The sequence below is a fragment of the Durio zibethinus genome, chromosome 23 (assembly GCF_047325235.1).
Source record: "Durio zibethinus cultivar Kanyao isolate XHJ-2024 chromosome 23, ASM4732523v1, whole genome shotgun sequence".
Classification (NCBI taxonomy): Eukaryota; Viridiplantae; Streptophyta; class Magnoliopsida; order Malvales; family Malvaceae; genus Durio; species Durio zibethinus.
Window position 1 is genome coordinate 9,183,970 of NC_143184.1, and position 144,179 is coordinate 9,328,148.

Consider the following 144,179-nt stretch of genomic DNA (forward strand, 5'->3'; position numbering starts at 1 on the left):
AAAATCATATTGACCCAATTCTTATATTTTACTCAGATTTATACCCACTACTCTAAGAGAACTTTCTCATTGCCCTTATCACTATTGAACATCGTAAATCACTTTTTTCTAAATAGTATGACCCTAATGCCCGATATGAATACTATTTTGGCATCGTGGGCTATTCTCTAAAAGATTGCATGACTTTGAAACATAGGATACAAAATTTGATGAAGGTCGGATATTTGAGTTTTAATGTCGAAATGAAGCCAGTTATTTACAGGAATCCTTCACTAATCCATGTTGAGACAGTAAGTAATGCTGTAGATGATAGTCAAACTGGCCAATATAAGAATGAAAAGAATAAACCTTAAGGCAAAGGGTTATCTTTACCAACAATTATAGTCCACTTCTTTTAGATTTTTTAGGCGAGGCAATAGGGAGTAAGAGCTAGTTTAGTACTTTTTGGCCCTTGTCTTAGGATTGTCCTAGGATTGTTCTTGATGTATAAACTTGAAACTTTTGAGAATGAAAAAAACTTTTGAATTTTCTATGAATAGACATCTTTGTTTATGTTTCATTTTTAATGGCGTGCCTAAAAAGGCCCGTGAAAAAGAGTGATGGTCATAAATATGTTTTCACCAAATTTTTGAGGTCAAAAAAATCTCTACATGAGGGAATTTGAGCTTATTCTTAATAATAATAAAATTTAACTTGCACATCATGCATCATTTGTTTGGATTCATTATTTTTCATGCTAGCTAAAGATAAAGAATGATGATTACGAATATGCTTTTGTTAAACCTTCAAAGCCAAAAGATTTTTTTTAATAATAAAATTCATGTCATACAATTTTAACTTTTATTAATTAATAAAAGGTTTAAGGATAATGCATCATAGAAAATAAGATTAGTTAAGTTTGTGTATTTACAACATTCAAGTGGTACCAGAATCATGAAAAATAAAAATACAAGTTAGATGGATAGAGTGGAAAAAGCCCAATGAGAGATCAAGAAAACAATCACAAGAATACAACAGAACATGGATAGACATTTGGCAGAATTAAAATAGATGTTAGCAAAGTTGACAAAAGGAAAAAGAATTATTGAAACATATAGGGCAATGGAGGAAACAGATGGTGAAACACCATTGTATCCATCTAGGTTTACATATGTTCAAGACTCTCATATGCCGCAAGTATCTCCAGCAACTCATTAACCTTATACTGACACTTTTACAAGTTGCCCTTAGTTCAGACAAATATCAATCTCAAGCCTACTATTTACGACTCCACTGCTGTGCCTAATGTAGAAAATCTTAAAAAATCAAAGAAATTAAAAAGGGTGTCAGATTTATTAAGAGATATAATGATGAAAGATAAGTATGACTTGTCGGAAGAAAGATTGAAAGTAATTGAAGACCATGATATATATAAGAGTGTTGATGCCAACAAGCTTAGTGTAGTGCCTGATCTTGTTATTCCATCAAAATTTAAAATCTCAAATTTCGATAAGTATGATGAAACAAAATTCCTTTTAACACATATCATCATGAACTGTCAAAAGATGATGACCTATACCCATGATGATAAGTTATTGATCCATTACTTTTAAGATAGTCTCACTAGGTCTACAGCAAGATGGTATGGTTAGCTGGATCGAAATAAGATTTACTTTTGGAATGATTTGGCTAAGGCCTTCCTAGCATAATACAAACATGTTGAAAATATGATGTCAAATGGGTTGTCCTTACAAAACATGAAGAAAAAGTCAACTAAAACTTTCAAAGAATATTCACATAGATAGAGAGAGATATAGCAACCCAAGTACAACCATCCTTGTCAGAGAAAGAAATCGTTGTTCTATTTTTTAATTTCTTGAACAGTCTCTATTACGAAAGAATGATCGAAAATATCTCTTAAAATTTTTTTGACATGGTGATTTCTTGTGAGATTATAGAAAATGTAATTAAAAATGGTAGGATTAAATTAAAAGATATGATGAAAGTTGAAGAGAGAAGTACATCAAAAAAGAATGAAAAAAAAGTGCAAGCAATCACAATGGATGGATATCTACCTAAAAGCTTTATCCTGTACAATCCTTATCCTGTTCATCAACTTTATTATCTTGTCATAGGTAATATCTTTCAAAACCCATATCTTTGTCAACCAAGCCAACATTTGGGCTTTCCAGCAAATTCTTTTCTTTGAGTAACCATTCATAATTTTATCCCTACACTTGAACCTATCACTCTACCAACAAAGAACCAAAAAAAACCAAGAAATGATTGAGAGAAACTGCCAATACCTAATTTTCATCTTTTCCCTTTACTAATAGAAAGTCGACATCTCACTCTTGTGCCTCTAAAAACAACACCAAATTCATCAATAAAGAGTTATGATCCCAATGACAAATATGATTATCATATGGAGACAATTAGCCACTCAATTGAAAAATATAGGCAGTAAAAAAAAAAGGTTGAAGATCTTATCAATAATGATATTCTGACTTCAATAGTGATAGAACAATGAAAGTTGACTCCATCCAATTGCCAAACATGAAGAGTTGAGATGAAGAAAGAGGTCTTGAGTTCTAAAAAATCAAGATAGAATAATTTTTTTTAAATCTTTTCACTATTTATATATGATAGTATCCCTAGGAGTTAGCTAATTTATTTTAGAAAATTTGAATACTTTAGATCTTTTTTTATAAAATTTTCTCTTTATGCATTTGTTTAAATAAAAAGTCCCACATAAGTAACTTTCAAGATAAAAAAATAATAAAACCAAAAAAAAAAAAAGAAAAAAGAGGACAAAAGGTTTTCTTCTATAAAAAAAAAGGAAGGATTCTTGAAAGAAATGGCAATTACTATTAGAAAAAAGTTCTTCAAATACCTTCACCCCTTTTTGAATACTTTCATGTTCTTAGTCACTCAAATGATTTGACTCATCAACCATAACCCCTCAAGGAATGTGAGTTTGAATTCATACTTTAAAAGGGTGATAATTTTTCCTTGAGCAATGAGCAAAAAAGGTCAATTTTGAAAATTTATTTTGAAATTAAAAAAAAAATCAAGTAAGATGCTCTTTCAAATTTTCAATTGGAAATTCAATGTGTGTTAAAATTTTACTATGACCATAAACATAAAAATGCCTGAACTTTTTCTCTTAGGTAAGCCTTGTTTTATGTCTTAAGGCATATTGATTAAAAAAAAGTAGAATTCCTTTTTGCCTAAGACAATTTGTTTTATAACTGTATGCCTTTTTTCTTCCTTTCACCAAGAAAATGCCAAAAACTTTAAAGCCCAAAGAGCCTTTTTGAATTATGCAATCAATCCCATACAACTTGCTTGTCATGAGAACCTTGAGTAGAAAAAAGATGGGACATCACAAAAAAAAAAGAGAAAAAACCAAAAAAAAAAAAATAAACGATGCCTTCAATAATTTGCTCTTCTAACCAACTGATTATGTTTGAAATAATCAATGGCCATCCTTCTCTGTCCTTCTCGTACATAAAAATTATCCACTTGCTACCCATTTGAGCCTATTAAATTTTTGTTCCAAAATAAACCTTGGTCAAGGACCATTTTTTATATTATAAGGCAAAATAAAGATATCTTTAAAAGATTAACTTCAAAGAAAGTGTTTAATATCGAAAACATCTAACATGCACCTTGGAGATAAAAGCCTAAGGTAAAAAATGAATGAGGTTTCAGTTAGGATCTTAAGAATTCAAAAAAAAAAAATGATAAAGTTGAAGTTAGATGTTTCTAGAAAACAAAAAAAAATAAAACAAAAAAAAACGAAAAAAGAAAGACATGTTCCTCAAATATTAAAAAAAAAAAAACAAATGAAGTAATAGTTAGAATTCCAAAGAAAAAAGGGATAAAATTCAAGAAAGGATATTGCTAAAATTGAAATAAAATGTTTTTTAAAAAAAGAAGAAGAATGAGTAAAGAAAGAAAGACACTTGGCTTTTCATTCAAAGAATGCTTTGTAAGATCCTTAGCCTAATTATCCTAAATAATATATATTTTTGAGCCTATTTATCCATTCTTTTAGAACCTCAAACTTTGGCCTACATTACACATCCTAAAAAGTCTATTTTGATAAAATATAGATACTTAAGTTGAAAAGCTATGTCTTTAAAATTTGTATATACCTATTATTTTGGCAAGATTTTACCAAGTTCTTTATTGTTAGAAAATATAGCTCTAAGGTGAAAACCTTAAAAGGGTAGTTTAGAGCTAAATCATTTTTAAAACCCAAAAAAATTTAGAGTTTCAAGGTTCTATCTAGAATAAGAAACCTCAATGCAGAACTTTTTGAAAGGTCAATACCCATTAAAGACTTTACATTTTCATTAAAAAAAAAAGCCTTTTCTTTTTCCCAAATCTTGTTCGAAAAGTAATGGCTAGTTTTGACACACATTAAAGTATCACATTTTAAAAAAAGTATTTTAAAAAGTTATCTCTTTCATGAGCCCAAGATAAATCCTTATAACCCTCATCGAGCTTTCATGAGAAATACCCATCAGTGAAAAAAATTGAATGATCAATTACCCCATACATAGGCTTTTCAAATGGTAATCATCAATTTTCAAGTGATTTGAAAGTCTTAAGTTTTAAAATTTCTTATTAATTGCAAAGATCTGTTATGTGAGGTAATTTTGTGATCACTTTTGAAAAATTTAAAGATTATTTGAGTATTTTATACATAATATTGAGATCATTTTTTATGAAAATTAAACATTGAAAATTTAAACAGATATCTTAAAAAAAAAAAAACTAAAAAGAGCTTTTGTATTTGTATCACTTGCATTATAAAAAAGATATTTGACCTACAAATGAAAAAATAAAAAAATACATTTATAGTTGCATCACTTGCCCGTGCATCATGAAAGGGACATTTACATATACATCACTTGCACGCATCACAAAAAAGACATTCGCATTTACATCACTTGCATTTACACTTGTTTAAGACATTTGCATTGCACCATAAGAAAAATTTACATTTACATCATGGCATCTGCATCCTAAGAAAAGGTATTTGTAGAGGCATTTACATGAAAAAAACATTGTCATTTGCATTTTTACATTTGCATTGATATTTGCATTCACATCGATATTTCCATTAGCATCATTTGATGAGAATAGACATTTGTATCATGATTACATTTATCAACTTTGTAAATATTAAAAATATATATAAAAAGAGAGAAAAAAATAAAATTTTAAAGTTTTAAAACCTCTATTTAAAGAAAACCATTTTCAAATAAGATTTTAAAGCCTCTATTTAGATAGAGCTTTTTTCAAACAAGACCTTTAGAGTTTCAAAAATCTCTTATTAAAGAGAAGCCGTTTTCAAAAAGTTCTAAATTTTCAAAGTTTTAAGGCCTCAAATGTATGAAAAACATTTGAAGATATTGAGATTTATAAGACCTCTGAGCATAATCTCTAAAGACCTTTAAGCAAAACATTTTAAAGTTTCATTGCCTCTAATTGGGAAGAGCATTCAAAGATTTTAAAATTTATAAAACCTCCGAGTGTAATTTTCAAGACCTCCGAGCAAAAAATTTTTACATTTTGAAGTTTCATTACCTCTGATTAAGAAAAACAATCAAAGATTTTGAAATTTCTAAGACCTTTAGACAAAATATTTTAAAGTTTCATTGCCTCTAATTAGGATGAGCATTCAAAGATTTTGAAATTTTTAAGACCTATGGGCAAAATATTTTCAAGTTTTATTGCCTATTTTCAAGTTTTATTGCCTTTGATCAAGAGGAGCATTCAAAGACTTTAAAATTTCTAAAACCTCTGGGCACAATTTTCAATACCTCTAGGCAAAACATTTTAAAGTTTCATTGCCTCTTATTGGGAGGAGCATTCAAAGATTTTACAATTACCAAGACCTTTAAGCAAAAGATTTTAAAGTTTCATTTGCCTCTGATTGAGAGGAGCATTCAAAGATTTTGGAATTTCTCAGACCTCCAAGCATAATCTTTAAAGACCTTTGGATACAATTTTCAAGACCTCTAAGTAAAACATTTTAAAGTTTCATTACCTCTGATTAAGAAAAGCATTCAAAGATTTTATAATTTCCAAGACCTTCAGGTATAATCTCTAAGACTTTTAGTAATTTTTAAGATCTTTGGGTAAAATATTTTAAAATTTCATTGCCTCTGATTGGGAGGAGCATTTAAAAATTTTGTAATTTTCAAGACCTTCGAGCATAATCTCTAAAATCTCCGGGCATAATTTTCAAGACCTTCAGGCAAAACATTTTAAAGTTTCATTATCTCTGATCGGGATGAGCATTCAAAGATTTTGCAATTTCTAAGATCTCCGAGCATAATTTTCAAAACCTCCGGGCACAATCTTTAATACCTTTGGACACAATTTTCTAATACATTTGGGCATAATTTTTAAGACCTTCAGCATAATTTTGACTTGTGATGTTGTCTCAGTATATTCTTTATCTTTTAATTTGTGATGTTTTACCAGTCAATTCTTTATTTCTCGATTTATAGTGTTGTCCTAGTCATTCTTTACTTTTTAATTCACAACGTTGTCCTAGTGGATTCTTTACTTTTCAACTTGTGGTGTTGTCTCGATCGATTTATTTATTTTTCGACTCACAGTGTTGTCTTGGTCATTTTCTTTCTCACTTGACTTATGATTCAATCCAAAAAAAATAACAAAATAAAAACCAATTAAAAAAATCCTTGACTTGCTTTCGGACAAAATTGTTGTATTCGTCTTTGTTTTATTCCTAATTCTCATAAATATACAAAGAAGGGCAATTGTAGATGTCAAATTTTATCCGAGTCTATTGAATAAAATTTCATTTTTAGTTTTTGTTTATTGATATTAAAATTATTAATAATTATAATAGTAAATAATAATAATAATAATAATATTGGTTTAATTAAAATTTAAAAAAAAAAGTTAAAAAGAAAAGGTTAAAAAAAAAAGGTTGGGACAGGGACAGGCATGGTGCATGGACGGCATCAGCCTATTCATTTGCACTCGCCACCACCATTCCCAACCCCATCAAAGCTCTGCACCTCATCTGCCCCAACTACCCAGAACCACCAACCTTAACTTACAAATTCTTATACTGAGCCAGGCACCTGCTTCTCCCACTATCCCAAGTGCCTAACCCTATAAAGCACCCAACTTCTTCCCTTTTGAAGCTTTCAGATGCATAGACACATAAACCCTAGCGTTCTCACACCTAAAAAACCTTAACTCCTATACTTAGAAACGCCAGCTCTCCCATACTTAGAAACTCAAGCTCTTCAATGCCCCCAACTAAACTCTCCACCTACCAAAAAAAAAAAAAAAAACCCAAACAAAAAACAACACAATCTTTCCCATAAGGAAGAACCATCAGCACCAAAGAGCTAACTACAAAAAAAAAAAAAAAAAAGTCATCAGTTTTGGTTAAAATCAAAAAAGAAAAAAAAGAGACAAAAAACTTCAAATCCCAATCTACACTGATTAGACTGTTTCCAATTAAAAGGAGATCAGATCTAGAAAGATCACATTGAAGAGAGCTTTTGAAAGTTTTTTTTTTTCGATTACTGATGACTTCAGACGACGACCGGTGCGACGGTATGGCACTAGATTCTAATTAGGCCAGAAAGTTTTTTTGAAGCTAAGCATTTTTTTCTGAGAAAGGATGAAATGAGCTAAAAAAAAAAACTTGGCTTTTATATAGAAGACTTTGACCAAAACGATGTCATTTTGGATAAATAGAGGATTTACGTGTGCCCGTAACTCGACTCGAGATCTGCACAACTTGACCCATCAACTCATTTCAACCAACCTTTGGGTGATCTATATGAACCATTAAGGAACTTATTTGAACCAATCTAAACCACCAAATCGTCGAGCAACCAGATCGGCTTGTTGATCAGACTATTGATCGATCCAGTTCAGGTTTATTTTTTATTTTTTTATTATTTTTATTATTTTGAGTTTTATTTTTAATATTTATGCACGATAAAATTTTTAATTTGTTAGAATAAATATTTGATTGCTTTTAATAATAATAAAAATTATAAAAATAATAATAAAAATAAGTAATGAAATATATTGTTAATTTTTTTAAAAAAATAAACTTTACAGAATAAAAATAAAAACAATAATAATAATAATAATAATAATAATAATAATAATAATAATAATAATATATAAAATGCTTATAAAATAGAGAATAAAAAAATTTTTCCTACCTCGATGTTGGAAGGAATATAATTATGTTTCAAATAATAATAATTCCGCCTATATGTTAAAAAATTATTATAAAAAAATCAATAAATAAATTAACAATAATAATAAATAAATTTTCATAAAAAAAAGAAAATACATAAAAAAATTAATTTAAAAAAATTATAAAAATCAAGCTTGCTTAAAAAATTCACCTATATCTTCGAAATTTTTTAAAAAGTTTGTGTTTTCTTTAAACCCTAAAATCTAAACCCTAAACCCTAAATCCTAAAATCAAAATCTTAAACCTTCAAACCTTAAAACTAAAACCCTAAACCCTTTAAATTCTAAAATCAAAACCCTAATCTCTTAAACCTTAAAACTAAAATCCTAAACTCTTTAAACCTCAAAACTAAAACTCTAAACCCCAAACCATAAAATTGAAACCTTAAACCATATAAACCCTAAAACCAAACCTTTAAACCCTTAAAACCCAAATCAAAACCCTAAAATCCAAAACCTAAAACCCTAAATTTAAAAATTCAAAACCTTAAACCCCAAATTTGGTACATAATTTTGAATCATCACTAAAAAATTTAAAACTTTTAAACCCCTAAATCCCAAACCAATACTCAAAACCATTCTGAAACTTTAAGGATATGTATGAAAATTTCAGGTGGAGTAATTTGTTCCCGAGTATCGCTTAAACGATTGGGTATTTAGAAAACTTTATTCCATTAAGTTTTTCATGTAGGTCTTTAATTTACTTTAACAATTGGATTAATAATTGACAAGCTTTAATAAAAAAAATATAATAATAATAAAATGGGATCTTAAATATGAATAGTCACACTTAAACTCCACCTAAATGTTAAGGAGTCAAAAAAGTCTCATTATATTTAAGAATATAATTTCAAATTTGCATTTCATTATCATACATAGTACCTATTGGCTTACATGCTTCTATTTGTTATTGTTTGCACTCGTTTTACATTTCTCTATTTTTAATTTTTATTTGCTACCTGATAATATCATTATTTACTTTCTTATATAAAATATATTTTTTTTGCAAAAAAAATACATATTTTAAAATTGTTATAAAATAAAATAAAAATAACATTTTGAAAGAAATAATTCTTGATATTATACCTAGATGTTAGAGAGTCACCGATAATTATATTCTATAAAGAGTATATTTTTCATTTTAAGAAATATCGTATTAAATTTCAAGTGACAAGAGTTACTTTAAATTTTGTCTAGATGTTAGAGAATTTTAAAATAATTTTTTAACTTAAAGATTTTTTCGTTATTCTTAAATAAAGAGCTTTAGCAAAATTTTGTTTTTATTAAAATGAAGGAAATTAGTATTAAATGTCAAATCAAAACCATTTCATCCAATACCAAAAACAGTGCATGATTTAAATAGTACCAATTTATGTGTATTATGAGGGTGTTAATCTTTTCTCATATATAATTGACTCCTGAGCCTAACCTGATTATTTGTATATCGAAATTTATTTTTTTCATAAATTGTAAACCCGTTTTTGTAATTCTATTAAAAAAATAATTTTTTTAGTAATCAATCACACAACAAAAAAGATTAGTGACAATTCTCTCATTTTTTTCTTAATTTTAAAATTTTTTATGTCTAGCAGTTCTAAAACCATTACTGCATATAAATATTACACATACACATATATCTTTTTTTTGAGTATTTTGGTGGCCTAAAAGATTTTTGGCTTTATGGGTAAATGAGCTTTTGGTTGTTTTATAATTGTCTTTTTATCTTCATCTATGTTTTTTGTATTTTTTATTTAAATTTTTTTAAGAAATGATTATTATAATTAAGGATAGTTTGAGAAAATATTACAAAATCTATTTATAACTCAATATGTATTTGAGCAATTTAGTAAAGATGGTCGACAGAGACATAAAGGAAATATTTTTTTATTATTTTTAAATATTTTTTTTCTTATTTTAGATTTTCCCTTCTTTAATTCATTATTTTTCTACTATTTTTTTAATTTGATATTTTGAAATATAATTTAAATGTTCAAGAAATATAATAATTATACCAAATAATTTATTCTTTAACATTAAAAAATAAATTATACCTTCCACAATCAAACAAAGCAATGAACATATAGTAAAAATTAAAAACTGTACATGTCTTTTTTTTTTTTTTATGAAAAACTATTTTTATAAAATGAAAATATGAAAAAAATTTTATACTATGTATTGTGTTTAGAAAATAGAAAATGAATTAATGTATTTTTCCTTGGACCATACAACAGAAGGTCCACTATTACGGTCATAAAAATGTTTTGTCCATTTCTGTTAGGGAACATAGGCATATAGAAGAACGAAATCGTGTTTTTTTAAAGGGTTGGAAATGAATTGGATGGGTAAATATATATTTATGATTTATTCCTTTAATTTTTATGTGTTTGGGTTTAGTTTGTATTTAATAAAAGAACTATTTTATTTATTTGAGCTTAATTTATTTAAATAATTAAATATTTAATTTAATTTAATTTAATAAATTTATTCATGAATATTAAACGAGTATATTTATGAATAATAAAAAAATTATAACCAAATAAATTTAAACAAATTTTAAACGAACTCAAAAGAATATAAATAAATATTAAAATATAATTAAGATAAAACTAAAAATATAATTTTATTAGTATTATTACAAATGAATAGTAATCGAATAATAAACAAATAAATTTTAATTAAATTTTAAATAAATTTGTGCACAAATATAAATGAATCAAAAAAATTTTTATTCATGTTTGATTTGTTTAATAAAAAAATATAAAAATATTATTTAAAATCATTATTAAATTTAATAAATAAATATAAACGAATGAAAATTAAACATATTTACAAATAATTCGTAAAAAACTTTGGTTATTTACATCTCTAACTACTAGAGGGAAAAGCTTTCTACGTTTGTTTTTGGTTAGTCTCGAACTCGGGATGTAGAATAGATTAATTAGTAGAATTTACCAAAGCCGTGTTTTAATTTTTTTCTGTCGTTTTTGCTATGTTTGCTGGAAAACATTGAAAAAACTCTTTTTTATTCTTAAAATTAAATGTATTTTCATCTCATTTTCTAAAAAGAAAAAAAATTTATCAAAAATTTATTAAATATGTTTTTACTTCTGTTTCCTATTTTTCATGAAAATAAAAACAAAATGAAAAATAGAAATCAGAAAAAAATTATGTTTTTTTTAAACCAAACACACCCTAAGAGAAAACAATAAAAAGATCTCAATCAAAAACAAGCCACCAAAGAACATTATCAAGAAATCTTGGATTTAGCCAAACCATCCGCAATAGAGTTTGTTTCTCGAAAAATATTTTGAATGAAATACCGTTGAAGTTGCATTTGAGACGTTCAATATTGATTTGAGATGTGTTTTTTCCTTCACCAGATAAAAGAATAATTATTGGCTCAGAGAACAGCCTTACTTGAAAACAAGCCCAAGAAGAGGAAAGGAATAATATCACTGACACTCCGAGAAAATCACACCGGCAAGCGGCAATCCGACGCTGAAATCAGGGGTTAGGAGACGGTAAATAGAAAATATTGAGCAATACAAAGAAATTGATAAAAATATTATTGGCGACACTATAAATTTCTCGACGAATGCCATAATATATATAATTATTTCCATTGATCTACTTCAACGAATTACACAATTTAATTTACCCCAATACAAACAAGCCATCTCAAGTAGCAAAGGAAAACATAGAAAATAGCAACCCCTGACCATAAAACGAATGCAAGATTCTCCAATCGATTCACCTAATAGAAGCAATCATGCACGTACTACATCTATTCACATTATCCCACCACCAAGGTGAAACATTTCAGTGCAGTGGACATCTTTTACTTGACACCAAAACTCTGGGGGCTTGGAAGAGACCCTTGGAGAAAAACTGTTATTAGTTTTTTTTTTTAATAAAAGAAGGCTGTAGTTTAGATAAGAAAAGGAATTGCATGAACTGAGATTTGACTATCATGCCACTTTTTAAGTATGATCTACAGAAATTAATTAAGTTGAACTGGATAAATATTATTAGTTAAAATAACGTACACTCAAGGCTTGTTGGCGTTACCCATCAAAAACAAGTCAATTAAGCGCGCAAACGAAGTGAACGAAGACCCATTGCTATTCTTCACAGCTTTCCGGCTCATTTCACTCATCTTTTTCACCCTCTTCCGCACCTCGCTGTCCCCATCCATCAAGCAATTTAGAGCTTTGCCAATTTCATCTGCCATCACCGCATCACTGTCGCCCAGCTTATAGTCTAATCTCATCTCCACTGCTAACCCCAAATCTTTCACCATCTGAAATGCATTCATTTGTTGCTCTCCGTGCATTGGCCATGTCAAAATGGGCACCCCATACCATAAGCTCTCAAGAATCGAGTTCCATCCGCAGTGTGATAAAAAGCCTCCGATGGATTTGTGGGCAAGGACTTCAACTTGCGGAGCCCAACCACATACCATTCCTCTTCCTTCTGTACGCTGCAAGAACCCTTCAGGCAAAATCTCCTTCAGATTGGGGCAATTACTAGGCCTAATTCCCAACCCCTGGTTCCTTGGACTTCGTATCGGTAGTGACCACAAGAATCTATGCCCGCATTGCTCGAGCCCCCGTGCAATCTCCATGGCTTGTGGTTCCACCACGCAATACAAGCTTCCAAAACAGATGAAAACCACCGTTGATGGGGGTTGATTGTCAAGCCACTTCATGATCTCGTCATTTTGGACCTCATCACACATCGAACTACTATGACCTCGAAGCTCAAGTACGGGCCCTACCAAGTAAAAGGGTGGTATGTCATACTCTACCAGAGACTTAACCGCTTGAGGTTCTAACTCTTCGAACGAGTTAACAATTATGCCCTTGGTTTCTTTCAATCTTCTCATGGAATTTTTGGTGTAAATGTACCCACCATTCTCGTCAAAAAAAAGCGAGGGTATAACTTTACAAGGAACCGGGTTTGTAAAGCTTGGGATAACTAACTCTCCATCGGAAGCTTGAAACACCCTGCCAACTTGATCATGTCGAGTAACTGCGTGTAACATAAATCCAAGAGTGGCTGCACCAGAAGTGTAGAAAAGATAAGAAGGGAGGCTAAGTTCATTGGCCACATCAATCATAGGAGCGGCAAATGCATCAACAACAAACAAGGCAGCAGAGACAGCATAATTTGGTAAAACGTGATTAATGATATACTCTTTGATGTTCGACTTGTGACTCTCCAAAAATTCAAATCCAACTATATATGGGCTTTTGGTATTGCTTAATGGATCAGTTTCCATTTTTGGAAAATTGATAAATCGTATTCGAGCATCAGAGGCCGCAAGTAATCGGACGTATGTTTGGACCTTCGGTTCCAGCAATGGGTCTATAATTAGGACTGTGACTGAGAAACGATCATCTTGATCACGCAATCGCTTTGCAAACTCAACATTCGAGACGAGGTGGCCGATGGCTGGTGCAGGGATGAAAACTACCTCCATTTTTTCCATTGATTTTTGTCGGTGATCTCTGGTGGGTCGTATTATAGAGCGGCAACTTTTTGTCTGAGATTTTTTTTTTCTTGTAGAAAATGTTGTCTACAATAGCCCCATTAATGGTGATCACCTGGTCCACCTGTGGTGTCAACCACCTCTATTATTGAAACGAAAGGTAAAAATATAAATGCTGACACTGACCCCAATGTTCAGTTGGATATTTTTTGGGGTACTGAAAATACATAATTTATACGCTGATAATACTAAATATAAAATTTTAAAATTTTATCCACACCTTATATGCTTGGAAAGTATGTGACTCATCTACCATTAATTTTTAGTTTTATATATCTTTTGTTCGGTTAGAAAAATTAATTATAATACTTTATTGCTTTTACTATTTTCTTCTTTAGTTTAGAAAATTAATCAGACATGACATCTATTGGAGGAGAAAATTTGTATTCAGTTACAAAAATATCACATGTTTTTCCAAATTTTTCTTTAAATTTTCTCTAGTGCCAAGTAAAATTTATAAAATAAATTACTTGAAGATTTTCAAGTGATAAATCATATATTGTCTTGTGATATTGATGACGTTATTAAACAAATTACCAAATTTCTCATGTTATTAAATAAATTGTGAAATACAAAATGTATCATTTGATAGTTCAAGATACAAACACGTGATTTCACCCATCAAATCTCAAAAAATCATAAATATCCTCTTTCCAATCAAATTTCATTATCAAAATGCTTAAATTCTTATAGAACTTTCTATTCATTGCATTATCAATACAATGCTCCTCAAAATCTTCCATAAAATAATAGATGAATCAGTTTATTTTAAGGTAAAATATGTAATTGGTCACTTAATTATGATAATATTTATAAAATAATTATTAAACTTTTAAAATTTTAATTTAATCATTAAAGTTTGAGTAAAATTTTTTTTCTCATCCAATAATTAATTTTTAAAAAACTTCATTTTTCTTCTACATGATAAGAGTCAACTTAAGATCTCTAAAATTAAAATATTAAATTTTAACTACTAGAGTATTTTCTAAAGGACAATTTGATCGTTTGTAGTGATGAAAAGATAATTAAGTGATGAAAATATAATTAACATCTTAATTTACAAGGAAATTTAATCTACGCACCAAAAAGGAAAAGTAGTCCCTAACTTATTGACTAGTAGTTAAGGAGCTCATAAGAGGACACAAAGATCTTTAGATCTCTTTCCTCTTTTTTCATGTTCTATGCCCATTCTATATAAAAAAGTACAAAATCCAAGTCTCAACCCCAAGAAGTTCTACACCAATAAACAAAAACTAATGCCAACGAAGTAGACTTGAATATGGTGGAAGAAGGAATCCCATATTTTCCTCTTTTAAACAACCCTTTCAGAAATGGCAAGAAGCATAGCACCACCCATAGGCTGCACAAGATCTCACCTAGCCCTACTCCCTGCCCAACATCATCAACTAATGGTCGCAACCCTAAGGAAAAGGCGAGCAGTGCTGTCAGGTGCACCAGCAAAATGGTCGTGCCCGGCACAAAAATTGGTGACTCATCGAAAGTAAATATTGTGTTACCGTTAGTTTCGTCACCATCGGAATTAGATTGTTCTTTTTTTGTAACTTCAAAAACTGCATCAGAGAGCCCTAGCAGTTTGAGGACGGCGCTTAAAAATCCAAATAAATACGCTGAGGTTGCTGTTATTCTTCCCATTTTCATGTTATTCCACCATGCTCGGATGGACATGCCGGTTTTCAAGTATTCCCTGAGAGTGACCAGGTTGTAAATCATAAAGTCACAACCGGAATAAATATAGCCGGCTCCTGGACCTGTAGACATATTCATTGTTAAACTTGTTAGCTATTAGAAACACATAAAGGTCACTCTTTTTTAAAAAAAAAAAAAAAAAAAATCATTTTTACTTTCCCTTAATACTTTTTTTGTTTCAAATCAGAAGTAATTTCTTAAAGAAAATTTACAATCAATAAAAGTTAAATCTTGATTTTATAATTTCTTGAATTTTAAACAAGATTAAAATCAGACATTGCATATGAGACGGAAGGAGTAGTTTATATAACTCATACAATTACATTATACTAATTTGTTTCAAAGATAAAGTAATGATATTTAATCAGGAAAATATTCCTTTGAACTTCATCAACAAAAAATTCTGTCTAAATTTTGCTTACTAATTTTTACAAAGCTTCTTTTGTTTTCTTATTGCATGTACTTGTTTTTCAGAAAGTTGTATATGGAACTTCAACTATATGTGGCCATGATTTGATGTCGAGACAGTAAAACATGCCACCGACGTGAGAGACAAAGACGTAACACATAACATGACCTCCAATACTTCATTCTACCTCTTTCATTTTTTTGGTATCTATCTATATAAAATTTGAAATTTAATTCAAGTGATTAATGTAGTTATTTTTAGAATGTGACAATTAACAAGTTTGAATTCAAATTGTAACCTATTCTTTTATCTTTAAACTACAACATGCTATGCATTAAAATAAAAAATAAAAAAAAAAAGAAAAAAAAGAGAGCATATAGGAGGACCGACCTACTGTCAATTCTATACTACTGTTATACTACATGTAGATACAAGATTGTCCTCACCTTGGGCAAAAAATGGGAGTTGGCGATGATGCAATATGCAGGCACAGCAGCATAACATAGCTCAGGAATTGAGGAGACGCCCCATAAAAACAACCAGATGTAGAATAACAACATCCTGAATTGGAGCTTCCCATTCAGGGTGGCAAATATAGGGCTGTTTTTGCTGACGAGGATTTCAAACAGGCCTATCGCCCACCTTTTCTGTTGAGTCATTACTGCCGGACCCGCAGACGGCGAACATCCTAGAAAGGCCGGTGGGCCGGGGGTGAGATAGGTGGATTTCCACCCTTTCTTGTGAATCTCCAACCCCGTATGGGCATCTTCAGCCATGGATCCATATATCCATCCAACCTGAAGTGAATGTAATCAATTATACTCTAAATTCAAGTTTTACACTTTACAATCAAATCGATATATACTCTGTTACTAATATTTTAGTAGGTTTATTCTACTAACTTTTGTCCCCCAGCTTGTACCAAACTCATAGTCACAACCTGCAACCTGGAATGCTGCCTCAAGAGAATTTGAATGGTTGTTTGGAAAATCCTTCTTCCCTTTCATTGCATAAATTGCTGATTCTGAAAACTCCTTTGATTTCCCAAACACTTTTAACTGTTCACAATCATCTAATTTTCCTACATATAAGAAAGTATAAACCATCATGGTCCTATTATTTAATAACCATTGGAATATAGTTAGAGTTATAAGACGAAAAGAAATTATTACTTCAGATCAAATTTGCCAATTGAATTTTGCTCATATGATTCAATTTCTTTGAATTTTGTTATTTTACTTTAAAATTGAAATAAAATTTTCACTGGCAATAATGAAATATTCCATTAAATATTTTAATTCTATTACTTTTTATCCAAAAATTAACGAAATTAAAAATATTAAATCATAGTATAACAACAGTTGCATCTTACTTCCTTAATTTATGGTTAGAATGTTCAAGTATATACCTTCAATTGATGTATGATTTCTTCCCTGATTTTCTGCGTTATCAGGCCATAGACCGTGGATAACTTTTCGCCTGTGAAAACATCCCGTTCCGACATAGAATGGTCCTTGGATTCCCGCTGTTCCAGGGACCACATACTAACACATCGACATGTAAATTCTCTTAATGAATGCAGCAATTCCAAAAACGAAAGAAGAAAACGGAGAAGTAGAAACTTCATCGAGGTTCATAGGAATTTTATGTGGCTCACTTCAAAAAAAACCTCAAATTGGTTTCCGTAAGGATCATCCTTCGGTCCATCATAAAAGCGTTGAGGATACTGAACAAATGCGATTTCACTTTCACTTTGGAACCGAGAAGATGACACATTGCTTGACGAACAACTTGTGGATTGCTCACAAACACATCGCAGTCTAAGTTCAGCATGAAGGGCGCATTCGTCATCAACCCTGACACTCTACTCTGTTTTTCAAACAAAAACCCAAAGCTCTTTTATTATACATCACAAATTATTCGGCCTGAAGGGGAATTGATTTTTAGTTAATTACCAGAACGTTCATGGCACCGGCTTTGAAATGACGTGGCTGTTTTGGCCGTTTCTCTCTGGAAATGTAAACCAAATGTGGCACATCATCATCCCGAGGGCTTTGTTTGTTCTCTCCTATGATCTACAAGAAAACAATTCAAATGATTCCAAATTTAATAACCAAATATATATAATTTTGTTTCGATTAATTAGAACATTGGAGAACATTTCAAACTTAAGGCTGTCTTTTTCTACAATGAGTTACCTTGATGATCGTTGGATGGTTGCCGCGTTCAACCTTGGAGAAAACAGCAAACTCACCACTTAGATCACATGGAGTTGATTTTTGTCCTGCTTCCTCTATTTTTAGGCTAAGGTGCTCGTACTTAGCCTACATAGATTAGGATATTACACTCAGACAAACTTTTTAATTTATTATTAACAATGTTAATTTTGATCTCCTAACTTTGGTATTGGGTACCTTCATCTTTTTCCAATCTTGTTTGAACTCAGAATTTGCAGAGGATGATGTAGGAAGGTCGAAGAAGTATCTAAAGGGAGCCCTGAGTTGAATTTTGTATTTCTTACAAAATGGGACCCAAAGCTTTGCAAATTTCGATGCTTTCACCAGAGAGTAAAAGGTGAGAGGGGAGCAGCCGTCGTCGGATACATAGCAAGCAAGTTTATGAGCTGGATAATCAACAGCCAACAAAGAGAGAACGCTGTTTACAGTTATAATCGGCAGCTCTAGCACGGGGTCTGCTGTCGTGACAAACATGTCCATAGGGGGAAGATATGGAAACCTGACAACAAAATATATGAACAAATTATTTATAATAAACAGTAACAGAAAGATGATGGTGATCGTACCTCTGTTCAAGGTTTTCTGGATACGTTTTGAATTCCACAGGATTCCATTTGGAGCTGAGATTGAGAAACCAGTTGAAAGTGAACCATGACTCGTATAAGAAAGCAAGGAGCCAGACAAATCCGTGGTTCTTTAGAGAAAGGAGTCGATAAAACAGGAGGGAAGCGAGAAGGAACAATAGAGTGATATCCAATGCTCTGTGGATAGTGTTTTTACGAGCAATTTTTTTATACAAGGGGAGACATAATTCCTTGGGCGCCATAGAATAGTGCTTAGAGTGCTGCTATAGTATGTGTTGTGTGTTCATAAAAGATTTTGAGGCCTCCTTTCTAACTTTATAATGGTTATATTTACAAGAGATTTATGTTTTAATAAAATTGCATTATTTTTCAATTAATATTCATGAAAGAGTTTCATTTTCTTTGTCAATTTTCATTTTTGGTACCAAGCAATTTCTATAATTATAAGTAGATATATGTAATTAATTCAAGCGTTTTCAACTTGTTTCACCTATAGAGTAAGATACTATATTTGTTGTTTCACAATTCACATGAAGTATGGATGGATATCTTAGGTTGTCATAACATATGCTTTCTCTTGTGTAGAAAAAGATCAAATTCAATTACAACAAATTTTGAATCAATAATTATATCTATATGAAATAATTTTTTAAAAAATTATTTCATTGCTGTAAGTGAAATGTTTAGATTTATAAGAGGAATTAATAAAATAACACATACCCTTAGATACATTAATATATATATATATATATCAATCTCTTATTTCATAAAATTTACATTGGTAGTATAAAAAAACAAACTCATATATTATTAATGTTTAGATATTTAGTTTTTCTCGATAATTTAAATCAATCAAGCAACATATAATGACAAATAGTATTAGGAGTAGTCCCTATATAATCAAATTAATATAATAAAAAAAATATACTCCATCTGTCTCAAAATATTTATCATCTATTAACTTTTGCAAAGTTTAAAAAAGAAGTTTTGATCTTAATGTATTCAATATTAAAATTTAAATTTTTTTATAAAATAAAAGTTTCATAATATTTATATCAAAAAATAAAAAAATCATAAAAAATGATTTTAAAATATAAAAAAATAAGAGTTTTAAATATTCTAAAAAAAAAGACATAATTTTAAGACATCTAAAAAAATGTTCAAAAAAAAAGGACAGAGAAAGTACTTGCCAATTTCTTAACTCCTTTCGATAAGTTTTATAAATTTTACTTAAAAAACTTCATATTCTTAAGGGAATAAGATTTGATGTATCACAATTGGAGATGACAAAAATTTACACTTTTTTTAACCTTTGATATACGTTCAATAAGAGAGATAAGTGGAAAAGATAACCAAAAAAAAAGGGGGGGGGGGGTTTAATCTCATTCACTAAGTTTATTAAAATTAAAGATTAAAAAAATGTAAACATTTTTTTTTTATAAAGTGATCCCTTCTTGTATATTTAATATATTAATTTTACTCATTTGGATATCACATGACCCCTAATGACTTCTCCTAATTTTTTACTTTTTATTTTTTTCATATTTAATAAATATTTTTTTTATTTTTTAAAATTATGTTTAGGGTCACTTGATTTTTTTGTTAAACAAAATTTTTTCTTTTTAGATACTTTTCTTTTTTAAAGTAGATAATTTTGTAAGAAAATTATACAAATAAAGGTTTTGATGTGGCATCCGTATTTGTTTTCCGATTCTTGGCTTTTTTCTAATTTTTGTATTTTTAATTTTAGTTCTTTTTAATTTATAGATTAAATTTTATAAAAAATTGAGGCCAATAAAAGTAATCACTTGACACCCCATTTGATTTTTTTTTTTACTTTTTTGTTTTTTTTTTTATTTTGACCTTTTTAATTAGATAAATTTTGTAAGAAATAAGTCAATAAAGATATGTATAATAAAACAATCTATGTTTGATAGGTTTCAACTCATCTTTATTCACTAAGTACATTTTTCTAAATTCGAGATCATGTTGAATTTTTTCTTTTTAAAAGTAAGGATTAAAATGGAAGCAGGTTTAAGGTGTTTCATTTCACCCTAAGTATATAGAAAAATATTATTTATTATTTATTTTAATTTTATATTTATGTATATGTATTATATTAATAAAATTATTATTTAATACATTCATCTAATAAAAATACTATATTAATAAACAATTAAGATGTAATTTATATTAGAAATTTTTTATGAACATTGTAATAAATTTAGATTAGTTAATTAATTTTGGATAAATAGGGTAGGATGCAGGTTATAAATTTATGTATTAGGTTGAGATTGGCTTTAAAAAAATAATAACTAGATATCATATCGAAATTAGAATCGAGTTGAATTATTAAAAAACCAAAAGCAAAAGTCAAGATGAGCATAAGCCTATCCAAACCAGACATGTTATCATCTTTAAATGAAAGTTTTCGTGTAACACCCCATTTGATTTTTTTTATTCTTTTTGCTTTGGCATTTTCCTTTTTTTTTTTTTTCTTAAATTATCTATTTTAGTATTTTTCATCTATGTTTGAAAAGATAAATAGGCAACCGAATTGCCAATGTGGCATCTAAATTTTGTAAAAAATGATATCAACGAAGGTTATGATGATAAAATAACCTGTATCTAATGAGTAAATCTGCCAATCCAATAGGGATGATTATTTTAAAATAGGAGTCAAGGTCATAATGGATATGAATTTAAGGTCTTCTACCTAGTATCTTAATTTAATAAAATAATATATTTATATATAATTAAAATATAATTTTTATTAAAAAATAATATTTTCATGAATGTTATATTATTGAATTTATTTTTTTGTCAAATCAAGTCAAATGCTAGTTATACATTTATATATGTTAGGTCAAATATAAAAAATAATAAGCCGATGTTAGGTCGAAATCTGGACGAGCATAAATTAACTCTTACTTAACCCATTGCCATTCCTAAGTGGAGATATCCACATGGCTCTCTTTTCTTTTTTTTTTTTCTTTTCTTGGATATATCTTTTTTTAGTTTAAATTTTTTTTAATTATCTATTTTAATATTTTTTAATTATGTTTATAGTGGACATGATTTTGATTTATTATATAAGTTAAGATGTATACATTATTCAAATATTAGTAGATAAATTTTTATTGATCATTATTTTTATTAAAATTGTAAACGAAATTATACTTACTAATTTATTAAATTTATCATGAATATTATTAATTATAAATAACAAATTTTAAAACTGTAACAACACGCAAACATGTTACTAGTATATATTGAAACCACAAGAAGTCTAAAAGTTTCATTGCTATATAGCATAGAAAGATGCATAAAGTCATAAGCTGAGGAACCTAAACCCCTTATGGCAGTAAAGCAATCCCTACAAGCAATACATATCAATGTCGTTAATTTGTTTTGGTATCGATCGTATTGATTGATACGCTTTAGTTATATATAAAAAAAATAATACATTTAAAGATATTTTTTGTACTAAACCTAGTATTGAATAATATCGATTATTTTCGTTAGTTTTAGCTCATTTCGGTATATTAACTTTTTTCGTCCAGTACGTGAATGTGACACTTGTTTTATTGTTTTAATTTATCTTTTGTTGTTTGATTATTTTTAACCTAATAAAAATAAAACTAATTAAAAAAAACTACTCTTGAAAGTTAGGTTTCTTTATTTTTTATTGTAACTTGTTTTTCTTTTATACTTTATTTTTTTAAATTAAAGTTTATAAATATTTCAATCTTTTTTTAAAAAGTAATTGTGCTTCCTCTTCATAAAGTTAAAGGTTTTTTTTTTTTTTTTCATCTCTTGATTTATATCTTAGTATTTGTATGAACAAGAAAATACTCATTTGAATAATATATTATCAGATTGAGTGTTTAATAATATCATGATAAATTGATGATATTAATTCTCATACTTTTAAACATATTTATTTGGTTTTTAAAAATATTTATTTTCATTTTGTAGATTATTAATAGTATTATCATATATAAATTCATGTATATTTATAAATATATTTGTACTAAATTTAAAATTGTAAAATAATATACTAAAATAACTTATATCAACATATATTATTTTTTAAAAAAACTCAAAATATTATCTTGTATAGTATTAACAACCTTGGTACATACAGCTAAATTGGTACAAATTTGATATATTAACAATACAATATTGAGCCTACTAATGTAAAATGTCACAATTCTAGCGGCTTATTGTTGCAAATAAAACAAAAATATTAATGATGGCAAAGTAATAATGATGAGGAGATATTATTGTTAAAGAGTGACTTGGGATTGAAGCAATGCCACAAAAATTTTATGAGAGTGATTGTGGTTTGTGAATTAGATGGTCCAAACCTAATAGTCCCTCGACAAGGTGGCTAATATAATCGCAAAATTTTGGTGGATAAATTTATTTATTTGAGATAATTAAAAATTAAAAATTAATTTTTAAAATTAAAAATTTAACATTTCATTGACAAACAATATCACTAGAGAAAAAAAATTTTATTTTAAGATTAACTATATTCATGGTCAATGTGTGATGAGTCTAGTTCACCTTTTAAAAACTCTATTCAAAGTAAAGGTGAGAAAAAAATTTTAAAAAATTTTAAATTAATTTAAAATTATAGCATTTAATTCGATTTGAATTGATTGATTTTATTTTTTTGAATTAAATTTAGATATTAAATATATATATTAGGTTTGGATTAAATTTTAAAGCCAAAAGTAAAAAAAAAAAGAATGTAATATATATTTTATTAATTTTATATATTTTTTAAATTTTTATAAAATAAAAATAATTATTTTATATTAAAATTTATTTTAATATATTAAAATTTTATATTAACTTAATTTATAAAAAAAATTTATATTAACTTAATATATAAAACGAGATCCCATCAACTCGTTTTAACAAACCTTTGGGCAATCTATATGAATCATCAAGGAACCGATTCGAACCAGTCTAAACCATCTAATCGTCAAGCGACCAGATTAGCTCGTTGATCAGACTATTGATCGATCAAGTTTAGGTTTTTTTTTGTGAATTTTATATTTTTTATTATTTTAAGTTTTATTTTTAATATTTATGCATGATAAATTTTTGAATTTGTTAGAATAAGTATTTGATTGTTTTTAATAATAATAAAAATGAAAAAATATAAAAATAATAATAAAAATAAGTAATGAAATATATAGTTAATTTTTTTTAAAAAATAAACCTTACAGAATAAAAATAATAAAAATAATAAATATATAAAATGCTTATAAAATAGAGTAATAAAAAAACTTTTCTACCTAGATGTTGGAAGGAATATAATTGTGTTTCAAATAATAATAATTCCGCTTATATGTTAAAAAATTATTATAAAAAAATCAATAAATAAATTAACAATAATAATAAATAAATTTTCATAAAAAAAGAAAATACATAAAAAAATTAATTTTAAAAAATTATAAAAATCAAACTTGCTTAAAAAATTCACCTAGATGTTGAGAATTTTTAAAAAGGTTTGTGTTTTCTTTAAACCCTAAAATCTAAACTTTAAAATCTAAACCCTAAATCCTAAAATCGAGATCTTAACCCTTCAAACCTTAAAACTAAAACCCTAAACCCTTTAAATTCTAAAATCAAAACCCTAATCCCTCAAACCTTAAAACTAAAATCCTAAACTCTTTAAACCTCAAAACTAAAACCCTAAACCCCAAACTATAAAATTGAAACCTTAAACCATCTATACCCTAAAACCCTTAAAACCCAAATCAAAACCCTAAAATCCAAAACCTAAAACCCTAAAATCCAAAACCTAAAACCCTAAATTTAAAAATTCAAAACCTTAAACCCCAAATTTGGTACACAATTTTGAATCATCACTCACAAATTAAAACTTTTAAATCCCTAAATTCCCAAACCAATACTCAAAACCATTCTGAAACTTTAAGGATATGTATGAAAATTTCAGATGGAGTAATTTGTTCCCGAGTATCGCTTAAATGATGGGGTATTTAGGAAATTTTATTCCATTAAGTTTTTCATGTAGGTCCTTAAATTACTTTAACAATTGGATTAATAATTGACAAGCTTTAATAAAAAAATATAATAATAATAAAATGGGATCTAAATATGAATAGTCACACTTAAACTCTACCTAAATGTTAAGGAGTCAAGAAAGTCTCATTATATTTAAGAATATAATTTCAATTTTGCATTTCATTATCATACATAGTACCTATTAGCTTACATGCTTCTATTTGTTATTGTTTGCACTCGTTTTACATTTCTCTATTTTTAATTTTTATTTGCTACCCGATAATATCATTATTTACTTTCTTATATAAAATATATTTTTTTAACAAAAAAAAAACATATTTTAAAATTGTTATAAAATAAAATAAAAATAACATTCCGAAAGAAATAATTCTTGATATTATACCTAGATGTTGGAGAGTCACCAATAATTATATTCTATAAAGAGTATATTTTTCATTTTAAGGAATATTATATTAAATTTCAAGTGAAAATAGTTACTTTAAATTTTGCTTAGATGCTAGAGAATTTTAAGATAATTCTTTAACTTAAAGATTTTCTTGTTATTCTTAAATAAAGAGCTTTAGCAAAATTTTGTTTTTATTAAAATGAAGGGAATTAGTATTAAATGTCAAATCGAAACCATTTCATCCAATACCAAAAACAGTGCATGATTAAATAGTACCGATTTATGGGTATTATGGGGGTGCTAATCTTTTCCCACACATAATCGACTACTGAGCCTAACCTAATTTTTTATAGATCGAAATTTATTTTTTTGTTAAATTTTAAACCTGCTTCTGTAGTTCTATTAAAGAAATAAATTTTTTGATAACCAATCACACCATAAAAAAGATTAGTGACAATTCTCTCATTTTTCTTAATTTTAAAATTCTTTATGTCTAGCGGTTCTAAAACCATTACTGCATATAAATATTACACATACACATTTATCTTTTTTGAGTATTTTGGTGGCCTAAAAGATTTTTGGCCTTTTTGTGGGTAAATGAGCTTTTGGTTGTTTTATAATTGTCTTTTTATCTTCATCTATGTTTTTGTACTTTTTATTTAAATTTTCTTAAGAAATGATTATTATAATTAAGGATAGTTTGAGAAAATATTACAAAATCTATTTATAACTCAATATGTATTTGAACAATTTAGTAAAGATGGTCGACAGAGACATAAAGGAAATATTTTTTTATTATTTTTAAATATTTTTTTTCTTATTTTAGATTTTCCATTCTTTAATTCGTTATTTTTCTACTATTTTTTTTAATTTGATATTTTGGAAATATAATTTAAATGTTCAAGAAATATAATAATTAGACCAAATAGTTTATTCTTTAACATTAAAAAATAAATTATACCTTCCACAATGAAACAAAGCAATGAACTAGTTATAGTAAAAATTAAAAACTGTACATGTCTTTTTTTTATGAAAAACTATTTTTATAAAATGAAAATATGAAAAAAATTTTATGTTATGCATTGTGTTTAGAAAATAGAAAATGAATTAATGAATTTTTTCTTGGGCCATACAACAGAAGGTCCACTATTACGGTCATAAAAATGTTTTGTCCAATTCTGCTAGAGAACATAGGCATATAGAAGAACGAAATCGTGTTTTTTTTAAGGGTTGTAAATGAACTGAATGAGTAAATATATATTTATGATTTATTCGTTTAATTTTTATGTGTTTGGGTTTAGTTTGTATTTAATAAAAGAATTATTTTATTTATTTGAGCTCAATTTATTTAAATAATTAAATATTTATATTTAATTTAATTAATTTATTCATAAACATTGAACGAATATATTTACGAATAATAAAAAAATTATAGTAAAATAAATTTAAACAAACTTTAAACAAACTCAAAAGAATATAAATAAACCTTAAAATATAATTAAGATAAAAATAAAAATATAATTTTATTAGTATTATTACAAACTAATAGTAATAAAATAATAAACAAATAAATTTTAATCAAATTTTAAACAAATTTATTTACAAATATAAATGAATCAAATAAATTTTTACTTATTTTTGATTCGTTTAATAAATAAATATAAAAATACTATTTAAAATTATTATTAAATTTAATAAATAAGTATAAACGAACGAAAATTAAACATGCTGACAGGTAATTCGCCAAAAGCTTTGGTTATTTACGCCTCTAACGACTAGAGGGAAAAGCCTTTTACGTTTGTTTTTGGTTAGTCTCGAACTCGGGATGTAGAATAGATTAATTAGTAGAATTTACCGAAGCCGTGTTTTCATTTTTTTCTGTTGATTTTGCTATGTTTGCCGGAAAACGTTGAAAAAACTCTTTTTTATTTTTAAAATTAAATGTATTTTCATCTCATTTTCTAAAAAAAAAAAATTTTATTAAATATTTATTAAATATGTTTTCACTTCTGTTTTCTATTTTTCATGAAAATAAAAACAGAATGAAAAATAGAACACAGAAAAGAATTAGGTTTTCTTTTAAACCAAACACACCCTAAGAGAAAACAATAAAAACATCTCAATCAAAAACAAGCCACCAAAGAACATTATCAAGAAATCTCGGATTTAGCCAAACCATCCGCAATAGAGTTTGTTTCTCGAAAAATATGTTTGAATGAAATATCGTTGAAATTGCATTTGAGACGTTTAATATTGATTTGAGATGTGTTTTTTCCTTCACGAGATAGAATAATAATTATTGGCTCAGAGAATAGCCTTACTTGAAAACAAGCCCAAGAAGAGGAAAGGAATAATATCACTGACACTCCGAGTAAATCACACCGGCAAGCGGCAATCCGACGCTGAAATCAGGGGTTAGGAGACGGTAAATAGAAAATATTGAGCAATACAAAGAAATTGATAAAAATATTATTGGCGACACTATAAATTTCTCGACGAATGCCATAATATATATATAATTATTTCCATTGATCTACTTCAACGAATTACACAATTTAATTTACCCCAATACAAACAAGCCATCTCAAGTAGCAAAGGAAAACATAGAAAATAGCAACCCCTGACCATAAAACGAATGCAAGATTCTCCAATTGATTCACCTAATAGAAGCAATCATGCACGTACTACATCTATTCACATTATCCCACCACCAAGGTGAAACATTTCAGTGCAGTGGACATCTTTTACTTGACACCAAAACTCTGGGGGCTTGGAAGAGACCCTTGGAGAAAAACTGTTATTAGTTTTTTTTTAATAAAAGAAGGCTGTAGTTTAGATAAGAAAAGGAATTGCATGAACTGAGATTTGACTATCATGACACTTTTTAAGTATGATCTACAGAAATTAATTAAGTTGAACTGGATAAATATTATTAGTTAAAATAACGTACACTCAAGGCTTGTTGGCGTTACCCATCAAAAACAAGTCAATTAAGCGCGCAAACGAAGTGAACGAAGACCCATTGCTATTCTTCACAGCTTTCCGGCTCATTTCACTCATCTTTTTCACCCTCTTCCGCACCTCGCTGTCCCCATCCATCAAGCAATTTAGAGCTTTGCCAATTTCATCTGCCATCACCGCATCACTGTCGCCCAGCTTATAGTCTAATCTCATCTCCACTGCTAACCCCAAATCTTTCACCATCTGAAATGCATTCATTTGTTGCTCTCCGTGCATTGGCCATGTCAAAATGGGCACCCCATACCATAAGCTCTCAAGAATCGAGTTCCATCCGCAGTGTGATAAAAAGCCTCCGATGGATTTGTGGGCAAGGACTTCAACTTGAGGAGCCCAACCACATACCATTCCTCTTCCTTCTGTACGCTGCAAGAACCCTTCAGGCAAAATCTCCTTCAGATTGGGGCAATTACTGGGCCTAATTCCCAACCCCTGGTTCCTTGGACTTCGTATCGGCAGTGACCACAAGAATCTATGCCCGCATTGCTCGAGCCCCCGTGCAATCTCCATGGCTTGTGGTTCCACCACGCAATACACGCTTCCAAAACAGATGAAAACCACCGTTGATGGGGGTTGATTGTCAAGCCACTTCATGATCTCGTCATTTTGGACCTCATCACACATCGAACTACTATGACCTCGAAGCTCAAGTACGGGCCCTACCAAGTAAAAGGGTGGTATGTCATACTCTACCAGAGACTTAACCGCTTGAGGTTCTAACTCTTCGAACGAGTTAACAATTATGCCCTTGGTTTCTTTCAATCTTCTCATGGAATTTTTGGTGTAAATGTACCCACCATTCTCGTCAAAAAAAAGCGAGGGTATAACTTTACAAGGAACCGGGTTTGTAAAGCTTGGGATAACTAACTCTCCATCGGAAGCTTGAAACACCCTGCCAACTTGATCATGTCGAGTAACTACGTGTAACATAAATCCAAGAGTGGCTGCACCGGAAGTGTAGAAAAGATAAGAAGGGAGGCTAAGTTCATTGGCCACATCAATCATAGGAGCGGCAAATGCATCAACAACAAACAAGGCAGCAGAGACAGCATAATTTGGTAAAACGTGATTAATGATATACTCTTTGATGTTCGACTTGTGACTCTCCAAAAATTCAAATCCAACTATATATGGGCTTTTGGTATTGCTTAATGGATCAGTTTCCATTTGAGGAAAATTGATAAATCGTATTCGAGCATCAGAAGCCGCAAGTAATCGGACGTATGGTTGGACCTTCGGTTCCAGCAATGGGTCTATAATTAGGACTGTGACTGAGAAACGATCATCTTGATCACGCAATCGCTTTGCAAACTCAACATTCGAGACGAGGTGGCCGATGGCTGGTGCAGGGATGAAAACTACCTCCATTTTTTCCATTGATTTTTGTCGGTGATCTCTGGTGGGTCGTATTATAGAGCGGCAACTTTTTGTCTGAGATTTTTTTTTTCTTGTAGAAAATGTTGTCTACAATAGCCCCATTAATGGTGATCACCTGGTCCACCTGTGGTGTCAACCACCTCTATTATTGAAACGAAAGGTAAAAATATAAATGCTGACACTGACCCCAATGTTCAGTTGGATATTTTTTGGGGTACTGAAAATACATAATTTATACGCTGATAATACTAAATATAAAATTTTAAAATTTTATCCACACCTTATATGCTTGGAAAGTATGTGACTCATCTACCATTAATTTTTAGTTTTATATATCTTTTGTTCGGTTAGAAAAATTAATTATAATACTTTATTGCTTTTACTATTTTCTTCTTTAGTTTAGAAAATTAATCAGACATGACATCTATTGGAGGAGAAATTTTGTATTCAGTTACAAAAATATCACATGTTTTTCCAAATTTTTCTTTAAATTTTCTCTAGTGCCAAGTAAAATTTATAAAATAAATTACTTGAAGATTTTCAAGTGATAAATCATATATTGTCTTGTGATATTGATGACGTTATTAAACAAATTACCAAATTTCTCATGTTATTAAATAAATTGTGAAATACACAATGTATCATTTGATAGTTCAAGATAAAAACACGTGATTTCACCCATCAAATCTCAAAAAATCATAGATATCCTCTTTCCAATCAAATTTCATTATCAAAATGCTTAAATTCTTATAGAACTTTCTGTTCATTGCATTATCAATACAATGCTCCTCAAAATCTTCCATAAAATAATAGATGAATCAGTTTATTTTAAGGTAAAATATGTAATTGGTCACTTAATTATGATAATATTTATAAAATAATTATTAAACTTTTAAATTTTTAATTTAATCATTAAAGTTTGAGTAAAATTTTTTTTCTCACCCAATAATTAATTTTTAAAAAACCTCATTTTTCTTCTACATTATAAGAGTCAACTGAAGATCTCTAAAATTAAAATATTAAATTTTAACTACTAGAGTATTTTCTAAAGGACAATTTGATCGTTTGTAGTGATGAAAAGATAATTAAGTGATGAAAATATAATTAACATCTTAATTTACAAGGAAATTTAATCTACGCACCAAAAAGTAAAAGTAGTCCCTAACTTATTGACTAGTAGTTAAGGAGCTCATAAGAGGACACAAAGATCTTTAGATCTCTTTCCTCTTTTTTCATGTTCTATGCCCATTCTATATAAAAAAGTACAAAATCCAAGTCTCAACCCCAAGAAGTTCTACACAAATAAACAAAAACTAATGCCAACGAAGTAGACTTGAATATGGTGGAAGAAGGAATCCCATATTTTCCTCTTTTAAACAACCCTTTCAGAAATGGCAAGAAGCATAGCACCACCCATAGGCTGCACAAGATCTCACCTAGCCCTACTCCCTGCCCAACATCATCAACTAATGGTCGCAACCCTAAGGAAAAGGCGAGCAGTGCTGTCAGGTGCACAAGCAAAATGGTCGTGCCCCGCACAAAAATTGGTGACTCATCGAAAGTAAATATTGTGTTACCGTTAGTTTCGTCACCATCGGAATTAGATTGTTCTTTTTTTGTAACTTCAAAAACTGCATCAGAGAACCCTAGCAGTTTGAGGACGACGCTTAAAAATCCAAATAAATACGCTGAGGTTGCTGTTATTCTTCCCATTTTCATGTTATTCCACCATGCTCGGATGGACATGCCGGTTTTCAAGTATTCCCTGAGAGTGACCAGGTTGTAAATCATAAAGTCACAACCGGAATAAATATAGCCGGCTCCTGGACCTGTATACATATTCATTGTTAAACTTGTTAGCTATTAGAAACACATAAAGGTCACTCTTTTTTAAAAAAAAAAAAAAAATCATTTTTACTTTCCCTTAATACTTTTTTTGTTTCAAATCAGAAGTAATTTCTTAAAGAAAATTTACAATCAATAAAAGTTAAATCTTGATTTTATAATTTCTTGAATTTTAAACAAGATTAAAATCAGACATTGCATATGAGACGGAAGGAGTAGTTTATATAACTCATACAATTACATTACTAATTTGTTTCAAAGATAAAGTAATGATATTTAATCAGGAAAATATTCCTTTGAACTTCATCAACAAAAAATTCTGTCTAAATTTTGCTTACTAATTTTTACAAAGCTTCTTTTGTTTTCTTATTGCATTTACTTGTTTTTCAGAAAGTTGTATATGGAACTTCAACTATATGTGGCCATGATTTGATGTCGAGACAGTAAAACATGCCACCGGCGTGAGAGACAAAGACGTAACACATAACATGACCTCCAATACTTCATTCTACCTCTTTCATTTTTTTGGTATCTATCTATATAAAATTTGAAATTTAATTCAAGTGATTAATGTAGTTATTTTTAGAATGTGACAATTAACAAGTTTGAATTCAAATTGTAACCTATTCTTTTATCTTTAAACTACAACATGCTATGCATTAAAATAAAAAATAAAAAAAAAAGAAAAAAAAGAGAGCATATAGGAGGACCGACCTACTGTCAATTCTATACTACTGTTATACTACATGTAGATACAAGATTGTCCTCACCTTGGGCAAAAAATGGGAGTTGGCGATGATGCAATATGCAGGCACAGCAGCATAACATAGCTCAGGAATTGAGGAGACGCCCCATAAAAACAACCAGATGTAGAATAACAACATCCTGAATTGGAGCTTCCCATTCAGGGTGGCAAATATAGGGCTGTTTTTGCTAACGAGGATTTCAAACAGGCCTATCGCCCACCTTTTCTGTTGAGTCATTACTGCCGGACCCGCAGACGGCGAACATCCTAGAAAGGCCGGTGGGCCGGGGGTGAGATAGGTGGATTTCCACCCTTTCTTGTGAATCTCCAACCCCGTAAGGGCATCTTCAGCCATGGATCCATATATCCATCCAACCTGAAGTGAATGTAATCAATTATACTCTAAATTCAAGTTTTACACTTTACAATCAAATCGATATATACTCTGTTACTAATATTTTAGTAGGTTTATTCTACTAACTTTTGTCCCCCAGCTTGTACCAAACTCATAGTCACAACCTGCAACCTGGAATGCTGCCTCAAGAGAATTTGAATGGTTGTTTGGAAAATCCTTCTTCCCTTTCATTGCATAAATTGCTGATTCTGAAAACTCCTTTGATTTCCCAAACACTTTTAACTGTTCACAATCATCTAATTTTCCTACATATAAGAAAGTATAAACCATCATGGTCCTATTATTTAATAACCATTGGAATATAGTTAGAGTTATAAGACGAAAAGAAATTATTACTTCAGATCAAATTTGCCAATTGAATTTTGCTCATATGATTCGATTTCTTTGAATTTTGTTATTTTACTTTAAAATTGAAGTAAAATTTTCACTGGCAATAATGAAATATTCCATTAAATATTTTAATTCTATTACTTTTTATCCAAAAATTAACGAAATTAAAAGTATTAAATCATAGTATAACAACAATTGCATCTTACTCCCTTAATTTATGGTTAGAATGTTCAAGTATATACCTTCAATTGATGTATGATTTCTTCCCTGATTTTCTGCGTTATCAGGCCATAGACCGTGGATAACTTTTCGCCTGTGAAAACATCCCGTTCCGACATAGAATGGTCCTTGGATTCCCGCTGTTCCAGGGACCACATACTAACACATCAACATGTAAATTCTCTTAATGAATGCAGCAATTCCAAAAACGAAAGAAGAAAACGGAGAAGTAGAAAATTCATTGAGGTTCATAGAAATTTTATGTGGCTCACTTCAAAAAAAACCTCAAATTGGTTTCCGTAAGGATCATCCTTCGGTCCATCATAAAAGCGTTGAGGATACTGAACAAATGCGATTTCACTTTCACTTTTGGAACCGAGAAGATGACACATTGCTTGACGAACAACTTGTGGATTGTTCACAAACACATCGCAGTCTAAGTTCAGCATGAAGGGCGCATTCGTCATCAACCCTGACACTCTACTCTGTTTTTCAAACAAAAACCCAAAGCTCTTTTATTATACATCACAAATTATTCGGCCTGAAGGGGAATTGATTTTTAGTTAATTACCAGAACGTTCAGGGCACCGGCTTTGAAATGACGTGGCTGTTTTGGCCGTTTCTCTCTGGAAATGTAAACCAAATGTGGCACATCATCATCCCGAGAGCTTTGTTTGTTCTCTCCTATGATCTACAAGAAAACAATTAAAATGATTCCAAATTTAATAACCAAATATATATAATTTTGTTTCGATTAATTAGAACATTGGAGAACATTTCAAACTTAAGGCTGTCTTTTTCTACAATGAGTTACCTTGATGATCGTTGGATGGTTGCCGCGTTCAACCTTGGAGAAAACAGCAAACTCACCACTTAGATCACATGGAGTTGATTTTTGTCCTGCTTCCTCTATTTTTAGGCTAAGGTGCTCGTACTTAGCCTACATAGATTAGGGTATTACACTCAGACAAACTTTTTAATTTATTATTAACAATGTTAATTTTGATCTCCTAACTTTGGTATTGGGTACCTTCATCTTTTTCCAATCTTGTTTGAACTCAGAATTTGCAGAGGATGATGTAGGAAGGTCCAAGAAGTATCTAAAGGGAGCCCTGAGTTGAATTTTGTATTTCTTACAAAATGGGACCCAAAGCTTGGCAAATTTCGATGCTTCCACCAGAGAGTAAAAGGTGAGAGGGGAGCAGCCGTCGTCGGATACATAGCAAGCAAGTTTATGAGCTGGATAATCAACAGCCAACAAAGAGAGAACGCTGTTTACAGTTATAATCGGCAGCTCTAGCACGGGGTCTGCTGTCGTGACAAACATGTCCATAGGGGGAAGATATGGAAACCTGACAACAAAATATATGAACAAATTATTTATAATAAACAGTAACAGAAAGATGATGGTGATCGTACCTCTGTTCAAGGTTTTCTGGATACGTTTTGAATTCCACAGGATTCCATTTGGAGCTGACATTGAGAAACCAGTTGAAAGTGAACCATGACTCGTATAAGAAAGCAAGGAGCCAGACAAATCCGTGGTTCTTTAGAGAAAGGAGTCGATGAAACAGGAGGGAAGCGAGAAGGAACAATAGAGTGATATCCAATGCTCTGTGGATAGTGTTTTTACGAGCAATTTTTTTATACAAGGGGAGACATAATTCCTTGGGCGCCATAGAATAGTGCTTAGAGTGCTGCTATAGTATGTGTTGTGTGTTCATAAAAGATTTTGAGGCCTCCTTTCTAACTTTATAATGGTTATATTTACAAGAGATTTATGTTTTAATAAAATTGCATTATTTTTCAATTAATATTCATGAAAGAGTTTCATTTTCTTTGTCAATTTTCATTTTTGGTACCAAGCAATTTCTATAATTATAAGTAGATATATGTAATTAATTCAAGCGTTTTCAACTTGTTTCACCTATAGAGTAAGATACTATATTTGTTGTTTCACAATTCACATGAAGTATGGATGGATATCTTAGGTTGTCATAACATATGCTTTCTCTTGTGTAGAAAAAGATCAAATTCAATTACAACAAATTTTGAATCAATAATTATATCTATATGAAATAATTTTTTAAAAAATTATTTCATTGCTGTAAGTGAAATGTTTAGATTTATAAGAGGAATTAATAAAATAACACATACCCTTAGATACATTAAAAATATATATATATATATATATCAATCTCTTATTTCATAAAATTTACATTGGTAGTATAAAAAAACAAACTCTTATATTATTAATGTTTAGATATTTAGTTTTTCTCGATAATTTAAATCAATCAAGCAACATATAATGACAAATAGTATTAGGAGTAGTCCCTATATAATCAAATTAATATAATAAAAAAAATATACTCCATCTGTCTCAAAATATTTATCATCTATTAACTTTCGCGAAGTTTAAAAAAGAAGTTTTGATTTTAATGTATTTAATATTAAAATTTAAATCTTTTTATAAAATAAAAGTTTCATAATATTTATATCAAAAAATAAAAAAATCATAAAAAATGATTTTAAAATATAAAAAAATAAGAGTTTTAAATATTCTAAAAAAAAGACATAATTTTAAGACATCTAAAAAAATGTACAAAAAAAAAAGGACAGAGAAAGTACTTGCCAATTTCTTAACTCCTTTCTATAAGTTTTATAAATTTTACTTAAAAAACTTCATATTCTTAGGGGAATAAGATTTGATGTATCACAATTGGAGATGACAAAAATTTACACTTTTTTTAACCTTTGATATACGTTCAATAAGAGAGATAAGTGGAAAAGATGACCAAAAAAAAAGGGGGGGGGGGGTTTAATCTCATTCACTAAGTTTATTAAAATTAAAGATTAAAAAAATGTAAACATTTTTTTTTATAAAGTGATCCCTTCTTGTATATTTAATATATTAATTTTACTCATTTGGATATCACATGACCCCTAATGACTTCTCCTAATTTTTTACTTTTTATTTTTTTCATATTTAATAAATATTTTTTTATATTTTTTAAAATTATGTTTAGGGTCACTTGATTTTTTTGTTAAACAAAATTTTTTCTTTTTAGATACTTTTCTTTTTTAAAGTAGATAATTTTGTAAGAAAATTATACAAATAAAGGTTTTGATGTGGCATCCGTATTTGTTTTCCGATTCTTGGTTTTTTTTAATTTTTTAATTTTTAATTTTAGTTCTTTTTAATTTATAGATTAAATTTTATAAAAAATTGAGGCCAATAAAAGTAATCACTCGACACCCCATATGATTTTTTTTTTTACTTTTTTGTTTTTTTTTATTTTGACCTTTTTAATTAGATAAATTTTGTAAGAAATAAGTCAGTAAAGATATGTATAATAAAACAATCTATGTTTGATAGGTTTCAACTCATCTTTATTCACTAAGTACATTTTTCTAAATTGGAGATCATGTTGAATTTTTTCTTTTTAAAAGTAAGGATTAAAATGGAAGCAGGTTTAAGGTGTTTCATTTCACCCTAAGTATATAGAAAAATATTATTTATTATTTATTTTAATTTTATATTTATGTATATGTATTATATTAATAAAATTATTATTTAATACATTCATCTAATAAAAATACTATATTAATAAACAATTAAGATGTAATTTATATTAGAAATTTTTTATGAACATTGTAATAAATTTAGATTAGTTAATTAATTTTGGATAAATAGAGTAGGATGCAGGTTGTAAATTTATGTATTAGGTTGAGATTGGCTTTAAAAAAATTATAACTAGATATCATATCGAAATTAGAATCGAGTTGAATTATTAAAAAAAAAAACAGCAAAAGTCAAGATGAGCATAAGCCTATCCAAACCAGACATGTTATCATCTTTAAATGAAAGTTTTCGTGTAGCACCCCATTTGATTTTTTTTATTCTTGTTGCTTTGGCATTTTCCTTTTTTTTTCTTAAATTATCTATTTTAATATTTTTCATCTATGTTTGAAAATATAAATAGGCAACCGAATTGTCAATGTGGCATCTAAATTTTGTAAAAAATGATATCAATGAAGGTTATGATGATAAAATAACCTGTATCTAATGAGTAAATCTGCCAATCCAACAGGGATAATTATTTTAAAATAGGGGTCAAGGTCATAATGGATATGAATTTAAGGTCTTCTACCTAGTATCTTAATTTAATAAAATAATATATTTATATATAATTAAAATATAATTTTTATTAAAAAATAATATTTTCATGAATGTTATATTATTGAATTTATTTTTTTGTCAAATCAAGTCAAATGCTAGTTATACATTTATATATGTTAGGTCAAATATAAAAAATAATAAGCCGATGTTAGGTCGAAATCTGGATGAGCATAAATTTACTCTTACTTAACCCATTGCCATTCCTAAGTGGAGATATCCACATGGCTCTCTTTTCATTTTTTTTTCTTTTCTTGGATATATCTTTTTTTAGTTTTTTTTTTTTTTAATTATCTATTTTAATATTTTTTAATTATGTTTATAGTGGACATGATTTTGATTTATTATATAAGTTAAGATGTATACATTATTCAAATATTAGTAGATAAATTTTTATTGATCATTATTTTTATTAAAATTGTAAACGAAATTATACTTACTAATTTATTAAATTTATCATGAATATTATTAATTATAAATAACAAATTTTAAAACTGTAACAACACGCAAACATATTACTAGTATATATTGAAACCACAAGAAGTCTAAAAGTTTCATTGCTATATAGCATAGAAAGATGCATAAAGTCATAAGCTGAGGAACCTAAACCCCTTATGGGAGTAAACCAATCCCTACAAGCAATACATATCAATGTCGTTAATTTGTTTTGCTATCGATCGTATTGATTGATACGCTTCAGTTATATAAAAAAAATAATACATTTAAAGATATTTTTTGTACTAAACCTAGTATTGAATAATATCGATTATTTTCGTTAGTTTTAGCTCATTTCGATATATTAACTTTTTTCGTCCACTACATGAATGTGACACTTGTTTTATTGTGTTAATTTATCTTTTGTTGTTTGATTATTTTTAACCTAATAAAAATAAAACTAATTAAAAAAAACTACTCTTGAAAGTTAGGTTTCTTGATTTTTTATTGTAACTTGTTTTTCTTTTATACTTTATTTTTTCAAATTAAAGTTTATAAATATTTCAATCTTTTTTTAAAAAGTAATTGTGCTTCCTCTTCATAAAGTTAAAGGTTTTTTTTTTTTCATCTCTTGATTTATATCTTAATATTTATATGAAAAAGAAAATACTCATTTGAATAATATATTATCAGATTGAGTGTTTAATAATATCATGATAAATTGATGATATTAATTCTTATACTTTTAAACCTATTTATTTGGTTTTTAAAAATATTTATTTTCATTTTGTAGATTATTAATAGTATTATCATATATAAATTCATGTATATTTATAAATATATTTGTACTAAATTTAAAATTTTAAAATAATATACTAAAATAACTTATATCAACATATATTATTTAAAAAAAAAAAAAACTCAATATTATCTTGTATAGCATTAACAACCTTGGTACATACAGCTAAATTGGTACAAATTTGATATATTAACATAACAATATTGAGCCTACTAATGTAAAATGTCACAATTCTAGTGGCTTATTGTTGCAAATAAAAAAAAATATTAATGATGGCAAAATAATAATGATGAGGAGATATTATTGTTAAAGAGTGACTTGGGATTGAAGCAATGCCACAAAAATTTTATGAGAGTGATTGTGGTTTGTAAATTAGATGGTCCAAACCTAATAGTCCCTCGACAAGGTGGCTAATATAATCGCAAAATTTTGGTGGATAAATTTATTTATTTGAGATAATTAAAAATTAAAATTTAATTTTTAAAGTTAAAAATTTAACATTTCATTGACAAACAATATCACTAGAGAAAAAAATTTTTATTTTAAGATTAACTATATTCATGGTCAATGTGTGATGAGTCTAGTTGACCTTTTAAAAACTCTATTCAAAGTAAAGGTGAGAAAAAAATTTTAAAAAATTTTAAATTAATTTAAAATTATAGCATTTAATTCGATTTGAATTGATTGATTTTATTTTTTTGAATTAAATTTAGATATTAAATATATATATTAGGTTTGGATTAAATTTTAAAGCCAAAAAGTAAAAAAAAAAAAGAATGTATTATATATTTTATTAATTTTATATATTTTTTAAATTTTTATAAAATAAAAATAATTATTTTATATTAAAATTTATTTTAATATATTAAAATTTTATATTAACTTAATATATAAAAAAAATTTATATTAACTTAGTATATAAAACGAGATCCCATCAACTCGTTTCAACCAACCTTTGGGCAATCTATATGAATCATCAGGGAACCGATTCGAACCAGTCTAAACCATTTAATCATCATGCGATCAGATTAGCTCGTTGATCAGACTATTGATCGATCCAGTTTAGGTTTTTTTTGGTGAATTTTATATTTTTTATTATTTTGAGTTTTATTTTTAATATTTATGCATGATAAATTCTTAAATTTGTTAGAATAAGTATTTGATTGTTTTTAATAATAATAAAAATGAAAAAATATAAAAATAATAATAAAAATAAGTAATGAAATATATAGTTAATTTTTTTAAAAAAATAAACCTTACAGAATAAAAATAATAAAAATAATAAATATATAAAATGCTTATAAAATAGAGTAATAAAAAAAATTTTCCTACCTAGATGTTGGAAGGAATATAATTGTGTTTCAAATAATAATAATTTCGCTTATATGTTAAAAAATTATTATAAAAAAATCAATAAATAAATTAACAATAATAAAAAATAAATTTTCATAAAAAAAGAAAATACATAAAAAAATTAATTTTAAAAAATCATAAAAATCAAACTTGCTTAAAAAATTCACCTAGATGTTGAGAATTTTTAAAAAGGTTTGTGTTTTCTTTAAACCCTAAAATCTAAACTTTAAAATCTAAATCCTAAACCTTAAATCTTTAAATCGAGATCTTAACCCTTCAAACCTTAAAACTAAAACCCTAAACCCTTTAAATTCTAAAATCAAAACCCTAATCCCTCAAACCTTAAAACTAAAATCCTAAACTCTTTAAACCTCAAAACTAAAACCATAAACCCCAAACTATAAAATTGAAACCTTAAACCATCTAAACCCTAAAACCAAACCCTTAAACCCCTAAAATCCAAAACCTAAAACCCTAAATTTAAAAATTCAAAACCTTAAACCCCAAATTTGGTACACAATTTTGAATCATCACTCACAAATTAAAACTTTTAAATCCCTAAATTCCCAAACCAATACTCAAAACCATTCTGAAACTTTAAGGATATGTATGAAAATTTCAGGTGGAGTAATTTGTTCCCGAGTATCGCTTAAATGATGGGGTATTTAAGAAACTTTATTCCATTAAGTTTTTCATGTAGGTCCTTAATTTACTTTAACAATTGGATTAATAATTGACAAGCTTTAATAAAAAAATATAATAATAATAAAATGGGATCTTAAATATGAATAGTCACACTTAAACTCCACCTAAATGTTAAGGAGTCAAGAAAGTCTTATTATATTTAAGAATATAATTTCAAATTTGCATTTCATCATCATACATAGTACCTATTGGCTTACATGCTTCTATTTGTTATTGTTTGCACTCGTTTTGCATTTCTCTATTTTTAATTTTTATTTGCTACCTGATAATATAATTATTTACTTTCTTATATAAAATATATTTTTTTTACAAAAAAATACATATTTTAAAATTTTTATAAAATAAAATAAAAATAACATTCCGAAAGAAATAATTCTTGATATTATACCTAGATGTTGGAGAGTCACCAATAATTATATTCTATAAAGAATATATTTTTCATTTTAAGGAATATTATATTAAATTTCAAGTGAAAAGAGTTACTTTAAATTTTGCCTAGATGCTAGAGAATTTTAAGATAATTCTTTAACTTAAAGATTTCCTTGTTATTCTTAAATAAAGAGCTTTAGCAAAATTTTGTTTTTATTAAAATGAAGGGAATTAGTATTAAATGTCAAATCGAAACCATTTCATCCAATACCAAAAAAAAGTGCATGATTAAATAGTACTAATTTATGGGTATTATGGGGATGCTAATGTTTTTCTCACACATAATCGACTCCTGAGCTTAACCTGATTTTTCATAGATCGAAATTTATTTTTTTGATAAATTTTAAACCCATTTTTGTAGTTCTATTAAAAAAAATAAATTTTTTGATAACCAATCACACCATAAAAAAGATTAGTGACAATTCTCTCATTTTTCTTATTTTTAAAATTCTTTATGTCTAGCGGTTCTAAAACCATTACTGCATATAAATATTACACATACACATATGTCTTTTTTGAGTATTTTGGTGGCCTAAAAGATTTTTGGCCTTTTTGTGGGTAAATGAGCTTTTGGTTGTTTTATAATTGTCTTTTTATCTTCATCTATGTTTTTGTATTTTTTATTTAAATTTTTTAAAGAAATGATTATTATAATTAAGGATAGTTTGAGAAAATATTACAAAATCTATTTATAACTCAATATGTATTTGAACAATTTAGTAAAGATGGTCGACAGAGACATAAAGGAAAATTTTTTTTATTATTTTTAAATATTTTTTTCTTATTTTAGATTTTCCCTTCTTTAATTCGTTATTTTTCTACTATTTTTTTTTAATTTGATATTTTGAAATATAATTTAAATGTTCAAGAAATATAATAATTAGACCAAATAATTTATTCTTTAACATTAAAAAATAAATTATACCTTCCACAATGACACAAAGCAATGAACTAGTTATAGTAAAAATTTAAAACTGTACATGTCTTCTTTTTTACGAAAAACTATTTTTATAAAATGAAAATATGAAAAAAATTTTATGTTATGCATTGTGTTTAGAAAATAGAAAATGAATTAATGAATTTTTTCTTGGGCCATACAACGGTCCACTATTACGGTCATAAAAATGTTTTGTCCAATTCTGCTAGAGAACATAGGCATATAGAAGAACGAAATCGTGTTTTTTTTAAGGGTTGTAAATGAACTGAATGAGTAAATATATAGTTATGATTTATTCGTTTAATTTTTATGTGTTTGGGTTTAGTTTGTATTTAATAAAAAATTTATTTTATTTATTTGAACTCAATTTATTTAAATAATTAAATATTTATATTTAATTTAATTATTTTATTCGTAAACATTGAACGAATATATTTACAAATAATAAAAAAATTATAGTAAAATAAATTTAAACAAACTTTAAACAAACTCAAAAGAATATAAATAAATCTTAAAATATAATTAAAATAAAAATAAAAATATAATTTTATTAGTATTATTACAAACGAATAATAATAAATAAATAAATTTTAATCAAATTTTAAACAAATTTATTTACAAATATAAATGAATCAAATAAATTTTTACTTATTTTTTATTCGTTTAATAAATAAATATAAAAATATTATTTAAAATTATTATTAAATTTAATAAATAAGTATAAACGAATGAAAATTAAACATGTTGACAGGTAATTCGCCAAAAACTTTGGTTATTTACGCCTCTAACGACTAGAGGGAAAAGCTTTTTACGTTTGTTTTTGGTTAGTCTCGAACTCGGGATGTAGAATAGATTAATTAGTAGAATTTACCAAAGCCGTGTTTTCATTTTTTTCTGTCGATTTTGCTATGTTTGCCGGAAAACATTGAAAAAACTCTTTTTTATTTTTAAAATTAAATGTATTTTCATCTCATTTTCTAAAAAAAAGAAAATTTATCCAATATTTATTAAATATGTTTTCACTTCTGTTTTCTATTTTTCATGAAAATAAAAACAGAATGAAAAATAGAACACAGAAAAGAATTAGGTTTTCTTTTAAACCAAACACACCCTAAGAGAAAACAGTAAAAACATCTCAATCAAAAACAAGCCACCAAAGAACATTATCAAGAAATCTCGGATTTAGCCAAACCATCCGCAATAGAGTTTGTTTCTCGAAAAATATGTTTGAATGAAATACCGTTGAAGTTGCATTTGAAACGCTCGATATTGATTTGAGATGTGTTTTTTCCTTCACGAGATAGAATAATAATTATTGGCTCAGAGAATAGCCTTACTTGAAAACAAGCCCAAGAAGAGGAAAGGAATAATATCACTGACACTCCGAGAAAATCACACCGGCAAGCGGCAATCCGACGCTGAAATCAGGGGTTAGGAGACGGTAAATAGAAAATATTGAGCAATACAAAGAAATTGATAAAAATATTATTGGCGACACTATAAATTTCTCGACGAATGCCATAATATATATAATTATTTCCATTGATCTACTTCAACGAATTACACAATTTAATTTACCCCAATACAAACAAGCCATCTCAAGTAGCAAAGGAAAACATAGAAAATAGCAACCCCTGACCATAAAACGAATGCAAGATTCTCCAATCGATTCACCTAATAGAAGCAATCATGCACGTACTACATCTATTCACATTATCCCACCACCAAGGTGAAACATTTCAGTGCAGTGGACATCTTTTACTTGACACCAAAACTCTGGGGGCTTGGAAGAGACCCTTGGAGAAAAACTGTTATTAGTTTTTTTTTAATAAAAGAAGGCTGTAGTTTAGATAAGAAAAGGAATTGCATGAACTGAGATTTGACTATCATGACACTTTTTAAGTATGATCTACAGAAATTAATTAAGTTGAACTGGATAAATATTATTAGTTAAAATAACGTACACTCAAGGCTTGTTGGCGTTACCCATCAAAAACAAGTCAGTTAAGCGCGCAAACGAAGTGAACGAAGACCCATTGCTATTCTTCACAGCTTTCCGGCTCATTTCACTCATCTTTTTCACCCTCTTCCGCACCTCGCTGTCCCCATCCATCAAGCAATTTAGAGCTTTGCCAATTTCATCTGCCATCACCGCATCACTGTCGCCCAGCTTATAGTCTAATCTCATCTCCACTGCTAACCCCAAATCTTTCACCATCTGAAATGCATTCATTTGTTGCTCTCCGTGCATTGGCCATGTCAAAATGGGCACCCCATACCATAAGCTCTCAAGAATCGAGTTCCATCCGCAGTGTGATAAAAAGCCTCCGATGGATTTGTGGGCAAGGACTTCAACTTGCGGAGCCCAACCACATACCATTCCTCTTCCTTCTGTACGCTGCAAGAACCCTTCAGGCAAAATCTCCTTCAGATTGGGGCAATTACTAGGCCTAATTCCCAACCCCTGGTTCCTTGGACTTCGTATCGGTAGTGACCACAAGAATCTATGCCCGCATTGCTCGAGCCCCCGTGCAATCTCCATGGCTTGTGGTTCCACCACGCAATACAAGCTTCCAAAACAGATGAAAACCACCGTTGATGGGGGTTGATTGTCAAGCCACTTCATGATCTCGTCATTTTGGACCTCATCACACATCGAACTACTATGACCTCGAAGCTCAAGTACGGGCCCTACCAAGTAAAAGGGTGGTATGTCATACTCTACCAGAGACTTAACCGCTTGAGGTTCTAACTCTTCGAACGAGTTAACAATTATGCCCTTGGTTTCTTTCAATCTTCTCATGGAATTTTTGGTGCAAATGTACCCACCATTCTCGTCAAAAAAAAGCGAGGGTATAACTTTACAAGGAACCGGGTTTGTAAAGCTTGGGATAACTAACTCTCCATCGGAAGCTTGAAACACCCTGCCAACTTGATCATGTCGAGTAACTGCGTGTAACATAAATCCAAGAGTGGCTGCACCAGAAGTGTAGAAAAGATAAGAAGGGAGGCTAAGTTCATTGGCCACATCAATCATAGGAGCGGCAAATGCATCAACAACAAACAAGGCAGCAGAGACAGCATAATTTGGTAAAACGTGATTAATGATATACTCTTTGATGTTCGACTTGTGACTCTCCAAAAATTCAAATCCAACTATATATGGGCTTTTGGTATTGCTTAATGGATCAGTTTCCATTTTTGGAAAATTGATAAATCGTATTCGAGCATCAGAGGCCGCAAGTAATCGGACGTATGTTTGGACCTTCGGTTCCAGCAATGGGTCTATAATTAGGACTGTGACTGAGAAACGATCATCTTGATCACGCAATCGCTTTGCAAACTCAACATTCGAGACGAGGTGAACGATGGCTGGTGCAGGGATGAAAACTACCTCCATTTTTTCCATTGATTTTTGTCGGTGATCTCTGGTGGGTCGTATTATAGAGCGGCAACTTTTTGTCTGAGATTTTTTTTTTCTTGTAGAAAATGTTGTCTACAATAGCCCCATTAATGGTGATCACCTGGTCCACCTGTGGTGTCAACCACCTCTATTATTGAAACGAAAGGTAAAAATATAAATGCTGACACTGACCCCAATGTTCAGTTGGATATTTTTTGGGGGTACTGAAAATACATGATTTATACGCTGATAATATTAAATATAAAATTTTAAAATTTTATCCACACCTTATATGCTTGGAAAGTATGTGACTCATCTACCATTAATTTTTAGTTTTATATATCTTTTGTTCGGTTAGAAAAATTAATTATAATACTTTATTGCTTTTACTATTTTCTTCTTTAGTTTAGAAAATTAATCAGACATGACATCTATTGGAGGAGAAAATTTGTATTCAGTTACAAAAATATCACATGTTTTTCCAAATTTTTCTTTAAATTTTCTCTGGTGCCAAGTAAAATTTATAAAATAAATTACTTGAAGATTTTCAAGTGATAAATCATATATTGTCTTGTGATATTGATGACGTTATTAAACAAATTACCAAATTTCTCATGTTATTAAATAAATTGTGAAATACACAATGTATCATTTGATAGTTCAAGATAAAAACACGTGATTTCACCCATCAAATCTCAAAAAATCATAGATATCCTCTTTCCAATCAAATTTCATTATCAAAATGCTTAAATTCTTATAGAACTTTCTGTTCATTGCATTATCAATACAATGCTCCTCAAAATCTTCCATAAAATAATAGATGAATCAGTTTATTTTAAGGTAAAATATGTAATTGGTCACTTAATTATGATAATATTTATAAAATAATTATTAAACTTTTAAATTTTTAATTTAATCATTAAAGTTTGAGTAAAATTTTTTTTCTCACCCAATAATTAATTTTTAAAAAACTTCATTTTTCTTCTACATGATAAGAGTCAACTTAAGATCTCTAAAATTAAAATATTAAATTTTAACTACTAGAGTATTTTCTAAAGGACAATTTGATCGTTTGTAGTGATGAAAAGATAATTAAGTGATGAAAATATAATTAACATCTTAATTTACAAGGAAATTTAATCTACGCACCAAAAAGGAAAAGTAGTCCCTAACTTATTGACTAGTAGTTAAGGAGCTCATAAGAGGACACAAAGATCTTTAGATCTCTTTCCTCTTTTTTCATGTTCTATGCCCATTCTATATAAAAAAGTACAAAATCCAAGTCTCAACCCCAAGAAGTTCTACACAAATAAACAAAAACTAATGCCAACGAAGTAGACTTGAATATGGTGGAAGAAGGAATCCCATATTTTCCTCTTTTAAACAACCCTTTCAGAAATGGCAAGAAGCATAGCACCACCCATAGGCTGCACAAGATCTCACCTAGCCCTACTCCCTGCCCAACATCATCAACTAATGGTCGCAACCCTAAGGAAAAGGCGAGCAGTGCTGTCAGGTGCACCAGCAAAATGGTCGTGCCCGGCACAAAAATTGGTGACTCATCGAAAGTAAATATTGTGTAACCGTTAGTTTCGTCACCATCGGAATTAGATTGTTCTTTTTTTGTAACTTCAAAAACTGCATCAGAGAACCCTAGCAGTTTGAGGACGACGCTTAAAAATCCAAATAAATACGCTGAGGTTGCTGTTATTCTTCCCATTTTCATGTTATTCCACCATGCTCGGATGGACATGCCGGTTTTCAAGTATTCCCTGAGAGTGACCAGGTTGTAAATCATAAAGTCACAACCGGAATAAATATAGCCGGCTCCTGGACCTGTATACATATTCATTGTTAAACTTGTTAGCTATTAGAAACACATAAAGGTCACTCTTTTTAAAAAAAAAAAAAAATCATTTTTACTTTCCCTTAATACTTTTTTTGTTTCAAATCAGAAGTAATTTCTTAAAGAAAATTTACAATCAATAAAAGTTAAATCTTGATTTTATAATTTCTTGAATTTTAAACAAGATTAAAATCAGACATTGCATATGAGACGGAAGGAGTAGTTTATATAACTCATACAATTACATTATACTAATTTGTTTCAAAGATAAAGTAATGATATTTAATCAGGAAAATATTCCTTTGAACTTCATCAACAAAAAATTCTGTCTAAATTTTGCTTACTAATTTTTACAAAGCTTCTTTTGTTTTCTTATTGCATGTACTTGTTTTTCAGAAAGTTGTATATGGAACTTCAACTATATGTGGCCATGATTTGATGTCGAGACAGTAAAACATGCCACCGGCGTGAGAGACAAAGACGTAACACATAACATGACCTCCAATACTTCATTCTACCTCTTTCATTTTTTTGGTATCTATCTATATAAAATTTGAAATTTAATTCAAGTGATTAATGTAGTTATTTTTAGAATGTGACAATTAACAAGTTTGAATTCAAATTGTAACCTATTCTTTTATCTTTAAACTACAACATGCTATGCATTAAAATAAAAAATAAAAAAAAAGAAAAAAAAGAGAGCATATAGGAGGACCGACCTACTGTCAATTCTATACTACTGTTATACTACATGTAGATACAAGATTGTCCTCACCTTGGGCAAAAAATGGGAGTTGGCGATGATGCAATATGCAGGCACAGCAGCATAACATAGCTCAGGAATTGAGGAGACGCCCCATAAAAACAACCAGATGTAGAATAACAACATCCTGAATTGGAGCTTCCCATTCAGGGTGGCAAATATAGGGCTGTTTTTGCTAACGAGGATTTCAAACAGGCCTATCGCCCACCTTTTCTGTTGAGTCATTACTGCCGGCCCCGCAGACGGCGAACATCCTAGAAAGGCCGGTGGGCCGGGGGTGAGATAGGTGGATTTCCACCCTTTCTGGTGAATCTCCAACCCCGTAAGGGCATCTTCAGCCATGGATCCATATATCCATCCAACCTGAAGTGAATGTAATCAATTATACTCTAAATTCAAGTTTTACACTTTACAATCAAATCGATATATACTCTGTTACTAATATTTTAGTAGGTTTATTCTACTAACTTTTGTCCCCCAGCTTGTACCAAACTCATAGTCACAACCTGCAACCTGGAATGCTGCCTCAAGAGAATTTGAATGGTTGTTTGGAAAATCCTTCTTCCCTTTCATTGCATAAATTGCTGATTCTGAAAACTCCTTTGATTTCCCAAACACTTTTAACTGTTCACAATCATCTAATTTTCCTACATATAAGAAAGTATAAACCATCATGGTCCTATTATTTAATAACCATTGGAATATAGTTAGAGTTATAAGACGAAAAGAAATTATTACTTCAGATCAAATTTGCCAATTGAATTTTGCTCATATGATTCAATTTCTTTGAATTTTGTTATTTTACTTTAAAATTGAAGTAAAATTTTCACTGGCAATAATGAAATATTCCATTAAATATTTTAATTCTATTACTTTTTATCCAAAAATTAACGAAATTAAAAGTATTAAATCATAGTATAACAACAATTGCATCTTACTCCCTTAATTTATGGTTAGAATGTTCAAGTATATACCTTCAATTGATGTATGATTTCTTCCCTGATTTTCTGCGTTATCAGGCCATAGACCGTGGATAACTTTTCGCCTGTGAAAACATCCCGTTCCGACATAGAATGGTCCTTGGATTCCCGCTGTTCCAGGGACCACATACTAACACATCAACATGTAAATTCTCTTAATGAATGCAGCAATTCCAAAAACGAAAGAAGAAAACGGAGAAGTAGAAAATTCATTGAGGTTCATAGAAATTTTATGTGGCTCACTTCAAAAAAAACCTCAAATTGGTTTCCGTAAGGATCATCCTTCGGTCCATCATAAAAGCGTTGAGGATACTGAACAAATGCGATTTCACTTTCACTTTTGGAACCGAGAAGATGACACATTGCTTGACGAACAACTTGTGGATTGTTCACAAACACATCGCAGTCTAAGTTCAGCATGAAGGGCGCATTCGTCATCAACCCTGACACTCTACTCTGTTTTTCAAACAAAAACCCAAAGCTCTTTTATTATACATCACAAATTATTCGGCCTGAAGGGGAATTGATTTTTAGTTAATTACCAGAACGTTCAGGGCACCGGCTTTGAAATGACGTGGCTGTTTTGGCCGTTTCTCTCTGGAAATGTAAACCAAATGTGGCACATCATCATCCCGAGAGCTTTGTTTGTTCTCTCCTATGATCTACAAGAAAACAATTAAAATGATTCCAAATTTAATAACCAAATATATATAATTTTGTTTCGATTAATTAGAACATTGGAGAACATTTCAAACTTAAGGCTGTCTTTTTCTACAATGAGTTACCTTGATGATCGTTGGATGGTTGCCGCGTTCAACCTTGGAGAAAACAGCAAACTCACCACTTAGATCACATGGAGTTGATTTTTGTCCTGCTTCCTCTATTTTTAGGCTAAGGTGCTCGTACTTAGCCTACATAGATTAGGGTATTACACTCAGACAAACTTTTTAATTTACTATTAACAATGTTAATTTTGATCTCCTAACTTTGGTATTGGGTACCTTCATCTTTTTCCAATCTTGTTTGAACTCAGAATTTGCAGAGGATGATGTAGGAAGGTCCAAGAAGTATCTAAAGGGAGCCCTGAGTTGAATTTTGTATTTCTTACAAAATGGGACCCAAAGCTTGGCAAATTTCGATGCTTCCACCAGAGAGTAAAAGGTGAGAGGGGAGCAGCCGTCGTCGGATACATAGCAAGCAAGTTTATGAGCTGGATAATCAACAGCCAACATAGAGAGAACGCTGTTTACAGTTACAATCGGCAGCTCTAGCACGGGGTCTGCTGTCGTGACAAACATGTCCATAGGGGGAAGATATGGAAACCTGACAACAAAATATATGAACAAATTATTTATAATAAACAGTAACAGAAAGATGATGGTGATCGTACCTCTGTTCAAGGTTTTCTGGATACGTTTTGAATTCCACAGGATTCCATTTGGAGCTGACATTGAGAAACCAGTTGAAAGTGAACCATGACTCGTATAAGAAAGCAAGGAGCCAGACAAATCCGTGGTTCTTTAGAGAAAGGAGTCGATAAAACAGGAGGGAAGCGAGAAGGAACAATAGAGTGATATCCAATGCTCTGTGGATAGTGTTTTTACGAGCAATTTTTTTATGCAAGGGGAGACATAATTCCTTGGGCGCCATAGAATAGTGCTTAGAGTGCTGCTATAGTATGTCAATCTCTTATTTCATAAAATTTATATCATAAAAAATTTATATCCATAGATACATTAAAAAATAAAAATACAAATATATATCAATCTCTTATTTCATAAAATTTACATTGGTAGTATAAAAAAACAAACTCATATATTATTAATGTTTAGATATTTAGTTTTTCTCGATAATTTAAATCAATCAAGCAACATATAATGACAAATAGTATTAGGAGTAGTCCCTATATAATCAAATTAATATAATAAAAAAAATATACTCCATCTATCTCAAAATATTTATCATCTATTAACTTTCGCGAAGTTTAAAAAAGAAGTTTTGATTTTAATGTATTCAATATTAAAATTTAAATTTTTTTATAAAATAAAAGTTTCATAATATTTATATCAAAAAATAAAAAAATCATAAAAAATGATTTTAAAATATAAAAAAATAAGAGTTTTAAATATTCTAAAAAAAAGACATAATTTTAAGACATCTAAAAAAATGTACAAAAAAAAAAGGACAGAGAAAGTACTTGCCAATTTCTTAACTCCTTTCGATAAGTTTTATAAATTTTACATAAAAACCTTCATATTCTTAAGGGAATAAGATTTGATGTATCACAATTGGAGATGACAAAAATTTACACTTTTTTTAACCTTTGATATACGTTCAATAAGAGAGATAAGTGGAAAAGATAACCAAAAAAAAAGGGGGGGGTTTAATCACATCCACTAAGTTTATTAAAATTAAAGATTAAACAAATGTAAACATTTTTTTTTATAAAGTGATCCCTTCTTGTATATTTAATATATTAATTTTACTCATTTGGATATCACATGACCCCTAATGACTTCTCCTAATTTTTTACTTTTTATTTTTTTCATATTTAATAAATATTTTTTTTATTTTTTAAAATTATGTTTAGGGTCACTTGATTTTTTTGTTAAACAAAATTTTTTCTTTTTAGATACTTTTCTTTTTTAAAGTAGATAATTTTGTAAGAAAATTATACAAATAAAGGTTTTGATGTGGCATCCGTATTTGTTTTCCGATTCTTGGCTTTTTTTAATTTTTTAATTTTTAATTTTAGTTCTTTTTAATTTATAGATTAAATTTTATAAAAAATTGAGGCCAATAAAAGTAATCACTTGACACCCCATTTGATTTTTTTTTTACTTTTTTGTGTTTTTTTTTTTATTTTGACCTTTTTAATTAGATAAATTTTGTAAGAAATAAGTCAATAAAGATATGTATAATAAAACAATCTATGTTTGATAGGTTTCAACTCATCTTTATTCACTAAGTACATTTTTCTAAATTCGAGATCATGTTGAATTTTTTCTTTTTAAAAGTAAGGATTAAAATGGAAGCAGGTTTAAGGTGTTTCATTTCACCCTAAGTATATAGAAAAATATTATTTATTATTTATTTTAATTTTATATTTATGTATATGTATTATATTAATAAAATTATTATTTAATACATTCATCTAATAAAAATACTATATTAATAAACAATTAAGATGTAATTTATATTAGAAATTTTTTATGAACATTGTAATAAATTTAGATTAGTTAATTAATTTTGGATAAATAGGGTAGGATGCAGGTTATAAATTTATGTATTAGGTTGAGATTGGCTTTAAAAAAATAATAACTAGATATCATATCGAAATTAGAATCGAGTTGAATTATTAAAAAAAAAAAGCAAAAGTTAAGATGAGCATAAGCATATCCAAACCAGACATGTTATCATCTTTAAATGAAAGTTTTCGTGTAGCACCCCATTTGATTTTTTTTATTCTTTTTGCTTTGACATTTTCCTTTTTTTTTTCTTAAATTATCTATTTTAGTATTTTTCATCTATGTTTGAAAAGATAAATAGGCAACCGAATTGTCAATGTGGCATCTAAATTTTGTAAAAAATGATATCAATGAAGGTTATGATGATAAAATAACCTGTATCTAATGAGTAAATCTGCCAATCCAATAGGGATGATTATTTTAAAATAGGAGTCAAGGTCATAATGGATATGAATTTAAGGTCTTCTACCTAGTATCTTAATTTAATAAAATAATATATTTATATATAATTAAAATATAATTTTTATTAAAAAATAATATTTTCATGAATGTTATATTATTGAATTTATTTTTTTGTCAAATCAAGTCAAATGCTAGTTATACATTTATATATGTTAGGTCAAATATAAAAAATAATAAGCCGATGTTAGGTCGAAATCTGGACAAGCATAAATTTACTCTTACTTAACCCATTGCCATTCCTAAGTGGAGATATCCACATGGCTCTCTTTTCATTTTTTTTCTTTTCTTGGATATATCTTTTTTCAGTTTAAATTTTTTTTAATTATCTTTTTTAATATTTTTTAATTATGTTTATAGTGGACATGATTTTGATTTATTATATAAGTTAAGATGTATACATTATTCAAATATTAGTACATAAATTTTTATTGATCATTATTTTTATTAAAATTGTAAACGAAATTATACTTACTAATTTATTAAATTTATCATGAATATTATTAATTATAAATAACAAATTTTAAAACTGTAACAACACGCAAACATATTACTAGTATATATTGAAACCACAAGAAGTCTAAAAGTTTCATTGCTATATAGCATAGAAAGATGCATAAAGTCATAAGCTGAGGAACCTAAACCCCTTATGGCAGTAAAGCAATCCCTACAAGCAATACATATCAATGTCGTTAATTTGTTTTGGTATCGATCGTATTGATTGATACGCTTCAGTTATATAAAAAAAATAATGCATTTAAAGATATTTTTTGTACTAAACCTAGTATTGAATAATATCGATTATTTTCGTTAGTTTTAACTCATTTCGATATATTAACTTTTTTCATCCAGTACGTGAATGTGACATTTGTTTTATTGTTTTAATTTATCTTTTGTTGTTTGATTATTTTTAACCTAATAAAAATAAAACTAATTAAAAAAAACTACTCTTGAAAGTTAGGTTTCTTTATTTTTTATTATAACTTGTTATTCTTTCATACTTTATTTTTTCAAATTAAAGTTTATAAATATTTCAATCTCTTTTTAAAAAGTAATTGTGCTTCCTCTTCATAAAGTTAAAGGTTTTTTTTTTTTTTTTTTTCATCTCTTGATTTATATCTTAATATTTATATGAAAAAGAAAATACTCATTTGAATAATATATTATCAGATTGAGTGTTTAATAATATCATGATAAATTGATGATATTAATTCTTATACTTTTAAACCTATTTATTTGGTTTTTAAAAATATTTATTTTCATTTTGTAGATTATTAATAGTATTATCATATATAAATTCATGTATATTTATAAATATATTTGTACTAAATTTAAAATTTTAAAATAATATACTAAAATAACTTATATCAACATATATTATTTAAAAAAAAAACTCAAAATATTATCTTGTATAGTATTAACAACCTTGGTACATACAGCTAAATTGGTACAAATTTGATATATTAACATAACAATATTGAGCCTACTAATGTAAAATGTCACAATTCTAGTGGCTTATTGTTGCAAATAAAACAAAAATATTAATGATGGCAAAGTAATAATGATGAAGAGATATTATTGTTAAAGAGTGACTTGGGATTGAAGCAATGCCACAAAAAATTTATGAGAGTGATTGTGGTTTGTGAATTAGATGGTCCAAACCTAATAGTCCCTCGACAAGGTGGCTCATATAATCGCAAAATTTTGGTGGATAAATTTATTTATTTGAGATAATTAAAAATTAAAATTTAATTTTTAAAGTTAAAAATTTAACATTTCATTGACAAACAATATCACTAGAGAAAAAATTTTTTATTTTAAGATTAACTATATTCATGGTCAATGTGTGATGAGTCTAGTTGACCTTTTAAAAACTTTATTCAAAGTAAAGGTGAGAAAAAAATTTTAAAAAATTTTAAATTAATTTAAAATTATAGCATTTAATTCGATTTGAATTGATTGATTTTATTTTTTTGAATTAAATTTAGATATTAAATATATATATTAGGTTTGGATTAAATTTTAAAGCCAAAAAGTAAAAAAAAAAAGAATGTATTATATATTTTATTAATTTTATATATTTTTTAAATTTTTATAAAATAAAAATAATTATTTTATATTAAAATTTATTTTAACATATTAAAATTTTATATTAACTTAATATATAAAAAAAATTTATATTAACTTAATATATAAAACGAGATCCCATCAACTCGTTTCAACCAACCTTTGGGCAATCTATATGAATCATCAGGGAACCGATTCGAACCAGTCTAAACCATCTAATTGTCAAACGACCAGATTAGCTCGTTGATCAGACTATTGATCGATCCGTTTAGGTTTTTTTTCGTGAATTTTATATTTTATATTTTTTATTATTTTGAGTTTTATTTTTAATATTTATGCATGATAAATTTTTAAATTTGTTAGAATAAGTATTTGATTGTTTTTAATAATAATAAAAATGAAAAAATATAAAAATAATAATAAAAATAAGTAATGAAATATATAGTTAATTTTTTTAAAAAAATAAACCTTACAGAATAATAATAATAATAATAATAATAATAATAATAAAAATAATAAATATATAAAATGCTTATAAAATAGAGTAATAAAAAAAATTTTCCTACCTAGATGTTGGAAGGAATGTAATTGTGTTTCAAATAATAATAATTCCGCTTATATCTTAAAAAATTATTACAAAAAAATCAATAAATAAATTAACAATAATAATAAATAAATTTTCATAAAAAAAGAAAATACATAAAAAAATTAATTTTAAAAAATTATAAAAATCAAACTTGCTTAAAAAATTCACCTAGATGTTGAGAATTTTTAAAAAAGTTTGTGTTTTCTTTAAACCCTAAAATCTAAATTTTAAAATCTAAACCCTAACCCCTAAATCCTAAAATCGAGATCTTAACCCTTCAAACCTTAAAACTAAAACCCTAAACCCTTTAAATTCTAAAATCAAAACCCTAATCCCTCAAACCTTAAAACTAAAATCCTAAACTCTTTAAACCTCAAAACTAAAACTCTAAACCCCAAACTATAAAATTGAAACCTTAAACCATCTAAACCCTAGAACCAAACCCTTAAACCCTTAAAACCCAAATCAAAACCCTAAAATCCAAAACCTAAAACCCTAAAATCCAAAACCTAAAACCCTAAAATCCAAAATTCAAAACCTTAAACCCCAAATTTGGTACACAATTTTGAATCATCACTCACAAATTAAAACTTATAAATCCCTAAATTCCCAAACCAATACTCAAAACCATTCTGAAACTTTAAGGATATGTATGAAAATTTCAGATGGAGTAATTTGTTCCCGAGTATCCCTTAAATGATGGGGTATTTAGGAAACTTTATTTCATTAAATTTTTCATGTAGGTCCTTAATTTACTTTAACAATTGGATTAATAATTGACAAGCTTTAATAAAAAAATATAATAATAATAAAATGGGATCTTAAATATGAATAGTCACACTTAAACTCCACCTAAATGTTAAGGAGTCAAGAAAGTCTCATTATATTTAAGAATATAATTTCAAATTTGCATTTCATTATCATACCTAGTACCTATTGGCTTACATGCTTCTATTTGTTATTGTTTGCACTCGTTTTACATGTCTCTATTTTTAATTTTTATTTGCTACCTGATAATATAATTATTTACTTTCTTATATAAAATATATTTTTTTAACAAAAAAAATACATATTTTAAAATTGTTATAAAATAAAATAAAAATAACATTCCGAAAGAAATAATTCTTGATATTATACCTAGATGTTGGAGAGTCACCAATAATTATATTTTATAAAGAGTATATTTTTCATTTTAAGGAATATTATATTAAATTTCAAGTGAAAAGAGTTACTTTAAATTTTGCTTAGATGCTAGAGAATTTTAAGATAATTCTTTAACTTAAAGATTTTCTTGTTATTCTTAAATAAAGAGCTTTAGCAAAATTTTGTTTTTATTAAAATGAAGGGAATTAGTATTAAATGTCAAATCGAAACCATTTCATCCAATACCAAAAACAGTGCATGATTAAATAGTACCAATTTATGTGTATTATGAGGGTGTTAATCTTTTTTCATACATAATTGACTCCTGAGCCTAACATGATTTTTTGTATATCGAAATTTATTTTTTTGATAAATTGTAAACCCATTTTTGTAATTCTATTAAAAAAATAAATTTTTTAGTAACCAATCACACCATAAAAAAGATTAGTGGTAATTCTCTCCTTTTTTTCTTAATTTTAAAGTTTTTTACGTCTAGCAGTTCTAAAACCATTACTGCATATAAATATTACACATACACATATATCTTTTTTGAGTATTTTGGTGGCCTAAAAGATTTTTGGCTTTATGGGTAAATGAGCTTTTGGATGTTTTATAATTGTCTTTTTATCTTCATCTATGTTTTTTGTATTTTTTATTTAAATTTTTTTAAGAAATGATTATTATAATTAAGGATAGTTTGAGAAAATATTACAAAATCTATTTATAACTCAATATGTATTTGAACAATTTAGTAAAGATGGTCGATAGAGACATAAAGGAAATATTTTTTTATTATTTTTAAATATTTTTTTCTTATTTTAGATTTTCCCTTCTTTAATTCATTATTTTTCTACTATTTTTTTAATTTGATATTTCGAAATATAATTTAAATGTTCAAGAAATATAATAATTAGACCAAATAATTTATTCTTTAACATTAAAAAATAAATTATACCTTCCACAATCAAACAAAGCAATGAACTAGTTATAGTAAAAATTAAAAACTGTACATGTCTTTTTTTTTTATGAAAAACTATTTTTATAAAATGAAAATATGAAAAAAATTTTATATTATGTATTGTGTTTAGAAAATAGAAAATGAATTAATGAATTTTTTCTTGGGCCATACAACAGAAGGTCCACTATTACGGTCATAAAAATGTTTTGTCCATTTCTGTTAGGGAACATAGGCATATAGAAGAACGAAATCGTATTTTTTTAAAGGGTTGTAAATGAAGTGGATGAGTAAATATATATTTATGATTTATTCCTTTAATTTTTATGTGTTTGGGTTTAGTTTGTATTTAATAAAAGAATTATTTTATTTATTTCAGCTCAATTTATTTAAATAATTAAATATTTATATTTAATTTAATTTATTTATTCGTAAACATTGAACAAATATATTTACAATTAATAAAAAAATTATAGTAAAATAAATTTAAACAAACTCAAAAGAATATAAATAAATCTTAAAATATAATTAAGATAAAAATAAAAATATAATTTTATTAGTATTATTACAAACGAATAGTAATAAAATAATAAACAAATAAATTTTAATCAAATTTTAAACAAATTTATTTACAAATATAAATGAATCAAATAAATTTTTAGTTATTTTTGATTCGTTTAATAAATAAATATAAAAATATTATTTAAAATTATTATTAAATTTAATAAATAAGTATAAACGAATGAAAATTAAACATGTTGACAAGTAATTCGCCAAAAACTTTGGTTATTTACGCCTCTAACGACTAGAGGGAAAAGCTTTTTATGTTTGTTTTTGGTTAGTCTCGAACTCGGGATGTAGAATAGATTAATTAGTAGAATTTACCAAAGCCGTGTTTTCATTTTTTTCTGTCGATTTTGCTATGGTTGCCGGAAAACATTCGAAAAACTCTTTTTTATTTTTAAAATTAAATTTTTTTCATCTCATTTTCTAAAAAAAAAAAAAATTATCAAATATTTATTAAATATGTTTTCACTTCTGTTTTCTATTTTTCATGAAAATAAAAACAGAATGAAAAATAGAACACAGAAAAGAATTAGGTTTTCTTTTAAACCAAACACACCCTAAGAGAAAACAATAAAAACATCTCAATCAAAAACAAGCCACCAAAGAACATTATCAAGAAATCTCGGATTTAGCCAAACCATCCGCAATAGAGTTTGTTTCTCGAAAAATATGTTTGAATGAAATACCGTTGAAGTTGCATTTGAGACGTTCAATATTGATTTGAGATGTGTTTTTTCCTTCACGAGATAGAATAATAATTATTGGCTCAGAGAATAGCCTTACTTGAAAACAAGCCCAAGAAGAGGAAAGGAATAATATCACTGACACTCCGAGAAAATCACACCGGCAAGCGGCAATTCGACGCTGAAATCAGGGGTTAGGAGACGGTAAATAGAAAATATTGAGCAATACAAAGAAATTGATAAAAATATTATTGGCGACACTATAAATTTCTCGACGAATGCCATAATATATATAATTATTTCCATTGATCTACTTCAACGAATTACACAATTTAATTTACCCCAATACAAACAAGCCATCTCAAGTAGCAAAGGAAAACATAGAAAATAGCAACCCCTGACCATAAAACGAATGCAAGATTCTCCAATCGATTCACCTAATAGAAGCAATCATGCACGTACTACATCTATTCACATTATCCCACCACCAAGGTGAAACATTTCAGTGCAGTGGACATCTTTTACTTGACACCAAAACTCTGGGGGCTTGGAAGAGACCCTTGGAGAAAAACTGTTATTAGTTTTTTTTTTTAATAAAAGAAGGCTGTAGTTTAGATAAGAAAAGGAATTGCATGAACTGAGATTTGACTATCATGCCACTTTTTAAGTATGATCTACAGAAATTAATTAAGTTGAACTGGATAAATATTATTAGTTAAAATAACGTACACTCAAGGCTTGTTGGCGTTACCCATCAAAAACAAGTCAATTAAGCGCGCAAACGAAGTGAACGAAGACCCATTGCTATTCTTCACAGCTTTCCGGCTCATTTCACTCATCTTTTTCACCCTCTTCCGCATCTCGCTGTCCCCATCCATCAAGCAATTTAGAGCTTTGCCAATTTCATCTGCCATCACCGCATCACTTTCGCCCAGCTTATAGTCTAGTCTCATCTCCACTGCTAACCCCAAATCTTTCACCATCTGAAATGCATTCATTTGTTGCTCTCCGTGCATTGGCCATGTCAAAATGGGCACCCCATACCATAAGCTCTCAAGAATCGAGTTCCATCCGCAGTGTGATAAAAAGCCTCCGATGGATTTGTGGGCAAGGACTTCAACTTGCGGAGCCCAACCACATACCATTCCTCTTCCTTCTGTACGCTGCAAGAACCCTTCAGGCAAAATCTCCTTCAGATTGGGGCAATTACTAGGCCTAATTCCCAACCCCTGGTTCCTTGGACTTCGTATCGGTAGTGACCACAAGAATCTATGCCCGCATTGCTCGAGCCCCCGTGCAATCTCCATGGCTTGTGGTTCCACCACGCAATACACGCTTCCAAAACAGATGAAAACCACCGTTGATGGGGGTTGATTGTCAAGCCACTTCATGATCTCGTCATTTTGGACCTCATCACACATCGAACTACTATGACCTCGAAGCTCAAGTACGGGCCCTACCAAGTAAAAGGGTGGTATGTCATACTCTACCAGAGACTTAACCGCTTGAGGTTCTAACTCTTCGAACGAGTTAACAATTATGCCCTTGGTTTCTTTCAATCTTCTCATGGAATTTTTGGTGCAAATGTACCCACCATTCTCGTCAAAAAAAAGCGAGGGTATAACTTTACAAGGAACCGGGTTTGTAAAGCTTGGGATAACTAACTCTCCATCGGAAGCTTGAAACACCCTGCCAACTTGATCATGTCGAGTAACTGCGTGTAACATAAATCCAAGAGTGGCTGCACCAGAAGTGTAGAAAAGATAAGAAGGGAGGCTAAGTTCATTGGCCACATCAATCATAGGAGCGGCAAATGCATCAACAACAAACAAGGCAGCAGAGACAGCATAATTTGGTAAAACGTGATTAATGATATACTCTTTGATGTTCGACTTGTGACTCTCCAAAAATTCAAATCCAACTATATATGGGCTTTTGGTATTGCTTAATGGATCAGTTTCCATTTTTGGAAAATTGATAAATCGTATTCGAGCATCAGAGGCCGCAAGTAATCGGACGTATGTTTGGACCTTCGGTTCCAGCAATGGGTCTATAATTAGGACTGTGACTGAGAAACGATCATCTTGATCACGCAATCGCTTTGCAAACTCAACATTCGAGACGAGGTGAACGATGGCTGGTGCAGGGATGAAAACTACCTCCATTTTTTCCATTGATTTTTGTCGGTGATCTCTGGTGGGTCGTATTATAGAGCGGCAACTTTTTGTCTGAGATTTTTTTTTTCTTGTAGAAAATGTTGTCTACAATAGCCCCATTAATGGTGATCACCTGGTCCACCTGTGGTGTCAACCACCTCTATTATTGAAACGAAAGGTAAAAATATAAATGCTGACACTGACCCCAATGTTCAGTTGGATATTTTTTGGGGGTACTGAAAATACATGATTTATACGCTGATAATATTAAATATAAAATTTTAAAATTTTATCCACACCTTATATGCTTGGAAAGTATGTGACTCATCTACCATTAATTTTTAGTTTTATATATCTTTTGTTCGGTTAGAAAAATTAATTATAATACTTTATTGCTTTTACTATTTTCTTCTTTAGTTTAGAAAATTAATCAGACATGACATCTATTGGAGGAGAAAATTTGTATTCAGTTACAAAAATATCACATGTTTTTCCAAATTTTTCTTTAAATTTTCTCTGGTGCCAAGTAAAATTTATAAAATAAATTACTTGAAGATTTTCAAGTGATAAATCATATATTGTCTTGTGATATTGATGACGTTATTAAACAAATTACCAAATTTCTCATGTTATTAAATAAATTGTGAAATACACAATGTATCATTTGATAGTTCAAGATAAAAACACGTGATTTCACCCATCAAATCTCAAAAAATCATAGATATCCTCTTTCCAATCAAATTTCATTATCAAAATGCTTAAATTCTTATAGAACTTTCTGTTCATTGCATTATCAATACAATGCTCCTCAAAATCTTCCATAAAATAATAGATGAATCAGTTTATTTTAAGGTAAAATATGTAATTGGTCACTTAATTATGATAATATTTATAAAATAATTATTAAACTTTTAAATTTTTAATTTAATCATTAAAGTTTGAGTAAAATTTTTTTTCTCACCCAATAATTAATTTTTAAAAAACTTCATTTTTCTTCTACATGATAAGAGTCAACTTAAGATCTCTAAAATTAAAATATTAAATTTTAACTACTAGAGTATTTTCTAAAGGACAATTTGATCGTTTGTAGTGATGAAAAGATAATTAAGTGATGAAAATATAATTAACATCTTAATTTACAAGGAAATTTAATCTACGCACCAAAAAGGAAAAGTAGTCCCTAACTTATTGACTAGTAGTTAAGGAGCTCATAAGAGGACACAAAGATCTTTAGATCTCTTTCCTCTTTTTTCATGTTCTATGCCCATTCTATATAAAAAAGTACAAAATCCAAGTCTCAACCCCAAGAAGTTCTACACAAATAAACAAAAACTAATGCCAACGAAGTAGACTTGAATATGGTGGAAGAAGGAATCCCATATTTTCCTCTTTTAAACAACCCTTTCAGAAATGGCAAGAAGCATAGCACCACCCATAGGCTGCACAAGATCTCACCTAGCCCTACTCCCTGCCCAACATCATCAACTAATGGTCGCAACCCTAAGGAAAAGGCGAGCAGTGCTGTCAGGTGCACCAGCAAAATGGTCGTGCCCGGCACAAAAATTGGTGACTCATCGAAAGTAAATATTGTGTAACCGTTAGTTTCGTCACCATCGGAATTAGATTGTTCTTTTTTTGTAACTTCAAAAACTGCATCAGAGAACCCTAGCAGTTTGAGGACGACGCTTAAAAATCCAAATAAATACGCTGAGGTTGCTGTTATTCTTCCCATTTTCATGTTATTCCACCATGCTCGGATGGACATGCCGGTTTTCAAGTATTCCCTGAGAGTGACCAGGTTGTAAATCATAAAGTCACAACCGGAATAAATATAGCCGGCTCCTGGACCTGTATACATATTCATTGTTAAACTTGTTAGCTATTAGAAACACATAAAGGTCACTCTTTTTAAAAAAAAAAAAAAATCATTTTTACTTTCCCTTAATACTTTTTTTGTTTCAAATCAGAAGTAATTTCTTAAAGAAAATTTACAATCAATAAAAGTTAAATCTTGATTTTATAATTTCTTGAATTTTAAACAAGATTAAAATCAGACATTGCATATGAGACGGAAGGAGTAGTTTATATAACTCATACAATTACATTATACTAATTTGTTTCAAAGATAAAGTAATGATATTTAATCAGGAAAATATTCCTTTGAACTTCATCAACAAAAAATTCTGTCTAAATTTTGCTTACTAATTTTTACAAAGCTTCTTTTGTTTTCTTATTGCATGTACTTGTTTTTCAGAAAGTTGTATATGGAACTTCAACTATATGTGGCCATGATTTGATGTCGAGACAGTAAAACATGCCACCGGCGTGAGAGACAAAGACGTAACACATAACATGACCTCCAATACTTCATTCTACCTCTTTCATTTTTTTGGTATCTATCTATATAAAATTTGAAATTTAATTCAAGTGATTAATGTAGTTATTTTTAGAATGTGACAATTAACAAGTTTGAATTCAAATTGTAACCTATTCTTTTATCTTTAAACTACAACATGCTATGCATTAAAATAAAAAATAAAAAAAAAGAAAAAAAAGAGAGCATATAGGAGGACCGACCTACTGTCAATTCTATACTACTGTTATACTACATGTAGATACAAGATTGTCCTCACCTTGGGCAAAAAATGGGAGTTGGCGATGATGCAATATGCAGGCACAGCAGCATAACATAGCTCAGGAATTGAGGAGACGCCCCATAAAAACAACCAGATGTAGAATAACAACATCCTGAATTGGAGCTTCCCATTCAGGGTGGCAAATATAGGGCTGTTTTTGCTAACGAGGATTTCAAACAGGCCTATCGCCCACCTTTTCTGTTGAGTCATTACTGCCGGCCCCGCAGACGGCGAACATCCTAGAAAGGCCGGTGGGCCGGGGGTGAGATAGGTGGATTTCCACCCTTTCTGGTGAATCTCCAACCCCGTAAGGGCATCTTCAGCCATGGATCCATATATCCATCCAACCTGAAGTGAATGTAATCAATTATACTCTAAATTCAAGTTTTACACTTTACAATCAAATCGATATATACTCTGTTACTAATATTTTAGTAGGTTTATTCTACTAACTTTTGTCCCCCAGCTTGTACCAAACTCATAGTCACAACCTGCAACCTGGAATGCTGCCTCAAGAGAATTTGAATGGTTGTTTGGAAAATCCTTCTTCCCTTTCATTGCATAAATTGCTGATTCTGAAAACTCCTTTGATTTCCCAAACACTTTTAACTGTTCACAATCATCTAATTTTCCTACATATAAGAAAGTATAAACCATCATGGTCCTATTATTTAATAACCATTGGAATATAGTTAGAGTTATAAGACGAAAAGAAATTATTACTTCAGATCAAATTTGCCAATTGAATTTTGCTCATATGATTCAATTTCTTTGAATTTTGTTATTTTACTTTAAAATTGAAGTAAAATTTTCACTGGCAATAATGAAATATTCCATTAAATATTTTAATTCTATTACTTTTTATCCAAAAATTAACGAAATTAAAAGTATTAAATCATAGTATAACAACAATTGCATCTTACTCCCTTAATTTATGGTTAGAATGTTCAAGTATATACCTTCAATTGATGTATGATTTCTTCCCTGATTTTCTGCGTTATCAGGCCATAGACCGTGGATAACTTTTCGCCTGTGAAAACATCCCGTTCCGATATAGAATGGTCCTTGGATTCCCGCTGTTCCAGGGACCACATACTAACACATCAACATGTAAATTCTCTTAATGAATGCAGCAATTCCAAAAACGAAAGAAGAAAACGGAGAAGTAGAAAATTCATTGAGGTTCATAGAAATTTTATGTGGCTCACTTCAAAAAAAACCTCAAATTGGTTTCCGTAAGGATCATCCTTCGGTCCATCATAAAAGCGTTGAGGATACTGAACAAATGCGATTTCACTTTCACTTTTGGAACCGAGAAGATGACACATTGCTTGACGAACAACTTGTGGATTGTTCACAAACACATCGCAGTCTAAGTTCAGCATGAAGGGCGCATTCGTCATCAACCCTGACACTCTACTCTGTTTTTCAAACAAAAACCCAAAGCTCTTTTATTATACATCACAAATTATTCGGCCTGAAGGGGAATTGATTTTTAGTTAATTACCAGAACGTTCAGGGCACCGGCTTTGAAATGACGTGGCTGTTTTGGCCGTTTCTCTCTGGAAATGTAAACCAAATGTGGCACATCATCATCCCGAGAGCTTTGTTTGTTCTCTCCTATGATCTACAAGAAAACAATTAAAATGATTCCAAATTTAATAACCAAATATATATAATTTTGTTTCGATTAATTAGAACATTGGAGAACATTTCAAACTTAAGGCTGTCTTTTTCTACAATGAGTTACCTTGATGATCGTTGGATGGTTGCCGCGTTCAACCTTGGAGAAAACAGCAAACTCACCACTTAGATCACATGGAGTTGATTTTTGTCCTGCTTCCTCTATTTTTAGGCTAAGGTGCTCGTACTTAGCCTACATAGATTAGGGTATTACACTCAGACAAACTTTTTAATTTATTATTAACAATGTTAATTTTGATCTCCTAACTTTGGTATTGCGTACCTTCATCTTTTTCCAATCTTGTTTTAACTCAGAATTTGCAGAGGATGATGTAGGAAGGTCCAAGAAGTATCTAAAGGGAGCCCTGAGTTGAATTTTGTATTTCTTACAAAATGGGACCCAAAGCTTGGCAAATTTCGATGCTTCCACCAGAGAGTAAAAGGTGAGAGGGGAGCAGCCGTCGTCGGATACATAGCAAGCAAGTTTATGAGCTGGATAATCAACAGCCAACAAAGAGAGAACGCTGTTTACAGTTATAATCGGCAGCTCTAGCACGGGGTCTGCTGTCGTGACAAACATGTCCATAGGGGGAAGATATGGAAACCTGACAACAAAATATACGAACAAATTATTTATAATAAACAGTAACAGAAAGATGATGGTGATCGTACCTCTGTTCAAGGTTTTCTGGATACGTTTTGAATTCCACAGGATTCCATTTGGAGCTGACATTGAGAAACCAGTTGAAAGTGAACCATGACTCGTATAAGAAAGCAAGGAGCCAGACAAATCCGTGGTTCTTTAGAGAAAGGAGTCGATAGAACAGGAGGGAAGCGAGAAGGAACAATAGAGTGATATCCAATGCTCTGTGGATAGTGTTTTTACGAGCAATTTTTTTATACAAGGGGAGACATAATTCCTTGGGCGCCATAGAATAGTGCTTAGAGTGCTGCTATAGTATGTGTTGTGTGTTCATAAAAGATTTTGAGGCCTCCTTTCTAACTTTATAATGGTTATATTTACAAGAGATTTATGTTTTAATAAAATTGCATTATTTTTCATTTAATATTCATGAAAGAGTTTCATTTTCTTTGTCAATTTTCATTTTTGGTACGAAGCAATTTCTATAATTATAAGTAGATATATGTAATTAATTCAAGCGTTTTCAACTTGTTTCACCTATAGAGTAAGATACTATATTTGTTGTTTCACAATTCACATGAAGTATGGATGGATATCTTAGGTTGTCATAACATATGCTTTCTCTTGTGTAGAAAAAGATCAAATTCAATTACAACAAATTTTGAATCAATAATTATATCTATATGAAATAATTTTTTAAAAAATTATTTCATTGCTGTAAGTGAAATGTTTAGATTTATAAGAGGAATTAATAAAATAACACATACCCTTAGATACATTAAAAAAATATATATATATATATATATATCAATCTCTTATTTCATAAAATTTACATTGGTAGTATAAAAAAACAAACTCTTATATTATTAATGTTTAGATATTTAGTTTTTCTCGATAATTTAAATCAATCAAGCAACATATAATGACAAATAGTATTAGGAGTAGTCCCTATATAATCAAATTAATATAATAAAAAAAATATACTCCATCTGTCTCAAAATATTTATCATCTATTAACTTTCGCGAAGTTTAAAAAAGAAGTTTTGATTTTAATGTATTCAATATTAAAATTTAAATTTTTTTATAAAATAAAAGTTTCAAAATATTTATATCAAAAAATAAAAAAATCATAAAAAATGATTTTAAAATATAAAAAAAATAAGAGTTTTAAATATTCTAAAAAAAAGACATAATTTTAAGACATCTAAAAAAATGTACAAAAAAAAAAGGACAGAGAAAGTACTTGCCAATTTCTTAACTCCTTTCTATAAGTTTTATAAATTTTACTTAAAAAACTTCATATTCTTAGGGGAATAAGATTAGATGTATCACAATTGGAGATGACAAAAATTTACACTTTTTTTAACCTTTGATATACGTTCAATAAGAGAGATAAGTGGAAAAGATGACCAAAAAAAAAGGGGGGGGGGTTTAATCTCATTCACTAAGTTTATTAAAATTAAAGATTAAAAAAATGTAAACATTTTTTTTTATAAAGTGATCCCTTCTTGTATATTTAATATATTAATTTTACTCATTTGGATATCACATGACCCCTAATGACTTCTCCTAATTTTTTACTTTTTATTTTTTTCATATTTAATAAATATTTTTTTTTATTTTTTAAAATTATGTTTAGGGTCACTTGATTTTTTTGTTAAACAAAATTTTTTCTTTTTAGATACTTTTCTTTTTTAAAGTAGATAATTTTGTAAGAAAATTATACAAATAAAGGTTTTGATGTGGCATCCGTATTTGTTTTCCGATTCGTGGTTTTTTTTAATTTTTGTATTTTTAATTTTAGTTCTTTTTAATTTATAGATTAAATTTTATAAAAAATTGAGGCCAATAAAAGTAATCACTTGACACCCCATATGATTTTTTTTTTTACTTTTTTGTTTTTTTTTATTTTGACCTTTTTAATTAGATAAATTTTGTAAGAAATAAGTCAATAAAGATATGTATAATAAAACAATCTATGTTTGATAGGTTTCAACTCATCTTTATTCACTAAGTACATTTTTCTAAATTGGAGATCATGTTGAATTTTTTCTTTTTAAAAGTAAGGATTAAAATGGAAGCAGGTTTAAGGTGTTTCATTTCACCCTAAGTATATAGAAAAATATTATTTATTATTTATTTTAATTTTATATTTATGTATATGTATTATATTAATAAAATTATTATTTAATACATTCATCTAATAAAAATACTATATTAATAAACAATTAAGATGTAATTTATATTAGAAATTTTTTATGAACATTGTAATAAATTTAGATTAGTTAATTAATTTTGGATAAATAGAGTAGGATGCAGGTTGTAAATTTATGTATTAGGTTGAGGTTGGCTTTAAAAAAATAATAACTAGATATCATATCGAAATTAGAATCGAGTTGAATTATTAAAAAAAAAAAAAGCAAAAGTCAAGATGAGCATAAGCCTATCCAAACCAGACATGTTATCATCTTTAAATGAAAGTTTTCGTGTAGCACCCCATTTGATTTTTTTTATTCTTTTTGCTTTGGCATTTTCCTTTTTTTTTTCTTAAATTATCTATTTTAATATTTTTCATCTATGTTTGAAAATATAAATAGGCAACCGAATTGTCAATGTGGCATCTAAATTTTGTAAAAAATGATATCAATGAAGGTTATGATGATAAAATAACCTGTATCTAATGAGTAAATCTGCCAATCCAATAGGGATGATTATTTTAAAATAGGAATCAAGGTCATAATGGATATGAATTTAAGGTCTTCTACCTAGTATCTTAATTTAATAAAATAATATATTTATATATAATTAAAATATAATTTTTATTAAAAAATAATATTTTCATGAATGTTATATTATTGAATTTATTTTTTTGTCAAATCAAGTCAAATGCTAGTTATACATTTATATATGTTAGGTCAAATATAAAAAATAATAGGCCGATGTTAGGTCGAAATCTGGACGAGCATAAATTTACTCTTACTTAACCCATTGCCATTCCTAAGTGGAGATATCCACATGGCTCTCTTTTCATTTTTTTTCTTTTCTTGGATATATCTTTTTTTAGTTTAAATTTTTTTTTAATTATCTATTTTAATATTTTTTAATTATGTTTATAGTGGACATGATTTTGATTTATTATATAAGTTAAGATGTATACATTATTCAAATATTAGTAGATAAATTTTTATTGATCATTATTTTTATTAAAATTGTAAACGAAATTATACTTACTAATTTATTAAATTTATCATGAATATTATTAATTATAAATAACAAATTTTAAAACTGTAACAACACGCAAACATATTACTAGTATATAGTGAAACCACAAGAAGTCTAAAAGTTTCATTGCTATATAGCATAGAAAGATGCATAAAGTCATAAGCTGAGGAACCTAAACCCCTTATGGCAGTAAAGCAATCCCTACAAGCAATACATATCAATGTCGTTAATTTGTTTTGGTATCGATCGTATTGATTGATACGCTTCAGTTATATAAAAAAAATAATACATTTAAAGATATTTTTTGTACTAAACCTAGTATTGAATAATATCGATTATTTTCGTTAGTTTTAGCTCATTTCGATATATTAACTTTTTTCGTCCAGTACGTGAATGTGACATTTGTTTTATTGTTTTAATTTATCTTTTGTTGTTTGATTATTTTTAACCTAATAAAAATAAAACTAATTAAAAAAAACTACTCTTGAAAGTTAGGTTTCTTTATTTTTTATTATAACTTGTTATTCTTTCATACTTTATTTTTTCAAATTAAAGTTTATAAATATTTCAATCTCTTTTTAAAAAGTAATTGTGCTTCCTCTTCATAAAGTTAAAGGTTTTTTTTTTTTTTTTTTCATCTCTTGATTTATATCTTAATATTTATATGAAAAAGAAAATACTCATTTGAATAATATATTATCAGATTGAGTGTTTAATAATATCATGATAAATTGATGATATTAATTCTTATACTTTTAAACCTATTTATTTGGTTTTTAAAAATATTTATTTTCATTTTGTAGATTATTAATAGTATTATCATATATAAATTCATGTATATTTATAAATATATTTGTACTAAATTTAAAATTTTAAAATAATATACTAAAATAACTTATATCAACATATATTATTTAAAAAAAAAACTCAAAATATTATCTTGTATAGTATTAACAACCTTGGTACATACAACTAAATTGGTACAAATTTGATATATTAACATAACAATATTGAGCCTACTAATGTAAAATGTCACAATTCTAGTGGCTTATTGTTGCAAATAAAACAAAAATATTAATGATGGCAAAGTAATAATGATGAAGAGATATTATTGTTAAAGAGTGACTTGGGATTGAAGCAATGCCACAAAAAATTTATGAGAGTGATTGTGGTTTGTGAATTAGATGGTCCAAACCTAATAGTCCCTCGACAAGGTGGCTCATATAATCGCAAAATTTTGGTGGATAAATTTATTTATTTGAGATAATTAAAAATTAAAATTTAATTTTTAAAGTTAAAAATTTAACATTTCATTGACAAACAATATCACTAGAGAAAAAAATTTTTATTTTAAGATTAACTATATTCATGGTCAATGTGTGATGAGTCTAGTTGACCTTTTAAAAACTTTATTCAAAGTAAAGGTGAGAAAAAAATTTTAAAAAATTTTAAATTAATTTAAAATTATAGCATTTAATTCGATTTGAATTGATTGATTTTATTTTTTTGAATTAAATTTAGATATTAAATATATATATTAGGTTTGGATTAAATTTTAAAGCCAAAAAGTAAAAAAAAAAAAGAATGTATTATATATTTTATTAATTTTATATATTTTTTAAATTTTTATAAAATAAAAATAATTATTTTATATTAAAATTTATTTTAACATATTAAAATTTTATATTACCTTAATATATAAAAAAAATTTATATTAACTTAATATATAAAACGAGATCCCATCAACTCGTTTCAACCAACCTTTGGGCAATCTATATGAATCATCAGGGAACCGATTCGAACCAGTCTAAACCATCTAATTGTCAAACGACCAGATTAGCTCGTTGATCAGACTATTGATCGATCCGTTTAGGTTTTTTTTTGTGAATTTTATATTTTTTATTATTTTGAGTTTTATTTTTAATATTTATGCATGATAAATTTTTAAATTTGTTAGAATAAGTATTTGATTGTTTTTAATAATAATAAAAATGAAAAAATATAAAAATAATAATAAAAATAAGTAATGAAATATATAGTTAATTTTTTTAAAAAAATAAACCTTACAGAATAAAAATAATAATAATAATAATAAAAATAATAAATATATAAAATGCTTATAAAATAGAGTAATAAAAAAAATTTTCCTACCTAGATGTTGGAAGGAATGTAATTGTGTTTCAAATAATAATAATTCCGCTTATATGTTAAAAAATTATTACAAAAAAATCAATAAATAAATTAACAATAATAATAAATAAATTTTCATAAAAAAAGAAAATACATAAAAAAATTAATTTTAAAAAATTATAAAAATCAAACTTGCTTAAAAAATTCACCTAGATGTTGAGAATTTTTAAAAAAGTTTGTGTTTTCTTTAAACCCTAAAATCTAAATTTTAAAACTAAACCCTAAACCCTAAATCCTAAAATCGAGATCTTAACCCTTCAAACCTTAAAACTAAAACCCTAAACCCTTTAAATTCTAAAATCAAAACCCTAATCCCTCAAACCTTAAAACTAAAATCCTAAACTCTTTAAACCTCAAAACTAAAACTCTAAACCCCAAACTATAAAATTGAAACCTTAAACCATCTAAACCCTAGAACCAAACCCTTAAACCCTTAAAACCCAAATCAAAACCCTAAAATCCAAAACCTAAAACCCTAAAATCCAAAACCTAAAACCCTAAAATCCAAAATTCAAAACCTTAAACCCCAAATTTGGTACACAATTTTGAATCATCACTCACAAATTAAAACTTTTAAATCCCTAAATTCCCAAACCAATACTCAAAACCATTCTGAAACTTTAAGGATATGTATGAAAATTTCAGATGGAGTAATTTGTTCCCGAGTATCGCTTAAATGAAGGGGTATTTAGGAAACTTTATTTCATTAAATTTTTCATGTAGGTCCTTAATTTACTTTAACAATTGGATTAATAATTGACAAGCTTTAATAAAAAAATATAATAATAATAAAATGGGATCTTAAATATGAATAGTCACACTTAAACTCCACCTAAATGTTAAGGAGTCAAGAAAGTCTCATTATATTTAAGAATATAATTTCAAATTTGCATTTCATTATCATACCTAGTACCTATTGGCTTACATGCTTCTATTTGTTATTGTTTGCACTCGTTTTACATTTCTCTATTTTTAATTTTTATTTGCTACCTGATAATATCATTATTTACTTTCTTATATAAAATATATTTTTTTAACAAAAAAAATACATATTTTAAAATTGTTATAAAATAAAATAAAAATAACATTCCGAAAGAAATAATTCTTGATATTATACCTAGATGTTGGAGAGTCACCAATAATTATATTTTATAAAGAGTATATTTTTCATTTTAAGGAATATTATATTAAATTTCAAGTGAAAAGAGTTACTTTAAATTTTGCTTAGATGCTAGAGAATTTTAAGATAATTCTTTAACTTAAAGATTTTCTTGTTATTCTTAAATAAAGAGCTTTAGCAAAATTTTGTTTTTATTAAAATGAAGGGAATTAGTATTAAATGTCAAATCGAAACCATTTCATCCAATACCAAAAACAGTGCATGATTAAATAGTACCAATTTATGTGTATTATGAGGGTGTTAATCTTTTTTCATACATAATTGACTCCTGAGCCTAACATGATTTTTTGTATATCGAAATTTATTTTTTTGATAAATTGTAAACCCATTTTTGTAATTCTATTAAAAAAATAAATTTTTTAGTAACCAATCACACCATAAAAAAGATTAGTGGTAATTCTCTCCTTTTTTTCTTAATTTTAAAGTTTTTTACGTCTAGCAGTTCTAAAACCATTACTGCATATAAATATTACACATACACATATATCTTTTTTGAGTATTTTGGTGGCCTAAAAGATTTTTGGCTTTATGGGTAAATGAGCTTTTGGTTGTTTTATAATTGTCTTTTTATCTTCATCTATGTTTTTTGTATTTTTTATTTAAATTTTTTTAAGAAATGATTATTATAATTAAGGATAGTTTGAGAAAATATTACAAAATCTATTTATAACTCAATATGTATTTGAACAATTTAGTAAAGATGGTCGACAGAGACATAAAGGAAATATTTTTTTATTATTTTTAAATATTTTTTTCTTATTTTAGATTTTCCCTTCTTTAATTCATTATTTTTCTACTATTTTTTTAATTTGATATTTTGAAATATAATTTAAATGTTCAAGAAATATAATAATTAGACCAAATAATTTATTCTTTAACATTAAAAAATAAATTATACCTTCCACAATCAAACAAAGCAATGAACTAGTTATAGTAAAAATTAAAAACTGTACATGTCTTTTTTTTTTTTATGAAAAACTATTTTTATAAAATGAAAATATGAAAAAAATTTTATATTATGTATTGTGTTTAGAAAATAGAAAATGAATTAATGAATTTTTTCTTGGGCCATAGCACAGAAGGTCCACTATTACGGTCATAAAAATGTTTTGTCCATTTCTGTTAGGGAACATAGGCATATAGAAGAACGAAATCGTGTTTTTTTAAAGGGTTGTAAATGAAGTGGATGAGTAAATATATATTTATGATTTATTCCTTTAATTTTTATGTGTTTGGGTTTAGTTTGTATTTAATAATAGAATTATTTTATTTATTTGAACTCAATTTATTTAAATAATTAAATATTTATATTTAATTTAATTTATTTATTCGTAAACATTGAACAAATATATTTACAATTAATAAAAAAATTATAGTAAAATAAATTTAAACAAACTCAAAAGAATATAAATAAATCTTAAAATATAATTAAGATAAAAATAAAAATATAATTTTATTAGTATTATTACAAACGAATAGTAATAAAATAATAAACAAATAAATTTTAATCAAATTTTAAACAAATTTATTTACAAATATAAATGAATCAAATAAATTTTTAGTTATTTTTGATTCGTTTAATAAATAAATATAAAAATATTATTTAAAATTATTATTAAATTTAATAAATAAGTATAAACGAATGAAAATTAAACATGTTGACAGGTAATTCGCCAAAAACTTTGGTTATTTACGCCTCTAACGACTAGAGGGAAAAGCTTTTTACGTTTGTTTTTGGTTAGTCTCGAACTCGGGATGTAGAATAGATTAATTAGTAGAATTTACCGAAGCCGTGTTTTCATTTTTTTCTGTCGATTTTGCTATGGTTGCCGGAAAACATTCGAAAAACTCTTTTTTATTTTTAAAATTAAATGTATTTTCATCTCATTTTCTAAAAAAAAAAAATTTATCAAATATTTATTAAATATGTTTTCACTTCTGTTTTCTATTTTTCATGAAAATAAAAACAGAATGAAAAATAGAACACAGAAAAGAATTAGGTTTTCTTTTAAACCAAACACACCCTAAGAGAAAACAATAAAAACATCTCAATCAAAAACAAGCCACCAAAGAACATTATCAAGAAATCTCGGATTTAGCCAAACCATCCGCAATAGAGTTTGTTTCTCGAAAAATATGTTTGAATGAAATACCGTTGAAGTTGCATTTGAGACATTCCATATTGATTTGAGATGTGTTTTTTCCTTCACGAGATAGAATAATAATTATTGGCTCAGAGAATAGCCTTACTTGAAAACAAGCCCAAGAAGAGGAAAGGAATAATATCACTGACACTCCGAGAAAATCACACCGGCAAGCGGCAATCCGACGCTGAAATCAGGGGTTAGGAGACGGTAAATAGAAAATATTGAGCAATACAAAGAAATTGATAAAAATATTATTGGCGACACTATAAATTTCTCGACGAATGCCATAATATATATAATTATTTCCATTGATCTACTTCAACGAATTACACAATTTAATTTACCCCAATACAAACAAGCCATCTCAAGTAGCAAAGGAAAACATAGAAAATAGCAACCCCTGACCATAAAACGAATGCAAGATTCTCCAATCGATTCACCTAATAGAAGCAATCATGCACGTACTACATCTATTCACATTATCCCACCACCAAGGTGAAACATTTCAGTGCAGTGGACATCTTTTACTTGACACCAAAACTCTGGGGGCTTGGAAGAGACCCTTGGAGAAAAACTGTTATTAGTTTTTTTTTTAAATAAAAGAAGGCTGTAGTTTAGATAAGAAAAGGAATTGCATGAACTGAGATTTGACTATCATGCCACTTTTTAAGTATGATCTACAGAAATTAATTAAGTTGAACTGGATAAATATTATTAGTTAAAATAACGTACACTCAAGGCTTGTTGGCGTTACCCATCAAAAACAAGTCAATTAAGCGCGCAAACGAAGTGAACGAAGACCCATTGCTATTCTTCACAGCTTTCCGGCTCATTTCACTCATCTTTTTCACCCTCTTCCGCACCTCGCTGTCCCCATCCATCAAGCAATTTAGAGCTTTGCCAATTTCATCTGCCATCACCGCATCACTTTCGCCCAGCTTATAGTCTAGTCTCATCTCCAATGCTAACCCCAAATCTTTCACCATCTGAAATGCATTCATTTGTTGCTCTCCGTGCATTGGCCATGTCAAAATGGGCACCCCATACCATAAGCTCTCAAGAATCGAGTTCCATCCGCAGTGTGATAAAAAGCCTCCGATGGATTTGTGGGCAAGGACTTCAACTTGCGGAGCCCAACCACATACCATTCCTCTTCCTTCTGTACGCTGCAAGAACCCTTCAGGCAAAATCTCCTTCAGATTGGGGCAATTACTAGGCCTAATTCCCAACCCCTGGTTCCTTGGACTTCGTATCGGTAGTGACCACAAGAATCTATGCCCGCATTGCTCGAGCCCCCGTGCAATCTCCATGGCTTGTGGTTCCACCACGCAATACACGCTTCCAAAACAGATGAAAACCACCGTTGATGGGGGTTGATTGTCAAGCCACTTCATGATCTCGTCATTTTGGACCTCATCACACATCGAACTACTATGACCTCGAAGCTCAAGTACGGGCCCTACCAAGTAAAAGGGTGGTATGTCATACTCTACCAGAGACTTAACCGCTTGAGGTTCTAACTCTTCGAACGAGTTAACAATTATGCCCTTGGTTTCTTTCAATCTTCTCATGGAATTTTTGGTGCAAATGTACCCACCATTCTCGTCAAAAAAAAGCGAGGGTATAACTTTACAAGGAACCGGGTTTGTAAAGCTTGGGATAACTAACTCTCCATCGGAAGCTTGAAACACCCTGCCAACTTGATCATGTCGAGTAACTGCGTGTAACGTAAATCCAAGAGTGGCTGCACCAGAAGTGTAGAAAAGATAAGAAGGGAGGCTAAGTTCATTGGCCACATCAATCATAGGAGCGGCAAATGCATCAACAACAAACAAGGCAGCAGAGACAGCATAATTTGGTAAAACGTGATTAATGATAAACTCTTTGATGTTCGACTTGTGACTCTCCAAAAATTCAAATCCAACTATATATGGGCTTTTGGTATTGCTTAATGGATCAGTTTCCATTTTTGGAAAATTGATAAATCGTATTCGAGCATCAGAGGCCGCAAGTAATCGGACGTATGTTTGGACCTTCGGTTCCAGCAATGGGTCTATAATTAGGACTGTGACTGAGAAACGATCATCTTGATCACGCAATCGCTTTGCAAACTCAACATTCGAGACGAGGTGGCCGATGGCTGGTGCAGGGATGAAAACTACCTCCATTTTTTCCATTGATTTTTGTCGGTGATCTCTGGTGGGTCGTATTATAGAGCGGCAACTTTTTGTCTGAGATTTTTTTTTTCTTGTTGAAAATGTTGTCTACAATAGCCCCATTAATGGTGATCACCTGGTCCACCTGTGGTGTCAACCACCTCTATTATTGAAACGAAAGGTAAAAATATAAATGCTGACACTGACCCCAATGTTCAGTTGGATATTTTTTGGGGGTACTGAAAATACATGATTTATAAAATTTATAAAATAAATTACTTGAAGATTTTCAAGTGATAAATCATATATTATCTTGTGATATTGATGACGTTATTAAACAAATTACCAAATTTCTCATGTTATTAAATAAATTGTGAAATACACAATGTATCATTTGATAGTTCAAGATAAAAACACGTGATTTCACCCATCAAATCTAAAAAAATCATAGATATCCTCTTTCCAATCAAATTTCATTATCAAAATGCTTAAATTCTTATAGAACTTTCTGTTCATTGCATTATCAATACAATGCTCCTCAAAATCTTCCATAAAATAATAGATGAATCAGTTTATTTTAAGGTAAAATATGTAATTGGTCACTTAATTATGATAATATTTATAAAATAATTATTAAACTTTTAAATTTTTAATTTAATCATTAAAGTTTGAGTAAAATTTTTTTTCTCACCCAATAATTAATTTTTAAAAAACTTCATTTTTCTTCTACATGATAAGAGTCAACTTAAGATCTCTAAAATTAAAATATTAAATTTTAACTACTAGAGTATTTTCTAAAGGACAATTTGATCGTTTGTAGTGATGAAAAGATAATTAAGTGATGAAAATATAATTAACATCTTAATTTACAAGGAAATTTAATCTACGCACCAAAAAGGAAAAGTAGTCCCTAACTTATTGACTAGTAGTTAAGGAGCTCATAAGAGGACACAAAGATCTTTAGATCTCTTTCCTCTTTTTTCATGTTCTATGCCCATTCTATATAAAAAAGTACAAAATCCAAGTCTCAACCCCAAGAAGTTCTACACAAATAAACAAAAACTAATGCCAACGAAGTAGACTTGAATATGGTGGAAGAAGGAATCCCATATTTTCCTCTTTTAAACAACCCTTTCAGAAATGGCAAGAAGCATAGCACCACCCATAGGCTGCACAAGATCTCACCTAGCCCTACTCCCTGCCCAACATCATCAACTAATGGTCGCAACCCTAAGGAAAAGGCGAGCAGTGCTGTCAGGTGCACCAGCAAAATGGTCGTGCCCGGCACAAAAATTGGTGACTCATCGAAAGTAAATATTGTGTTACCGTTAGTTTCGTCACCATCGGAATTAGATTGTTCTTTTTTTGTAACTTCAAAAACTGCATCAGAGAACCCTAGCAGTTTGAGGACGACGCTTAAAAATCCAAATAAATACGCTGAGGTTGCTGTTATTCTTCCCATTTTCATGTTATTCCACCATGCTCGGATGGACATGCCGGTTTTCAAGTATTCCCTGAGAGTGACCAGGTTGTAAATCATAAAGTCACAACCGGAATAAATATAGCCGGCTCCTGGACCTGTATACATATTTATTGTTAAACTTGTTAGCTATTAGAAACACATAAAGGTCACTCTTTTTTAAAAAAAAAAAAAATCATTTTTACTTTCCCTTAATACTTTTTTTGTTTCAAATCAGAAGTAATTTCTTAAAGAAAATTTACAATCAATAAAAGTTAAATCTTGATTTTATAATTTCTTGAATTTTAAACAAGATTAAAATCAGACATTGCATATGAGACGGAAGGAGTAGTTTATATAACTCATACAATTACATTATACTAATTTGTTTCAAAGATAAAGTAATGATATTTAATCAGGAAAATATTCCTTTGAACTTCATCAACAAAAAATTCTGTCTAAATTTTGCTTACTAATTTTTACAAAGCTTCTTTTGTTTTCTTATTGCATGTACTTGTTTTTCAGAAAGTTGTATATGGAACTTCAACTATATGTGGCCATGATTTGATGTCGAGACAGTAAAACATGCCACCGACGTGAGAGACAAAGACGTAACACATAACATGACCTCCAATACTTCATTCTACCTCTTTCATTTTTTTGGTATCTATCTATATAAAATTTGAAATTTAATTCAAGTGATTAATGTAGTTATTTTTAGAATGTGACAATTAACAAGTTTGAATTCAAATTGTAACCTATTCTTTTATCTTTAAACTACAACATGCTATGCATTAAAATAAAAAATAAAAAAAAAGAAAAAAAAGAGAGCATATAGGAGGACCGACCTACTGTCAATTCTATACTACTGTTATACTACATGTAGATACAAGATTGTCCTCACCTTGGGCAAAAAATGGGAGTTGGCGATGATGCAATATGCAGGCACAGCAGCATAACATAGCTCAGGAATTGAGGAGACGCCCCATAAAAACAACCAGATGTAGAATAACAACATCCTGAATTGGAGCTTCCCATTCAGGGTGGCAAATATAGGGCTGTTTTTGCTAACGAGGATTTCAAACAGGCCTATCGCCCACCTTTTCTGTTGAGTCATTACTGCCGGACCCGCAGACGGCGAACATCCTAGAAAGGCCGGTGGGCCGGGGGTGAGATAGGTGGATTTCCACCCTTTCTTGTGAATCTCCAACCCCGTAAGGGCATCTTCAGCCATGGATCCATATATCCATCCAACCTGAAGTGAATGTAATCAATTATACTCTAAATTCAAGTTTTACACTTTACAATCAAATCGATATATACTCTGTTACTAATATTTTAGTAGGTTTATTCTACTAACTTTTGTCCCCCAGCTTGTACCAAACTCATAGTCACAACCTGCAACCTGGAATGCTGCCTCAAGAGAATTTGAATGGTTGTTTGGAAAATCCTTCTTCCCTTTCATTGCATAAATTGCTGATTCTGAAAACTCCTTTGATTTCCCAAACACTTTTAACTGTTCACAATCATCTAATTTTCCTACATATAAGAAAGTATAAACCATCATGGTCCTATTATTTAATAACCATTGGAATATAATTAGAGTTATAAGACGAAAAGAAATTATTACTTCAGATCAAATTTGCCAATTGAATTTTGCTCATATGATTCAATTTCTTTGAATTTTGTTATTTTACTTTAAAATTGAAATAAAATTTTCACTGGCAATAATGAAATATTCCATTAAATATTTTAATTCTATTACTTTTTATCCAAAAATTAACGAAATTAAAAATATTAAATCATAGTATAACAACAATTGCATCTTACTCCCTTAATTTATGGTTAGAATGTTCAAGTATATACCTTCAATTGATGTATGATTTCTTCCCTGATTTTCTTGACACCCCATTTGATTTTTTTTTTTACTTTTTTGTTTTTTTTTTTATTTTGACCTTTTTAATTAGATAAATTTTGTAAGAAATAAGTCAATAAAGATATAAATAATAAAACAATCTATGTTTGATATGTTTCAATTCATCTTTATTCACTAAGTACATTTTTCTAAATTCGAGATCATGTTGAATTTTTTCTTTTTAAAAGTAAGGATTAAAATGGAAGGAGGTTTAAGGTGTTTTGTTTCACCCTAAGTATATAGAAAAATATTATTTATTATTTATTATTTATTTTAATTTTATATTTATGTATATGTATTATATTAATAAAATTATTATTTAATACATTCATTTAATAAAAATACTATATTAATAAACAATTAAGATGTAATTTATATTAGAAATTTTTTATGAACACTGTACTAAATTTAGATTATTTAATTAATTTTGGATAGATACGAGTAGGATGCAAGTTATAAATTTATGTATTAGGTTGAGATTGGCTTTAAAAGAATAATAACTAGATATTATATCGAAATTAGAATCGAGTTGAATTATTAAAAAGAAAAAACAAAAGTCAAGATGGGCATAAGCTTATCCAAACCAGACATGTTATCATCTTTAAATGAAAGTTTTCGTGTAGTACCCCATTTGATTTTTTTTATTCTTTTTGCTTTGTCATTTTGCTTTTTTTTTTCTTAAATTATCTATTTTAGTATTTTTCATCTATGTTTGAAAAGATAAATAGGCAACCGAATTGTCAATGTGGCATCTAAATTTTGTAAAAAATGAGATCAACGAAGGTTATGATGATAAAATAACCTGTATCTAATGAGTAAATCTGCCAATCCAACAGGGATGATTATTTTAAAATAGGAGTCAAGGTCATAATGGATATGAATTTAAGGTCTTCTACCTAGTATCTTAATTTAATAAAATAATATATTTATATATAATTAAAATATAATTTTTATTAAAAAATAATATTTTCATGAATGTTATATTATTAAATTTATTTTTTTGTCAAATCGAGTCAAATGCTAGTTATACATTTATATATGTTAGGTCAAATATAAAAAATAATAAGCCGATGTTAGGTCGAAATCTAGACGAGCATAAATTTACCTTTACTTAACTCATTGCCATTCCTAAGTGGAGATATCCACGTGGCTCTCTTTTCATTTTTTTTCTTTTCTTGGATATATCTTTTTTTTAATTTTAATTTTTTTAATTATCTATTTTAATATTTTTTTAACTATGTTTATAGTGGACATGATTTTGATTTATTATATAAGTTAAGATGTATACATTATTCAAATATTAGTAGATAAATTTTTATTGATCATTATTTTTATTAAAATTGTAAACGAAATTATACTTACTAATTTATTAAATTTATCATGAATATTATTAATTATAAATAACAAATTTTAAAACTGTAACAACACGCAAACATATTACTAGTATATATTGAAACCACAAGAAGTCTAAAAGTTTCATTGCTATATAGCATAGAAAGATGCATAAAGTCATAAGCTGAGGAACCTAAACCCCTTATAGCAGTAAAGCAATCCCTACAAGCAATACATATCAATGTTGTTAATTTGTTTTGGTATCGATCATATCGATTGATACGCTCAGTTATATAAAAAAATAATACATTTAAAGATATTTTTTGTACTAAACCTAGTACTGAATAATATCGATTATTTTCGTTAGTTTTAGCTCATTTCGATATATTAACTTTTTTCGTCCAGTACGTGAATGTGACACTTGTTTTATTATTTGTAATTTATCTTTTGTTGTTTGATTATTTTAATCTAATAAAAATAAAACTAATTAAAAAAAACTACTCTTGAAAGTTAGGTTTCTTTATTTTTTATTGTAACTTGTTTTTCTTTTACACTTTATTTTTTCAAATTAAAGTTTATAAATATTTCAATCTTTTTTTAAAAAGTAATTGTGCTTCCTCTCTAAAGTTTAATATTCACAAAGTTAAAGGTTTTTTTTTTTTTCATCTCTTGATTTATATCTTAATATTTATATGAAAAAGAAAATACTCATTTGAATAATATATTATCAGATTGAGTGTTTAATAATATCATGATAAATTGATGATATTAATTCTTATACTTTTAAACCTACTTATTTGGTTTTTAAAAATATTTATTTTTATTTTGTGAATTATTAATAGTATTATCATATATAAATTCATGTATATTTATAAATATATTTGTACTAAATTTAAATTTTTAAAATAATATACTAAAATAACTTATATCAACATATATTATTTTTAAAAAAAACTCAAAATATTATCTTATATAGTATTAACAACCTTGGTACATACAGCTAAATTGGTACAAATTTGATATATTAACATAACAATATTGAGCCTACTAATGTAAAATGTCACAATTCTAGTGGCTTATTGTTGCAAATAAAACAAAAATATTAATGATGGCAAAGTAATAATATGAGGAGATATTATTGTTAAAGAGTGACTTGGGATTGAAGCAATACCACAAAAATTTTATGAGAGTGATTGTGGTTTGTGAATTAGATGGTCCAAACCTAATAGTCCCTCGACAAGGCGGCTAATGTAATCGTAAAATTTTGGTGGATAAATTTATTTATTTGAGATAATTAAAAATTAAAAATTAATTTTTAAAGTTAAAAATTTAACATTTCATTGACAAACAATATCACTAGAGAAAAAATTTTTTATTTTAAGATTAACTATATCCATGGTCAATATGGGATGAGGCTAGTTGACCTTTTAAAAAGTCTATTCAAAGCAAAGATGAGAAAAAAATTTAAAAAAAATTTAAATTAATTTAAAATTATAGTATTTAATTCTATTTGAATTGATTTATTTTATTTTTTTGAATTAAATTTAGATATTAAATATATATATTAGGTTTGGATTAAATTTTAAAATCAAAAAGTAAAAAAAAAAAAGAATGAATTATATATTTTTATTAATTTTATATATTTTTTAAATTTTTATAAAATAAAAATAATTATTTTATATTAAAATTTATTTTAATATATTAAAATTTTATATTAACTTAATATATAAAAAAAATTTATAAATCAATAAATCAAATCAAATTGAATCAATAAAATTCAATTGAATTTGAATCGAATTGTATGAAAGATCAAGTCAAATTCGAATCAAATTTTTTCTTTTTCTCATTATTTGTCTTTTAAACCTGTATTAAGAAACTGGATAAGGACTTTCATACTAATTTGTAGTTTTGTATTCTTTTCTTAGAAAAATGTGAAAAAATTAAGGGTATTAATTTGATCAATTTTGTTAATTTCGAATTGAATTATTCAAAATCGAATTAATCAAATTATCATATTTTATTTTTATTAACCGAATTAAATTAATAAATTTAAAAATTTAACCAACTAAATTTAATTTAGTCAATTCAATTAATTTTTTGGGTTAACTGAATAATAAATATATTTAAGTTAAATTAAATTTTAAACTCTTAATTTTTCATATTTTAAACAAATTAAATAAAATTATTCAACAAAATATTCAAATACTAAAATATTATGTTAAAAATCTAATAATTTATAAAATTAAATGATCTATTTCATATATTTTTCATTTTATGTTTGACTTATATTACATTTCAATATATCTAAATTTTATTTGAATTCTTAAAAAATTTTCATCATTTTCTTCTGAAAATGATTGCAATGCTGATTTTTACTTATTAATTAAATTTTATACTGTCTTTTATTTAAATAAAAACAATATTGTCTAGAATGAAATTTATCTACTTAACTATTTAAACACATTGATTTAATCACACGTTATTACACAAAATTAAATTTTCTTTTACCTTGAATTTTAAAAATTGTTTTTGTATTTCTTGTGTATCCTATAAGTTGAAAATTAATTATTATATTATACAAATGATTATTCTTTGAATCAATTGATATGTTATTAGAGTTGGCATTTAGAGTTTATGGGTTAAGAAAGTTTAAACGTGTAATATCATTTTCACCAAAACATATAATTAGATAAGAGGTTAAGGGTAGATTAAGAATTTAAAAAAAAAATATATATATATATATATATATATAAAGAAACTACTTTTAAAAAGATGATAAATTAAAGAAATGAATTTTCTTATAAGTAAAAAGTTTTGAATAAAAACTTAAAAGTACTAAATTATTTGAGAAAGTTAAAAATTAAATGAACAATGTGGAAATGAGGTGTCATGGATAGATAAAAAAAAAAAAAAAAAAAGAAATATGTAGAAACTTTTGAGATAAAATTAAATTTTAAGAAATAATAGGAGGATCCAAGTAAAGATAAAAATGAAATATGATAAACTAAAAATGATCGGATGGACAAGCCGATTTTCAAGTATTCCCTGAGAGTGAGCAGGTTGTAAATCACAAAAATCACAACTGGAATCAATATAGCGGCCTCCTAGACCTGCATATATATCCATTGTTAAACTTGTTAGCTGTTAGAAACACACAAAGCTCACTCTTCTAGAATAAGAACTCTCGACAACACTCATGTAATATGTCCGTAAATTCTTTGTTTTTTAATTTTACTGGGATAAAAACCTGAACTTTATGAAAAAAAAAATTTATATAAATTTTGCTTACTAATAATTTACTTATTACTTTTACAAAGCTTCTTTTGTTTTCTTATTGCATGTGCTTGTTTTTCAAACAGTTGTATATGAAACTATGTGGTCCTTGATTTGAAGCCGAGACAGTAAAACATGGCCCCCATGTAAGAGACAATGACATACCACATGTAACATAATCTCGAATTGTTGATTCTGTCTTTTTTTTTTTTTTTTTGGATCTATCTACATGTGCATAAAAAAAATTATGAAGGCATATATGGACCAATCCATCCTGTCATATAATTATTTTTAAAAATTGACATTTAATAAATTAAAATTTTAAATATTAATATTTATGATTTTTTACATGAAACAAAATTATGAAAATATATATGGACGGACCACCTGGTCAATTCCATGCTACTACTATTCTACATGTAGATTGTCCTCACCTTGGGCAAGAAATGAGAGTTGGCGATGATGCAATATGCAGGCAGAGCAGCATAACAGAGCTCAGGAATTGAGGAGACACCCCAAGAAAGAAACCAGACGTAGAATACGAACATCCTGAATTGGAGCTTCCCTGTCAGGGTGGCAAATATAGGGCTGTTTTTGCTAATAAGGACTTCAAGCAGGCCTGTAGCCGACCTTTTCTGTTGAGTCATTGCTGCCGGACCCCTAGACGGCGTACACCCTTGAAAGGACGGTGGGTTGGGCACGAGAAAGGTGGATTTCCACCCTCTCGTGAATTTCCAACCATCCAACCTGAAATAAATGTAATCAATTATACTCGAAATTCAAGGTTTACACTTTACAATCAAATCAATATATATTCTGTTATTAATATTTTAGTAGGTCTGTTCTACTAACTTTTCTTCCCCAGCTTGTCCCAAACTCATAGTCACAACCTTCAACCTGGAATGCTGCCTTGAGCGAATATGAAAGGTTGTTTGGAAAATCCTTCTTCCCTTTCAGTGCATAAATTGCTGATTCTGAAAACTTCTTTGACTTCCCAAACTCTTTTAGCTGTTCACAATCGTCAAATTTTCCTACATATAGGTAGGAATAAACCATCATGGTCCTATTATTTTAATTACCATTGGAATTTAGTTTGAGTGATAAGACGGAAAGAAATTATTACTTAAAAGATCAAATTTGCCAATTGAATTTTGCAACTATGATTCAATTTTAGGGAATTTGTTATTTTACTTTCAATTTTATTGATTTTTAATAAAATATTTTTAATTTTATTATTTTTATTAAAAATTAAAGAAATATAAAATATAATAACAAAATTCAATAAAATTTAAGGTAAATTATATCATTGATTATTAAACTATAATCATGGTTTTTAAATAATTATTAAATAATTAAAAATTTTAATTTAATCACTAAAATTTGAGTTTTTTTTTGTTTTGTCATTCAAATTTTAATTTCTAATATGATACTGATGTGATAATGACACGTTGCTATCAAGCGTCAAGCAAAATTGTCACATTAATAAAATTTATTTTTCAAAATTTATAATACCACTTTAGCAATACTACACATAATATCAAATGATATGCCAATGTCACGTAACATATGATAATTGACGCAGCATAACCATATTAATGTGCTGACAAAAACCAATGGTTAGATGATCAAAAAAATATTTACTCAAGTTTTAATAATTAAATGATTATTTTAAAAATACGATTATAATTAAATGATGAATGATGTGATAAACAATTAAATGACGAATGGTGTATTTTATCATAAAACTTAAGTAGAATGACAAATTTTAATATCAAATCATAGTATAGGAACAATTGTATCTTACCGTTAATTAATGTATGATTTCTTCCCTGGTTTTCTACGTTATCAGGCCACAGACCACAGATAACTTTTCGTCTGCGAAAACGTCCTGTTCCGTTAAGCAAGGTCCTCGGATTCCAGCTATGTCACGGCCCACATACTAACACGTCAACATGTAAATTTTCCAGGTGAATGAAGCAATTCCAGAAACGAAGCGGGAAACTGAGAAGTAGAAATTTCATTGTGGTTCATGGAAATTTTATATGGCTCACTTCTAACAAAACCACAAGTTGGTTTCCATAGGGATCATCCTTCGGTCCATCATAAAAACATTGAGGATACTGAACAAATGCGATTTCTCTTTCACTCTTGGAACCGAGAAGCTGAAACATTGGTTGACGAACGACTTGTGGATTGTTGGCAAACATATCACACAGTCAAAGTTCAGCATGAAGGGCGTATTCGTCATCAACCCTGACACTCTACTCTGTTTCTCAAACAAAAATCCAAACTGATTTGTTATACGTAACTAATTTATTCGGCCTAAAGGGAAATTTATCCTTTGTTAATTACCAGGACGTTCATGGCACCAGCTTTGAAATGATTTGGATGTTTTGGGCTTTTCTCTCTGGAAATGTAAACCAAAAATGGTATATCATCATCCGAAAACTTTGCTTGTTCTCTCCTAGGACGATATTATTTCATATTTGTTAAATATTAAAATTTTATAATTTTATATTTAAATTGAATTTTCATTTATTATTATTAATTGATTTTAAATTAAATATTTAACATAATATCAAAACTCAAGTTTTATTTTACAAAACCTATGTTAAATTCCTTTGAATTTATCATATGATAATTATATCTACATATGATGGGTGTATATTAAAATGATAATATTGTACATGTACTAAATATTATGTCTTTATAATCTTATGTTCAAATTAGAGTCTTTTTGTCCATTATCGATTTATTTTGTATTAAATACTTATCATTGACGATTTCAAATTTAATAACAAATTATAATAATTAAGTACGTTAAACAATCATCATATCTCATAGAATTTAACCATGATAAACAAAATACCGATTATTATATTTCCTTCTTCCAATTGAAATAATATACATAATTTTGTTTCGATTAATTAGAACGGAGGGAACAAAATTATGCTCTCCTCTGCTTGTTCTTTTCTTTCTCACCCAACTGTGGAATTCTCGTCTTTTTCCAATCTTGTTTGAAGTCAGAATTTGCATAGGATCGTCCAAGAAGCATCTAAAGAGAGCCCTGAGTGCTTAGAGTGATATCCAATGCTCTTTGGATAGTGTTTCTACGATCAATTTTTTCATACAATGGGAGACAGCATTCCTTGGGCGCCATAGCAGAGTGCTTAGAGAGCAGCTATAATATGAGTGTTGTGTTCACGAAAGATTTTGAGGCCTCCTTAAATTTATAATTGTTACATTTCTATGCTATTTATGTTGTCACAAATGAGTTATTTTTTACATGAAATTTTTTAATTTTATGAACGAAATTAAAAAATTATCATATGTCTCATTTTTATTTTTTTTTTATTTTTTACTATACCTTAAAAAAGATGTATCACATGAATATGATAACTTGACCTAAAATAGCCCCACACTTGTGATAAATTTATTATTTTTACATGAGAAATTGATGTGCCATGATAGATTTTTTTATCTTTACACGTAAAATATGTCATTAATAAATTCATTGTCTCTACATTTGAGAGAAATTATTAAGTGAAAATAAATGAAATCTCACATAATTTAATTTGCGAAAAGGCATGCGTCTACGGCATGATATTTTCAAACTCAACATGTGCTTAGGTTAATGGCAATTTTCAAAACTATAAGTTTGGCAGATGAAGATGATCAAGAACGCCTTTTTTTGGTAAAATGATTATAAATTTAAAGTAATTTCCATCCACATATATTTGTCTTCTCACTTTACGTATTTTGGCGATCTGTATCTGTATTTTTCTGTACTTTTCATTTTTTTCCCTTTTCATGACATAAAAGAAAATAAAATGACATATGCAGTGATGTCTCTCGCACCAGAAGTTTGGAACAACTCTGAAAATTTAAAAGAATGAATTTTAATTTTAAAAATTTAAGTATTAAACTTATGATATAAAAATGGTTTAATATAATAGTTAAAATATTTTTTTAAAAAAAATCTTTAAACTAGTTATTTTTAAAATTTTTTTTACATTTTTTTATATTTAAATAAATTTTTATATTTTTATTTATATCTAAATAAACTCTTATTTCAATAGTAAAAAGAGTTATGTTAAAGATTTATTTAACTATAAATTAAAAATTAATAATTTATTTAAATATAAATTAAAAGGTACAAATTTATTTGAATGTAAATTAAAATTTAAAATTTTATTTGAGTGCAAAAATAATATAAGAATTTATTTAGATGAAATAATAAATTTTAAAATTTTTTAAATTATTTAACAAATATATTACTGAAAATTAAATGTTTAGTAAATTAAATTTTTATTATTAAAACAATTTTCGTAGGAGGAGAAAGACATACATTACAGCAAAATGACGTATTAACGACAGTTTTGCAGCGGCCTTTTATTTACAAACGCCGCTAGCTTCCGTGTTTTTACAAAACTTCAAGCGTTTATTATCCAAATACCACTAAATATTCAAATAGCGACGTTGTTACTTATAAACACCACCCAATACTTGATATTAGAGGTGTTTCTCGACTAAAACGCCTTGAATATTTTTTATTAAAAGTTATGGTGAATAGTTAAGATGTATTTTTGGTAAAAAACACATTCAATAATTACGTCATAAAAAATTGTATGATTTTAAAAAAGGCGTTGTTTACAAGAAACAGCTCTAATATTTAGACCCCATGCTTATTAAATTTATTTTCTTCAAAAACCCATTGAATATTAAGCTTATCAAATTGTTTGGATCATACGGATGTTTAATTATCATAAGATTGTTGGTTCAATCCGTCCTTCAGGCTTTTTTAGGTTTAGACACATTATTTGTTATTGATTATTCTAGGCATTTTCTTGGCATAAACGCATTTACTAATTGCTTTAAAAAGATTTAGCATAGAATATTGAAGGCGTTTTTCATTGAGAGATTATTGAAGGCGTTTTTAGCTGAACTCGCCTTCTATAATCCAAGTAGTAAATTTTTTTTTGGATTATTAAAGACAGTTTTATAATAAACGCCTTCAATATTCCATACACAAAACTTGGATGAGATGGTTGAAGGTGTTTTTGTCACGAAACGCTTTTAATATTCGCGGGGTAATTTTTAACGGTCAGATTATTGAAGGCGGTTATATCCAAAAACGTCTTCATAAACATTTAGTTATGATTATTAAAGGCGTTGCCCGTAGGAAAATGCCCTTCATAATCCATTCGATTTATTTTAATTGGTATTATTGAAGGCATTTTTATGCCCAAAATGCCTTTAATATTCCTGACAATAATTTTCTGAGGGGATTATTAAAGGTGATTTTGGTAAAAAAACACATTTAATGTTTCCTGTTGGGGTGAATGAAGGCGTTTTCTTGCTAGAAATGCCTTCATTAACCTTATAAAAAAAAACATAATTGATACTTTATATGTGAAGTCAGTTATACGTTTATGCCCAGAAAAATGTTTGCTGTCAGTTGTATATTTATGCCCAGAAAATATTTAGTTGATATATCTAATACTATGAATTACATTTTGGAATTTGCATAATGAACATAGTTGTATTCCAAAAAATTTACCACACATCCGAAATTATTACTGATAACTTTATCATATTAATATACTTTTCTGAAATAATCGTACTCAATAATTTAATAATTACACATAGTGTATTCATATTAAGTATAACAATAATATTAAACTAATACCCCCAATGTACAAACTTAAAGTTTCCATTCAACATTGCATGTTAAAAACATTATAACAATTTGTTCCATATATATTTACAATCAACCAACAATGTCTAACCTGAAGGTTTATCAACATTGATAAATGACAATACATAATCACATCATTCTTTACAGACTTCATCCACCTCCTCTATTGTGAAGCTTTCTTTACCCTCCCACTAAAAAAAATATCAGAAGTAAATGTTAAGAAATAAGAACATAATGTACCATTTTATTTTTTTGAATATATAACGAGTTTATGAAATTTATACTAACCTTGAATGGTATGGTCATAAAATCATGTAACACAATCTCCCGCATAAAACGAATGAAATAATATCTACATTCAGTATTATCGGGTTGACGAGATACCTGAAAATTAAATTGAGTTGGTTTAGAAAATAGCTATCTACACAAACTCAGCATTAAAAGAATAAATTTGACATTTACCGGTAATGACACCCATTTTGATTTCTTTATCTTCTTATTGAATGCAGATATTACCTTAAATTGAAAAAATAAAAAATTAGTGAGAACATAAATAAAATTTACAATATGAAGAAACAAAACATATATAATATAATAAAGTACTATAATATCTCTTTATAAAAGTTTCAATATCGGGGTTAGGTATCCCCGTTAGATTAACTGAATTAAAAAGGTATAGCATTAACGATTTTGTATCAATTACAATAAGTACTCAATGACAACTGCAAAATAATAATAATGATATAATCAGAATAAGCATCAGATTATAGAATGAAGTAGGTTGGAGTAATTAAGATGTGAATATAGCTTACTGTGCATTATATGGGAGCAAATAATAATTAACCAGTCTTTTCATGCATTGGATCACATGATTAGCATGATACACGATTGTGCCATTCTATTCACTAATGAAGTTGGGGTCAATGAATCGAAATTTGTTCATCAACTATCTCCCCTTAAGCTCTTTATATAGGAAGCTATACGATAACAATCAACAATGATCGTTAGTATTACACCCTAATACTAACTTACTACATATTGAATGTGCATATTTGTATTTATAAGCTTACCTCATATAAGTAATGATTTCAGCAGCTGATAATTCATCTATTTCATAAAATTTTTTCACCTCATCCACACCAATGAAAGAAAATGATTGTTTATCAAATAAATCTTCCTCAAACTCAATGGATATGAAGTTTCTGCCGTTATAATTCTCTAGTGATAACTCATTCATGGAAGCCTAGACAAGGGATAGACGTTGAGGCTGAACATCCTCCTACAATATTAAACTTATCTATAAGTATTAAAACCAAATCAATCAATATAATAAACAAATTAATATTCAAATTATAACAAAAATTTTAAATTATAACAAAAATCTTACTTCTTGGGTGATATTGGAAGATGCGATCTTTTCCTTACTTGCAATGATAGATTCTTGCACGAGGACGATGCTATCAGGCTAGGGTACTGGCATTACCTGCTGCATTGCTACCAACATGAACTCTAAAGTAGCGAGTCTTTGCTGTTGGTCATTGAGGCGTTGCTCCTAGTCATTAATTTGTTACTGTTGTTGCGAAATTATTACCTCATATTGTGTATTTCTCATTCGTGGGGTTTTTGATTGTTTACCAAAATACGTTGATGGCAAGATAAATTTACCAACCCCATGAACCCAACTAGGCCTTTCTTTAGCGCCTAATGCTAAAGACAAAAGGATCTTCACCATACTGGGTTACCAGTTCACTAGATTTTACTTTTGTAGCATAATCATCCTGAAAGACAATAATAAGTTGGGTTGTTAGAACAAATCTACACAAGCTAGTATACACTCATGCATACAACCACTTTGCCAATCATACATTATAGCAAAAAAATAGTTATACATACAATCTTTTTTGTCAGTTCCTTGGTTGCTTTATCTGTGAAGGATCCATCATTCCGTAGATGTCCTTATTTCCAGACATCCTATCTGAAAACTTCTGTGTTTGAGCTCATTGATTCCTATTAAATTATCGTAATAAAAAAAAATTAGAACGTATGAAATAAATGTTCATAAATATTCATTAATGAGTATAAAACAAGTGTGCAAAGACATACCAACTCATATTTCATAGTTGCATATCCTTTTCTTATTGTCCAATAGTGATATTGCTGTTTGGCCCGAATGTCCCGACGTTGTTTTTTGATTTTCTACAAAATCAAGAAATTACATCAATCACATATGAAAATCAAAGGTTATATTGCATAAAGACTTCTAAACTTGGTTTAATTTGGTAATGGGTTTGCGTAACAAGAAATCTTCTAAAAGTCAATATTGAACAAAATTTGTCCAATCTTCCACACTTATGACATCTATATATGCCGTAGGTAAAATAGCCAAAACACCACATTCACCAGCCATCGGTAAAATATATTAGGTTGTCAATCTACTTTTAAAGTCTCTAAAAGCTTTCCCAAGAGATTGCAACACAATCTTCTTACACTCAATTGGGACGTCAAACCATTCCTAAATAAGTTAACATAAATAGTATCAACACATTAAATTTCATTTAAATGACCATATAAAAAATTTTACGATATAGTGGCATAAACATACCACAATGGACTGTCATATCTCATCATTTAGATCATCAGGAACTCGTCACCAATTGGTGTACGTAATTGAAATCCTCCGATGAACTATGGCTCCAATATGAATGGCCATCTTGGTAGCTCCTTCCTACACAGGCTACCCACTTTGATTGAAGTCAACATGAATTTTTGTGTCCGTCAATTTGATTTGTTTATTTGAGCCCCTTCCTTTTTTTTTTGGCCTACACTTATTTCTTTTGCATGTTCATTAGAAGGATAATGATGTTGTTCGAAGTTCATATTACCTATAATATTGATCATAATTATACGAATTACATAATATGACCCTTTAAATTGATCATTGTACTTAATTTAATACAACCAATACCATATTGAGAACAGAAACATCATTTAGCACACCATTCAGCAAAGTGCTCACACACACCCTTTAGCAAACCACTCAGAAACACCATTCAACCCCCATTCAAACCCATTCAACAAAACAATATCAAACAATAAGTTTAGCAAACCATTCAGCATGAATTATTATTCAGACCCCCAATATCATACAATATCATTCGACAAAAAAATATTAGTCAACAAGGTTTAGCAAACCACAACTTAGAGGAATGCATACTACATGGAAACTGCATACTTGCCAATATTAATGAAAATATATAAACGTAAATGCCAATATTAAGAAAGTGAAAAAAGCAAAAATTTTATATTGAAGGCATAAATAATATAGTAAACAAAAAAAAAGACTTACCAACTTAAAACAGAGGTTCGCAGTGGTGATTTGTTGAAGGTCAAAGGTGAGGAATTGGAGAAAGAAAGCAATGTTTTGGTAGAAATGTGTTTAAGGGTTTGGTTTGTTTGGTAGAAAAATGTAGCTTCTAATCGTTCTGTGTACCAGGCCTCTGTAACTTCCTATGTTCAAGGCAGAGAAATGAATATAAAATTAATTAATAAAGGCATTTTCATAGAACAACGCCTTCAATAATCATTTGAAAATTTTATTGAAGATTATAGAAGGCGTTTCTTACAAAAAAGACGCTTTTAATAATAAGCCTTTAAAATTGTGCACCCAACTTATTAAAGGTATTTTTTTTATAGAAAAACCTTTTCTAAATCTTAAAAATTATAAAAGGCATTTTGCAGTAAAAAATCACCTTCAATAAGTATGGATTTCCAAAGTTTATAACAAATTATTAAAGGTGACTTATAATAAAATACGTTTTTAATAATAAAAAAAAATTTCTTTTAGAAATTATTGAAGGTGTTGGTATATGAAACCGCCTTCAGTAATTATATACAAACTGTGATAGGAATTATTAAAGACATCTATCTTAAATATACGCCTTCAATAATAGTGTTATAATTTATGTGGTGGTATATAGAAGGTATTTTATAGTAGAAGACGCTGTTACTAATTCTTAAAATATTTAGTGAGAAAATTTTGAAAACATCTGTTATTAAGAAACGCTTTCAGTAATTAAAGGTGCCTTTACTAATAAATGCCTTCTATTAACTACTAGCTATATCGATGGCATTTTATAATAAAAAACACATTTAATAAGCCTGAAAACTTTTATTAGAGAAATTATTGAAGGCATTATTTTCTAAAACCACCTTCAGTCACTATATAAAAATTGTGAGAGGTATTATTAAAGGTGTTTATCTTAAATATACGCCTTTAATAATAGTGTTACAATTTGTGTGGTGGTATATATAAGGTATTTTATAGTAGAAGACGTCGTTACTAATTCCCAAAATATTTAGTGGAAAAATTTTGAAGGCATCTATTTTTAAGAAACGCCTTCAGTAATTGAATACGCCTTTTCTAATAAATGCCTTCCATTAACTACTAGCTATATCGAAGGCGTTTTATAATAAAAGATGCCTTTAATAAGCCTGAAAAATTTTATTAGAGAAATTATTGAAGGCTTTGTTTTCTGAAACTACCTTCAATCATTATATACAAACTGTGAGAAGAATTATTAAATGCGTCTATCTTAAATATACACCTTCAATAACAGTTTTACAATATGTGTAGCGATATATAAAAGGTATTTTACAATAGAAGATACCTTTAGTAATTTCTAAAATATTTAGTCAAAAAATTTTAAAGGCGTCTATTTCTAACAAACACCTTCTATAATGGATTAGTAAGTTTAAAGGTATATTGAAAGCGCCTGTTCAAATAAATGCCTTCCATTACCATCATGGTATATTAAAGGCGTGTCATAATAAATGATGCTTTCAATAATCAACGAAAATTTTTTTAGTGAAATTATTGAAGGCATTGTTTTATGCAATCGCCATCAGTAATTAACTACAAACTGTGATATGAATTATTCAAGACGTCTTTCTTGGATATAAGCCTTCAATAACAGTGTTAGAATTTTTGTGACGATATGTTCAAGGCACCTATAATATATCAAAAAATATTTATGAGGCAATTATTATTGGCATTTTTTGTTAGTAAACGCCTTCCATAATCCTGTCTAATAACATTCTTCTCAAACTTAGCGCATCCAATCACCAACTTCAAGCTTCATCTTCATTATTATATTTTTTCAGACCAAGTACAATTTACTTTTCCTTTTCTTTCACTTTTAGTATTCTAGCATTATTTTTTAGAACCCTATTTCAACTGTTCATAACTTATTGACTTTAGCTTTTACTTCATTCGACTATTCCTTCAGCTCTTGCAATTCATGATTTTCCTTTTCGTGAAAAAATTTTTCTATAAAACCCACCTTATTTCACCTTATGTCAACCTCAATACCAAATACTCTTGGGTTCTGTCTACGTTAGCAACAGAGTTTTAACAATCATAATATCTGGTAGTTGATAAATTACGTCACACTAAGAAGTTATCATTTTGTGTAAGTACTGTTCTTGTTATTATCTTTTGTTTAAAACATACTAAACTATGCAATTGCACATGTTCATTTTCATATTAATTATTTCTATACATTTTGTGTGATTATATAGCAACTAATAATTGGATGAGAGTTGGATGCAAAAGTCTAGATTAAGTCAAGAGTACAGAGATAGAGTGAAAATTTTTCTTAATTTTGCATTTGAGAATACAAGTGAAGATAATATGATATTATGTCCATATGTGAAATGTGCTAATATCGAGTGGTAAATATATTGAGTTGTTTATGAGCATTTAATTTGTATTGGTTTTCTATCGAGATATGTTAATTGATATTTTTATGGAGACTTTGTACTGTCAAGGTTTTCCACTACAGTTTTTTCATCATCAAAGGCTTCCTATCACCAACATGATCCCTTTATAGCAAATAATATTGAAGGCATGTTGCGAGATAAATTTAACATTCATAACCAAAATTTTCATAATCTTTTTCATGAAAATGAAGGATTTAATCAGTCCAATATTAAAATGCATGAATTTGGTGAATATGGGATAGGTGTACGTGACCAACAACCTAGAAGAGAAGCATTAAAGTTTTATAGGTTGCTTGGAGAGATGAATGAAGAACTTTTTGAGGGATCGAAGCAATCAAGGTTTTCTTTCTGTGTTCGTATTTTTCACTTAAAATGCTTATGTGGATGGACTAGAAACTCTCTGACTTTATTATTAAAGTTTATGAAAGAAATGTTTCCTTTTGTAAAAATTCTTGAATCTCATAAGGAATCAAAGAAGATGATCAAGAATTTAGGTATCGGATATGAGAAAATTCATAGTTGTCCCAATGATTGCATGTTGTATTGAGGGGATAGAAAAAAATTAAGAATCTTATCATTTGTGTGGTATTGCTTGTTGGGTCGACAAAAATCTCGATGAAAGATTGAATGATGATGGTGATGAGGTACATGTCAAAAAAAAGTTAAAGTTTTACGTTATTTTCCATTAATACTAAGACTGCAATGACTCTATATGTCTTTCAAAACTGCAGATTCAATGAGGTGGCATTATGAGAAGCGGACGGATGATGGATATCATTGAGGCATCCTACAGTTCAATGGCATGAAACTCATTTCATTCTAGGTTTCCAGAATTTACATCTAATCCTCAAAATGTTATGCTTGGATTGGCATTTAATGGATTCAACCCGTTCCAAATGATGAGTACTTCTTATAGTACTTGGGCAGTTGTATTGATTTCTAATAATTTGTCACCATGGAATGCTATGAAGTAACAATCATTGATATTATCTATGACAATTTTTGGAGAAAAAGATTCGAGTAATGATATAGACATCTACTTACAATCTCTTATTAAAGAGTTAAAGCAATTATGAGAAAAAGTTAAGACATATGATGCATCAAAAACAGAGAATTCAATATGCGTGCTATTTTATTATGGACTATGAATGATTTTTTTGCTTATGTGAATTTATCTGGTTGGAGTATAAAAGGTCATTATGCTTGTCCATGTTATGCTACAAAGACATATTCGACATGATTACGTAATGGTAAGAAGTTATATTATATGGGATATCATCGATGGTTAAATGATAATCATCGATTTAGATTCTAAAAATATCTCTTTGATGAAACTGAAAAGTTGAGGAGATCACCTTTACCCATTAGTGGGTCTACTATCTTGTTAAAATTAAAAGATATCAATTTTACACATAAAAAAATGACTTTATCAAGAAAAATAGTAAGGGACATCTTTGAAGGTGTCTGGCCTCATATTACGCAAGTTAGTGATAGTCATACAGAAGTCGATGATCTTGATGTTCAAAGTGATGAAGAAGACAATGAAGTAGATGACCCCAATGAGTATGAGTTGTGAAAAAAAAGAAGTATATTTTTTTAGTTACCTTATTGAGAATATAATTTATTATGCCATAACCTTGATTTGATGCACATAGAGAAGAATGTTTGTGAAAATTTTATCGGGATAATTCTTAATGTGAATAGAAAATCCAATGATAACTTAAAAAGTTAGCTTGACCTAGTTGATATAGGGATTCACCCAGACCATCCGATGTTGTTTCCTAATGACAAATATCGATTGTCTGTTGCTTGTTTTAGGATTTCTAAAGTCGAAAAAGATATGTTTTACAAAGTTTTGAAAAATGCCAAAGTCTTGATGGCTATGTGTCAAATATATCAAGATGTATGAATATCAAGGAGCAAAAACTATCATTATTGAAGTCACATGATTATCACATTTTGATATAAGACTTACTTCTAATTGCTTTACGCTCATCAATGTCAAAGTAAGTGACTTCTATGGTAATTAAATTGAGTAACATATTTAAATCTCTATGTCAGAAATGTATGAATGTGGAAGAGCTTGACAAAGTTTAAGATCAAGCCGCGATTACTTCATGCCATTTAAAGAAGATATTCCTTCCAAACTTCTTCATTATTATGATGCATTCGGTTATCTACCTTCTATATGAAGCAAAGGTCGGTAGGCCAATTTATTATCGATGGATGTATCCTATTGAAAGGTATTATTTGTTAATATATTGATTACATTTTTATTGATTCTCAAGCCAATCTACTTAAAATAACATATGAGTAATGTTTTATGCTATAAGTTTTTGGGAAGGTTAAAATCTTATTGTTGCAACAAATGCTATCCGGAAGGTTCTATTGCTGAAGGGTATTTAGCAGAAGAGTGCATGACATTTTGTTATTGTTATTTGGAAGATGTTGAAATGATATTTAATAAACCTTCGAGAAATGTTAAAATGCAGCATACAGACTTGGCCTACAATTATCTTTTTCAAAGTTTTGGACAACCCATAGGCAAAGCTGAATTGGTGAAATTAGATGATAAATCTTGGGCACAAGCACATCGATATGTTTTTTTTCATCTTGACTCAATTGAATCATTTTGCACGTAAGTTGTTTAGCAAGTAAATTATACATTACAATAGGCATAAATTATTGTGTTTTTTTTTTGTATTAATACTTTATCATGATGCTTTATAGTGAGTATAAAAATAATTTGAGAGATCTTGTATATCATCGACGATCAAACCCTCGAGAGGTTGATAAGTTGTTCGCTAAAAACTTTCATGAATAGTTAGGAGCAATTGTAAGTAATGCCATACTTCCCATTATTTTTTATCTACAGAGAATGCTTACAGTAAAAATAATATTAATAACATATATATTTATTCCACTTTTATAGGTTTAGAGTGGAAGGCTTGTTAGTGAATAGATGAAGTGTCTTTCACTCGGTCCAAATCGAATTGTGAAACGATACAAAGGTTTCATCATCAATGGATTTAAATTTCACATAAAATTCCATGAGAGATTTAGAAGTACATAAAATTCAGGAGTTGTTGTGACTTCATCAACTACTAGCTATGCTAGTACTAGGGACACAAACCTTTTATAGGAAAATGTTGACTATTATGGCATGATTAATGACATAATTGAGTTAGATTATTATGGAAAGTGAAAAATTGCCTTATTTCGGTGTGATTGGGCAGATGTGAATAGTGTGAGGGGTCTTAAAAAAGATCAGTACAAATTTACACTTGTTAATTTTTCTCACTTAATTCACACAGGATAACACCTTATCGATGAACCTTATGTATTTTTATCTCAAGTGAAACAAGTATTTTACTATGAAGATCCAAAAGAATTGGGTTGGTTTGTTGTTCTTCAAAACACATCTAGAGACTTATTTAATATGGGGTTAGATACCAAAAATGATGATGAACATGGAATTGAATGTTATCTTTTTGTTGAACAAAACTTGGATGAGAATATTTGTAGTACCAACGCTCGTGGGTTCACGAAGATGTTACTGAAGACATTTACGAACCATGATTTTGTGCACCTATAATTTGTAATTCGAGTGTTTAAGACATAATGTAGTAAATAATAGTATGTAAATAATGTCACATTCGCAATTGTATAATTATTGTCTTCTAAATCATACATTATATTTTGATTTAATTAAATTGATATGTTATTTATATATCGTAGGTTTTGATTTCTTAAATTGAAAATGTCTTTAAATATCTTTTAAACTAAAATTTTTTCTATATTCACTTTTATGATGTAGGTAAGCTAAAATGCAAAAAAGTACATTGAAAAGAAAACATATCAGAGATATTAGTTCAGAACCATCTGTAGCACCTGTAGATATTGGCTATGGACTGAATCTTTTGGAGGGAAATAAACGTACTGTCAGATCTAACTACATCACTTCTAACCCTTCAAATGATATTAGATTTAGCAATATGGGAGGTCTAGGTTTAGATAGTACCTTATCAATTGATTATGCTTTAAATTCGAATGCAAGTATGATATAATTCAATTTTGGAATTCGAGTATAATGATAAGAGTATTATGATTTTATAAATATATTATATATTTGTTGCAGTTGGTAACAATGGTCAACGGAGGACCAGAGGCTGGACAACTTTGAAGGAATTATTTGCACTACCTCCTAACGAGCGTATTGTAGTGTCTGCAAACTCTGATAGGCAACCAATTAGTGAAGAGGCTCAACTATTGGTTGGATTTCTAGGCATGCTAGCCCGTAATGGAATGAAATTGCCTATTCATTATGAAACATGGCATAATATTCTAGAAGAAGTTAAGGCTGATACGTTAGACTTTATTGAGGTATTAGTATAATTAATTAGATATATTCAAAATTTTTTATTTTACATTTTGTTTACTTATTCAAACTTTTCTTATTGTATTATTACAGTCAAGATTTGTACTTGAAATACCAACTTCATATGTGCTTAAGTCCTTGGGAAAGAAATGGAAAGATTATAAGCATAGCTTGAAGAATAAGTATTTCGATCGAAATAGTACTGTAGAGGTGATGATGCAAAATCTACCCTATATTGTGATTAGGTGGCAATATGAAAAATTGGTTAGATTTTGGTTCTCAAGAAAAAGAGAGGTACTAGTTTATAGTTGTATAATAGAATGAAATGATGAAAGTGTTTGATGGTTTCAGTTGGTAATAATTGTATTTCTATCATATAAGCAATTATTTTTTATGACAGGAAATAGAACAGATTGAGATTGGTAGCAAAAAGCAGTAGAAATATAGCCATACAAGTGGATCAAAAAGTTTTACAAGAAAGCAAAAAGAAATCGTAAGTTTATGATAATTAACTTATTCTAATTAATGAACTTTTTCTGCCGTTGAAAGGTAAATATGGAAATTAACATTTATTGTTATGTTTTAATAGATGTGATTGTTTCAATACATGATAAGGACATTATCGAAAGTTTTGAACTTAGTTACACAAATGATATGTATGAAAAGTTACTGTTTACGTATATTTACGCCTTTATTATCTGGTTATTGTTATTGTTGATTTTTAATAGTTTCGATACCTTCAATACTTGATATTAAGCTTGTCTGATTGATTGAAATTGGTTTCTATGGTTGATATGAGAGAAAAAGTTGTCAGTTATCTCTGTTTGGGAATATTTTTGCATATAAAAGGTAAATATACAAATAAATTTTAGATGCCTTTCAACATATTGAATGACATCAATCTTTCATATTAAACCGAAAAAAAATAATTGAATTTGGTTTCCATTATTGATATGTCTGAAAGCCCAAAATGCTTTTATTCTTTGCGTATATTTAAGACTATTGTGTTGTTACAGAGCCAAAATATAAATAAAGAAGATTAAAATTATTCAAAATTTTCATACTTGATTGACAGGATTGATATGTATAAATAAGTTGTGGTTGATATGCATCCTATCAAATAACATATGTTTTTGTATAGGAGAATGAGATGGGCAGTACAATTCGACGTGTGAAACTTTTTTACGTTACACACACAAAAAATGATGGATCTTACATGAATGTCGAAACACAAAAAATTATGGTAATTTGAATCATCTAGTTAACATAAAGTAAATATTAACTCTTTTTAACATATAATCAATTAGTCATTAAACTTGATTGTTGTATATGACAAATTCACAGGAGAAAACAAAAGAGAAAATGGCTGCTAAGATTGAAATAGCATCTGAAGGTTCTCTCAACATGCAAGAAATGAAAAATCAGATATTCATAGAAGTTGCTGGAAAAGAAAGGCATGGACAGGTTCCAGGCCTTAGATTGGGTCCAACACTATCTGCCTACTATGGACATAACTCTCTGTAATTTACACTCTCAGCAAGTCAGTTTTCACGAGACATTTCAATATTGAGAGGGGAAATGCAAACTATGCAACAACGTTTTTAGCAAATAAAAGCAGAAAGAGAACAGAAGCATGCCAAAATTAAAGAAGAACGTACTAGAATGAAGCTAAAGCGTGTAAAATTTTAGCAGTTGCATGATCGATTCGATCATCTTATGAATTTTATGCAACAACAATTTCCAGGAAATGCTCTTGGTGCTCCATCAACTCAGGTATTATATTTAGTAAATATTAAAATTTTTAAATAAAAAATAAGCATACGATAAAGTGTTAAAAATTATATGGTATTATTCATTAGGTTATTGAGCATGCTAGTGACCAAGGTGAAATTTTTTCTTCATCAATTGGCAGCCAACAAAATGTATGTAGTCATCCATTGCATACATTTTAAATTTTTATTTGGTTAATGTATTTACAATATTTGAATGTTATTATTCTAAATAAATTTTGTATTAATTAGATGTATATTTAAACATGAATAAAGTTAATATTAATTTCAGTTTTTGAATTTAAGCTCTTCACTAAAAATAAAATTTATTATAAAAATTGTAAAAAATATATATATTTTTACATAATGGTAGCATTTGCGTTGGGCAATGCCGTTGAATGAATAATTTAGTGGTGTTTATGGCATAAAACATCACTATAAGTACCGACGTTTTTTCCAGCAAACGCCGCTAGTTAGGTGGTATTTTTTATAGAAACGTCAGAAAAGCAACAACGTTTTTCTCATAACAACGCCATTATGACGCTTAAAAGATACAAACGTCGCAATTATTGAGGTGTTTTCATAATCAAATGCCATACAAAGTACCAGTGTTTTTTGTTACAAACGCCGTCAATGTAATGACGTTTTTCTTATAAAAACGTAACTGAAATAGAGGTGTCTCTAAGATATAAACGCCGCTAAAATAACGGCACTTCACATACAAATGCCGCTATTTACCGCGACACGTGTCTAGGCAGCACTCTGCGTGGCATTTTTTCACAAACGCCGTAACCTTATAGTGGTGTTAATAAACGTCACTAAACAGTTAAAAAAACGCTACTAAAAACCAAAACCCCTGTAGTGATAGAGCGAGTACAAAATAAACAGTTAATTAGAAAAGCTCAGAATTATTTTACTTTACTTAAAAAAGATTTTATACATTTATTATATCTAATTAATTCTTTATCTTTTAATTTATATTTACATAAGTTTTTATTTTAAATAAAAGATTAATTTATATTAAAAACTTATTTAAGTATAAATTAAAGATTAAAACTTTATTTAAATATAAATTAAAAGCTACATTAAACTATAAAGATTTATTTAAATATAAAATTAAAATTAAAAATTTTATTATTTTATCTTTCAAAATTCCACCCATAAAATTCCTAAAGTCATCATAATTTTTTAAAAGTACTCTTGAGCTAAACAAATTTTGTGCCTCTTAGGAATGAATTGCTCTACCCCAAATTATCTTTTCACCAAGAATGGTGTATAACTCATTACCCCCTATAGGCCCAAAAGTGGAACCATAGTCTCCCATCCACACCGATATAACATGAGCTCTTGATTCATCTATGGGACTAACCATGTCACCTCAATGTTTGCCAGCCTTTGTAGGAAACCCATTATTTCTTAGACTTTTACTCTAGCCATTCACTTTTACAAAATTCTTTAATGGGTGTTCGATTATGGAAGTAAAGCTTCGAGAATGCACTTTTCTAGCAATTTAAATGGCTTTTCATCCATAAATACAATAATGGTACACACCTTATAAGGTAACCTCCATTTTGGCAACAATAGCTCAATGATTTGATAGCCTCTACTAATATTGATGGTGAAAGATTGCAACCATTCTCCACATTCTTAAAAAGGTTAACCACTGCTATCTCTTTGTAGCCAGTATGGATGAAAAGTAGACTAGTTGTTCCATAAATTCCATGAAAATCCCTTTATTGACGATTGTTTAAGGCAAATATTCATTATGCAACTTTATGGTATGCACATAAATCATGCAAAATGGAACAGACAAAAAGAAAGATTAATTAGTCCACTGGAAAAAAAAAACAAATGAAATAAATTAGAGTATCATATATAATAAGAAAGAATGAATCCTAAACTTCTTGTCCATTTTAAGGGAAAGGACATGGCTTTACCTATAAGTTAGGTTTTTTTAGAGTTCGTTATATATGGTTTAAGGTTGATAATCTAAAGGTTCCCAAATTGCTCTTTATATATTTGTCCATCACAGACTAGTAAAGCACCAAAATCTTCATCCATTATAGGCTACAAGTGGAAAGGTTCAATTTAAGTAAGAGTATTTCGTGTGCCATTGTGGAGGCATTAAAACCTCACAAAAGTGTAAGTATTTTGCACTTTTCTAAAGGGACGAAACTTAAGTATAAAGTTCATGTTATATACATACATATGAATGACATAATAAATACAGTTTAAAAAATAAATAAATAAATAAAATCTTTTTAAAAAATCAAATTTATTAGGCTTTTGGATAACATAAATTGATTTGCTAGCCTAACTCATGCTATTTCTAATTGAAATCATTAAACTGTTATAACGTACAAATCCATGAACTTGACTGCTAGACATGGTCTTAGAAGTTACCATCAATCTTTTTAGATTAGGTATGATTAGCCACATGATCAAATTGATCCCATTTTAAAACCCAAGCTTGACTCAAGTATCTTTAAAAGGTAGATTCTAACGTACAAAACCAAGCCAGATCCAAGAGTACGATTATGCATGAAAAATGTTATAACACTCTTATAACGTCTATCAACGAATAGTATTAACTGTTTTCGTAATATCCATTAAGTGTTTTTAAAATTTAAATGCATTGGAAATTACTTTCAATTAACTTCATTATTTTCACATAAGGAATTCCTTCACCTCAAGAGTATACAAGAAAACAATTGTTTTTCTTACAGAGACAATGTCGTTGAATTATTTAACATTTACATTTTTTTTTATGAAACTCTTAGAAAATTTTAATTTTAAAGAAATTTTGATAATTCAACCTTTTCTTCAAAATTTTTTGAAATTATTTTTTTGTTTAAAGAAAATTGATATTTCAACTTTTTTCTCAAATTCTTAAATTTTTTATTTAAGGAAAATTCAATATTTTGCTTTTCCTTAGAATTTTTAAAATTATTTTTTATTCAAGCAAAACATTGATACTTTAACTTTTTTCTAATTTTTTGAAATTATTTTTTATTAAATAAAATTTAATATTTCAACTTTTTCCTTAAAAACTTTTTATTTAATTTAAGAAAAAATTGATATTTCAACTTTTTTCTCAATTTTTTCCTCAAGTTTTCTTGAAATTTATCTTAAGAAAATTTTAATATATTAACTTTTTCCCTAATTTTAAATTTTTTCTTACTTAAAAAAATATTTAACTTTCCTTTAAAAAAATTCTTTGAAAAAGAAAAGACATATTCAAAAAATAAATAAATAATTAAATAATCTTAATTTATCAAATAAAAATAAATAAACAAATAAATAAAAAAAACTGAGGGCTCGACTCGACTTAACTTAAGAAATGACTTGATTGCAAGAACAAAAGCTAGTTAAAATGGCTGAGAGCTTGGCTCGACTCGACTCAACTCAATAGCAACTGAATGAAACTAGTTACAAAACTGGGTTGGCAACAAGTCGAGTTAGACTTGATAAAACACGCAAATCAACTCCAAAATAATAAAAAAAAAAACCTAAAAGACGTAGCTTATGCAGCGTATAAAACCCCAAAACCCTTTTTTTTTCACCAACTTTTCTTTTTTTCTCTCATTTCCTTTCTGTTTTTCTAAACAAAAAAAAAAAAAAATTGATGGCCAGATTTTGCAAACTTGGTCAGAAGTTCTTCAGAGTTCTACCAAAATCTGGAAATTTTTGTTGAAAGTTAGAGATGTTATCAAAAAATCGTTGAAAACTGAGAAAGTTTGTTGAAATGTTATCGACAAATTCAACGAAAAACTAGATTTTACAAAAAGAATTTTTGAAATTTCTAGAAAATAAAAAAGCCAAAAAGTATCAATTTAAACCTTCTAGCTTCTTGAATACTCAAATGGCAAACCAAAACCAAAACTCCCCAAAATTTTCAAAAATCTTTATGCAAAAACTTCTCCTACTTTACTTCTGTAAAATTTTTTTTTTCTTTTGTTGCTCTAATTGATCTCTATGTTATTGTCTTGTTGTAATGATGTACTATTTATTTATAGAAAAAAAGTTAAATCTCAATCAATATTTTATTCAAGATTGGATTCTTCAAAAAGCTCTACCTTATCACCAGATTGAAAATAATGTTTTTTCTTTAAAAAAAACCTTTATTCAATTTCGAAATTAAGATATGAATTATCATTTGATGATAAAACTCCCTTATTTCCTTAGTTTAATTATCTAATTTCATCAGCATCCTTGTCTCTTTGATTTCGGCTGATCATCCATTTTTCAATTATTTCTTTTTTTAAAAAAAATAATTAGATAAAATAAAATAAAATATTTAAAGATAAATGAATTAAAATTAAAGATAAACTATAATAAAAATCCAAAATCAAATAAAAAAAAGACTAATAAATAAATAATATATATATGGATAAATAAGATAAAAATAATAAAATATAAAAACATAAAAACATAAAAACATAGAAATAAAATATAAAATATAAATAATTAATAATTAAGCTTGAATTAGAATGAAACCCAATTGATTTGGACTTGGATTAAATCCAAATCAAGGTAATTTAGACCTCGTTTATTTAATCTCGTACCGTATAAAGTGTCTACATACTTAGTACCTTTCACCCGATAAGTACCACCATTAATGCTGATTTAGAAGTTGGTCCACCGACGGTCTCCACAACCTCTATCATTGAAACGAAAAGTTAACAGCACTTGGATGAACATATATAATGCTGACACTGTCCTCAATGTTCAGGTTCCACTTTCAGTTGTTTTTATTTAACTGAAAATATATAATTTATATGCTGATAATGTTAAATATAAAATTTTAAATTTTTATTCAAACCTTATATGCTTGGAAAGTATGTGACCCATCTACCATTAATTTATAGTTTTATATATCTTTCGTTCGGTAAGAAATTAATTATATTACTTTTTTGCTTTTATTATTTTCTTCTTTAGTTTAGAAAAATTCATCAGACATGACATAGGACGAGAAAATTTTTATTCAGTCATAAAAATATCACATGTTTTTCAAAATTTTTCTTTAAATTTTCTCTAGTGCCAATTAAAATTTATTAAGTAAATTACTTGAAGATTTTCAAGTGATAAATCATATATTGTCTTGTGATATTGATGACATTATTAGAAAAAAAAAATCAAAATTCTCATGTTATTAACTAAATTGTGAAATACACAATGTATCATTTGACAGTTCAAGATAAAAACACGTGATTTCACCAATCAAATCTCAAAAAATCATAAATATCCTGTTTCCAATCAAATTTCATTATCAAAATGGTTAAATTCTTATAGAACTTTCTGTTCATTGCATTATCAATGCAATGCTCCTCAAAATCTTTCATAAAATAATAGATGAATCGGTTTATTTTAAGGTAAAATATGTAACTGGTCACTCAATTATGATAATATTTATAAAATAATTATTAAACTTTTAAAATTTTCAATTTAATCATTAGAATTTGAGTAAATTTTTTTTCTCACTCAATAATTAATTTCTAAAAAACCTCATTTTTCTTATACATGATAAGAGTCAACTCAAGATCTCTAAAATTAGAATAATAAATTTTAACTACTAGAGTATTTTCTAAAGGACAATTTGATCGTTTGTAGCGAAGAAAATATAATTAACATCTTCGTTTACAAGAAAATTTAATCTACGCACCAAAATGGAAATGTAGTCCCCAACTTATTGACTAGTAGTTAAGGAGGTCATAAGAGGATACAAAGATCCTTAAATCTCTTTCCTCTTTTTTCATGGTCTATGCCCCTTCTATATAAAAAAGTACAAACTCCAAGTCTCAACCCCAAGAAGTCCTACACAAATAAACAAAAACTAATGCCAACGAAGTAGACTTGAATATGGTGGAAGAAGGAATCCCATATTTTCCTCTTTTAAACAACCCTTTCAGAAATGGCAAGAAGCATAGCACCACCCATAGGCTGCACAAGACCTTCCCTAGCCCTACTCCCTGCCCAACATCATCAACTAATGGTCGCAACCCTAAGAAAAAGGCGAGCAGTGCTGTCAGGTGCACAAGCAAAATGGTCGTGCCCGGCACAAAAATTGGTGACTCATCGAAAGTAAATATTGTGGTACCGTCAGTTTCGTCACCGTCGGAATTAGATTGATCTTTTTTTGTAACTTCAAAAACTGTATCAGACAACCCTAACAGTTTGAGGACGACGGTTAAAAATCCAAATAAATACGCCGAGGTTGCTATTATTCTTCCCATTTTCATGTTATTCCACCATGCTCGGATGGACATGCCGGTTTTCAAGTATTCCCTGAGAGTGGCCAGGTTGTAAATCATAAAAGTTATAACTGGAATCAATATGGCCGGCTCCTGGACCTGCATATATATATTCATTGTTAAACATGTTAGCTATTAGAAACACATAAAGGTCACTCTTTTAAAAAAAAAAATCATTTTTACTTTCCCTAAATACCTTTTTTTTTTTAAATCAGAAGTAATTTTTTTAAAGAAAATTTACAATCAATTAAAGTTAAATATTGATTTATAATTTCTCGAATTTTATACAAGATTAAAATTAGACATTGCATATAAGACGGAAGGAGTAGTTTATATAACTCATACAATTACGTTATACTAATTTGTTTCAAAGATAAAGTAATGATATTTAATCAGGAAAATATTCCTTTGAACTTCATCACCAAAAAATGCTATCTAAATTTTGATTACTAAATATTACTAAGCTTCTTTTGTTTTCTTATTGCATGTACTTGTTTTCGGACAGTTGTATATGAAACTTGAACTATATGTGGCCTTGATTTGATGTCGAGAAAGTAAAACATGGCACCGAGGTGAGAGACAAAGACGTAACACATAACTTGATGTCCATTAATTGATTCTACCTCATTCATTTTTTGGGATCTATCTATATAAACTTAAAAAAAGACATTTACGAAGGCATATAAAATTCAAATTGCATCCCATTATTCTATCCCTTGACTACAATGTGCTATATATAAAAATAAAATAAAAAGAAAACATATAAGGACCGACCCATTGTCAATTCTATACGACTATTATAATACATGTAGTTACTAGATTGTCCTCACCTTGGCCAAAAAATGGGAGTTGGCGATGATGCCATATGCAGGCAGAGCAGTATAGCATAGCTCAGGAATTGAGGAGACGGCCCATAAAAACAACCAGATGTAGAATAACAACATCCTGAATTGGAGCTTTCCATTCAGGGTGGCAAATATAGGGCTGTTTTTGGTAACAAGGATTTCAAACAAGCCTATAGCCCACCTTTTCTGTTGAGTCATTACTGCCGGACCCGCAGACGGCGTACACCCTAGAAAGGCCGGTGGGTGGGGTGCGAGAAAGGTGGATTTCCACCCTTTCTTGTGAATCTCCAACCCCGTAAGGGCATCTTCAACCATGGATCCATATATCCATCCAACCTGAAGTAAAAGTAATCAATTATACTCGAAATTAAAGTTTTACACTTTACAATCAAATCAATATATACTCTGCTACTAATATTTTAGTAGGTTTATTCTACTAACTTTTGTCCCCCAGCTTGTACCAAACTCATAGCCACAACCTGCAACCAGGAATGCTGCCTCAAGAGAATCTGAAAGGTTGTTTGGAAAATTCTTCTTCCCTTTCAATGCATAAATTGCTGATTCTGAAAACTCCTTTGATTTGCCAAACACTTTTAACTGTTCACAATCATCTAATTTTCCTACATATAGAAAAGAATAAACCATCACGGTCCCATTATTTTAATAACCATTGGAATATAGTTAGAGTTATAAAACGAAAAGGAATTATTACTTTGGAACAAATTTCATTGAATTTTGTTATTTTACTTTAAAATTGATTTTTAAATAAAAAATAATGAAATTGAAATAAAATTTTCACTTGCAATAATGAAATATTCCATGAAATATTTTAATTCTATTACTTTTTATCCAAAAATTAACGAAAGTAAAAATATTAAATCATAGCATAACAACAATGGTCTCTTACTCCCTTAATTTAAAGATAGAATGTTCATCAAGTATATACCTTCAATTGATGTATGATTTCTTCCCTGATTTTCTGCGTTATCCGGCCATAGACCATAGATAACTTTTCGTCTGTGAAAACATCCTGCTCCGGCATATAAGGGTCCTTGGATTCCCGCTATTCCAGGGAACACATACTAACACATCAACATGTAAATTCTCTTAGTGAATGAAGCAATTCCAAAAAGGAAAGGAGAAAACAGAGAAGTAGAAAATTCATTGAGGTTTATGAAAATTTTATATGGCTCACTTCCATAAAAATATCTAATTGGTTTCCGTAGGGATCATCCTTCGGTCCATCATAAAAGCGTTGAGGATACTGAACAAATGCGATTTCACTTTCACTCTTGGAACCGAGAAGATGACACATTGCTTGACGAACAACTTGTGGATTGTTCACAAACATATCGCAGTCTACGTTCAGCATGAAGGGCGCATTCGTCATCAATCCTGACACTCTACTCTGTTTTTCAAACGAAAACCCAAGTCTGATTTATTATACATAACAAATTATTTGCCTCAAGGGGAATTGATTTTTAGTTAATTACCAGAACGTTCATGGCACCGGCTTTGAAATGATGTGGCTGTTTCGGCCGTTTCTCTCTGGAAATGTAAACCAAATGTGGCACATCATCATCCCGAGAGCTTTGCTTGTTCTCTCCTATGATCTACAAGAAAACAATTCGAATGATTCCAAATTAATAACCAAATATACATTATTTTGTTTCGATTAATTAGAACAGTGAACATTTCAAACTTAAGACACTCTTTTTTCTGCAATGAGTTACCTTGATGATCGTTGGATGGTTGCTGCGTTCAACCTTGAAGAAAACAGCAAACTCACCACTTAGATCACATGGAGTTGATTTTCGTCCTGCTTCCTCTATTTTTAGGCTAAGGTGCTCGTACTCAGCCTACATAGATTAGGATATTACACTCTGACAAAATCTGAAGATACTTTTTAATTTATTATTAACAACGTTAATTTTGCTCTCGCAACGTTGGATTTAGGTACCTTCATCTTTTTCCATTCTTGTTTGAACTCAGAATTTGCAGAGGATGATGTAGGATCGTCCAAGAAGAATCTAAAGGGAGCCCTGAGTTGAATTTTGTATTTCTTACAAAATGGGACCCAAAGCTTGGCAAATTTCGACGCTTCCACCAGAGAGTAAAAGGTGAGAAGGGAGCAGCCGTCGTCGGATACATAGCAAGCAAGTTTATGAGCTGGATAATCAACAGCCAACAAAGAGAGAACGGTGTTTACAGTCATAATCGGCGGCTCTACCACGGGGTCTGCTGTCGTCACAAACATGTCCACAGGGGGAAGCTCCGGAAACCTGACAACAAAATATATGAACAAATTATTTATAATAAACAGTAACAGAAAGATAATGGTCATTGTACCTCTGTTCAAGGTTTTCTGGATACGTTTTGAATTCCACAGGATTCCATTTGGAGCTGACATTGAGAAACCAGTTGAAAGTGAACCATGACTCGCATAAGAAAGCAAGGAGCCAGACAAATCCATGGTTCTTAAGAGCAAGGAGTCGATAAAACAGGAGGGAAGCGAGAAGGAACAATAGAGTGATATCCAATGCTCTGTGGATAGTGTTTTTACGAGCAATTTTTTCATACAAGGGGAGACAGAATTCCTTGGGTGCCATAGAAGAGTGCGTAGAGTGCTGCTATGGTATGTGTTGTGTGTTCATAAAAGATTCTGAGGCCTCCTTTCTAACTTTATAATGGTTATATTTAAAAGAGATTTATGTTTTAATAAAATTGCATTATTTTTCAATTAATAATCGTAAAAAAGTTGCATTTTCTTTCTCAATTTTCAGTTTTGGAATCAAGCAATTTCTATAATTATAAGTAGAGATATATGTAACTAATTCAAGCGTTTTCAACTTATTTCACCTATAGATTAAAATACTATATTTGTTGTTTCACAATTCACATGAAGTATGGATGGATATCTTAGGCTTGTCATAAGATATGCTTTCACTCGTGTAGAAAAAGATCAAATTCAATTACAACAAATTTTGAATCAATAATTACATCTATATGAAATAATTTTCTAAAAAATTATTTGATTGCTATAAGTGGAATTTTTAGATTTATAAGAGGAATTAATAAAATAATACATATCCTTAGATACATTAAAAAATAAAAATACAAATATATATCAATCTCTTATTTCATAAAATTTACATTGGTAGTATATAAAAACAAACTCATATATTATCAATGTTTAGATATTTAGTTTTTCTCGATAATTTAAATCAATGAAGCAACATATAATGACAAATAGTATTACGAGTAGTCCCTATGTATTCAAATTAATATAATAAAAAAATATACTCCATCTGAAAGAAAATATTTATCATATATTGATTCTCACAGAGTTTTAAAAAATTTGATTTTAATGTATTCAATATTAAAATTTAAATATTTTTTATAAAATTAAAGTTTCATAATTTTTAATATCAAAAATAAAAAATCTTAAAAAATAATTTTAAAATATATAAAAAAAGAGTTTTAAATATTAAAAAAATAGGACATAATTTTAAGACATTCAAAAAAAGTGTACAAAAAAAATAGGTAAGAGGAAATATTTGTCAATCTCGTAACTCCTTTCAAGTTTATAAATTTTACTTAGGAACTTCATGTTCTTAAAGGGAATAAGATTTGATGTATCACAACTGGAGATGACAAAGTTTTACATTTTTTTTTAACCTTCAATATAGGTTCAATAAGAGAGATAAGTGGAAAAGATAACCCAAAAAAAAAAGAAGGGGGTTTAATCTTATTCATTAAGTTTGTTAAAATTAAAGATTAAAAAAAACGTAAACCTTTTTTTATAAGCTGAACCCTTCTCATTTATTTAATATATTAATTTTACTCATTTGGATATCACATGACCTCTAATGACTTCTCTTAATTTTTTACTTTTTATTTTTTATCTTTTCTTTTATCTTTTTTTTTTTATTTTTTTATATTTAATAAATATTTTTTTATTTTTTAAAATTATGTTTAGGGCCATTTAAATTTTTTATTAAACAAAACTTTTTCTTTTTAGATACTTTTCTTTTTTAAAGTAGATAATTTTGTAAGAAATTTATACAAATAAAGGTGTTGATGTGGCATCCGTATTTGTTTTTCAACTCTTGGCTTTTTTTAATTTTTGGATTTTTAGTTTTAGTCTTTTTTTTAATTTATACATTAAATTTTATAAAAAATTAAGGCTGATAAAAGTGATCACATGACACCCCATTTTGATTTTTTTTTTTACTTTTTTTTATTTTGACCTTTTTAATTAGATAAATTCTGTAATAAATAAGTCAATAAAGATATGAATAACAAAATAATCTATGTTTGATAGGTTTCAACTCATCTTTATCTAATAAGTATGTTTTTTTTAATTCGAGATCGTGTGAGTTTTTTCTTTTTAAAAATTGGGATTAGACCGGAGGTAGGTTTAGGTTATTTCGTTTCACCTTGAGTATATGAAAAGTATTTTTTATTTTTCATTTTGTATTTTAATTTTATATTTATGTATATGTATTATATTAATAAAATTATTATTTTATACATTCTTTTAATAAAAATACTATATTAATAAACAATTAAGATATAATTTATATTAGAAATTTTTTATAAACATTGTACTAAATTTAGATCATTTAATTAATTTTGGATATATACGGGTAGGATGTGGGTTATAAATTTATGTATTGGGTTGAGATTGGCTATAAAAAAAATAATAACTAGATATCAAATAGAAATTAGAATCGAGTTGAATTATTCAAAAAAAAAAAAAAGCAAGAGTTAAGATGAGCATAGGCCTATCCAAACCAAATCCTTATCATCTTTAAATGGAAGTGTTCGTGTAGTATCCCATTTGACTTTTTTTAATTTTTTTGCTTAGGCATTTTCCTTTTTTTTTTTTTTTTAAATTGTCTATGTTTGAAAAGATAAATAGGCAACTAAATTGTCAATGTAGCACCTAAATTTTGTTAAAAATGAGATCAATGAAGGTTCCGATCGTAAAATAACCTGTATCCAATGAGTTAATCTACCAATCCAAGAGGGATGATTATTTTAAAATAGGAGTCAAGGTCATAATAGATATGAGTTTAGGGTATTCTGCTTGGTATCTTAATTTAATAAAACAACATATTTATATATAATTAAAATATAATTTCTATTAAAAAATAATATTTTCATGAATGTTATATTATTGAATTTATTTTTTTGTCAAGTAGAGTCAAATGCTAGTTATACATTTATATATGTTAGGTCAAATATAAAAAATAATAAACCGATGTCGGGTCGAAATTTGAACGAGCATAAATTTACCCTTACTTGACCCATTGCCATTCCTAAATGGAGATATCCACATGGCTCTCTTTTCATTTTTTTTTCTTTTCTTGCATCTTTCTTTTTTTAGTTTTAATTTTTTTAATTATCTATTTTAATATTTTTTAACTATGTTTATAGTGGACATGATTTTGACTTATTATATAAGTTAAGATGTATACATTATTCAAATATTAGTAGATAAATTTTCATTGATCATTATTTTTATTAAAATTGTAAAAGAAATTATACTTACTAATTTATTAAATTCATCATGAATATTATTAATTATAAATAACAAATTTTAAAACCATAACAACACGCAAGCATATTACTAGTATATATTGAAACCACAAGAAGACTAAAAGTTTCATTGCTATATAACATAGAAAGATGCATAAAGTCATAAGCCGAGGAACCTAAACCCCTTATAACAGCAAAGCAATCACTACAAGCAATACATATCAATGTTGTTAATTTGTTTTGGTATCAGTCGTATCGATTGGTACGCTCTAGTTATATCAAAACACAATACATCGAAAGATTTTTTTGTACTAAACTTGGTATTGGATAATATCGATTGTTTTCGTTAGTTTTAACTCGTTTCAGTAAATTTTGGTAGATTAATTTTTTTCATTCAGTACGTGAATGTGACATTTATTTTATTATTTTTAGTTTATCTTTTGTTATTTGATTATTTTTAACCTAATAAAATAAAATTAATTAAAAAAGACTACTCTTGAAAGTTAGGTTTCTTTATTTTTTATTGTAACTTGTTTTTCCTTTATACTTTATTTTTTCAAATCAAAGTTTATAAATATTTCAATCTTTTTTTAAAAAAATAATTGTGCTTTCTCTCTAAAGTTTAATATTCATAAAGTCAAAGGTTTTTTTTTTCATCTCTTGATTTATATCTTAATATTTATACGAAAAAGAAAATACTCATTTAAATAATATATTATCAGATTGAATGTTTAATAATATCATGATAAATTGATGATATAAATTCTTATACTTTTAAACCTATTTATTTGGTTTTTAAAAATATTTATATTTATTTTGTAGATTATTAATAGTATTATCATATATAAATTCATGTATATTTATAAATATATTTATACTAAATTTAAATTTTTAAAATAATATACTAAAATAACTTCTATCAACATATATTATTTTTAAAAAAACTCAAAATATTGTCTTATATAGTATTAACAACCTTGGTACATACTGCTAAATTGGTGCAATTTGATATATTAACATAGCAATATTGAGCCTACTAATGTAAAATGTCACAGTTCTAGTGGCTTATTGTTGCAAATGAAACAAAAATGCTAATGATGGCAAAGTAATAATGATGAGGAGATATTATTGTTAAAGAGTGACTTGGGATTGAAGCATTACCACAAAAATTTTATGAGAGTGATTGTGGTTTGTGAATTAGATGGTCCAAACCTAATAGTCCCTCGACAAGGTGGCCAATATAATTGCAAAATTTTGGTGGATAAATTTATTTATTTGAGATAATTAAAATTAAAAATTAATTTTTAAAGTTAAAAATTTAACATTTTATTAACAAACAATATCACTAGAGATAAAATTTTTATTTTAAGATTAACTATATTCATGGTCAATATGGGATGAGGCTAGTTGACCTTTTAAAAACTCTATTCAAAGCAAATGTGAGAAAAAAATTTCAAAAAAAATTTAAAATTATAGTATTTACTTTGATTTGAATTGATTTATTTTACTTTTTTTGAATTAAATTTATATATTAAATATATATATTAGGTTCGGATCAAATTTTAAAATCAAAAAGTAAAAAATAAAAATAAATAAATAAGAATGAATTATATATTTTTATTAATTTTTATATATTTTTTAAATTTATATAAAATAAAAATAATTATTTTAATTTAAAATTTTGTATTAAAATAATATATATATAAAAATAAAATTTATAAATCAATAAATCAAACCAATAAAATTCAATTGAATTCGAATCGAATTGTATGAAAAATCGAGTCAAATTCGAATCAAGTTTTTTCTTTTTCTCATTATTTATCTTCTAAACGGGTATTAAGAAACTGGATAAGGATCATACTAATTTATAATTTTTATTTTTTTCTTAGAAAAATGTGAAAAAATTGAGGGTATTAATTTGGTCAATTCTGTTAATTTCGAATTGAATTATTCAAAATTGAATGAATTGAATTATAATATTTTATTTTCATTAACCGAATTAAATTAATGAATTTAAAAAATTAATCAACTAAATTTAATTCGGTCAATTCAGTTAATTTTTTGGGTTAACTAAATAATAAATACATTTAAGTTAAATTATATCTTAAACTCTTAATTTTTCATATTTTAAACAAATTAAATAAAATTATTCAACAAAATATTCAAATACTAAAGTAGTATGTTAAAAATCTAATAATTTATAAAATTAAATGATCTGTTTCATATATTTTTATCTTATATTTAAATTATATTCTATTTCAATATATTTAAATTTTATTTGAATTCTTAAAAAATTATCATAATTTTCTTCTGAAAATGATTGCAATGTTGATTTTTACTTATTAATTAAATGTTATAATGTCTTTTATTCAAATAAAAACAATATTGTCTAGAATGAAATTCATCTACTTAACTATTTAAACACATTGATTTAATCACACGTTATTACACACAATTAAATTTTCTTTTACATTGAATTTTAAAAATTTGTTTTGTATTTCTTTTGTATCGTATAAGTTGAAAATTAGTTATTATATTATACAAACGATTATTTTTTGAATCAATTGATATGTTATTAGAATTGACATTTAGAGTTTATGAGTTAAAAAAGTTTAAATGCGTAATATCTTTTTCAACAAAATATATAATTAGATAAAAAGTTAAGGATAGAATAAGAATTTCAAAAAAAATATATAAAAAGAAACTACTTTAAAAAAGATGATAAATTAAAGAAATGAATTTTCTTATAAGTAAAAAGTTTTGAATAAAAACTTAAAAGTACTAAATTATTTGAGAAAGTTAAAAATTAAATTAACAATTGTGGAAATGAGGTGTCAAGGATAGATAAAAAAAAAAAAAAGAAAAAGAAATATGTAGAAACTTTTGAGATAAAATTAAACTTTAAGAAATAATAGGAGGATCTAAGTAAAGATAAAAATGAAATATGATAAACTAAAAATGATCGGATGGACAAGCCGATTTTCTAATATTCACTGAGAGTGAGCAGGTTGTAAATCACAAAAATCACAACTTGAATCAATATAGCCGGTTCCTGGACCTGCATATGTATTCATTGTTAAACTTGTTAGCTGTTAGAAAAACGCAAAGCGCACTCTTCTAAAATAATTACTCTCGACAACACTCATGTAATATGTCCGTAAATTCTTAGTTTTTTAATTTTACTGGGATAAAAACCTGAACTTTATGAAAAAAAAAATTATATAAATTTTGCTTACTAATAATTTACTTATTACTTTTACAAAGCTTCTTTTGTTTTCTTATTGCATGTATTTATTTTTCAAACAGTTGTACATGAAACCATGTCGTCCTTGATTTGAAGCCGAGACAGTAAAACATGGCCCCCATGTGAGAGACAATGACAAACCACGTGTAACATAATCTCGAATTATTGATTCTGCCTGATTCTTTCTTTCTTTCTTTTTTTTTTTTTGGATCTATCTACGTGTGCATGCAAAAATTATGCAAACATCCTGAATACGAACATCCTGAATTGGAGCTTTCCTGTCAGGGTGGCAACTATAGGGCTGTTTTTGCTAATAAGGACATCAAGCAGGCCTGTAGCCGACCTTTTCTGTTGAGTCATTGCTGCCGGACCCCTAGACGGCGTACACCCTAGAAAGGGCGGTGGGTTGGGCATGAGAAAGGTGGATTTCCACCCTCTCGTGAATTTCCAACCATCCAACCTGAAATAAATGTAATCAATTATACTCGAAATTCAAGGTTTACACTTTACAATCAAATCAATACATACTCTGTTATTAATATTTTAGTAGGTCTCTTCTACTAACTTTTCTTCCCCAGCTTGTCCCAAACTCATAGTCACAACCTTCAACCTGGAATGCTGCCTTGAGCGAATATGAAAGGTTGTTTGGAAAATCCTTCTTCTCTTTCAGTGCATAAATTGCTGATTCTGAAAACTCCTTTGATTTTCCAAACTCTTTTAGCTGTTCATAATCATCAAATTTTCCTACATATAGGAAGGAATAAACCATCATGGTCCTATTATTTTAATTACCATTGGAATTTAGTTTGAGTGATAAGACGAAAAGAAATTATTACTTAAAAGATCAAAGTTGCCAATTGAATTTTGCAACTATGATTCAATTTTAGGGAATTTGTTATTTTACTTTCAATTTTATTGATTTTTAGATAAAAGTAAAGAAATTAAAATAAAATTTTTACTTACATTAATAAAATATTTCATGAAATATTTTTAATTTTATTATTTTTATTAAAAATTAAAGAAATTAAAAATATAATACTAAAATTCAATAAAATTTAAGGTAAATTATATTATTGATTATTAAAATAAAGTTGTGTTTTTAAAATAATTATTAAATTATTAAAAATTTCAATTTAATAACTAAAATTTAAGTAAATATTTTTTTTTGTCATTCAAATTTTAGTTTTCAATGCCATACTGATGTGATAATGACATATTAGCTATTATACGTCAAGCAAAATTGTCATGTTAATAAAATTTATTTTTTAAAAATTTGTAATGCCACTTCAACAATACCACACATAATATCAAATGACATGTCAATGCCAGGTGACATATGATAATTGACGTAACATAACCATATTAACGTGCTAGTAGAAACTAATAGTTAGATTATCAAAAAACACTTACTCAAATTTTAATAATTAAATGATTATTTTAAAAGCACAACTATAATTAAGTGATGAATGATGTGATGAACAATTAAATGATGAATGATTTATTTTGGCAATTAGGTATATATCCATAGAATAGATACAAAATGACGTTTTACATCTCTCAACATTATTTTCAGTGGACAATTATGTCTTTTAGTTTACAAGTTGCTCATTCACTCTTCTAGAAATCAATGACGAAAATATTTACTCCCATTCTTGATAATGCTCTTATTTACATTGATGATATCTTATTGTTCTGTTCAGATATCACATCTTATACATAGTTATTAGATAAGTTTCAGCAAAATATTCAACAATATGGGACAATGCTCTCAAAGAAAAAGATAATCATTGGTGCCTTAGAAATTTATTTCTTAAGCATGCATTTAAAAGATGTACATAGCTCAACCTCACATTGCTAACAAACTTGCAGAATTTCCTAATGAAAATCTTTCCAAGAAGCAAGTACAACAACGTATATAAAAGGTAAGGATAATGTTCTCCCAAACATGTTTATCAAACCTTCTCTCAGACCTCCTTCAAATTCTTTAAAGATTATTCCATTAATCTCAATGATGAATTCTTCACCCTTTTCCTCACAAGCTTCATCCTCTAGAAATCCCTTTATTCCTCCTTCCATAACACCTTACCTTGATGATAAATTTGACTTACTAGATGAATTCCTCAACATCCCAGTTGAAAGTCTCCTTCTAGAGTTACCAAGACTCATTGCAACCAAATCTCTTGACCAAAAAGCCCCACACCTCTTGCTCGAATACCGATCCAAAATACTCAAAAAATTTGGAGATACCTCTATTTAATCTCTTGGAATACATCTTGAATACCCATTCATCCATCATTTAAGATTCCCTAACCCACTTTGGTTCCTAAAAGAAATAGTTTATTTCATATGGTACCTTTGTCACATTTACTATGTTGCTGTAGAATTTCTACTCCCAAACCTTAAAAGATTCCTCCAAATTTTTCATCAGTTAACCATCAATCTAAAAAGACACCAAATGGACTCCAATCACCATCTCCTTAAGTTTTTCTTCCAATGGTTCAAACCTATTCGAACTTGGATCCAATGGATAAAAACTAATGAGATATACACAAAAGTCTTCCTTATTCCTCACATTATTCTGATTTTTCACATATCATGCAGTTATTTATTAGATGAACCTCAATACTTTTCATATACAGCAATTTATAGCTCACAAGGTTATTCATTGTTAGATTCTCTTTTTGATCATCTTGCTGAATACAAATTTTATAGACAAAATTGTGAAATGAATCACAAGATTTTCAAGCAAAATTGGCTAGAGCTTCAATATGATATTCCATGCAAAATTGCCCTTCAAAATACAATTATCAGCTAAAGATTGATAAAAAAATTTTATGAGACATGATTTAATGGTGCGTGGATAAAACCTCTTCCTAAAACCATAAGATATAAACTTGACCATACAAGACCAATAGAATGGAACCTTATTAGAAACCTCATGATGTTCTCAAAGAAATGGAATGGCAAGACTCACAGGACCCATACGAAGATTTTGACCCAGACCAATGATTAAAAAACATGGGTTATAACTTTGCTCTAGATGTAGACAATTCCCATCTTAACATCTCTCTAGAACACACTCATAGTTCCCATAAATGATGCTAATGATGCAAGAAAAATTTCCTGTTTCAGTCCAAAATTATGTATAATTGTATGGGATGATGATTTTCAAAGACTCTAAGCAAAGTTGATGTTGACACCTCACCATCAAACTTTTAAGTCTATTTTATGTCAACTTTATGTCTATTTTAAGTCATATCTACTTTTCTAAAACTACTTTATTAAAGTAATTTTATTAAAGTAACTTTAAATCAGGTTAGTTATTTAGTCATCAACTCTAATCATGATATAGTCCTATTAGGTTACTATTTATTTACTTTTTTTTTGTATAAATTGTATGCTCCTTCTCCTAGAAAGAACAAGTTTTAAGCTTAAAAGTCCTCTTCTTCAAGAAGTTCTCTTTTTAAGAAATTCTCTTATAAAATATGTTTAGCTAAAAACTCTCTTCTCTTTTAGTAATTCCTTATTCCTTCTTTAATAGTTAAGATCAGAACTAGAGATGGCCCTTCTATTCTATGGTTTACAGTTATACAAGTTAAATATACTCTGTAGTTTTCATAGTATTGTGAATCTCTACATCAGAAAGCCTTATAAAATTATAAAAAAAATCACTGATCTACTTTCTTAACCAAAGATAAGTTACTATACCAAGATCTTATTGAAATAGGCTACCATAGTGAAAAACATATCTCCATAAAAGTTAGGCCATCAATTAGACGTCATGCCAAGAGGACATTTAGTCTTGAACACCACTAGAATATATTGGTTTTATGTCTAAACTATAAACTGCTTATATTTGGTATTGTCTTATTAGGCCAATCGATCCCCTACTGTGTTACAAGTAGTTTTGTTAGGACTCTACTCCTGAAAAAGCTGAAATTGAAAGTCGTCAGTTATTAAAGTCTAGGACATAAGTATCCCTGTATCTAGAACGGTATTAGAGTATAGGAACAATTGTATCTTACCATTAATTAATGTATGATTTCTTCCCTGATATTTTACATTATCAGGCCATAGACTATAGATAACTTTTGTCTGTGAAAACATCCTGTTACGTTATAGCAAGGTCCTTGGATTCCAGCTATTCCACGGCCCACATACTAAGACGTCAACATGTAAAATTTCCAGGTGGATGAAGCAATTCCAAAAAGGAAAGCAGAAAACAGAGAAGTGGAAATTTCATTGAGGTTCATGGAAATTTTATATGGCTTACTTCTAACAAAAGCACAAGTTGGTTTCTTTAGGGATCATCCTTCGGTCCATCATAAAAACATTGAGGATACTGATCAAATGCAATTTCTCTTTCGCTCTCGGAACCGAGAAGCTGACACATTGCTTGACAAACGACTTGTAGATTGTTGGCAAACATATCACACAGTCTACGTTCAGCATGAAGGGCGCATTCGTCATCAACCCTAACACTCTATTCTGTTTCTCAAAGAAAAATCCAAAACTGATTTATTGTACAGAACAAATATTTCGCCCAAAAGGGAATTTATCCTTTGTTAATTACCAGTACGTTCATGGCACCAGCTTTGAAATGATGTGAATGTTTTGGCCGTTTCTCCCTCGAAATGTAAACCAAAAGTGGTATATCATCATCCGAAAACTTTGCTTGTTCTCTCCTACGGGCGATATTATTTCATATTTGTTAAATATTAGAATTTTTATAATTTTATATTTAAATTGAATTTTTTTTATTTATTATCATCAATTGATTTTAAATTAAATAATTAATATAATATCAAAACTGAAGTTTTATTTTAAAATTCTCATATTAAATCCCTTTGAATTTATTATATATACACATGATGAGTGTACATTAAAATGATGATATCTTACGTATACTAAATATTATATCTTTATAATCTTATATTTAAATTAAAATCCTTTCATCCGTTATTAATTTATTTTGGATTAAATGCTTATCAATGATGATTTCAAATTTAACAACAAATCATAATAATTAACTATGTTAAACAATCACCATTTCCCATAGAATTTAACCATGATAAACAAAATACCAATTTTTATATAACGAGTTTATGAAATTTATACTAACCTTGAATGGTGTTGTCATAAAATCATGTAACATAATCTCCTGCATAAAATAAAGAAAATAATATCCATATTCAGTATTACCGGGTTGACGAGGTACCTAAAATTTAAATTGAGTTGATTTAAAAAATAGTTATCTACACAAACTTAGCATTAAAAGAATAAATTTGACATTTACCGGTAATGACACCGATTTTGGTTTCTTTATATTCTTATTGAATGCAGATATTACTCTAAATTAAAAAGATAAAAAATTAGTGAGACCATAAATAAAATTTACAAATGAAGAAATAGAACATATATAATATAATAAAGTACTATAATACCTTTTTATAAAAGTTTTAATATCGGGGTTAGGCATCCCCATTGGATTAATTGAATTAAGAAGGTATAGTGTTAACGATTTTGTGTCAATCACAATAAGCACCAAATGATGACTGTAAAATAATAACAATGATATAATCAGAATAAGCATCAGATCATAGAATGAAGCAGGTTGGAGTAATTTAAATGTGAATATAGCTTACTGCGCATTATACGGGAGCAAATAATAATCAACCGATCATTTCATGCATTGGATCACATGGTTAGCATGATACACGACTATACCACTCTGTTTACTAATGAAGTTGGGGTCAATGAATCAAAATTTGTTCGTCAACTATCTCCCTTTCAGCTCTCTATATAGGAAGCTACACGATAACAATCAACAATGATCGTTAGTATTACACCCTCATACTAACTTACTACATATTGAATGTGCATATATGTATTTATAAGTTTACCTCATATAAGTAACAATTTCAGCAGCTGATAATTCATACAATCTTTCTTGCCAGTTCCTTGGTTGCTTCATCTGTAAAGGATCCATCTTTTCGTAGATGTCCTTGTTTCCAGACATCTCATCTTGAAACTTCTGAGTTTGAGCTCAGTGATTCCTATTAAATTATCATAATAAAATAATCAGAACGTATGAAATGAATGTTCATAAATATTCATTAATGAGTATAAAATAAGTGTGCAAAGACATACCAGCTCTACTTCATAGTTGTATATCCTTTTCTTGTTGTCCGATAGTGATATTGCTGTTTGGTCCGAATGTCCCGATGTTGTTTTTTTATTTTTTACAAAATTAAGAAATTACATCAAACACATATGAAAATCAAAGGTTATTGCATAAAGACTTTTAAACTTGGTTTAATTTGGTAATGGGTTTACGTACCAAAAAATCTTCTGAAAGTCGATATTGAACAAAATTTATCCAATCTTCCACACTTATGACATCTACATATGTTGTAAGTGGAACAACCAAAACATCACATTCACTAACCATCGATAAAATATATTGGGTTATCAATCTGCTTTTAAAGTCTTTGAAAGCTTTTCCAACAGATTGTAACACAATCTTTTTACACTCAATTGAGACATCAAACCGTTCCTAAATAAGTTAACACAAATAGTATCAACACATTAAATTTCATTTAAATGACCATATAACAAATTTTACTATATAGTGGCATAAACATACCACAATAGGCTGCCATATCTCATCTTTTAGATCATCAGAAACTCGTCGCCAATTGGTGTACATAATTGAAATCCTCTGACAAACTATTTCTCCAATATGAGTAGCCATATTGGTAGTTCTTTTCAACACAGGCTGCCCACTTTGATTGAAGTCAATATGAATTTTTGTGCCCGTCAGTTTGATTTGTTATTTGGGCACCTTCCCTTTCTTTTTTGGCCTACATTTTTTTCTTTTGCATATTCATTAGAAGGAGAATGATGTTGTTCGAAGTCTATATTACCTGCAATATTGATCATAATTATACGAATTACAAAATATGACTCTCTAAATTAATCATTGTACTTAATTTAATACAACCAATATCATACTGAGAACAAAAACATCATTTAGCACACCATTCAGCAATGTGCTCATACACACTCTTCAGCAAATCACTCAGAAACACCATTCAGCAAAATAATATCAAACAACAAGTTTAGCAAACCATTTAGCATGAATTATTATTCAAACCTTCAATATCATTCGATAATACAATATCAGTCAACAAGGTTCAGTAAACCACAACCTAGAGGAATACGTACTACATAAAAACTGCATACTTGCCAATATTACTAAAAATATATAAATGCATATGCCAATATTAAGGAAGTGAAAAAAGCAAAAATTATATATTGAAGGCGTAAATAATACAGTAAACAAAAAAAAAGAATTACCTACTTAAAACAGAGGTTCGCAGTGGTGATTTGTTGAAGGTCAGAGGCGAGAAATTGGAGAAAAAAAGTAATGTTTTGGAAGAAATGTGTTTAAGGGTTTAGTTTATTTCGTAGAAAAATGCAGGTTCTAATCATTCTATGTACCAAGCCTCTGCAACTTCCTATGTTCAAGGCAGAGAAATGAATATAAAATTAATTAATAAAGACATTTTCATAGAACAATGCCTTTAATAATCACTTGAAAATTTTATTGGAGTTTATAGAAGGAGTTTTTTACAAAAAAAATACTCCTTTAATTATAAGCTTTTAAAATTATGCACCCAACTTATTAAAGGCATTTTTTTTATAGAAAAACGCCTTTTCTAAATCTTAAAAATTATAAAAAGCATTTTGCAGTAAAAAATCACCTTCAATAAGTATGAATTTTCAAAGTTTATAACAAATTATTGAAGGCGGCTTATAATAAAAGACGCTTTTAATAATCGAATTTTTTTGGAAATTATTTAAGGTGTTAGTATCTGAAACCGCCTTCAGTAATTATATACAAACTATGAGAGGAATTATTAAGGCATCTATCTTAAATATACGCCTTCAATAACAGTGTTACAATTTGTGTGGTGTTATATAGAAGGCATTTTATAGTAGAAGACGTCGTTACTAATTCCCAAAATATTTAGTGAGAAAATTTTGAAGGCATCTGTTATTAAGAAACACCTTCAGTAATTGAAGGCGCCTTTTCTAATAAACGCCTTCCATTAACTACTAGCTATATCGATGGCATTTTATAATAAAAGATGCATTTAATAAGCCTTAAAACTTTTATTAGGAAAATTATTGAAGGCGTTATTTTCTAAAACCATATTCAGTCATTATATAAAAACTGTGAGAGGTATTATTAAAGGCGTCTATTTTAAATATATGCATTTAATAATAGTGTTACAATTTGTGTGGTAGTATATAGAAGGTATTTTACAGTAAAAGATGCCGTTACTAATTCTGAAAATATTTAGTGGAAAAATTTTGAAGGCATCTATTTTTAAGAAACGTCTTCAGTAATTGAATGCGCATTTTCTAATAAATGCCTTCCAATAACTACTAGCTATATCGAAGGCGTTTTATAATAAAAGATGCCTTTAATAAGCCTGAAAACTTTTATTAGAGAAATTATTGAAGGCTTTGTTTTCTAAAACTACCTGCAGTCATTATATACAAACTGTGAAAGGAATTATTAAAGGCATCTATCTTAAATATATGCCTTCAATAATAGTTTTATAATATGTGTAGCGGTATATAGAAGGCATTTTACAATAGAAGACGTCTTTAATAATTCTCAAAATATTTAGTCAAAAAATTTTAAAGGCATCTGTTTCTAACAAATGTCTTCTGTAATGGATTACTAAGTTTAAAGGTATATTGAAGGTGCCTGTTCAAATAAATGTCTTCCATTATCATCGTGGTATATTAAAGGCGTGTCATAATAAATGATGCCTTCAATAATCAGCGAAAATTTTTTTAGTGAAATTATTGAAGGCGTTGTTTTCTGCAACCGTCGTCAATAATTAACTACAAACTGTGATATGAATTATTCAAGATGTCTTTCTTGGATATACACTTTCAATAACAGTGTTAGAATTTTTGTGACACTATGTTCAAGGCGCTTATAATATATTTAAAAAATATTTATGAGGCAATTATTGTTGGCATTTTTTGTTAGTAAACGTCTTCTATAATCCTGTCTAATAAAATTTTTCCTAAACTTAGTGCATCCAATCACCAACTTCAAGCTTCATCTTTATTATTATATCTTTTCAGACCAAGTACAATTTACTTTCCCTTTTCTTTTTCTTTTAGCATTCGAGCATTATTTTTTAAAACCTTATTTCGACTATTTATAACTTATTGACTTTAGCTTTTACTTCATTCGACTATTCCTTCAGCTTTTGCAATTCGTGATTTTCTTTTTCATGAAATTTTTTTTTTACAAAACCCACCTTATTTCACCTTATGTCAACCCCAATACCAAATACTCTCGGGTTCTGTCTACATTAGCAGTAGAGTTTTAACAATCATAATATCTGGTAGTTGATAAATTACTTCACACTAAGAAGTTATCATTTTGTGTAAGTGCTGTTCTTGTTATTATCTTTTATTTAAAATATAGTAAACTATGCAATTGTACATGTTCGTTTTCATATTAATTATTTCTATACATTTGGTTTGATTATGTAGCAACTAATAATTGGATAAAAGTTAGAGGCAAAAGTCTAGATTAAGTCAAGAGTACAGAGATGGAGTGGAAATTTTTCTTAATTTTGAATTTAAGAATACAAGTGAAGATAATATGATATTATGCCCATGTGTGAAATGTGCTAATATTGAGTGGCAATTGTGTCAAGTTGTTTATGAGCATTTAATTTATATTGAATTTCTATCGAGATATGTTAATTGGTATTTTCATGGAGACTCTGTACTGTCAAGGTCTTCCACTACAATTTTTTCATCATCAAAGGCTTCACATCACCAACATGATCCTTTTATAGCAGATGATATTGAAGGCATGTTGCAAGATAAATTTAACATTCATAACCAAACTTTTCATAATCTTTCTCATGAAAATGAAGGATTTAATTAGTCTAATGTTGAAATGCATGAATTTGGTGAACATGGGATATGTATACGTGACCAACAACCCAGAGGAGAAGCATCAAAGTTCTATAGGTTGCTTGAGGAGATGAATGAAAAACTTTTTGAGGGATCGAAGCATTCAAGGTTATCTTTCAGTGTTCGTATTTTTCACTTAAAATGTTTATATGATGGACGAGAAACTCTCTGACTTTATTATTACAGTTTATGAAAAAAAAAATTTCTTTTACAAAAATCCCTGAATCTCATAAGGAATCAAAGAAGATGATCAAAGATTTAGGTATCAGATATGAAAAAATTCATAGTGGTCCCAATGATTGCATGTTGTATTGGAGGGATAGAAAAAATTAAGAATCTTATCATTTGTGTGGTATTTCTCGTTAGGTCGATAAAAATCTCAATGAAAGGTTGAATGATGATGGTGAGAAGGTACATGTCAAAAAAAAAGTTAAGGTTTTATGCTATTTTTCATTAATACCAAGACTGTAACGACTCTACATGTCTTTCAAAATTGTAGATTCAATAAGGTGGCATCATGAGAAGAGGACGGATGATGGATATCATTGAGGCATCCTGCAGATTCAATAGCATGAAAGTCATTTCATTCTAAGTTTTTACAATTTACATCTGATCGTCGAAATGTTTTGCTTGGACTGGTATTTGATGGATTCAACCCGTTTCAAATGATGAGTACTTCTTATAGTACTTGGCCAATTGTATTGATTTCTAACAATTTGCCTCCATGGATTGCTATGAAGTAACAATCATTAATATTGTCTATAATAATTTTTGAGAAAAAAGATTCAGGTAATGATATAAACATCTACTTACAACCTCTTATTAAAGAGTTAAAGTAATTATGGGAAAGAGTTGAGACATATGATGCATCAAAAATAGAGAACTTCAATATGCGTCTACTTTATTATAAACTATCAATGATTTTTCTGTTTATGTGAATTTATCTTGTTGGAGTATAAAAGGTCGTTATGCTTGTCCATGTTGTGTTGCACAGACATGTTCGATGTGGTTACGTAGTGGTAAGAAGCTCTGTTATATGGGATATCGTCGATGGTTAAATGATAATCATCGATTTAGATTCCAAAAATATCTCTTTGATGAAATTGAAAAGTTGAGGAGATCGCCTTTACCCATTAGTGGGTTTACTATCTTGTCAACATTAAAAGATATCAATTTTACATATAAAAAAATAACCCTATCAAGGAAAAGAGTGAGGGATATCTTTGAAGGTGCCTGGCCTTGTATTACGTAAGTTGGTGATAGTTATACAGAAGTTGGTGATCTTGATGTTCAAAGTGATGAAGAAGACAATGAAGTAGATGACTCCAATGAGTATGTGTTGTTAAAAAAAAGTATATTTTTTGAGTTACCTTATTGGGAACATAATTTGTTATGCCATAACCTTGATTTGATGCATATAGAGAAGAATATTTATGAAAATCTTATTGGGATAATTTTCAATGTAAATAGAAGATCCAATGATAACTTAAAGAGTTGGCTTGATGTAGTTGATATGGGGATTCGCCTAGCCCTCCATTCGATGTTGCTTCCTAATGGTAAATATTGATTGCTTGTTGCTTATTTTAGGATTTCTAAATTTAAAAAAGATGTGTTTTGCAAGGTTTTGAAAAATATCAAAGTCTCGGATGGCTATACGTCAAATATATCAAGATGTGTGAATATCAAGGAGCGAAAACTATCATCATTGAAGTCACATGATTATCACATTTTAATGCAAGACTTACTTCCAATTGCTTTACGCTCATCAATGTTAAAGCAAGTGACTTCTGTGGTAATTGAATTGAGTAACATATTTAAATCTCTATGTTAAAAATGTATAAATGTGGAAGAGCTTGATAAAGTTCAAGTCGAGCTGCGATTACTTTATGTCATTTAGAGAAGATCTTACTTCCAAACTTCTTCACTATTATGATGCATTTGGTTATCCACCTTTCATATGAAGCAAAGATCGATGGGCCAGTTTATTATCGATGGATGTATCCTATTAAAAGGTATTATTTGTTAATATATTGATTACATTTTTATTGATTCTCAAGCCAATCTACTTAAAATAACATATGAGTAATATTTTATGCTATAAGTTTTTAGGGAGGTTAAAGTCTTATTGTTGCAACAAACGTTATCCAGAAGGTTCTATTGCTGAAGGATATTTAGCAGAAGAGTGTATGACATTTTGTTGTCATTATTTGGAAGATGTTGAAATGATATTTAATAAACTTTCGAGAAATGTTGGAATGCAGCATACAGACTCAGCCTACAATTATCTTTTCCAAAGTTTTGGACAATCTATAGGCAAAGCTGAATTGGTGGAGTTAGATGATAAATCATAGGCACAAGCACATCGATATGTTTTTTTTTTATCATGACTCAATTGAATCATTTTGCACGTAAGTTGTTTAGCAAGCAAATTATACATTACAGTAGGCATAAATTATTGTGTTTTTTTTGTATTAATACTTTATCATGATGCTTTATAGTGAGTATAAAAATAAGTTGAAAGATCCTGCATATTATTAACGATCAAACCCTTGAGAGGTTGATAAGTTATTCGTTAAAAACTTTCATGAATGGTTAGGTATAAGTAATGCCATACTTCTCATTATTTTTTATCTACAGAGAATGCTTACAGTAAAAATAACATTAATAACATATATATTTATTCCACTTTTATAGGTTTAGAGTGGAAGGCTTGTTAGTGAAGAGGTGAAGTGTCTTTCACTCAGTCCGAACCAGATTGTGAAACGATACAAAGGTTTCATCATCAATGGATTTAGATTTCACACAAAATTCCATGAGATATTTAAAAGTACAAAAAATTCAAGAGTTGTTGTGACTTCATCAACTACTAGCTATACTAGTGCTAGGGACACAAATCCTTTTCAAGGAAATGTTGACTATTATGGCATGATTAATGACATAATTGAGTTAGATTATTATGGCAAGTGGAAAGTTATCTTATTTCGGTGTGATTGGGCAGATGTGAATAATGCAAGAGGTCTTAAAAAATATCAGTGCGGATTTACACTTGTTCATTTTTCTCACTTAATTCATATAGGACAACACCTTATCGATGAACCTTATGTATTTTCATCTCAAGTGAAACAAGTATTTTACTTTGAAGATCCAAAAAAATTAGGATAGTTTGTTGTTCTTCAAAACACACCTAAAAAATTATTTGATATAGGGTTAGATACCAAAGATGATGATGAACATAGAATTGAATGTTATCTTTTTGCTGAACAAAACTTGGATGAGAATATCTGCAGTACCAATGCTCGTGGGTCCGCGAAGAAGTTACTGAAGACATTTACGAACCATGATTTCGTGCAACTATAATTTGTAATTCGAGTGTTTAAGACATAATGTAGTAAATAATAGTATGTAAATAATGTCACATTCGCAATTGTATAATTATTGTCTTCTAAATCATATATTATATTTTGATTTAATTAAATTGATATGTTATTTATATATCGTAGGTTTTGATTTCTTAAATTGAAAATGTCTTTATATATCTTTTGAACTAAAATTTTTTCTATATTCACTTTTATGATGTAGATAAGCTACAATGCGAAAAAGTACGTTGAAAGGAAAACATATCAAAAATATTAGTTCAGAACCATCTGCGGCACCTATAGATATTGGCTATGGACTGAATCCTTTGGAGAGAAATAAATGTACTGTCGGATCTAACTACATCACTTCTAACCCTTTAACTGATATTGGATCTGATAATACGAGAGGTCCAAGTTTAGATAGTATCCCATCAATTGATTATGCTTTAAATTCAAAAGCAGGTATAATATACTCCAATTTTAGAATTCGAGTATAATGATAAAAGTATTACAATTTTACAAATATATTATATATTTGTTGCAGTTGATAATAATGGTCAACGGAGGAACAAAGGCCAGACAATTTTGAAGGAATTGTTTGCACTACCACCTAACGAGCATATTATAGTGTCTGCAAACTCTGATAGCCAACCAATTGGTGAAAAGGCTCAACTATTGGCTGGATTTCTAGGCATGTTAGCCTGTAATGGAATGAAATTACCTATTCATTATGAAACATGACATAATATTTCAGAAGAAGTTAAGGCCGATACATTAAACTTTATTGAGGTATTAGTATAATTAATTAGAAATATTCAAATTTTTTATTTTACATTGTGTTTACTTATTCAAACTTTTCTTATTGTATTATTACAGTCAAAATTTGTACTTGAAATACCAACTTCATATGTGCTTAAGTCCTTGGGAAAGAAATGGAAAGATTATAACATAGTTTGAAGAATAAGTATTTCGACTGAAAAGTACTGTAAAGGTGATGATGCAAAATCTACCCTGTATTTTGATCAGGTGGCAATATGAACAACTGGTTAGATTTTGGTTCTCAAGAAAAGAAGAGGTATTAGTTTATAACTTTGTATAATATAATAAAATGATGAAAGTGTTGATAGTTTCAGTTTGTAATAATTGAATTTCTATCATATAAGCAATTATTTTTTATGATAGAAAATAGAATAGATTGAGATTGGTAGTAGAAAGCAACAGAAATATAGCCATACAAGTGGATCAAAAAGTTTTACAAGAAAGCAAAAAGAAATCGTAAGTTTATGATAATTAACTTATTCTAATTAATGAACTTTTTCTGCCGTTGAAAGGTAAATATGGAAATTTACATTTATTGTTCTGTTTTAATAGATTTGATTGTTTCAATACATGATAAGGACATTATCAAAAGTTTTGAACTTAGTTACACAAATGATATGTATGAAAAGTTACTGTTTACATATATTTACACCTTTATTATCTGGTTGTTGTTATTGTTGATTTTTAATAGTTTCGATACCTTCAATACTTGATATTAAGCTTGTCTGATTGATTGAAATTGGTTTCTATAGTTGATATGAGAGAAAAAGTTGTCAGTTATCTCTGTTTGGGAATATTTTTGCATATAAAAGGTAAATATACAAATAAATTTTAGATGCCTTTCAACATATTGAATGACTTCAATCCTTCATATTAAACCGGGAAAAAATAATTGAAATTGGTTTCCATGATCGATATGTGTGAAAGCCCAAAATACTTTTATTCTTTGCGTATATTTAAGACTATTGTGTTGTTACAGGGCCAAAATATAAATAAAGGAGATTAAAGTTATTCAAAATTTTCATACTTGATTGACAGGATTGATATGCAAAAATAAGTTGTGGTTGATATGTATCCTATCAACTAACATATATTTTTGTATAGGAGAATGAGATGGGTGGTACAATTGGACGTGTGAAACTTTTTTGCATTACACACACAAAAAATGATGGATCTTACATAAATGTCAAAACATAAAAAATTGTGGTAATTTGAATCATCTATTTTAATATAAAGTAAATATTAACTCTTTTTAACATATAATCAATTAGTCATAAAACTTGATTGTTGTATATGACAAATTCATAGGAGAAAGCAAAAGAGAAAATGGCTGCTGAGATTGAAGTAGCATCTGAAGGTTCTCTCAACATGCAAGAAATGAAAAATCAAATATTTATAAAAGTTGCTGGAAAAAAAAGGCATGGACGAGCCCGAGGCCTTGGATTGGGTCCAACACTATCTGCCTACTATGGATATAATTCTCTGTAATTTACACTCTCAGCAAGTCAGTCTTCACCAGATATTTCAATATTGAAAGGGGATATGCAAACTATGCAACAACATTTTCAGCAAATAGAAGCAAAAAGAGAATAGAAAAGTACCAAAATTGAAGAAGAACATGCTAGAATGAAGCTAGAGCGTGTAAAATTTTAGCAATTGCATGATCGATTTGATCATCTTATGAATTTTATGCAACAACAATTTCCAAAAAATGATCTTGGTGCTCCATCAACTCAGGTATTATAGTTAGTAAATATTAAAATTTTTAAATAAAAAAAAAGCATACAATGAAGTGTTAAAAATTATATGGTATTATTTAGTAGGTTGTTAAGCATGCCAGTGACCAAGGTGGAAAATTTTCTTTATCAATTGGTAGCTAGCAAAATGTATGTAGTCATCCATTGCATATATTTTAATTTTTTATTTGGTTAATGTGTTTACAATATTTGAATGTTATTAGTCTAATTAAATTTTGTATTAATTAAATGTATATTTAAATATGAATAAAGTTAATATTAATTTCAGTTTTTGAATTTAAGCTCTTTAATAAAAATAAAATTTATTATAAAAATTGTAAAAAAATTAGTGGCGTTTATAGCATAAAATGCCACTATAAGTACCAGCGTTCTTTCCAGCAAACGCTGTTAGTTAGGTGGCATTTTTTATAGAAACGCCAGAAAAGCAACGATGTTTTTCTCATAATAATGCCATTGAATTAGCGGTGCCTAAAAGATACAAACACCACAAATATTGAGGTATTTTCATATTCAAATGCCATGCAAAGTAGCGGCATTTTTTGTTACAAACGCTGTAAATGCAACAACGTTTTTCTCATAAAAACGTAACTGAAATAGCGAGGTCTCTAAGATATAAACGCCGCTAAAATAGCGGCACTTCACATATAAACGTCGTTATTTACCGCGACACGTGTATAGGCGGCACTTTGCATGGCATTTTTTCACAAACGCCGTAACCTTATAGTGGCGTTAATAAACGCCGCTAAACAGTTAAAAAAACGCTGCTAAAAATCAAAACCACTGTAGTGATAGAGCGAGTACAAAACAAACAGTTAATTAGAAAAGCTCTTAATTATTTTACTTTACTTTAAAAAGTTTTTATACATTTATTATATCTAATTAATTCTTTATCTTTTAATTTATATTTACATAAGCTTTTATTTTAAACAAAAGATTAATTTATATTAAAAACTTATTTAAGTATAAATTAAAGATTAAAACTTTATTTAAATATAAATTAAAAGCTACATTAAAATATAAAGATTTATTTAAATATAAAATCAAAATTAAAAATTTTATTATTTTATCTCTCAAAATTCCACCCATAAAATTCCTAAAGTCATCATAATTTTTTGAAAGTACTCTTGAGCTAAACAAATTTTGTGCCTCTTAGGAATGAATTGCTCTACCCCAAATTATCTTTTCACCAAGAATGGTGTATAACTCATTACCCCCTATAGGCCCAAAAGTGGAACCATAGTCTCATATCCATACTGATATAAAATGAGCTCTCAATTCATCTATGGGACTAACCATGTCACCTCAATGTTTGCCGGCCCTTATAGGAAACCCATTCCTTCTTAGACTTTTACTCTAGCCATTCACTTTCACAAAATTCTTTAATGGGTGTTCGATTATGGAAGTAAAGGTTCGAGAATGCACTTTTCTAGCACTTTAAATGGCTTTTCATCCATAAATATAATAATGGTACACACCCTATGAGGTAACCTCCATTCTGGCAACAATAGCCCAATAATCTGATAGTCTCTGCTAATATTGATGGTGAAAGATTGCAACCATTCTCCATATTTTCAAAAAGGTTAACCGCTGCTATCTCCTCATAGCCAGTATGGATGAAAAGTAGACTAGTTGTTCCATAGATTCCATGAAAATCCCTTTTGTTGATAATTGTTTAAGGCAAATATTCATTATACAACTTTATGGTATGCACATAAATCATACAAAATGGAATAGACAAAAAGAAAGATTAATTAGTGCACTAGAAAAAAAAAAACAAATGAAATAAATTAGATTATCATATATAATAAGAATGAATGAATCCTAAACTTTTGGTCCATTTTAAGGGAAATGACATGGCTTTACCTATAGGTTAGGTTTTTTTAGAGTTCGTTATATATGGTTTAAGATTGATAATCTAACGGTTCTCAAATTACTCTTTATATATTTGTCCATCACAAACTAGTAAAGCACCAAAATCCTCATCCATTATAGGCTACAAGCGAAAATGTTTAATTTAAGTAAGAGTATTTTGTGTGCCATTGTGGAGGCATTAAAACCTCACAAAAGCTTAAGTATTTTACACCTTTCTAAAGGGATGAAACTCAAGTATAAAGTTCATGTTATACACATGCATATAAATGACATAATAAATACAGTTTAAAAAATAAATAAATAACTAAATAAAATCTTTTTAAAAAATCAAATTTATTAGGCTTTTGGATAACATAAATTGATTTATTGGCCTAACTCATGCTATTTCTAGTGAAATCATTAAACTGTTATAACGTATAAATCCATGAACTTGACTGCTAGACATGGTCTTAGAAGTTACCATCAATCTTTTTAGATTAGATATGATTAGCCACTTGATCAAATTTGTCTCATTTTAAAACCCAAGCTTGACTCAAGTATCTTTAAAAGGTAGATTCTAATATACAAAACCAAGCTAGATCCAAGAGTATGGTTATGCATGAGAAATATTATAACACTCTTATAACGTCTATCAAATGATAGTATTAGTTGTTTTCGTATTATCCATTAAGTCTTTTGAAATTTAAATGCATTGGGAATTACTTTCAATTAACTTCAATATTTTCACATAAGGAATTCCCTCATCTCAAGAGTATATAAGAAAACAATTGTTTCTCTTATAGAGGCAATGTTGTTTGATTATTTAACATTTATCTTAATTTTTTTTATGAAACTCATAGAAAAAATTTAATTTTAAAGAAATTTTGATAATTCAACCTTTTCTTCAAAATTTTTTGAAATTATTTTTTTGTTTAAGGAAAAATTGACACTTTAACTTTTTTCTCAAATTCTTAAATTTTTTATTTAAGGAAAATTCAATATTTTGCTTTTCCTCATAATTTTTAAAATTATTTTTTGTTCAAGCAAAACATTGATACGTAACTTTTTTCTAATTTTTTGAATTTATTTTTTATTAAAGAAAATTTAACATTTCAACTTTTTCCTTAAAAACTTTTTATTTAATTTAAGAAAAAATTGATTTTCTAACTTTTTTCTCAAATTTTTCCTCAAGTTTTCTTGAAATTTTATCTTAAGAAAATTTTAATATATTAACTTTTTCCCTAATTTTAAAATTTTTCTTATTTAAAAAAATATTTAACTTTCTTTAAAAAAAAAATCTTTGAAAAAGAAAAGACATATTCAAAAAATAATTAAATAATTAAATAATCTTAATTTATCAAATAAAAATAAATAAACAAATAAATGAAAAATAAAAAAAAATACCTAGGGCTCAACTTGGCTTGGCTTAAAAAATGGCTCGATTGCAAGAACAAAAGCTAGTTAAAATGGCTGAGAGTTTGGCTCGGCTCAACTCAATTCAATAACAACTGAATGAAACTAGTTACAAGACTGGGTTGGGCAACAAGTCGAGTTAGACTCGATAAAACAAGCACATCAAGCCCAAAATAATAAAAAAAAAAACCAAAAAGACATCACTTATGCAGCGTATAAAACCCCAAAACCCTTCTTTTTTCACCAACTTCTCTTTTTTTCTCTCTTTTCCTTTTTGCTTTTCTAAACAAAAAAAAAAATCGATGGCCAGATTTTGCAAACTTGGTCGAAGTTCTTCAGAGTTTTACCAAAATCTGAAAATCTTTGTTAAAAATTAGAGATGTTATTTAAAAGTCGTTGAAAACTAAGAAAATTTGTTGAAATGTTATCGACAAATTCGAAACTTGATGAAAAATTCAACGAAAAACTAGATTTTAAAAAAAAAAATTTCAAATTTCTAGAAAAAAAAAAAGGCCAAAAAGTATCAATTTAAACCTTCTAGCTTCTTGAATACTCAAATGGCAAACCAAAACCACAACTCCCCAAAATTTTCAAAAATCTTTTTACCAAAAATTCTCCTACTTTACTTCTCTAAAAATTTTTTTTCTTTTATTGCTCTAATTGATCTCTATGTTATTGTCTTGTTGTAATGGTGTACTATTTATTTATAGGAAAAAAGTTAAATCTCAATCAATATTTTATTTGAGATTGGATTCTTCAAAAAGCTCTACCTTATCAGATTAAAAATAATGTTTTTTTTTAAAAAAAAAAAACTTTTATTCAATTTCGAAATTAAGATATGAATTATCATTTGAGGATAAAACTCCCTTATTTCCTTAGCTTAATTATCTAATTTCATCAACATCCATTTCTCTTTGATTTCGGCTGATCATCCATTTTTCAATTATTTCTTTTAAAAAAAATAATTAGATAAAATAAAATATTTAAAGATAAATGAATTAAAATTAAAGATAAACTATAACAAAAATCCAAAATCAAATAAAAAAAAAGACTAATAAATAAATAATAAATATGGATAAATAAGATAAAAATAATAAAATAATAAAATATAAAAACATAGAAATAAAATATAAAATATAAAAAATTAAATAATTAAGCTTGAATTAGAATGAAACCCAATTGATTTGGACTTGGATTAAATCCAAATCAAGGTAATTTAGACCTCGTTTATTTAATCTCGTACCATATAAAGTGTCTACATACTTAGTACCTTTCACCCGATAAGTACCACCATTAATGCTGATTTAGAAGTTGGTCCACCGACGGTCTCCACAACCTCTATCATTGAAACGAAAAGTTAACAGCACTTGGATAAACATATATAATGCTGACACTGTCCTCAATGTTCAGGTTCCACTTTCAGTTGTTTTTATTTAACTGAAAATATATAATTTATATGCTGATAATGTTAAATATAAAATTTTAAATTTTTATTCAAACCTTATATGCTTGGAAAGTATGTGACCCATCTACCATTAATTTATAGTTTTATATTTCTTTCGTTCGGTAAGAAAATTAATTATATTACTTTTTTGCTTTTATTATTTTCTTCTTTAGTTTAGAAAAATTCATCAGACATGACTTAGGACGAGAAAATTTTTATTCAGTCATAAAAATGTCACATGTTTTTCAAAATTTTTCTTTAAATTTTCTCTAGTGCCAATTAAAATTTATTAAGTAAATTACTTGAAGATTTTCAAGTGATAAATCATATATTGTCTTGTGATATTGATGACATTATTAGAAAAAAAAATCAAAATTCTCATGTTATTAACTAAATTGTGAAATACACAATGTATCATTTGACAGTTCAAGATAAAAATACGTGATTTCACCAATCAAATCTCAAAAAATCATAGATATCCTGTTTCCAATCAAATTTCAATATCAAAATGGTTAAATTCTTATAGAACTTTCTGTTCATTGCATTATCAAAGCAATGCTCCTCAAAATCTTCCATAAAATAATAGATGAATCGGTTTATTTTAAGGTAAAATATGTAATTGGTCACTCAATTATGACAATATTTATAAAATAATTATTAAACTTTTAAAATTTTTAATTTAATCATTAAAGTTTGAGTAAATTTTTTTTCTCACTCAATAATTAATTTCTAAAAAACCTTATTTTTCTTATACATGATAAGAGTCAACTCAAGATCTCTAAAATTAGAATAATAAATTTTAACTACTAGAGTATTTTCTAAAGGACAATTTGATCGTTTGTAGCGAAGAAAATATAATTAACATCTTCGTTTACAAGAAAATTTAATCTACGCACCAAAATGGAAAAGTAGTCCCCAACTTATTGACTAGTAGTTAAGGAGGTCATAAGAGGATACAAAGATCCTTAAATCTCTTTCCTCTTTTTTCATGGTCTATGCCCCTTCTATATAAAAAAGTACAAACTCCAAGTCTCAACCCCAAGAAGTCCTACACAAATAAACAAAAACTAATGCCAACGAAGTAGACTTGAATATGGTGGAAGAAGGAATCCCATATTTTCCTCTTTTAAACAACCCTTTCAGAAATGGCAAGAAGCATAGCACCACCCATAGGCTGCACAAGACCTCCCCTAGCCCTACTCCCTGCCCAACATTATCAACTAATGGTCGCAACCCTAAGAAAAAGGCGAGCAGTGCTGTCAGGTGCACAAGCAAAATGGTCGTGCCCGGCACAAAAATTGGTGACTCATCGAAAGTAAATATTGTGGTACCGTCAGTTTCGTCACCGTCGGAATTAGATTGATCTTTTTTTGTAACTTCAAAAACTGTATCAGACAACCCTAACAGTTTGAGGACGACGGTTAAAAATCCAAATAAATACGCCGAGGTTGCTGTTATTCTTCCCATTTTCATGTTATTCCACCATGCTCGGATGGACATGCCGGTTTTCAAGTATTCCCTGAGAGTAGCCACGTTGTAAATCATAAAAGTCACAACTGGAATCGATATGGCCGGCTCCTGGACCTGCATATATATTCATTGTTAAACATGTTAGCTATTAGAAACACATAAAGGTCACTCTTTAAAAAAAAAAAAATCATTTTTACTTTCCCTAAATACTTTTTTTTTTCCGAATCAGAAGTAATTTTTTTAAAGAAAATTTACAATCAATAGAAGTAATTGATTCTACCTCATTCATTTTTTGGGATCTATCTATATAAACTTTAAAAAAAAGACATTTACGAAGGCATATAAAATTCAAATTGCATCCCATTATTCTATCCCTTGACTACAATGTGCTATATATAAAAATAAAATAAAAAGAAAACATATAAGGACCGACCCACTGTCAATTCTATACGACTATTATACTACATGTAGTTACTAGATTGTCCTCACCTTGGGCAAAAAATGGGAGTTGGCGATGATGCAATATGCAGGCAGAGCAGTATAGCATAGCTCAGGAATTGAGGAGACGCCCCATAAAAACAACCAGATGTAGAACAACAACATCCTGAATTGGAGCTTTCCATTCAGGGTGGCAAATATAGGGCTGTTTTTGCTAACAAGGATTTCAAACAAGCCTATAGCCCACCTTTTCTGTTGACTCATTACTACCGGACCCGCAGACGGCGTACACCCTAGAAAGGCCGGTGGGTGGGGTGCGAGAAAGGTGGATTTCCACCCTTTCTTGTGAATCTCCAACCCCGTAAGGGCATCTTCAGCCATGGATCCATATATCCATCCAACCTGAAGTAAAAGTAATCAATTATACTCGAAATTCAAGTTTTACACTTTACAATCAAATCAATATATACTCTGCTACTAATATTTTAGTAGGTTTATTCTACTAACTTTTGTCCCCCAGCTTGTACCAAACTCATAGCCACAACCTGCAACCGGGAATGCTGCCTCAAGAGAATCTGAAAGGTTGTTTGGAAAATCCTTCTTCCCTTTCAATGCATAAATTGCTGATTCTGAAAACTCCTTTGATTTGCCAAACACTTTTAACTGTTCACAATCATCTAATTTTCCTACATATAGAAAAGAATAAAACATCACGGTCCCATTATTTTAATAACCATTGGAATATAGTTAGAGTTATAAAACGAAAAGAAATTATTACTTTAGAACAAATTTCATTGAATTTTGTTATTTTACTTTAAAATTGATTTTTAAATAAAAAATAATGAAATTGAAATAAAATTTTCACTTGCAATAATGAAATATTCCATGAAATATTTTAATTCTATTACTTTTTATCCAAAAATTAACGAAAGTAAAAATATTAAATCATAGCATAACAACAATGGTCTCTTACTCCCTTAATTTAAAGATAGAATGTTCATCAAGTATATACCTTCAATTGATGTATGATTTCTTCCCTGATTTTCTGCGTTATCAGGCCATAGACCATAGATAACTTTTCGTTTGTGAAAACATCCTGTTCCGCTATATAAGGGTCCTTGGATTCCCGCTATTCCAGGGAACACATACTAACACATCAACAAGTAAATTCTCTTAGTGAATGAAGCAATTCCAAAAAGGAAAGAAGAAAACAGAGAAGTAGAAAATTCATTGAGGTTCATGAAAATTTTATATGGCTCACTTCAAAAAAAATATCAAATTGGTTTCCGTAGGGATCATCCTTCGGTCCATCATAAAAGCGTTGAGGATGCTGAACAAATGCGATTTCACTTTCACTCTTGGAACCGAGAAGATGACACATTGTTTGACGAACAACTTGTGGATTGTTCACAAACATATCGCAGTCTACGTTCAGCATGAAGGGCGCATTCGTCATCAATCCTGACACTCTACTCTGTTTTTCAAACGAAAACCCAAGGCTGATTTATTATACCTAACAAATTATTTGGCCTCAAGGGGAATTGATTTTTAGTTAATTACCAGAACGTTCATGGCACCGGCTTTGAAATGATGTGGCTGTTTCGGCCGTTTCTCTCTGGAAATGTAAACCAAATGTGGCACATCATCATCCCGAGAGCTTTGCTTGTTCTCTGCTATGATCTACAAGAAAACAATTCGAATGATTCCAAATTAATAACCAAATATACATTATTTTGTTTCGATTAATTAGAACAGTGGAGAACATTTCAAACTTAAGACAGTCTTTTTTCTACAATGAGTTACCTTGATGATCGTTGGATGGTTGCTGCGTTCAATCTCGAAGAAAACAGCAAACTCACCACTTAGATCACATGGAGTTGATTTTCGTCCTGCTTCCTCTATTTTTAGGCTAAGGTGCTCGTACTCAGCCTACATAGATTAGGATATTACACTCTGACAAAATCTGAAGATACTTTTTAATTTATTATTAACAACATTAATTTTGCTCTCGCAACTTTGGAATTGGGTACCTTGATCTTTTTCCATTCTTGTTTGAACTCAGAATTTGCAGAGGATGATGTAGGATCGTCCAAGAAGAATCTAAAGGGAGCCCTGAGTTGAATTTTGTATTTCTTACAAAATGGGACCCAAAGCTTGGCAAATTTCGAAGCTTCCACCAGAGAGTAAAAGGTGAGAAGGGAGCAGCCGTCGTCGGATACATAGCAAGCAAGTTTATGAGCTGGATAATCAACAGCCAACAAAGAGAGAACGGTGTTTACAGTCATAATCGGCGGCTCTACCACGGGGTCTGCTGTCGTCACAAACATGTCCACAGGGGGAAGCTCCGGAAACCTGACAACAAAATATATGAACAAATTATTTATAATAAACAGTAACAGAAAGATAATGGTCATTGTACCTCTGTTCAAGGTTTTCTGGATACGTTTTGAATTCCACAGGATTCCATTTGGAGCTGACATTGAGAAACCAGTTGAAAGTGAACCATGACTCGCATAAGAAAGCAAGGAGCCAGACAAATCCATGGTTCTTAAGAGCAAGGAGTCGATAAAACAGGAGGGAAGCGAGAAGGAACAATAGAGTGATATCCAATGCTCTGTGGATAGTGTTTTTACGAGCAATTTTTTCATACAAGGGGAGACAGAATTCCTTGGGTGCCATAGAAGAGTGCGTAGAGTGCTGCTATGGTATGTGTTGTGTGTTCATAAAAGATTCTGAGGCCTCCTTTCTAACTTTATAATGGTTATATTTAAAAGAGATTTATGTTTTAATAAAATTGCATTATTTTTCAATTAATAATCGTAAAAAAGTTGCATTTTCTTTCTCAATTTTCAGTTTTGGAATCAAGCAATTTCTATAATTATAAGTAGAGATATATGTAACTAATTCAAGCGTTTTCAACTTATTTCACCTATAGATTAAAATACTATATTTGTTGTTTCACAATTCACATGAAGTATGGATGGATATCTTAGGCTTGTCATAAGATATGCTTTCACTCGTGTAGAAAAAGATCAAATTCAATTACAACAAATTTTGAATCAATAATTACATCTATATGAAATAATTTTCTAAAAAATTATTTGATTGCTATAAGTGGAATTTTTAGATTTATAAGAGGAATTAATAAAATAATACATATCCTTAGATACATTAAAAAATAAAAATACAAATATATATCAATCTCTTATTTCATAAAATTTACATTGGTAGTATATAAAAACAAACTCATATATTATCAATGTTTAGATATTTAGTTTTTCTCGATAATTTAAATCAATGAAGCAACATATAATGACAAATAGTATTAGGAGTAGTCCCTATGTATTCAAATTAATATAATAAAAAAATATACTCTATCTGTATCAAAATATTTATCATATATTGATTTTCACAGAGTTTAAAAAAAATTTGA

The 144,179-nt window shown here is 28.4% G+C and overlaps 5 protein-coding genes and 9 pseudogenes across 14 annotated transcripts; 1 reads left to right on the plus strand and 13 right to left on the minus strand.

Moving 5' to 3' along the window:
• Nucleotides 1-11,607: 11,607 nt before the first annotated feature.
• LOC111313535 (UDP-glycosyltransferase 71K1 pseudogene) lies at nucleotides 11,608-14,119 on the minus strand (annotated as a pseudogene). Of its 2 annotated transcripts, none has more exons than XR_016332779.1 (2): nucleotides 12,303-14,119; nucleotides 11,608-11,754 (listed from the first exon to the last, which is right to left on the minus strand). The product of XR_016332779.1 is annotated as a UDP-glycosyltransferase 71K1 pseudogene, transcript variant X2 (transcript). The 2 variants fall into 2 exon arrangements; XR_016332778.1 differs by lacking the exon at nucleotides 11,608-11,754 and adding an exon at nucleotides 11,861-12,132.
• A 970-nt stretch (nucleotides 14,120-15,089) lies between these two features.
• Nucleotides 15,090-17,335, minus strand: LOC149512188 (cellulose synthase-like protein B4). Its single transcript, XM_089752537.1, has 2 exons — nucleotides 16,370-17,335; nucleotides 15,090-15,228 (listed from the first exon to the last, which is right to left on the minus strand). The coding sequence occupies exons 1-2, from the start codon at nucleotides 16,697-16,699 to the stop codon at nucleotides 15,214-15,216; spliced, it is 345 nt and encodes a 114-aa protein (XP_089608663.1). The 5' UTR covers nucleotides 16,700-17,335; the 3' UTR covers nucleotides 15,090-15,213.
• Nucleotides 16,796-18,986, minus strand: LOC111313140 (cellulose synthase-like protein B2). The gene is made up of 7 exons (XM_089752207.1): nucleotides 18,727-18,986; nucleotides 18,338-18,659; nucleotides 18,122-18,247; nucleotides 17,879-17,998; nucleotides 17,593-17,787; nucleotides 17,332-17,467; nucleotides 16,796-17,004 (listed from the first exon to the last, which is right to left on the minus strand). Exons 1-7 carry the CDS (start codon nucleotides 18,984-18,986, stop codon nucleotides 16,796-16,798), a joined length of 1,368 nt encoding a protein of 455 aa, XP_089608333.1.
• An 8,434-nt stretch (nucleotides 18,987-27,420) lies between these two features.
• On the minus strand, nucleotides 27,421-29,688 carry LOC149512189 (UDP-glycosyltransferase 71K1 pseudogene; annotated as a pseudogene). The gene is made up of 2 exons (XR_016332742.1): nucleotides 28,146-29,688; nucleotides 27,421-27,597 (listed from the first exon to the last, which is right to left on the minus strand). The product of XR_016332742.1 is annotated as a UDP-glycosyltransferase 71K1 pseudogene (transcript).
• A 797-nt stretch (nucleotides 29,689-30,485) lies between these two features.
• Nucleotides 30,486-35,136, minus strand: LOC149512190 (cellulose synthase-like protein H1). The gene is made up of 8 exons (XM_089752208.1): nucleotides 34,137-35,136; nucleotides 33,959-34,064; nucleotides 33,716-33,835; nucleotides 33,417-33,629; nucleotides 33,168-33,303; nucleotides 32,662-32,930; nucleotides 32,182-32,556; nucleotides 30,486-31,450 (listed from the first exon to the last, which is right to left on the minus strand). Exons 1-8 carry the CDS (start codon nucleotides 34,622-34,624, stop codon nucleotides 30,869-30,871), a joined length of 2,289 nt encoding a protein of 762 aa, XP_089608334.1. The 5' UTR covers nucleotides 34,625-35,136; the 3' UTR covers nucleotides 30,486-30,868.
• Nucleotides 35,137-43,503: 8,367 nt separating this feature from the next.
• On the minus strand, nucleotides 43,504-45,575 carry LOC111313539 (UDP-glycosyltransferase 71K1 pseudogene; annotated as a pseudogene). The gene has a single exon (XR_016332786.1). The product of XR_016332786.1 is annotated as a UDP-glycosyltransferase 71K1 pseudogene (transcript).
• Nucleotides 45,576-46,438: 863 nt separating this feature from the next.
• LOC111313144 (cellulose synthase-like protein H1) lies at nucleotides 46,439-50,621 on the minus strand (annotated as a pseudogene).
• A 7,917-nt stretch (nucleotides 50,622-58,538) lies between these two features.
• On the minus strand, nucleotides 58,539-61,055 carry LOC149512191 (UDP-glycosyltransferase 71K1 pseudogene; annotated as a pseudogene).
• Nucleotides 61,056-61,903: 848 nt separating this feature from the next.
• LOC111313142 (cellulose synthase-like protein H1) lies at nucleotides 61,904-66,120 on the minus strand (annotated as a pseudogene).
• An 8,297-nt stretch (nucleotides 66,121-74,417) lies between these two features.
• On the minus strand, nucleotides 74,418-76,898 carry LOC111314561 (UDP-glycosyltransferase 71K1 pseudogene; annotated as a pseudogene). 3 transcript variants are annotated; one of them, XR_016332538.1, is made up of 2 exons: nucleotides 75,269-76,898; nucleotides 74,418-74,720 (listed from the first exon to the last, which is right to left on the minus strand). The product of XR_016332538.1 is annotated as a UDP-glycosyltransferase 71K1 pseudogene, transcript variant X3 (transcript). The 3 variants fall into 3 exon arrangements; XR_016332537.1 differs by lacking the exon at nucleotides 74,418-74,720 and adding an exon at nucleotides 74,827-75,098; XR_016332536.1 differs by lacking the exon at nucleotides 74,418-74,720 and adding an exon at nucleotides 74,827-75,110.
• Nucleotides 76,899-77,490: 592 nt separating this feature from the next.
• Nucleotides 77,491-79,718, minus strand: LOC111313538 (cellulose synthase-like protein H1; annotated as a pseudogene). The gene is made up of 3 exons (XR_016332382.1): nucleotides 79,512-79,718; nucleotides 79,056-79,406; nucleotides 77,491-78,270 (listed from the first exon to the last, which is right to left on the minus strand). The product of XR_016332382.1 is annotated as a cellulose synthase-like protein H1 (transcript).
• Nucleotides 79,719-98,063: 18,345 nt separating this feature from the next.
• On the plus strand, nucleotides 98,064-98,789 carry LOC149512192 (uncharacterized; annotated as a pseudogene).
• Nucleotides 98,790-107,835: 9,046 nt separating this feature from the next.
• Nucleotides 107,836-112,183, minus strand: LOC111313145 (cellulose synthase-like protein H1). Its single transcript, XM_089752865.1, has 9 exons — nucleotides 111,740-112,183; nucleotides 111,351-111,672; nucleotides 111,124-111,249; nucleotides 110,884-111,003; nucleotides 110,586-110,798; nucleotides 110,337-110,472; nucleotides 109,832-110,010; nucleotides 109,376-109,726; nucleotides 107,836-108,644 (listed from the first exon to the last, which is right to left on the minus strand). The coding sequence occupies exons 1-9, from the start codon at nucleotides 111,997-111,999 to the stop codon at nucleotides 108,093-108,095; spliced, it is 2,259 nt and encodes a 752-aa protein (XP_089608991.1). The 5' UTR covers nucleotides 112,000-112,183; the 3' UTR covers nucleotides 107,836-108,092.
• A 27,469-nt stretch (nucleotides 112,184-139,652) lies between these two features.
• On the minus strand, nucleotides 139,653-143,489 carry LOC111313540 (cellulose synthase-like protein B4). Of its 2 annotated transcripts, none has more exons than XM_089752349.1 (9): nucleotides 143,166-143,489; nucleotides 142,777-143,098; nucleotides 142,550-142,675; nucleotides 142,307-142,426; nucleotides 142,008-142,220; nucleotides 141,759-141,894; nucleotides 141,254-141,432; nucleotides 140,798-141,148; nucleotides 139,653-140,073 (listed from the first exon to the last, which is right to left on the minus strand). In XM_089752349.1, exons 1-9 carry the CDS (start codon nucleotides 143,423-143,425, stop codon nucleotides 140,059-140,061), a joined length of 1,722 nt encoding a protein of 573 aa, XP_089608475.1. In that variant the 5' UTR covers nucleotides 143,426-143,489; the 3' UTR covers nucleotides 139,653-140,058. The 2 variants fall into 2 exon arrangements, with proteins under 2 accessions (XP_089608475.1, XP_022769956.2); XM_022914221.2 differs by having other exon boundaries at nucleotides 139,653-140,422.
• Between the last annotated feature and the right edge of the window lie 690 nt (nucleotides 143,490-144,179).

Excerpts from the sequence above, each read along its gene's own strand:
- LOC149512188 (XM_089752537.1), bottom strand. The coding sequence starts at position 16,699 with ATGGCTGAAGATGCCCATACGGGGTTGGAGATTCACAAGAAAGGGTGG.
- LOC111313140 (XM_089752207.1), bottom strand. The coding sequence starts at position 18,986 with ATGGCGCCCAAGGAATTATGTCTCCCCTTGTATAAAAAAATTGCTCGT. Across the intron at positions 17,468-17,592 it reads CTTACGGAAACCAATTTGAG|TATGTGGTCCCTGGAACAGC; the intron begins GTTTTTTTTGAA and ends TCGATGTGTTAG. Across the intron at positions 17,005-17,331 it reads AAATCATACATCAATTGAAG|GAAAATTAGATGATTGTGAA; the intron begins GTATATACTTGA and ends TCTTATATGTAG.
- LOC149512190 (XM_089752208.1), bottom strand. The coding sequence starts at position 34,624 with ATGTCAGCTCCAAATGGAATCCTGTGGAATTCAAAACGTATCCAGAAA. Across the intron at positions 34,065-34,136 it reads AGGAGATCAAAATTAACATT|CCTAAAAATAGAGGAAGCAG; the intron begins GTTAATAATAAA and ends CGAGCACCTTAG. Across the intron at positions 33,304-33,416 it reads AATTTGAGGTTTTTTTTGAA|TATGTGGTCCCTGGAACAGC; the intron begins GTGAGCCACATA and ends TTGATGTGTTAG.
- LOC111313145 (XM_089752865.1), bottom strand. The coding sequence starts at position 111,999 with ATGGCACCCAAGGAATTCTGTCTCCCCTTGTATGAAAAAATTGCTCGT. Across the intron at positions 109,727-109,831 it reads GTACAAGCTGGGGGACAAAA|GTTGGATGGATATATGGATC; the intron begins GTTAGTAGAATA and ends CTTTTACTTCAG. Across the intron at positions 108,645-109,375 it reads ACTCCCATTTTTTGGCCAAG|GTCCAGGAGCCGGCCATATT; the intron begins GTGAGGACAATC and ends ATATATATGCAG.
- LOC111313540 (XM_022914221.2), bottom strand. The coding sequence starts at position 143,425 with ATGGCACCCAAGGAATTCTGTCTCCCCTTGTATGAAAAAATTGCTCGT. Across the intron at positions 142,221-142,306 it reads CCGGTGCCATGAACGTTCTG|AGTAGAGTGTCAGGATTGAT; the intron begins GTAATTAACTAA and ends TTTGAAAAACAG. Across the intron at positions 141,433-141,758 it reads AAATCATACATCAATTGAAG|GAAAATTAGATGATTGTGAA; the intron begins GTATATACTTGA and ends TTCTATATGTAG.